This window comes from Artibeus jamaicensis, unplaced genomic scaffold (genome assembly GCF_021234435.1).
Source record: "Artibeus jamaicensis isolate MK-2021 breed Jamaican fruit bat unplaced genomic scaffold, CSHL_Jam_final scaffold_3151, whole genome shotgun sequence".
NCBI classification, from domain to species: domain Eukaryota; kingdom Metazoa; phylum Chordata; class Mammalia; order Chiroptera; family Phyllostomidae; genus Artibeus; species Artibeus jamaicensis.
In genome coordinates, this window is record NW_026522037.1 from 3,747,512 (window position 1) to 3,868,016 (window position 120,505).

Sequence of the window (120,505 nt, forward strand, 5' to 3'; positions counted from 1 at the left end):
GCTCCATCTGCTGGCACCTGGTTGACACCCCAGGCTCTCAGCTCTTCACCAAACACTCGGAGTCCCTGCAGTGGTCCCCCACTTCTTCACTCACGTCAGGCCACTTTTGTCTCCTCCAGGCCTTTGTTCAGGCCAGTGCCCCTCTGCCCGGAGTGCCTGCCTTCTCCTGGGGTGGACTCCTCCCTTCGCACACTGAGCTCCCCCGACTCAGAGTCCAGGGGACCTGACGCTCGGTGTCCTCACCTGGGGCCATGGGAAGATCTGGGAGAACAGGCAGGAGCTGTGACATTAGGGGACAGAAGAGGGAGGGGTCGGGTTCTACCTGCACATGCCCACTGTACAGGAGGTGCAGGGAGCTGAAGGCAAATTGACCGGCCACCAAATAAGTGACATAGAGATCGATTGCTCAGGCCCCAAGTCAGCATTCGGGTCCTGGGATGTCAACCAGGGTGCCAGGGGGTGGGTGGTGCTGTAGGCGACACTCTGAGGGGTGCTGGAAGGCCTCGGGGCACCAGCCATTCCTCTCTGATAGTGCGCCCAAGCTGGGGAGAGAGACACGTGCAGGGGCGTAGAATTTGCAAAGCGCCGCTCCTTGAATGCTTGCCACTCGGCACTAAGAGTGTGGACACAGGACCCCACTGAGTCCTCACGACTGCAGCGGTCGGAACAGTTACTATCGTTATCCCCTTATGCTCGCAGGCGAACACTCGGAGGGATGAAGTGCCTTGTTCAAGACACTCTGCCAGGTGAGAGCACCCACCCGCCAGCCCGGCACCGTGGGGCATCCAGCTGCGATGCCCTGCGTTGTGTGAGCGGCCAGCAAACTCTGCTGTGGTCAGCGGGACAGAGGTGGTGTCAGGCTGGGTCTTGAGACTTTAGAGGAGTGTACCAGGGAGGGGAAGGGTACTACTGTTCACTGCAGGCAGAGGGGACAGAATGTGTGAACAGGAAACGGCGTGGTACGCGTGTGCATGCTTGGAGCACAGAGCCGGGTGTGGGTCTGAGCCAGCAGGTTGGGGTCACGCCACACGGAGCCACTCTGACAGTGCCGATGTTCTCCTGTAGCCCTAATAGGTGCTGGGCAGCAGAGCGACGTGGTTAAGTTCGAGTTGTTTTGGCGGGCTTTCTAGTCAGGGCCAGTGGTGGGGAGAGGATGAGTGGGAAGGAAGGGGCAGAAGCTGAGAGACCGGTGTGGGGGTGGGGAGGCGCCCAGCCAGGCGGAGAGAAGATAAGGCCTTGCTTACGCCGGGTGGTGGTGGAGGGCGGCTGGGGGGTAGGGAGGGGCCTGGTCTGGTCCTGAGTCCACGGCAAGGCCTGGCAAGTGTGTGTCTGGGAGCCACGCTGAGCGGTGTCTATTCTGTGTCCCCAGCCTCCTGCTGCTGGCAGAGTGGGGGCTCCATCAGCGTTGGTGGGATAACTAGTGAGACACCTGGTCCGCCCGTGTGACTTGGCTCTATGCCAGATGTCACACCCAAGGAGCTCGGGGTGGCCAGAGATGGGGTGTGCGGCGTTGTGACTAAGCTGGGCCACCGGCTCCTGAGGTTGTACAGTGGCTTTGAAGGGTGGGGGGTGCGTGGCCCCGAATCTCGGGGGCCAGCCCTGCCTGTAGTCTTGGTTGATATCTGGGATCATTTCCACAGTGGCGCAGCCAGGAGCAAGGGTCACATGGAGGTTTGCTGTGGCCTCTTGAGCTCTGTGTGGGGCGGGCCCTCGTGTCAGCTGGCGTCCTGCGTAGCGTGGTGGGTGGTTCCGACGGACAGAAGAGGACAGGCAGAGCGAGAGCTGCTGTACAAGGTCTTTGTTGTCACGGTTGGGTTGGTACATGTTAGCGTCTGCGTCATACAAAGGGGGAGCAACAGCCATGGCTTTTGGTCAGGTTCAGGGGGGCATGAGGGGTGCCCCTCCCCTCCCCCAGGCACTGACACATTTAAAGGAAGCAGAGCAACAAGGACACAGCACAGATGTGGAAAAAGGACACCCCCGCGTGAGCAGGGTGGTCATCCTCACCCGGGGCCTCACTGGGACCCCCGCCCACACCCCAGGGCCAGCACAGGCTCCTCCCACCTCTCCTCCAAGAAGACTTACAGAGAGGGGGCAGGGGACACATGGCGGGAGGTTTGTCCTCAGGCCTGGGAGATGTCCCCTCATCTGAGCCAGTTGGCCCCAGACCCCCTGTGCAGTCAAGGGCCTGTGGGACCCTGGAAGGATGGAGCAGGTGGGTGGTGGGGGTCAGCAGCCCTTAGGGGCTCTTAGGGCTGGTGGTCTGTCTCCTTTCACTCTAGCCACCAGCCTTTGGCGTGGCTTCTTTGCCCCATGATGGCCTTGCGCTGAAATACTTCTGCTCTCTGCCTCTCTTTCCCCTCTCCTTCCTCTCTCTCTCTCCCTTTCCTCACTCCCTTCCTTCTTTCCTTTCTAGCTACACACACACCCACACATCCTGGGAGGGTCTCTTGACTTCCTGTTTGCTTCTGGAGGAGACCACACGCAGCTTTGCTGGTAAGGACACCCTCCAGGTGCTCCCGGACCTGGAGTGGAGGACGTCCACGTGCAGGCACCCTCGCCTGTCTCAAGTGCCCAGTGCGGCATATCCAGAGAGGCCCGGTCCCTTCTCTCTGGTAGTGACCTTCCAGGCACACACGTCTTGCCTTCTTTGGCAAGACGTGTACCCACCTTGGGCAGTGCACACTCCCTTGCATTTCACCCTGTTCTCACCATTGACGATGACTGCTCTTCCTATTTCCCTGGCTGAGGGATGTCTCCCATATACGTTGCGTGTGGTGCTGATTCTGGGGCCTCTCCCTCCCTACCCCTGCCTCCGTAGTATGTCACAGGCACACTGTCCTATTCGCGTGTGACAAACTCATCCCCCTCCCATCTAGCAGGCCACACACACCTCCTGCCCCTGGCACATCATATGATTATCCCCACCCTGCTAGAGTCCCACCCCCATGTTTGTCCCCGCTGTGAGTGTGCTGCACATCAGCTGCTCTCCAGAGGCAGGTCTGTGTCAGGAATGATAGTCCTCATGTTCCCCTGGACCGGAGAGTGATCATCTGGCAGTGGTTAGAGCCAGGTATGCCCCAGGCTGAAATTCTCCCCCTGCTCTTGCCTCCAGGAAGCCCTCCAGTCCTGCTGCTTGGAGCAGGCTGTAGGGGTCTGGAGAATCTGGGAAGTACACCAGACTAAGCCAGCCATCCTGGGGGGCACTTTCATATGGGAAAAGCCCCGAGGACACAGGAGGCTTCAGGGAGCACAAGGGACACCCTCTGAGGGTTCAGGGGCCCTCAGACCCACCTGGGATATCTGGTATGGCTGGGTTCCCCTGCTTATCTGAAGCTGCCTAGGCCTCAGTCTCTGCTGTTCATCTTCCATGCTCTGTGCCTTGGCCCCACCTTCAAAGGCTTTGGGCCCCTGTCAAGGGGGCTGAACACTGGGGATCCACCTTGTCCAGTGGGGCTCACACACAGGGCCTGGGGAGGCCCGGGGCTCCTGGGCTGGGCCCTGCCTATCTCTGCTCCAGGACCCCAGGCTCTCGAGAATGACCATTCTGCCCAGGAAAACGGACGTGAACAGACAAGCAGACAAAAGGGGTGCAAGGTGGCTCCCCATCACAGACGCAGGCACAGACAGACATCGGCCCCATGGGGGGCAGGACACAGGGGCACAGGGGAAGGGGCGGGGGTGGGGGAGAAGGGCAAGTCCAGGGAGCTGGGGCTGCCGAAGCCCTGCTCCCCAGAGAAGGGACAGACCAAGGGACTTTTCTGGTTCCCTAAACATATGGATTGTTTTGTCTCGTTTTTAAAGTATTGCAGTCTAACTGATATGGCTTTAACTATTGGAAACGGACAGAGAAGACACATGTCTCTCTCTGAAATAAAAGCATAAGTCCACTAAAATGGAAAACCTGCAGAATGCAAACTGGGGCCAATGGGGCAGGGCATCAGGGGCAGGCAAGTCGCCCCTTCCCTGGCCCCTGCTTTGGGGGTAGGCCCTGGCTGGGGCCCAGCATGGCTTCTTGGGGCTCTGCCTGAGTTTGTCCCCGCAGACTTCTGAAAACCTCAGGCAGAAGCCCTCCAAGGGTGGGAGGAACTCTAGGCCAAGGACAAGGTCTCCTGTTGGATGTGGCTACTTGTGACAAGCGGTTTTGGAGCTGAGAGGGGCACCTCACCCATACTCCTGCTCCCCAAGACCACGCGGTACACAATGCTGCCTTTTCAGAGCCACACCGATGCACACAACAGCTGTGGCATGTCCAACAACTCTCAAACACACCTTTCCACAACCTCTAACACATACCCATCACTCCCGACACACATGCTGTTCTGAAGACCCATGTAAAAAACAGCAAGCATGAGCAAGCTCTCCCACATGTATGAGATGGCTAGCACACACATGTGGTGCGATCTCAACGCATACATACCACCTCAAACACACACACACACATGCACAGACTGCCCAGCAAGCACAGTCTCTAACACAGGGACACGATGGCTAACACACTCACAAATCTCAAGACACACACAAGCTTGAGACCGTACACCTGTATGTACCGTCTCTGCACCCATAACTGCTGGCACGGTCTCTGCCATGCACGCCCACGCCTACACGGACATACACTTCCCCTGTCATTGCTCCGTGGCCATCCAGGTCTTACTCAAGTAACTGAGCAAGAGGCCTCGATTTGGGGTGGGAGACAAACACCAGTCTCACACATCCCAGAGGAGAGTTTGTTCTTGGCCGATGAGATGAATGGACAGATGCCTTCTTCTGTCAAGTGGGGACTGGCTTCTCCCCAAAGGCTTGGGGCTTTAGCCAGGAAGGGTCCTCCAGAGGACCATGGGGTCCTGGAAGCACATGGACAGGACAAGGTGAGGAAGAGGGGTGGAGAGGAATGGGGGCAGCTTGGCTGCACCAATGGGGGGGTCCCATGGCATGGGCCATTGCTGCCCAATGGCTCCAAGTGTTTTCTGGGGGGCCTGGACAGCCCCTTGGCTGGGCAAGCTGGGCCCAGACTGGCAGTGGGGCCCCAGGACCTTAGTGGAAGGTGGGGGGAACAAGGGGCAGCCCTACTTCGGGCCCCTCCAGAGATAAGTTAAAGTCCAAAGAGGATCCATTCGGAGGGACTGGCTTGGCAGGACTACCCCCTTTTGGGTAGGGGTTGGGGGTGCTCCTGGGCTGTGTGTCACTGGGGAGGGAAGGAGGAGGGCCTCAGCCTCCTTCCCAGAATAGAGGGGGTCTCTCAGGCTGGGCCCTCACAGGGCAGGCCTACCCTGACTCCCTGCCTCAGAGCCAGGCCACCCAGCACCCCTGCCCTGACCTGGAGGTCCACTGGGGATCAGAGGCCAAAGGTCAGCATGCTGGGCAGGGCTGGAATGTGTCATTACTTTGGCTGGCTCAGGACAGTGGTCCTCCTGGCAGTGGGGCGCATGAAGGAATGTATAGGGGTTACCACACTAGCACAGACCTCAGGCTCTGGAAGGGGCCCCAGGGCCTCCTGCACTGGATACAATGCCCCCCACGTGTGGGGGAAAAGCTGTCTTCTCTTTTTGCAAGCAACTTGGGAGCGAGGTGGGGGCTGGATACTCTGGGACAAAGGGAGTGTGAGGGAGGCTGAGCAGATGAGCCCCTGGCCAGGGACGGGGGGCAGAGGCCAACTGAGGTTTTTCCATCAGAACTGAGACTTAACTGAATAAAAGAGAGAGAGAGAAAGAGAGAGAGAGAGAGAGAGAGAGAGAGAGAGAAAGAAAGAACTAAAAAAGTAACGAGTGGCATGGGGACGGGTGGGAGGGCCGGTTACTTCTTGAACATGTCCTGCAGCGGCCCCGGCAGGTACTTGAGCACCGTGTCCAGGATGCTCTCCTCTTCCTCTTCCTCCTCCTCCCCGCAGCCCGCAGGGATGGCCTTCTTGGGCCGCGTCAGGCTCCCCTCGCAGGGCTGCTCCAGGGCTGCCTTCTCCTCGGCCTCCTTCTCTTCCTTCTTCTTCAGCCCGTACTGGGGGGTGGGGGGTGGACATGAGCATGAACGGGGCAAGGAGAGAGCTGGTCTCAGGGTCGTGCAGACTCATCTGGGGCAGCTCGTGAGGCCTCCCTCAGCCCCAGTCCTCTCATCTATAAAATGGGGGTGAGGGCATCTTCCTGTGGAATCGGGACTGTCCCCAGGAACACAGAGACGGTGCCTGGCGTTTCCTTCAAAATCGATACCTGCTCGTAGCAAGTTCTCTATCCTTTTGAAATCCCCCAAGATCTGAAATCTGGAAGTTCTCCCATGTATTTGGACCTGGGTTTTGGTGACGAAACTTGCCTTCAGCTGATGGAAGGCTACTTACAGCCTTGATTTAGTGCAGCGCCAATACCACACGTGTGTCGGTCTGTTTGGTACAGGGTGGCAGCCGCAAACCTGCCGACAGTGCCACCCAAGAGCAACAGGTGCTCAGGGCACTCTGGTACTTTTCAGAAATCCCCAGATTCTGGATTCTAAGCTTGTTTGGTCCCCAGGGTTTCAGGTGGGAGACTGCAGGCCCATGGCAGCAAACGTTAGGGAGCACCTCCTATGTGCTTTGTCTCAGGTGATCCCTGCTGGTCCTCGAGGGGGGCATTCCTGTGACACCCAGAAGAGGGAGGCTCAGAGAGCTGGGGGTCAGGGGAGCCCAAGGCCGGGGTTTGGGGTCGCGCCGGCCCCGCGCCCCCAGGCTGCGGGCGGGCAGGAGGCTAGGTCTGACCTTGTCGCGGATCTGCTGCCGGACCTTCTCGCGCTCGGCCTCCATGCGCGCGTGCTTGGCCTTGCGCTCCTCCTCCTGCTGCCGCAGTGCCTCCTGCCGCTCCTCCTCCTTCTTCTGCGCATCTGGGTCCTTCTCCTCCTCTCCCCCCAGCATTTTCCCCATGTCCTTGGTGGCCCCTGCGGGGGGGGGGGTGTTGGGAAGAGAGAGGGTGGGGTCAGAGGGCCCAGGGTTGGGGATAGTGGGGCCTGGTGTGCTGAAGCCCTCTCCCACCGAGGTCCAGCCCCTGGCTGAGGGGGCGGGGGCGGGGCTGTGGCCTCACCTCCGAGGGCCTGTTTCATGACGAAGTCCATGTCTACGACTCTGGTTAGCGTGCCCTAGCCCGCAGCCAACTTTGCATGCAGCGCTCCTGGCAGGCCTGGCTGGGGAGATGTGCCAACCTGCAAAAGAGGAGTTGGGGGTTAGATGAGACAGACCTCTGCACAGGCAGGGCGCTGGAGTTAGGCCGACGGTGGCCTCGTCCCGGTTCAGGCACGAGACTCCATCAGTCTGAGGCCAAGGCGCAACTTCCTGGTACTGCAAGGAAAGGGGTTATTTCTTAAGCACTTGCTATGTGCCAGGCACATATACGTACGTTGCCAAATGGCTCAGATTCCTATTTTAAAACCATCTTGATCATATTGCTTGAATTTGACGGAAGTCAGGAGTCTCGGAAAGAGCATCTCACTTGGATGCAGGCAGAGCAGGGACCCAATGCCACCCTCTCTCTCTTTGCCATGCGTGCTTCAGGCAAGCTCCTGAGCCTCCTTCAGGCTATTTCTACCTGTTAGACAGAAATGGCATTCACGGCCTTCCTTCCTTCCTCCCTTCCTTCCTTCCTTCCTTCCTTCCTTCCTTCCTTCCTTCCTTCCTTCCTTCCTTCCTTCCCTAGAGCTACTGTGGAGACTACAGAGCCTTCCCTCTGGGGCCACGGGATGGACCCCGATGTGGAGTGAGCGCGTGCTCAGGGCCCCAGGAATCAACTCGAGGGAAGAAATGAGGGCAGCTACTTGGATGAATGTATCCACACTTCTGAAATTAGACAAATGGAGAAATAAGTTATTCTTATTGCAGCATGCATGTTGGTTTTGTGTTTATAGCTTAATATTGATTTTTATTTTAAATTACACATGGGGGTGAGAGACGCGAGAATCTTCTTGGGGCTTAGAGCCCGTACAGTGCCAGGCACGGGGCCTTGTGAGCACACGGCTTATTTCAGTCCTCCTTCCCCCCTCCCTAAATCACCGGCTTGCAGTTTTTATTATATTTTTATTATTATTATTTTGCCTCAGAAGATTGTCTTCAAATAAAAGCTTAATGGGAATCTCAATTTGCAAAATATGTAAAAGTGGAACTGTTCAGTGGCGGGGGGCAGGGGTAGAGCCCTGGAGTCCCCTCACCCGTGGCCTTCTTATCCTATTTCCCCCACATCCCTAAGGATTTGGACCCCAGTGCTCGAATTCCTAGACATTTCCCTTTTATTTTAACCATTAGGTTTCACTGGTTCTGCCACAGGCAAAGGCACCATAAACACCCTTTGGGTGTAGACGGGACATCCGTGAGCTGTCCGAAGTGTGGTGTGGCTTGCTGGTGCACTGGGGCCGGGACGGCCCCCCAAGGCCTTTCATCCAACACAGTACTGGAGGCAGCTGTGCCAGCCACCACACCACCAGTGCTGTGTGAGTGTGGGGTCTTTATATTTTTCTAGAAGGAAAAAGGGGTCCTGTGAGATGGAGACAGAGAAGTCAGGCCAGGTATTGTAACCAGGTTGAGTTCAAGGTCACTGGCTGTCAGTCGATGATGGATTTTCCTCATTCCCTTCAAAATGAGAAAACATATTGTCAGGTTGAGATCTCTCCCTACATGGGGACCGAGGGTTTATTTGAGGATTTCTACATGATCAGACCACCTGATAGGTTGTTTTGAGGAGAGACAGTCATGATGGAGTAGAAAGAAAATCCCCTTGAACTTTGGCACCAGACATACCTGATCTGAAATCTGGCTCTAGTCCTCACTGGATCCCAGGGAAAGCGTCCCTTTGTTCCCTACGAAACGGGGACATATTAAGGCTACCTGTCTTTCTGCCGACGCCTGAAGGAGAAGACAAGGGACTGGTCAAGCACCTGGTGTGGGGCAGGAGCTCGTTACCAGTAGCCGGAGAACCCACGCTGACCCAGAACTCGAGTTTGAAGGCACAGCTCAGTCATTCAGTGGGTTTTTATTTGATTCAGAACAGTATAAAAAGACCGCATTTCTAAGAACAGGGGAAAAAAAAACCAATTTAAACATTGAATGATTTCAGGAACTATTGGGTTCCTCCTCCTGTGTTTATGCGCCGCTCAAGGAATCGCCAGGTGGCGGGAAAAGATGCAGGGCTCTAATTTGAGATGTTCCGGATTGGTCGACAGGGCACCTGGGCTTTATTTCCAGCCTCATCCCTAAACTGTTTCTCTGGCAAGTCTCTCCTGGACCAGACAATCCTTCCGAGCCCTCCCCCCACCCCAACCCCGCACTTCTGTTGGAGCAGTTCTGGAGCACGTGAACTGCCGGACACCCCGCCCTGTCCTTAAACCCCATCTCCTCCCTCGGTTCCGTGTCTCTGTCCTTTCCCCACGTCCTACCGCCCTCTCTCCTCCACTTCTCCCTCTCCCCCGCTTCTGCCCTCTCTTCTTCATCACTCTTCTGGGCAGACTTCTCTTTTCTCTCTTGTATCTTCGGTGAGGATGTTCTCAGGACCCTGACCTCAGCCTCTTCTCCCTCACCTTCCCCCAGGGAAAACCCACCCTTTCTAGTGGCTTTGACAACCGCTGATACTGATGACACCTGGAGATTTTATCTGGGCTCCAGACTCCTGTATTCATTCATCCAACAAGTATTAGCTGAGTGCCTGGTAGGTGGCCCGCAGTATATCAGGCTCTGGGGACATGCAGGGAGCAAGACAAAGTCCTGTCCTCATGCAGACTACATTCTGGGTGTGTATGTGGTGTGAGGGTATTTGTGTGTATAGGGAAACCTTTTTCTCGCACACCTCCACCTACGGCACTGCTTAGACTCAACATGCCGTCTCTCTGTCACCAAACCGGGTCCCTCCCCAGACTTCTCTGCTTCCATTTCTTCATTCAGCAAACGCTGTTGCCACCTGCACCCCAGTGTGTGGTGTATTTACTCAGGGGCTGAGGGGCCTCCTGTCCCGGGCCTGCTGGGACTACTTAGCCAAGCCCAGCCTTCCCCAGAGTTCTGTTGCCCAATCCCAGCATGATGCTCTCAGCTCCTAAGCAATGTCTTGTGCAGCCTGTCAAGGCTTCTGTAACCAATAGTTCAAGGCCCAGCACCCTCGACACCATCCTGCTCAGATGGTGGCTTTCCTCCCCCTTCCTGTGCTGCAGCAGCGTGGGGGCGGGGCCGGGGGCAGGGGCCCTGGGACCAGGCATACCTGACTTGGATCCTCAGCCTGCGCCTTCTTAGCTGTGTGAGCATGAGTAATTGACTTAACCTCTCTGGGCCTGGGTTTTCTTTATAAAGTGAGGATTATAATGCCACTTTGAAATGGTAGAAATAGTCTGGAAATGTGTTTGGTACATGATGGGAGCTCAGTCAGTGGTGGTGACTGTCACTACAAAACGACAAATGCCTGCTTGCGTGAACTCCTGTGACCTCCCCTCCTCCTGGCTCCTGGGGAAGAGGACCCCTCCTTCCCTCAGAAGCCCCCCCTTGCCTTCACTCCAGATTTTCTTCCTTTACACCCCCTCCTTGTTCCGCTTGTCCCTCCCTGTTCCTCACGCCTCTAACCTCTCCTCCACAGGCCTCATCCTTGCCCAGACCTCACCTGTCCCCTCACCCCTGTCCTCTACCTTCCTGGTGCAGGACTCTTCACTTGGTGTCTCTGCTTCCTCACATCACAGTCAAGCCCTGTAGCTCTGTGCACCCAGGGACTTGCTGCCTCTGCACCCCCCCCACTCAGACTCGCCAGAGGCTCCAAATGTCAGAGCCAGGAGTGTTTTCACAGCACCCCCCCCACCTCCTCCTTCCCTCTGTAGCATCAGAGGCTGAGGGGGCCCCTATCGGACCCCCTGCATCCCCCTTTTTTGGCCTTCTTCAGCCTTCTGAATTCCATGACACAGCACTTTTGTGGTCCTACCAGACAGGTCCTTTCTCTCACCTTTGCTGGCTCCTTGCCTTTAAAACAGTGATTTCAACCTTTTTCATCTCACGGCACAAAAAACTCCTGACTAAAATTCTGTGGTACACCAAAAATATACTTCTTGCCAATCTGACAGAAAATTAACTATGATTTTGATTCATTCACAGCTATTGTTGTGTTGGCTCTTGCCGGTTTTTTAAATTTTACAGTCTAAGGGAAAAGAGGTCAGTGCCCCTGATTGAACAGTCGGCCACTGCATGCTTTAAAATTCTCGCAGCGGACCAGCGTGCCTGCCTGCCATGGCACACAGGGTGCAGACGGATGCTTTTCAATGCAGCTGTTCATTAGGCAATCTCTCCCTGACTTCTCTTCCCACTGCCCCTTCCTCCCCCACTTCCTCACCTGGGAACCTCTCCTGACCCCTCTCTCCTCCGCCCACCTCTCTCCTCCTCCTCCCTTCACCCACTCTCCCCCCTAACCTGCACACTTAACTCTCTGCTGTATGTGGTGACGCGGACGGCCTCGGTTCCTCCTGTCCAAGGCATGCGCGCACCCTCGCCTGCCTCGCCTGCCCCTCTCCCTCCCGCATGCCTGGTTCCACTTGCCTCGACTGCAGACTCCAGACTCCGAGAACTCTTCATTTGTTCACTCACACACTCACTCACACTGCAGGTATTTTTTGAGCACCAGCGCTCCGCCAGGCATTGTTCTGGGTGCTGATGCTGTGGAAGAGCACGAGGAAGTCTCGGCGTTAGCTGTGAGGGCACGCAGTCGGCCGGGGAGGCAGACGTTAGGCCAAGACCACACAAGGAATGGGCGAGTTCCAGGTGCAGTGGGGAGCTGGGGGGAAGCCCGGAGGCTGTAGCAGCCTCACAGTGCTTTCCGCGTTCACACCCTCTGCTCTTCCACGGCAGCGGACGCCTAGGTCGGGGCCTCCAGGTTCTGGATTTGTGCATGAACTTCAGCTCTGTGTCTGTCCCAGCTCTCATCCATCCTCCCAGGGCCATCCGATTAATCTTCCTGAAGGGCAGATCTGCTCATGCATACACACCCTGCCACAGCTCCACAAAACCTTGTTAAACAGATCAGGTCCTTGTGCTGACCTTCAAGCCCCGCACAGTCTAGCACCTGCCTGCGTTGCCGTTCATCGCCACCCCTCGCAGGTGCCTCTGCTCGGCCGCACCCCAGAACATGGTATTCTTTCCAAACCCGGGCTACTCATTCATGCCCTTCCCACAGCCTGGAAACCTCTCAACCTCATCTCTGCCTGTTCAAATCCTGGCTCCACTACTCACTTATGAGTGACCTTGAGCAAGTGACTTAATCTTTTCTCATCTGTAAAGTGGAGAAAATAACACCTATACCCAAGGCATGTAGGGATCATTCGATGAGATAGTGCAGATAAAATGCTTAGCCCGGTGTCTGGCCCATAGTAGGTGCTCAGGACACACGGCCTGACATTATCATTGTTGTTGTCACTGTCTTCCTTATCAGAAGCAGCAGAACTAATTTTCAAAGGTCCCTCTCAAACGTCACTCCCTCCGGGAAATTTCCCAGTGTCTTCCTCTTCTGAGGCACTTTCTGGGCCAACCTGGACTGCCTCCAGCTCATGCTGTCTGTCCAGCTCTGTGTCTTTCCCTGCCAGTCCCTCGGGGCTGCTCCCTGCATTTTGTTCATTTTTGCTACCCTAGAGTGCATAGCATCTCCGGGGTCACGGTGGAGCCAGCCCCAGGGTGTGTTTGCCGGATCGAATGTCATGCTCTGTGTCAGCGAGGGTGTGAGAATGTACCCGTTCCAAGTGCGCGCTGACTCTGAACTCAGGCATCGTGGGTCTGCCTGAGAGTGTGGGCAGAGATGGTCTCTTATGCCTGTGGGAGGGCTGAGGTCCAGCAGGTTGCTTGCAGTTGAGGATCTTGGCTGGACCACCAGGAGGCGCTCCTCAGCGGTTCTGCCGGGAGCTTTGGTTTATCCTGGCGCAGGAAGGGTGGTGGTGGTGGTGGTGGTGATGCTGGGCTGGGGGAGGGGAGGCGGGGAAGGGGGTGGGGAAGGGGGTGGGGAAGGGCTGCTGCAGCACTAGGTTCGGTTGCCTTCATCACGCGGGGGACCCAGGACTGCATCTTTAGCTCCCCTCCTGACTCCCTCCCAGCAGGTCCCAGCCCCGAGGTAGCTTAGGCACCTCCTCAGGCTCTGCCCACTGAGCTCAGGCCGGTTTCGGAGCTGGGCCCCTGCCCTCTGACAGTCCGAGGCACCGGCAGTGTTTGTCCTTGTGGCTGTTTTCCGTGTGTGTGTGTGTGTGTGTGTGTGTGTGTGTGTGTGTGTGTGTTAAATGGCTCAAGTCCAGGCTATGTTCACTGCAACTCAATTCAACACTCGTTTGCTTTTTTTTGCCACCCTCTCTGCCAAGCAACGGCAGTGGCAGGGACAGGGGTTGTCTGCCCACCCCACCCCCACCCACCCCACGCCCCTGGAAGGGGAAAGCACAGGGGAGTGGAAGGGGGTAGGGCACCTGCAAGCGCAGAAGAGCAGAAGCGGTGGGGGCTTTGCGTCCCCGGCAGAAGAGGGAACGGGGGTCCTGGTGCTCCTCTCTGTGTCCCTGGTCCCGCGCACACCAACAGCCTCAGCTCTGCCCAAGCTACCGGTGGGCCGCTGAGAGCGCCCCTCCCCCCAGCACACAGCTCCAACCCCAAGACCCAGCGGGTCTCAAACTTTGCCGGGGGAGGGGGCAGACTGGGGCGGGTGAGGGCATAGAGGAGATGCTTGCGAATGACCCCAGGCAGCTTGCTGTGCTGGCCAAACCTCGGCTCCTCCTCTGGGGACAAATAGTCCCCCTGGCCCCCCACCCCAAAAGACGTTTAGGTTCTTTCGCTTCCAGCTTTGGTCTGTCTGCTCCCCTTCCGCCGCCCTCTGACTCACTCCGGGAGCCTGAACTGTACCCCACGGGGGCGGCTTCCTCCTCCGGGGGGAGGGGGGCCCTGGCGGGCTCCGGTTAAGTAGCTTAGATCGAGATCCCCACCCCCACCCAGCGAGATGGAAGTTGTTCTCTGGGTTCAGACTTGAGTCTCCCATTGCCCTCGGGGCAGTCCTGACTCCCCAGGAGCCGAGCTGTTGCAGGCTTCTGCCGGGGGAGGGCGGAAGGGCCCCCTCCTCTCCCCAGTTTGGTCGGTTCACTGCCTTTCAGCCCGCTCGCTAACCCCCTCGCAGGGAGCTGTCCTTTCAGTACCACGGCTAGTGCGGCCCAGGAGGGCGCTCGCTGCCGCTGCCGCGCAGCCTCCCCTTCACGCGCCCGGTCAGTCTCGGGGAGCTGAACCCCCCGAAAGTAGTACTCCCCAGCCTTCTGGGCTGCCCTGCGGCCTCGACAGGAGAGCCAGGACCTTGTTGCCCACGGCCCGGCCCCGCCCTCCCGACCCCCGGCCAGCACCGACCTGGCGGTCCCTGCAGCCGTCTGAGCCACTGCAGGGCTCCGCTGGACTCAGCGAGGCGGTTCCTTCTGCTCTTCCAGCTCCCGCCGCCGCCTCGTGCAACTCCGCCAGGCGAGCTGGGGCCGCCGCTGCCGCGGGAGGCGCCCTCCAATCACGCCCCTCAGCCAGGCCCTGACGTGCTACCGCTCCCCTTCCAGATGGGAAATTCAAATCTCTCTCCCTCTCCCCCTCTCGGTTCGCCCTTTCCTTCTCTCTCCCTCCCGCTCTCCTCCTCCCCCTCCCTCCCCCTTTCCCATTCTCCCTGTTTTCATCCTCTCCGTCCTTCCGCCACTCCCCTCAGTTCCCCACCTTTGCCTGTCCTCCTCTTGCCAGTCCCGGCTGTTGCCACCTGTCCTGGCCACTGCTAGGACCACAGGCTTGTTGCCTCAATGCACTGAGTGGGGGCGAGGAGATGGAAGAAGTGTTCTTTAAAGCAGAACTCAGAGGTCGCCCGCATGGGAAAGCTCTCCTTGATTACTCCAGGTGGAGGTGGGCTCACTGCCCTGAGAGTTCTCACCGCGCTGAGAGAGACACCTGTGTCAGGGGTCCCTGTTCCTGTTTGCATGCCTCTTGCCTGGGAGCTCCTAACAACGGACAGGACCACCATCAGGCTGTCTTTGCACGCTCTCAGCAGAGCATCCCGCTACACGAGTGCTCAAGGCATCGACGGGCGCTGATGGGCGAGGGCCCTCCAAGTGGACCCGGGGGTTGCAGCTATTGCTGTGGAGCCCAGGCCACCCAGGCCCTTCTCGGTCCGCTGTCCTGTGAAAGATGAGGGGTCCCCTGGGAAACTGCACTCCAGGAGGCCAGTTCTTTCTCTCCGATGCCCAGGGAGAAGAGGGCAACCTCCGCCTCCACCCATGGCCTTCCTCCTCCTCTCCCGCACGTGCTGTTTTGTGTTGTTTTGTTTCTGTCCCATAATGTGCCTCTCCATTCGGCCTGCCGTCTTTTGACTCTAAACCGCGTCCTGCAACCCAGGCTGATGTGTAGGAAAATGGCCGCAGAGAGGAATGGCCTTTCGGCAGGACTTTAAAGGATTTGCCGGAGTTCACACATCAGTCAGGGTTATGTCAGAGTGGAAATGACTTCTGCTCTTGTAAGGGGATGGCCTCCTTCCAAGAAGCGAGTGGCAAGAGCTTCAGAGGACTGGATCTGGGAGAAGAAGGAGGTGTGACTTTTTTTCCTGTGGGGGAGCAGGAACTGTTCCTTTGCACAGGTTCACAGCAGAGGCTTCAAAGTGGGGGAGTCCCTCCCCACAAGTCAGAGGCCATTGGTGGACCCCTTTTCCTCTCCTGGAGAGTCCTCTCTGAAGCTCACGTCTGTTCTCCCCTCACAGGCTGTGGGGCTTGGTTTAGGGAAGGTCTTTCTTTTATGTCTGGGTTCCCTGTTTAGCACTGTGTTGGGCCTTCGGCTTGTTCATTCTTGATTTTTATTCCCTTTCCCAAGGCAGCCACTAATGGAGGGGTGAAGACGGGAGGCTGCTTGATTAGAATGACTTCGACTTGGCACAAATGCCTGAGGGGAGTTCTGGGCAGGGAGATCTGAAACCCTGCCATTTCAGGAGTCATAGTCCTCCTCCCTCCTTTCTCTCTGTTCTTCTAGAACAGAAGCCCAGTAAATGGGACCTGGCTGGTAGCACCGTGGTTAAAACTGGGTTTTTTCCACAACGGGCATTGCGTTTGACATGGAAGTCAATCAATCTCGGCTAAAAACCCAACCCAACTTTCAGAAAAACACTGAGCTCAGTTCTGGGCACCACAATTAAAGATGGGATTTGATAAGCTCGAATATGTTTAGAAGAGAAGGGGGGTGGTTTGGTGGTGGGCATCTGGACAGGTCAAACGAGGGAAGATCGAAAGATCTGAGATGTCTCACTTGGCGGAGAGAATGCTAACGTGGATTAGGCCTCAAAGGTCCGGGAACTCTTGCTCGATTTGTAATTCCGGCATTTAGCATGGTGCACAGCAAAGCAGGCGCTCAGGGTATGCTCGTTGGATGAATAAATGACCATTGAAAAGAAAGAGGAGTAGTACTGTTTTCACTGGTGCTGAAGGCAGAATTAGGGCAATGGGGGAAAGGTAAAGGGAGCAGACAGACGCTCTAAGGGGGAGAACTGTCTACCAACTGAAGCTGTGCAGCCATAGTACAGAGTGAACATGTGAGGTGGTGAATTCCCCAGCCCAGGAGGATGGCAGTTGGACAGCTAGAGCCCCCTTTGAGCCCAAGCTTCTGTGAGTCTATTAAAACTGCATGAGCTGACATGAATCATGTCCAGCTGCAGAAAGTCTTACTGATCAATAAAAGGACAGCTCAGTCAAGTTTTGGTGGCTTCATCCTGTTGAATGATTAGGGATAAATCATGACACATTAGCTATCGGTGCTTCCTGTCAAGAGATGATGGAGAGATGAGTGAGCACTTGCTCCTTGTTCAGCGCTACCCGTCTGCACTTGGTAAAATGCTCTGCTATCACTGAGAAAGTCGCTAAGAGTTATAAGCATTTCCTAGTGATTACAATACTACTAATCATAGCAACCATCAGGATCCCAGTTTGCCTCACTGTGGTGCTTTGCATAAATTACATCTCTCCTTTGGTTCCCACAAACCCCTATCTTCAAGACGGTGAAGATGAGGCCCAGGGACACACAGTGAGTCTTGGGCGGAGCCAGGATGCCGGCCCCTGCCGCCTGACACCACGCTCTGGGGTCCCACCTCCCTGGGCTGCTTCTCTTCTGACACATCCCACAGCCTATGGAAATGTAACTTTTGCTCTGCAGATATTTTTTTTACATTGACATTTACAGTCTTTCCCATCTCCAGTTTCTCACCAAAAAAAAAAAAAAAAGAATTCACACCCTGCTCGGGGTCCTCATGTCATGCGGGTTGTCAGCATTCCCTTCAGTCAGCCGCTGCGCGTCCCCTCCCCACCTCCAGCCTCGGGTCCTTGCAGAGTCTGCTCTCTGGACGGCTCCTAAGAGTCACCCGGTAAAATACGGGTACAGCTCCGCTTAAGGCATCTTCCCCGGCTGGTGCTGAATTTCCACTTCCGTTCATGAGTGCTGTGGGCTGGGGCAGGGGGCCAGGTTTGAACAGATTTTTAAAATGGAATGTACATGCCTTGAACATTCACCAGGAAGCCAGTCAAGAGAGCTAATGTCAGTACTTCGTGTGCGGCTCGAGGAACAGTGTGTGCGGAATGACAACTGTCGCAGATCATAAACGTGGCGATCAGCGAGGATGGTGGTTGTTCAAAGGTCAGCCGATCTCTGCCCTGCAACCGCCCGTGTCCAAAGGGCATTTGGGAGGCGAGGAGGCATCTAGGAAGCACTGGCCTTGCCCCGATCTGGAGCCTGCTACCTGGGCCTGACCGGCATCTTAAGGCCGCAGATGCCCACCCCACTTCCTGCCGTTCTGGCTTGAGCCTGGAGGGGCAGAGTTGCGCTTGGTTTGAAGGGGTGGCCACGTGCCCCGGGCAGAAACAGAGCTGTGGGGGCAGTGGTGTGCAGGGAAGGGCTCTAGGACACCTGGCTCATGTCATGAGTGGCTTCCTGCTTGTCACTCACAATGGCCAGGGTGCCCTCACTGTCATGGGGTGAGGTTGGGGTCCCAGCCATTCTCCTTCAACATGGAATGACACGTGTGGAGGCAAATGCACTGGTGTGCAATGGTGCATTTGCGTGTGTGCCCACCAGGCTGGAGCCGTGCAGGAGGTGGGCAGCATCCTTGAGGGTAACGGGGGTGAGTGTGGGTCTGACGCTGTGTGTGTGGTGCTGGTGTGTCCCTCCCGATGTGGAGTGGCTGGTGTGCGTGCATAGCTGTGTGTGGTAGTGTGCAGCCAAGTGGGTTGTGGTTGCGGCGGAATGTGTAGACGGCGTTGTGCAACGGCTTGGATGTGAGGCAAGGGTGCCCTGCACGGCTGTGTGTGCTGTGCAGTATGCAGCCACAGAGGGTGACTTTACACAGACTCTGCCAGACGGAAACGCGCTGGGGACATTCCGACGTGATGGCCTATGTCTACCTTGCTGGCAGTGATAGAGGATGCAGGTGATAGGATGTTCCCATTAGTATGCACCGGTGCCATCACCGGGGGTAAGAGTGCAGATGTGCGTCACAAGGGAGTGGCGCCCGAATCACTGCCACTATGCAAGGCAGAAGGGGTGTGTATGTGCATCAGGAGTGGGTCATCGCCTGTGTGCAGGTGTGTAGGCTAAGTGTGTCCCTGAGAATGACTGACCCCTCCTTTTCCATCTTTCCCCACCGACAGGCTTGTGGTGATCCAACCTGCTGGCCCCTGCCCTACCTGGCAGGCTGTAGAAATCTTCGATTCTCCACCCTCTCCTTCTGTTTCTCAGAAAGGGGGCCGCACCCTGACGTGTGTGTGTGTGTGTTGTGTGTGTGTGTGGAACTCCTTGAGGAGTCCCTCTCTCTCATTACCAGAGCCCTGCCCTCACTCTGAGCCCCACCCCCCCAGCCCAGCATCCCACTGCCAGCTCCTCAGACGTCCTCTGCCACCCTCCACCCTGTCCCAACCTCCCAGACCCAGGCGCCTATTAGGGTGTCAAAGCAGTCCTCTGCCAGCCTTCACGCAGAACCTCAGGATGTCCCTACACCATCACCTGCCTCTTATCTTGAGCTCTCCTGAAGCTGGGTGTTTTCGTGTCTGTTCCGCCAGTCTGCCGTCCCCCCACCACGTGGCACAGCAAGGGTGTTTGGCGGTAAAGTCTTCCTCCCTCACCTCTGGGTCTTCTGAGCTCTCTGCTGCGACTTCTGTACCCCCTCTTAGCCCCAGCACTGCCAGCTCCCTGGGATGTGGTTAGACCTCCCTGTCCCCCAGAAGTTCCTCCTGACGACCCCAGATGCTCATGCCACCCCGGAGCTGGCAAGTGCACCTGGCCACACCTCCTCATTGGAGTGCCAGCCGGGGCCCACTCGGGCACAGTGGACGCGGCCTTGGAGTCGGCCTGTGCTCTCGGGAGGTTCTCCTTCCAGAATGCCCATCTGCCCTGATGGCACCGAGTCCGTTGTCCTCTCCCCTTGTGAAACCCACACTCAGAAGAAAGGGTCTTCCCCTTGGACCCTGTCCTTAGCACACAGAAATAGAACAACGGAGCTCCGGAACACTGGAATCATAAGCAGAGGCCGTTTTATAATCACACTAGGAGTCACAGAACATACAATGACCAGCTTTCTAACCCTTCTGTGTCTACGAGTGGCCCACTGGGGTCACTGGGGGACTTGTTGGGAAAATTGCAGATTTGTGGGTCTCATCCCACATGGACTGAACTAAAATCTCTGAGTTGGGAGCCCAGGAATTTGCCCCGGTTACCAGCCCCTGGGTATTTTTGAGACACCCATAGTTGAAAGCCCTTGTCTTGGGTCAATCGAATCTGAGAATCATGATTTCTGGGTCTGAATCTTATAGAAAAAAAATCATGGACTTATAGAGTATTTTAGGGTTAATAGAAGTTTAGATTAAATTACACGCACTCACAACTTTAGAATCTTAAAAAATCCTATGATTCTTAATGTCTAGAATCGTGGAGTTGGAAGTGACCCTGGAGGGTGGTTTTCTTCCTGGCCTTGGAGGAATTTTTCTTTTTTAGCTTTGCAGCTCCTTTTGGCCTGGAAGACTTCTCCCCTCCGTCCCTTGCAGGACCGCCTCCATGGGGTCACTTCCATTTGTGAACATAAGTGTTCTTTCCATCTTGGTGCAAAGGCAGCTGGCAGAATCCCTGCCTTCACGGAGCCAGTGAGCTGGAAACGACTTCTCCTTTCTGGTGAGGGCCAGCATACCCCCGCCCAAAAAACAGGTCTCGCTCTTTGGTCAAATGAAGGGGGGGCATTATTGCTGCTTCACTAAAGCAGGCAGACATATCTGAGGAACACGGACAGCAGAAGCCAATAATAAGCTCTGGAGCTTCTGCTCAAGGAAATGAAAGAGAGAGAGAGAGCGTGCAGAGGGGCAGCAGAACTTGATCTTGGAGATTGACGGGCAGGCGCCTGGTGTGTGTGGGTGTGTTAGTGGGGGGAGGGGTGGAGTGAAGGGAGCAGAGGAAACGTGAATAAAAGTCAGCAATGAAAAGCTATGTTTCTAGTCATCCAACCCGGAGCCCTCGGTTTCCAGATACGGAAGTTTACAGAGGTGTGGGAAAGAGACGAGACTTTCTTAATACCGCTCAGTAGCTTAATGAAACTTGTAGCTCCTGGAAAATATTCCATCCCAGTGATAACCCAGGCATACAGTCCCACCCTTCTTACAACACCTCCAGGGGGCTAAGCATTGTTCTGGGGCTGTTGCAGGTGTTAGCCCCTCCAGCTGCAACGCCACCTGGGATGGTAGGTGGTTTTCATTTAATTATTCATTTACCAGACGTGTATGGAGGAGCTGTGACATGCTGGGAACTCTCCTAGGCAGACGGAGCTGTGTAAGAAATTTTGGAGTTCCTATTTCCCCTTGCGTTCCACTGCGAGAGATGCAGATACTCCACAGAGAGATAACACATGGCCCCGTTCACGTGCCCAAGAAGATCCTTTCCTTTCTGAGCCTCTGATTGGAAGTACCCAGAAGGGAGCGGGGGAGAGATGCCCACAAACAGTGGACGACCATAACACACCACGCTCAGTGCTGTCCTCTGCAAGGGGCAGCTCTGAGGAGGAGACGCAGAGACACACAGCTTGCCGGCCAGATGGGCCTGGAAGCCCAAAGCAGGCAAGGGACTGGGCAGCTGTCTCTGGGGCTGCCCAGGTCATCTCCGCGGCATCAGGGAGAGAAGACGGCCCTGGGCTCTGGGCACAGGGGACATGGGTGACAGCTCAGCAGACCTCTGCCCCTTCCAGATTCTGCAACTTTTCTCTGATACTCAGTTTCCTCTGCAAACTGAAGGGATGGTTCTGGCCTCCCAGGGCGATCATGGGGCTCAGACACCATCATGTTTGGGGAGCAGCAGTGCAGTCGCAGGGAGCAGTCTCTTCCCCTCCCACCCTGAGGGCGGCAGGGATTTCCTCTGGAGCTGGGGGCAGCACCACCGTCAGACAAAGCCTCCTTCTCCGATCCTGGTCAAAGGAATGTGCCTCGTGATTCTCCTGAGTTTAAGTCGGAATTAGAAAAGAATTTGAAACTCAGAGGAAGATGGGGAGATGGCTCTTCTTCTCCTTCACTCTTCCTCCCCCCGGCACCCGGGGGATTGGGATGTTGTGTTCCCACGTGGAAATCGCCGAAAGAAGTCAAGAGGGGGCTTAGACTTCGGGCTGAGGAACGGGAGGAATTTTCCACCCACAAATCTAAAAACAGCTGCTCTTCGCCACTCAACCTCCAATTGTTTCTTTCTGGCAGAAAAACAAAGTAAAACAAAACCACCTTTTATCTGGCAAACAAACAGGGGGTTGGAGAGGTCTTGGGAAGATGAAGCCAGGGAGAAGTGAGGAGGGCTGAGGAGGAGGGGATTTTCATTTACTGAGACTCACTGCTGCAGGTGATTCACAGTCTTTATCTGACTGCATCCCCAGGCCGGCGTCTCCGTCACCTTAAATGTCATCACGTCCACTTTATATTCAGATGGATATTCGGACTCAGAGAGGTTAAGCCTCTTGTTCAGTAAACAGTAGCATCAGTATTTGAACTCGGTGGTCTCTATAGGTGGCCACATTCCAAGAGGGGGATTTGGTGCATTTCTGGAAGCTGAGCCTGGGTCTGCAGTTTCCGGGCACCCTTCCCCAGAGTTTGGGGGACTCTGCTAGGGTGACCTCTATGGGGACTTTGCCACGGGCTGGTCCTCGAAGGGGTGGGGGCGGTCTAGGTCCGAAGGTGCTTTAAAGTGGCGGGGGCAGTAGGTCAGGGTCCTGGACTGTGCCCTAAGGATTTGAATAAGAAGTCCCTCTGTGCCCACTTCTGCCCGCTTCAGCTCATCCTGGTTCTTCACGCCAGCCACTCGCTGCCGCTCCTGCTTCTGCTCTCGCCCTCAGGCCGGCCCCTGGGACCATAGGAGAATCATAGCTTTCCGAAACACGGCCTGACTGTGTCATCCCCTCCCTAAACCATGTGGTAGCCACAGCTTATTTGGCCACTGAGCACCCACTCCTCCCTCAAGAGGCATCAGCTTCGGAGGGACAACCTGTGTATTTCATCTGAAACCCCGTGGGTGGATCACGTGACCCAGGCTGAGCCAATTAGCACATGGCCCCCTGCCCCTGGACCAGTTCGGGACCAGCGAGGGCCAGAGAGACCGGATCCGGGGACTTCTGCTTCTGGTACGAGAAACGGACTCTCCTTTTAGCTCCATTATGACGTGAACTGGGGTTCCCAGGAGCTGCCACATGGAGCCTCAGAATGGAAACCAGCTCAGAGCCCGGCGAGCCAAGAAAAGGAGAATGTGCACCCCCAGCCCGATGACACTGTTTACACCTCGGATCAAGCTGTGCCCGCAGCTCTGCCAGGCCTCGTTGTTCTTCTGAGCCAATAACCACCTCTTCCCTTTTGTTCTTGCTAAAGTCGGTTTAGATTTTTTTCTTTGACTTGCAACCAAAGGATCTTAACTGACACAAAAATACTTGCCTTTAAATCCTTTAACTGTCTTCCCACTGCCTTCAGGAGAAAGTTCAAAGCCGTTAAATTGGCCTTCAGAGCCTTGCATGATCGGACCCTGACCACTCTCTCCAGTTCCATCAGTGGCCACCTGTGCTCCCTGTCGCTCCTGGACGGTGTCCACCGGCATTTCTGAGCCTCTGCCTGTGCTGTTTGCTCCTGGAGGAGGAATGGCCTTGTCTGCTGCGACCACTTGGCAAGCTTTTACTCTGACCACCAGGGTTTAGCTGAAGCATAAAGGAATCCCTTCTGGGAAAGAGGCTAGCCAGGGGTGTTCCCACATGGACCCCGTCCTCAGAGCACCAGTGAAACTAAACTTGACACGCGTCTGACTCACTCTCCAGATTTTGAGCTCTTCGAGGATGGGGACTCACCAAGGCTGAGATAAGTCCCTTGCTCAAACACGAACTGACCCCTCTAGGCACTGGGGATACCACCGTGAAGAAGTAGGCAAACTTCCATCTGGCAGGGGAGGCAGATGCTGCCCTATAAACACACACAGGGCCGGGTCCTTTCGGAAGACAGCTGTGGCATACTAGACAAGGGGACGCCCGCTTCAGGTCTCTGGGCTCAGAGCCCAGAGGAGGGCCCAGCTCTGAGCAGGCCGCCTAATGAATGAATGGGAACCTCCCTGGACACCCTGCTGCCCTCAGCCTTCCTTTGCTCTGTCACTCTGGATGCTGCCGGAGCCTCTTTGTTAGTGGCTTATGCCCCACTACCAGCCTACACCCCCTCTTCAGGGGGGGGTCCTAGTTACGTAAAGAACATTTTTTGCATGTGTGCAACACTCATCTTTCCCCATGGGAACTGAACAAAGCATCATTCTCTTTGTCTTCATGGGGCAGCTCTGTCCCTGCCTTGGGCCAGCGCCAGGAGGCAGTGTGCTCGTCTGCCTGACTTTGATCAAGGCTCCCTTGGCCGTCACCTCTGCACTCCTCACTCCCCTATCTCCCCCCACAGGCCTGCTGTCAGCCCTTTGATCATCTCTGTGCCTCTCCTCTGGGCTTTATCTGGCTCCATTAAGACCACGAAGCTTCTTCTGGCCTGTGTCACGCCCCCACTCCAAAGCCTTCGATGACTCACCATTGCCTACAGCATCACGTCGAGACCCACAGGGGCCTCCTTGGACCCTGCTTTGCCTCCTGTGCCAGCCTGTTCACCACGACCAACTTCTGCCCTGCACAGCATCCCCTGCCACAGAGCATTTGGTGCCTCTGAGGGTCGTTACACCTCCTTGGTTGTCTTCTCCCACTGGATCGTAAGCTACTGGAGGGCAAGGAATACTCCGTATGTCTTGCTCATCCTTGAATCCCTAACACGAATCCCAGGGCCTTCTCCACTGTGAATGCGAAACAAATATTTCCAGAGGTGAAGTCTGTGCATGGCCTTGCCCTGCCTGCTTGGGGCTGAAATGCCTCGTCCTGGCCCGTGTGCCGTGAGGTGCCCGTCTCAGGGTGAGACTTGCAGACCTAGGCCCTTGCTGGACCACAGACCACAATGAGAGTGCAGACATCCTTATTTCAGTCTTGTTCTTCCCTTTATTTGCAGTCTTGGTCCATCCCCATAATCCCATGAATTCCTTCTATGCTTTCACTCCATCACTGTGGCATTCTGTCATTGGGATGTTTTGGGCATCATTTGTTGTGGTGACAGATGATTTTGGTGTTTTTGGTATCTCTGGAATCCCTCCCCTCCCCTCCCATCCCCCACTCCCAGGCTTTACGGTTTGATTAGGGCCAACTCCATGTGCCCGCTTCCCTGGTGGGCATTAGACCCTTAGCCAGCCAGTTAGAGCACTATTAGTTCTGGCCTCTGTGATTGGCACAGGAGTGAAAAAAATGACACAAGCCAACGAGAGTCAGCCCTGGGACTTTAGCTGGAACCAATGGGAAAGAGGCTTTCCATTTCTGTGGGATTTACAGGACTGGCAGGATGTGGGCCTCAGCAGCTGGACCGTTTTGCTACCATTTGGGGAGAGCCTGCCCAAGGGCGATGCCAACACAGAGAAGAACAGAGCCAAGAGAAGGGTAGGAGACCTGCATGATGACATCATTTGAGTGCTTACATCCCAATGCGCCTTTAAGGCTCATCTGCCCATGTTCCTGGGACGAACCTGTTGGAACCTGTACTTTGGATCTGTGAGTCCACTCCTCCAGAAAACTGCTAATCAAGCAGGCCTGGACCTGGCAGGACCCGCCATCTAATCATCTCACATTCCAAGAAGGAGCCGATCACCCTGGTCTCAGTTCTCTGTCTCTAAGCACCTCCTCTACGTCCTGGTCCCCACGGTTATGTTGACTGAAGAGAGAAGGAGCTCACATGGTGGGTCCTTGCTCGAAGCTTTGCCACAGTTGGAACTTCATACCCGCAGATCCCAGGTCCTACATCCACATGCCCTCAAAACCGCACATGCTTTTGGCCAACAGCGCTGCACTTTCACCCTGGAGCGGCATCAGCATTCTTGGGCCGGCACCATTCATGCCTGGCGATTTGTCCATATCTCATTTATCAACTGCAGTTGGAATATTTGTCTGCCAGAGCAGTGCCTTTGTGCTTCTACTTCCAAAGGGCAGTTTGGAGGCAGGGATTCCCCCGAGGTCTTCCTCAGTTGAAGCAGAGGCAGAGGCTCCCTCAGAAGTTCTGAGTGTCGCTCTCTCATCTCACCTGTGTGCCAGAGCTGTGATCATCGGGCATCTCGCCCGTCCTTTATCTCACCTCTTCCCATCCCATGCATTTGAAAGGCCTCTGATTTTTGGCCCTGCAGTCCTTTTCAAGGTGACTTTCAGGGTGTCTTTGGACTGCATCATTTTAGACCTCACTGCTCCAAACGGGCTTCTGGATTCTGAATCTCAGTTTTAAAAGGTTTTCCTAAAGATGCCTTTTTCCTTGCAACAGCTTCTCAGGCATTTCTCTAGTTGTTTTGTTTTGTTTTTTTCCTCTCTCTGTAATGGCCTGATTACACAGGACTCCAGTTGGAAGAGGGAGGAGGTTCTGTATCAACTTGTGATGCCACGGTTTCAACAAGACTTTGCTGTGGTAGAAAGAGAGAGCCGGAGTGTCGCTGAGGTCCCCGTGGCACAAGCTGGGAGGGGATCTTCTGGGCTCCTACAGACCCATGCTCCCCCTCACTGCCCTCCCTTGTGCCCAGATGGCCACTCAGTAGCTCCTTTTGTCCTCAGGCTTTTGCTTGTGTTCTGTCAATAGGAGGCACTAGCAGGGATTGGAGGCAGGAAGAGAACAGGATCAGAGTGCCCCTTGGACAGAGGCCACCACTCCTGTCAACTGGTCCTGCCCACATGGCTGTCCTCTACAGACCGGACAACTACTTCCTCCTTGTCCCTCAGGCTCAGAGGCAGAAAAGTCTGCCTCTGAGCCTGGCCCAACCGATGCTGGCCCTCCCAGGTCAGAGAGGTGGGGGTCCAGGGCCTGTCGTTCCCTTGCCAGAATGGCGAGAGCCTGGGTGTTATTGAACTTGGGTGGGGGCCGTCCACAGGGAGGTTTTAAGGAGCAAGTCCAGCCTGTGGAGACTCCCCAGTTGAATCCTCCTGTTCCCAGTCCTCATCTGCAAATTTCTTTAGCAAATTGCCATTTTTGGAGGACTGAGAGTCTCCATGAAGGATTCGAACATGTCCAGGGACACTGAGGCCCACAGTCCCTGGGGTCAGTCCCCTTCTTCTGAGGGGGACCACAGCCACCGCGCCTCCCACCCCGCAGTCTGGGGCATTGTAAGTGCAGGGCAGCCCCGCACATGCGCTCTTTCCGTTCATGGGCTCCATCTCCCTGGGAGGCAGGCACATCATCTCCATTCTGTAGGTGAGGAAACTGAGGACCCAGCATCTCCCACTCCCTCTTCACCTCAGGATGTCTCCCTCTGTCATGAGACAGCCCACACTACATCCTGTAAATAACTGCATGTTCCCAACACTTCTCCTCCTTCTCCTTGGAAACCTGCTCTCTCTTTGGACTTGCCGCGGGCTGTCAGGCTCTCGGCTTGGCTCGGCGAGGAGTGTGGCGGGAGCTGCCACGGGGCATCCGAAGGCCTGGGGTGGTCCTGGCTCCCTTGTTCACTAGCTGGGTGACCTCAGGCAGGTCACTTTACCTTTCTGAGACTCAGTTTTCTGCCCTGAAGTGTGGGGGGTGGAATCTAATATCTGTGATGGGGATTAAATGAGGACTTATACTTAAGTGCCCAGCTGAGTATGGGCTACACGCAGGGCAATTAATGAAATCGTTTCCTCTCTTCTTCCTTCTCTCATTCTCTTCTCCTTCTCTAATTGGTTATGCCTCCTAGATGTTTCTGGGGATGGGCAGGACCCATACACCCGGGTGCCTGCAGGTGACAGACGGGGACACTGCTCAGCTCCTTGGGTATGGCATGGGGAGAAGCGTGCTTCCTGAGCATTGAGACTGTAACCTGGGGGAAGCTGGCCTCATGGAGGATGTGGTCTGGATTATCCAGGGATCTCTGATGCCCCGCCTGAGGGCTCTTTTCAACTCAGGCTGACATCCCCAGCTTGTAGGATCCGCTCAGAGTTCCTGCTGCCCCGAAGTTTCGTAATTACATTTGAGTTCATCATGCAGAAGGGCCTTTCACTGGCTTTGGCCGGTTGTTGTGAAAGAAGTGGGGAGGGGGGAATCAGCGTGATCTCTGACATGCAGAGCCTGCGGAATGATGGTGACAATAGCGGCTGATTTACCGAACGGCTCCGCGTTGGCAGCGGGTCTCTGCGCCTTAGGTGTATACATAAGCTGCACAGTAACCTTATGAAGGGGTGTTGGTTTTACGCCTACTTCACAGACGACTAAAGAGGCAGAGAAAAGACAGGAAATTGTCAAGGTCACACAGGTAGAAGGGGGCCATTCAGGATTTTAGGCCATCCAGGCTGTCTGGCCCCTGGGGTCTGCACTCACCTCTCTGCTCCTCGGGGACCAGGACGCCTGAATGAAAGATGGTGTGCGGTCCACGGCTGGGCTCAGGGTGAAAAGACACAGTGATTAGGCAGCACCGTCGCCTGTACCTCTGTGTTATCGCCATGGTGGACACGGGCTGTCCTACAGCTTCTTCTAGGCAGCACCGTGACACGCCTTTGGGGATCTACGCTTCCCTTGTTCTCTGGCCGTACAGTTTGGATAGAGTCCCTCAGTCCTCTTCCCCTCAGGCCCTAGGGATCGGCACATAACCCAGGGCCAGGATTTAAGGATGGACGTGTGACTCAAGATGGTCCAGCAAGAATCAGTCCTGGAGCTTATTCTGGAAATATTGGAAACATTCTCCTTCTGTCGGAGTCGCTGAACTGAGAAAGAGCGAGTCTGGAGCTACGGGGTTGCGGTGGGGAAACGGCCTAAGGGGGCAGCCAGGCCAGAGGAAAACAGAATTGAGAGACACAGAGGGAGACCGAGCCCGAATGATACTGCATAACTCCCAGACCAAGCCCTTCCTGAAATCCGGAATCTGCCCTTCAGTTTTTTCAGTTATACAAACTAATACAACCTTTTTTTCCACCTTTAAACTATTTTCATTGATCATTCTATCACTTGCATCTAAAATAGTTTGACCAGCCCTGGTTGGGTAGCTCAGTTGGTGAGAGCATTGTCCCAATATGCCAAAGTTGAGGGTTTGATCTCTGGTCAGGGCACATACAAGAATCAACCAACAAATGCATAAATAAGTGGAACAACAAATTGATGTTTCTCCTTCTTCCTCTCTCCCTTCCTCTCTCTCTAAAATCAATCAAGAAAAAATTAAAATAGGGTTGACTGGCACTGCGTTAACTACTTCATGTATGTGAATGCATTAGTCCAGTGAGGTAGTTGACATGGTGCCCATTATGCGAATGAGGGAACCGAGACTGAGAGGGAGTTAGCATGTTGGCTAAGGTGACAGTCACAGCTAGTCTATGGCAGGCTGGGATTAGCTTCTGCCTTACGTTAGAAGACGGATTTTCCAGTCCCCCACTCCGATACCTCCTGTAAAGTTTACTCTCCAGGTCTTCCCCAGTTGCTCTCCTTGCTTCTGTTCTCGTCCCCTTTAATCCCACTTCCTTGGGGAGGAAGCCTTCCCTGGCTACACCTTCAGACTAAGCTCTCTTTCCTGGTAGACATTTTTACGGTACAATGTACTTTTTCTTCTCGGCTTGACTGAACTTCAATAATGATGTGTTCCAGGTTTATTTTTTCTGTGGGGTGGGAGTCCCGTGGGGGCAGAGAGGATGTCTGTTTAACCATCGTTGCCATGCTAATGCCTGGCACCGTGCCTGGCTCTCGGTGGGCACCTGGTGAGCGTTTGCCGGATAAATGAGTTGTGCAGTTTTCCACTCCCGCGGTGGCCCTGGATCACTGTGCGCCTGTTTGACTGCAGGCTGTGGCATCCTGACACTGCACCGTTTGCTCCTGCTCTGTTGTGTGTGGGGTGCCTGTGATCTCGGAGGCCTACTCGTCTCTGTGTACCTGCGGGCGGTTTTCCCTACTGGACGGGGAGGTCTTTGAAGACAGGGGCAGTGTCTCTCACCATCATCCTTTGAGTTGTAGAAAAACAACAGTACAAGACATATTACTAATTATGAGCATTCATCATCTGCCAGGCACGGCTCTAAGGCTTGGTGGGCATTGCTTCATTAGATCCTTACATCAGTGGTCTGTGCAAGTACTATTACTACCCCATTACACTTAAGGACAAACTGAGGCTTGGAGAGCTTACGTGGGCTCATTTGCCTCTCCAATTTGAGCTGGGTTCCGTCTCATGCAATCAAAGCGGAACTGTTGTCCCCAGTGTCTTTAATGAGGGACGGCTGGGCTGGGTTGGAAGGCAGTAAAAGTAGCAGAATGGCTGAGGGGGAGCTAACAGGTTGACCCAGCAGACGGAGGCCTGGTTGTGCCCTGTCGAGAGGAAAGGAGTCTTCAGTCTGACAGTCGAAGGAGGGAAGAACAGTGAGGAGAAAGGAGGAGGCTTAGAGCAAGGGAGTGGGGTTGGGGGAGACCTCAGGGGTGCCGGAGAAAGGGTGCCATGGATGAAGCTCAAGAGCCTGGGTCCCTACCCTCAGTACTTCCTGGCTGTGTGGCCTGGGGTAAGGCACTGTGCCTCTCTGAGCCCACTCTGCAGGGCTGATAATGCTAGGCTTGATGCAATACCTGAAAATTGCTTAACTAGTACCTGACACAGCATAACAGGCACCATGGATAGGACACGTATAGGACACGGGCCATGACCCAGGGCTGCTGTCAGCTCTTCACCTGCATGAACTCAGATGACCCAACGACCCTAGGACCCCATGATGACCCTGCTCTGCAGAGGAGGAGATTGGGTAGGGCGGTGCAGCCACTTGCTCAAGGTCATTCTGCATGTATGGGGCACCTGGGAACTGAGCCTGACTGTGTGGCTCCTCCACTGACGTTCTCAAAATGTTTGAACTTCCCGATGAGTGAGAGAAGGGGCCAGTGTGGACAGTGGCTTCCTTTGTACTACTGTCTCTTATGGCTGCAACGTTCCGTTTTCATGGTTTAGCCTGGAGGGACAATTCCCCCTCTGCCCAGCACTCCTCAGGGGTAGTAGACAGATTCCGGTCAGCAAACCTGTGTGGCCTGTGCTGGCCCTGGGCCCAGAGACAAACAACCCCCCTGGGCCTGCCGTTCGTCAGGAGGGGGTGGCAGAGGGGCACTGCAGCTGGGTTCCTCGGGCCACACTGGGGACCTTCTGGCGCTGCCTTGCAGGGCAGAGGGCAGGCCTGGCCCAGAAGTAAGGAGCCAGCATGCAGCACCCTCACCCCCTGGAACAGCAGCTCCACAGTTTTGCCACATTTAATACCACCCCTGCTATTTACTTAGCATTGCCCTCTAATTTCATTCACTTGCCAAAATAAAACCTTCATGGCATTCATTGAAAAAGGAAACCTCATCTTGCCACTTCACACAGGAAAACCAGTGTCACTTGCTATCAGAGAGGGTGACAGCACATAAACACAAGGAAAAGGAAACGCTAGCTGATACCCAGCTCTGGCCAGTCCAGCTCTGGCCCTGAGTCAGGCTGGCCCTCCCGCCGGGTTAAAGACCCACTGGTACCAGCTTGAGACTTTCTCAGGGCCGCCACCGAAGCACTGGAGGAGAGCTGAAAATAAGGAATCAGTTTCACAGTGTTCGACTTGCTATTTAAAGTGGTACCTGCTGAACCACCTACAGTCACTGAGTTGTGAGGCTTGCACTCTGGAAAAGCTAGCAGACTCCGGAACCGCCCACCCTGCTGTCTCTGGGGCTGGTGGCACTTCCCTTCCCACCTGGGCTCCCCTTGGCCTCAGCTCCTCCAGTGCCAGGGAAGCCCTGGGTCCTGGCAGCAGGGCTACCGGGTACAGGACCCCAGGCTGAAACAGCTCACAGGTAGCCAGAAGGGAAAGCGCTTTGTTTTTCTGGTTTTCCGTTTCCCTATCTGGAAAATGGGGATCACACTTGCTGCTACAGGGCTGTTTGGAAGGTTAAACCGAGATGCTAGGTGGCAGTGACTTTGCATGATGGCTGGACAGTGAGCAGGGACTTGGGCACATGTCTGTTTGCCCTTTGATCTTGACTTGATCAAGGTTAGAAATTGTGTGCGCCGCCACCTTTGCCCCTATTCCATTTCCTCTCGTACGCTCTTTCTCTCCACTTAGAGAGTCTGACTTGGACCCAGCTCTCTCTTCCATCCCCTGCAGGGTCCGCTCACCTCAGTTCACTCATCCTTGAAGTGGGAACCATAGCAGCCACTTCACCAAGTTACTGCATCCTCGACAAAGGAGTGTGTCACCAGTAAATCTTTGTACATATGTGCAGATGGATTTTAACGATTGGTAGCTCTCTGGGTGGAAGGGTTATGGGAGCCTTCCTGGGCTCGGACTGCCTACTCTCCAGGGAAATTATCTGAGTCTGAGCCCACACGGGAGACTTTCTAAGTTCATGACAGGCTGCCTGCCGATGCCCGCGCTGTTGAGGGGACTGCTGTGGGCGCCAGCTGAGGCAGCTGCTGTTTTTAGCTGGAGTCCTCGCCGCTCAGCCCCCCATGTGGGAAAAAGGAGCGCCGTGCAGAAATAGCCCGCCCCAGGGGCTGCCCAAGAGAGGGCTTATTTTGACTCAGGATGTTGCAGAAGCTGTGGCAGCCTTGTCAAAATACATCTGCCTCTTCTTACGCGGCCCACGGAGTCTCAGACTTGTGCCAGGACCCAAGCTCAGCTGCCAGGCGTGCACATCTGGAATCCGGCCCCTGGGAGCTGAGTACGGCCCCAGCTTTGCCCATAGTAACCACCTCCCACGCATCAGAGGGCAAAAAAAGAGATACCCTCTGCCGGTGGCATGAAGGGAACCTTGGTCTCTGTGGCCCCTGTGTCTGCACAGGGCCTGACAGGGTCTGGCAAGAGGATGAGGGAGTGTCCACAGCCATTTCTCTGCAGACCCTGTAGAGGAGGCTGCAGAGGGGCTTCCTGCACCTATTTCATAGCGGGGAAAGCTGAGGCCCCAGCTCTGCCACCTAATCAGGACTCACGTCACAGGGCTTCTCCTGCAGCCTCGCCCATCTCTCACAAGGGGCTTCCTGTGCAGGGGTGGTGCCCTGTCCTGAGAGGCACTCCCATGCTTGGGCAGAACCTCAGCTGGTGTCATCTCCCCCGCAGGCTAGGAGGCCCTCCGGGTCTAGTCTTACTTGCCTTTGCACCTCCAACATCCAGCATGGGGTTGGCTGCATGTGTGAGGGTGTGCCCATGATGTGAGGGATAAATGTGCCGTGGCCCAAGGAAGATTCTGAGCCTTTGTGGCAATAGTCCTAGGAAGCTATGGACCAAGGTCCAGGGTTCTGAGCCCACCACCGTGCATTCCTGTGGGGTCAGCAAGCTCAGCTCCTCTCTTCTCTCTCCAGGATGGCCGGCCTGCTGGACGGCTAAGGGCATCACTGTGAGCTGCAGACCCCCAACAGGGGGTGGCTGGTGACAAAGGACCGGTTGGCACTGGCCAAACGAGCAGACTGACTGTTCTCTGCTGGCACCATCTGAAACGTGAACGGTGTTTCAGTGGGCACAGCGACACTGGTTAGCATCATAACACACACCAACACAGAATCCCCGCAGCAGGAATTCTGAAGAAACGCAAATTAGATCATGTCACACCTCCGTTTAAAAGCCTCCGTTAGCTTAGAATAAAACCTCTTTACTTAGAGTCAAATCCAAAGTCATTCCCTGGGCCTCCAAGAGCTGCCTGCCTCCTTGCAGTTGCTGTTCCTCTGGAGCACGTTCCCCTGCCTCCTGACCTGGCTGGCCCCTTCTTGGCATTCACTTTTGGGCTGGAATGTCCCTTCCTCAAAGAAAGCGTCCCTCTTTTATCTAGTTAAATGAGTGTGTCACTTTGCGTAATGGTCTTCATGGTACCCGCTTGTCTCTCCAACTAGAAAAGTGTCTGTGGGGGGACCTCATTCTCCCTGTCCACCACTGTGTCCCCTCCCTCCCAGTACCTGCCCCCCCATAACACCCACTGTGGCACAAAGAGGACAATCAAGAGACTCGCTTCCTGAGTAGAAGGAAAGCAAGGCGATTTAGAATGCATGCTCTGGGGCCAGTGGCCTGGGGTTCAAATCTCAGCCCTGCCATTTACTGGCAGATGGTATCCTTACTTTACAGATGAAGAAACTGAGGCAGGGGGAGGTTAAATAATCTGCCCAAGGGCACCCAAGTGCTCACTGTGGCCCTGGGGTGGAGTCATGGGCCCCAGTAGCTAAGGGTTCAGCAGGGGGTAGAAGCTGGTAGGTCTGAGGAGTTTGAAGCCAGTGTCATTACTGTGCTCTTGTGGCTCCCTTAGAGTCACCTCTGCCATCACCCACCATCCAAATCATCATCAGTCCACCCCGATGTGGTCAGACCCTCCATTGTTCCAGTGCCACAGCTGGACATCCTGCTGTACTTTGGTCACACCTGTGCCCCGCGTCCCCTAGGTCTGACCAGCACGACCCCATTGCGAGAGCTCAGATGAAATCCCGTCTCCTCACTTGGCAGACAGGGTCCCTGCAACCTTCTGAGGCCTCCCTCCCCCCATGCCTCCCTGCCCCGAAACTGCCTGCACTTCCCCCAGACACTTCATTTGGTCCTGTCTCTGTGCCCAGCTGCCTCCCCTGCCTTTGTCCAGAGCACAGTTGCTCCCTCTTGTCTCGAGCAAGAGTCATCCAATTCCTACGTCGTCCAGGCTGCCTGCCCACAGCAGCTGCAGCAGCCCCATCCTGTTCTTGGCCCCTCATTGCACCTCAGCCTCTGTCCATCCTGTCCAGCCTCCTCCTTTTTGCCTGCCCCCCCCCCCCCCCGTAGCTGGCCACCCGTGCCCCATCGCCCAGGTCTCTGAGCTGGTATGGTGGGCTCTGGGAAGCCTTCCTCGGTTCCCCAGGTGTTGGCTTCCATCACAGCACTTCCTGCCCTGCAACCTTCCTGCCCTCACCACCAGCCTGTGGGCTGCAGGGCCTGGCACGAAGCAAACATTGGGGACCTTTTGTCGAATGAATAAGCAGTGATTATTAATCCAGTGAGGCAAGTGCTGGGCAGGACTGGGACTGGGGTCCCTGGCAGGGCCAGCAGCAACCTCTCCTCCACAGTGGTTGCCTATGGCCTTCTCTTCCCTCCTGCTCGCTAGCAGGCCTGGGGAAGTGGGGGTTAACTGTTGCCATTGGCACCAAGTCATGGGGCCTGTCTGCCCCTCCTGGGGCTTGGCTGAGCAAGGCTTCCTACTCTCCGTAACCCTGACCTGGACTGAGTGAGGGCAGAGGATGCCCATCTGAGGGACAGAGTTCTGGGGACTGGGCCGTTTCCCCCCCAGTACCTGTGACTCTGCACGGAGGGGCTGTGCACTCGGCATCCTGCAGACCTGGCCTGGGTCAGTCCCCGCTCCCCAGCTTCGGCTGCTGCTTTGAGCTGGATGGGTGTGGCCGAAGGGGATGTGCCGGAAAGTGTTTCCTGATTGCCCAGGGATTGACGCCGCTGTTCGGGAGAGGAACCAGTCCCAGTGTCCCTGGAGCGTGCGGGTGGCCCTGGGGCCAGGGACCCACCTGGGTGAGGGAAGGCCTGGGACCCAGTCTCTGCTTCTCAGGTTGCCTCAGATGCTGGAGGGCTGGGAGAGACTGGGGCCTCATTTGCAAGTGTCTTCCAGGCATAAACACCACTCGCACTCCTCCGTATAGCTCCTCCAATCCAACCTGGACTGTGTTGCCAGAAGAATCTTCCCAAAATACTCCTCACATCATATTGCTTCCCTGCTCAGAAATTTCTTGCAGTGGCCTCACATTGCCTGGGATGAGCCCAGCCCCTTCGCCGACTCCAAAGGCCCCCCAGCCCAGTCTCTCTGTGACTTTGTCCCATCTGGAGTCTCCCTTGTGTGTCCTTGGTGCCATCGCCTCATTGATTCATCTTGATGCCCCCTATGAAGTATATTCCCTGTGTTATGTATGAGGAAGTGGAGGCTCAGAGAGGTTGAGGGACTTGCTCAAGGTGGCTCAGCTGTGGCTCAGTTGTCCCTGGAGACCTTCGGGGCCTGTGCTCAGCTAGGCCTGCGGTGGAGCTAGCCCTGCTGCTCGGAGGCCTTCCAGCTGACAGGCAGCAGATCACCCAGCGGCCCTGGAGGGGGTTGGTGCGAAAGCAAGCTTTTCAGCTGGAAGGCGAGCCCAGCACTTTGCAGGCGTGGGGTGGTGGCCACCGAGAAAGGCCCAAGGCAGCAAAGGCTTTTCGAGCAGCTGGTGAGGAGGAAGGTGGCAGACCCGGTTTGAGCCCCAGCTCTGCCACCCACCAGCGCCGAGGGCAGGTCCCTGTCCCTCTGGGTCTGGGAGTGTATTCAGAGGCTTGCTGTGAGAACAAAGCACAACGGTGGTATACAGCAGGTGTTCAGTGGGGGCCCAGCATCTAACAGACCCCTCTCTTTCTCTTTGGAGCTAGAAGATTCCCTTTGCAGATGAGGGAACTGAGCCTCAGAGGAAGGCAGGGACTCGCCCGCAGTCACACAGCTAGAGGTGGGTGGAGAGGGCTGGAGCCTGGCTCCCTCCGCTCCTCACCGGGCCCTCTGGCCTCCTTCCCCCACCCCAGGGCTGAGCACTGGTGCCCCGGAGCCCCGGGAGCCCACAGGCCTGGAGAATGGTGTGTTGTGCTTGTCCTGTGCAGTCAAGGGTTGGGATTCTAGGGGCACAGGGTCACCAGTGCGGGGCCCCAGGCTGCAGCATGTGTGTGTGTGTACAGTCGGCAGTGGGTGGCTGCCAGCCAAGTCCCAGAGTGAAGGAAGGAAAGAGCCATATGGCCGAGGGACTGCTCGTCCCCTGACTAAAGTCTGACCCCATGATTTCAGGAGGGGACAGAGGGGTGAGGAGACAGGTCACCTGTGTCACCCAGACTGCTAAGGATAAAGTCACAAATGACTCCCCTCTCCTGGGACCAGCACCATCCACCTGAGGTTCCGTTGCAGTCCTGGAGCCCTGAGATTTCCAGCCTCAGAGAAACAAAGGCCTGGGTGCAAGTCTCGCCTCTGTTGTCTGCCAGCCATGTGACCTTGGGCACACTGCCCATCCATTAGTCCCCCAAACACACCCCCTGGGCTCTTACTCTGCCGCAGGCCCTAGGGACCAGTACCCATGAAATTCCTGCCCTGAAGAGACTATAATCTGTTAGGAGCATCAGATAATACCTAAGCAAACAAAAGACGAGGATGGTTTCAGATGGGTGAGAAGTATGCTAAAGAAAATAACACAGGCTGAGGTGTTGGGGGGATGAGACATAGGGAGGGGTTATGAGATCGAATGGAGGGGTAATTTGCCAAGGAGGGGAGAGGCAGGTGCAAAGGCCCTGGGGCAAGAATGAGCTCGGTGCTTCAGAGCAATAGACAGAAGGCTAATGTGGCTGGAGCTGGGGGTGGGAGGAGAGTTGGGGAATTGAGCCAGGAGAGGCCAGCAGGGGCCAGGTCACACAGGGCCTTGGGGGTCCCAGAGGGACTATGAAATTTAGCCTGAGAACAGTGGGCTGTAAGCAGCAGCGGGACAGGCAGATGGGTTTGGTTGACTTCTAAGACCCCTCTGGATGTTGTGCAGAGGACAGATTAGGGGAGGGGGCTGAAAGTGGGGAGATGGGTTAGAAGGCTCTTCCTGCTCCCTGTGACAGACGACGATGGTGTGGACTGGAGAGTGGAGACACAGGGAAGTGTCCCGTCTCCTAACATCTCAGAGCTTAAGCTGCGTGGTCTGGAAAAGGGGTCTGCGGTCGCCACAGAGTGGCTGTAAAATTGAAATGGGAGAGCCCAAGGACAGTGAGCTGTTGGCTGTGGAACCTGTGGCCAGGCCCCATCCCAGGCACTGGGAAGGCCTCCTGGATTGCCTTCAGGCCTGCTTGGGGTGTCTGCCCTCAGGAGCTGACCCTCGTCAGGGAATGTTCCAGGCTGAGGGGCAGCGGGGAGCCCGCTGAGCCTCGTCTCCGTGGCTCTGTTGGTCTCCATCTCTCCTTGGGGCTCCTGCATTGGAACATGCTTTCCTAAATTCAGTGCTGCCCCAGATACTCGCCTCCCAGCCCCTGCAGTCGACAGACACCCCATCTCATCCTCCTCAGGGTCCCCCACAGGCTGGCCCCTTCCACCCTCTGCAACTGCCCTTTCCTACTCCCCCCACTCCCCCTGAAGGCTTCCTTAGCCATTTGGGTGATGGAGTTAGGTGGAGACTGGGTTCCCTTGCTTAGGAGCCCTTCTGCCAGGGAAAACCTGGGTGTTTTCATCACAAAAACGTGAGCAGAAGGGAGTGGGGGTATGCGTGTGTATGTCTGGATGTGTGCAGCATTACACAATACAAATTCATGTGTGTGCCTGAGTGTGCGCATGACTCTGTATGGGCAGCGTGTGCATATTGCACCATACACGTGTGTGCATGCAGAAGAGAGCGCACTGAAGGGCCCTGCGTGCGGCTCCGGGCACTCTGGCTGATGCTCGGAGGCCCATCAGGAGTTGAGGAAGGTCAGGCAGTCACAGTGATGCCTCTGAGCTCGGCGGGTTTCCCCATAGGCTCGCAGGAAGGCAGAGATGGAGAGGGAGGCTTGGAGGAGGGTGTGAGCCGGGGCCGGTCTTTGTCATCTGACCGACTGACCCTGTCCAGCTGACTCAGAGACTGCCGGTCTGACAGGGGGTGGCTGCTGCTGTCTGCCCCGCCGACTGATGCTGGCCAGCTGACCCCGTGAGGCTGGTGACTCATCTTGCCTCCCAGCCCGTTCTCTGGAAAACCTGCCTCAGTCAGAGCTCAGTCTGGGCTCAGCCCTGACCCCTGACTCCCTGGATGTGACAACAAGAGGGTCGCCTCCCCAGGGTCTCTGGCCCTCACCACCTGGTCTTCCTTTTTACTCAGTTTCCTCCTCTGTGAAATGGTGTCAGAGGTATAGTGAAAGCATCTTAGAAGGCAGATGTGTCAACGCTTGGCAGTGCAGGGCTGTGCTGGGGCCACCACAGACCCACTGAGCAATTGCTGGTGGGAAGGCGGGCAGGGTTCAGGAGGAGGGGGTTAGGGAGCCCCAGGCACTGCGCGTCGGCAGGGATGTCAGGTCCGGGGCACAGTGTGGCCTCCCGTGGACTTGGGAGGAAGGCAGTGCCAGGACGCAGCAGCGAGAGGGGAACATAGGGGAAGGGCACGGGGTTTGAAGTCCGGCTTGACTCAGACCTCTGTGGCCTTGGACAGGTCACGCCCCCTCTCGTTTTTTTTTTCCTGCAAGATGAGATCATGATGGCTTCTTGGATGTATTGTTAGGAGCACTGATTCACTGAACAGGAACATGAGTGAAAGGTGCCTAGCACATAGTCGGTGTTCAGTAAGTATCAACACTGGGAGCGGTCCAAAAATGGATACCTAGGATACTAGGACACCTGCTATTCTTGACTGTTGTGTGGCCCTGTGGCCCCTCCTGCAAGGCAGCTCCCGCATCACCCCTCTGGGCAGCCTGCCCTGCCCCGTGCTCCTCTGGGCTCCCACAGTGCCCCCCCCCCCCGTGTCCGTCCTCTGTAGCACTTCCGGTTGGATGCTTGTCATCTGCTTGTATCTCAGTCTCCTCAGAGTCCCGGAGGGAGGGGCTCTGGGAGGAATGCTTGTGGCTGACTGAATGAAGTTAGTCCATCTGCTGCACTGAGCAGCGAGTCCTGGGAGGATGTGGTCGGGGAGGATAACCGACACTTATTCAGTCTTTACTAGATGTTCTACACATTTGACCTCATGTCTTACCGACACCTTGCAAGACAGGTGTCATATCCCCATTCTTCTGATGGTGCAATTGAGGCTGAAAGAAAAGACTAGTCCAAAGTCACTCCCAGCTAGGCAGGAGGAGCTGGATTTGCACGCAGTCTGTTCTCCTAATCTCTGTGCCATTGTGGTCTGGGGCAAAGAAGGGAGACCCCTGCCATGGCCCCCATGCCCAGGACACCATGGTGCTCCCATGTGTCTGAAAACCATTTCAGGGATGCTTCTGCAGTAGAGGTGCCCAGGTATCTCTGCTGGCCTGGGACCTTCATCCTCTGGGGCGTGCAGGGTGGAGAAGTTGTGGGTCCCCTGGAATCTGCGGTTGCAAAAATTCTTCTTGCCAGCAGCAGGAACCTGGGCCTAGGCTGCCTGCGGTGCTGGGCCGGCACATGGCGGTTCTGTGCTCGGGCTGTCCCTACCAGTAGGTTCACTTTGTGTGTTCCTGGTGTGAGTCTCCTTGTGTATGCACCACCCCCACGCGTGTGACTGCTCCCCGTGTGGACCTCTGTGCACCACCGTGTGTGCATTTTCATAAGCACTTGTGTAAGCCTGCGTGCCACCCGTTGGGCGTTTGCACAAAGCAGGCGTCTGGGTGGCCGTGAGTTGTCTCCACGCACCTGAGGGTTTGCATCCATGTGCAAGTCTGCGGGTTTGGGAGAAGGCATGAGGCTCTGTGGAAGGCCGGCTGTGGGGGGGAGGCTGTCGGGGGCACGCACAGGCTCAGGGCCTCAGCTGCCCTTGTCCGAGCCTCCCCTTCCCCGTCGATGTTGCTGCCTCTTGAATCATTCATGTAGTAAAAGTCAGTGCTTTCCTTGATTCCACCTTAAAACACGTCTGGCACAGCCTTTTCAGTTAGAGAGTTTTCGGTTCAAGTCCCGCTCTGCCATCTGCTGTACGGGAGGCTGCTGAATTACCCGCTTTCCCAGGCCCCGGTTTCCTCTGTCAGACGGTTGTGATGACCAGAGATGACATCCATGTGCCCCGGGCAGCGGAAGTTCTTTGAACTGAATGCGCTATGGGAAGAAGTCTCGTCAAGCTGTGTGCGATCCCTCCTGCACACATGCGAGTAGGGGACATTTCCTTGACACCATCGCAAGAGCCTGCTTGCCTCCTGGCCGGGCTTGTCCTTTTCTCTGGCACCGGCCAACGCAGAAGAGGGGAGACCCTCCCAGACTTGCTGCGGGGCTCCGGACAACTGCACGCCTCGGCGCTGGGGTAACGTGGCTTGTGTGGGCCATGAGCTGTGTGCGTGTCCTGCCCTGCGTGGAAAGGCTAGACATTCAGTTCTTACTGAAGAGAGAGGCTTATTCTACTTTAACATGGACGAGTTACGTAGAACTTTTGAAGCTACAGGCTGGATAAGCTAAGGTGTGGGTTTGTTTGGCAGATCTTACGACCTTCTCAGGTGGGGTCCACCAGGTGCTGAAGTTGGATATTGCAACCCAGCTAAACTCTGCCTTGTTCAGTGCTCAGGGGGGAAAAAGATTCAGATGAAAAAGATGCTTAGGGGTGCCTCCACGGAGCCGAGAATCATACCGGGTTTGCCGCCACGTGGTCTCGTTTCCTCTCACAAGGAACCCCATTTTGTAGGCAAAGTGCCGTCCCATTCAGGGTGGCTTGCTATGAAGTGAGAGAGACAAGATTTAAGTCTTGGTCTCCTGCTCCAAGTCATCTCCACAAAGACAGCTATTTTTCAACCTCTTTTAAGGAACCAGAATCCTATTTTCAGATGAATTTGATGTGGAAGCCAAATGGGTAAGGAGGTTAGAATGAAGAAGCGCGGGCAGAGGTGGCGGTGGGCCTGGAGGCCCTGGGGTGGGTCCCTTCTGTTCCCGAAAGTGGCCCCCAAAGCCCTGTTGTGGGATCTCAGGGCTTCAAAGAACAGAGCTGGAAAACCCTAGCCTCCAATTCCACGAGAAAGGCCCTGCTGTGCGGCCTGGGGGGTAGGGGTCGGCTGTGTGAAGGGACCAACAACAGAGGGGAGAGGCGGACACGCTCAAAACAATGGACTCAGACCAGGGAGTGTAAGGGTCGGAGCTGCTGGTGCCTTGGACTTGCCAGGGTACGTGTGGGCCCCCGCCCCCCAATTTTTGGACCCGCGACTCTATCCACTGAGGCCATTTCTTCCACTTTGGGACCGCAGCTCTGATTCCTCAATGAACATTGCAAGACAAATAGCAGTGAATTTACCAGCTAGAAGCATTTTTAAGTGTATCATAGTTTAAACAATACATTTACAAATTGTTTCCTAACACCTCTCCATCACCGGCTGTAATTCTCAGGCTTGTGTGTTTATTTTCTTAGTACTGCCTGCCTCCCCAGTAATTGGGGGCCAGGAGCTTTGTCTGCCATGCTAGTGTGGACACCCAGGGCCTGACCAGGGGCTGACACGTGGTGTGCCCTCTGTAAACATGGGCCACTGACCAATCAGACCAACAGGGAACATCATTCCTATTTTACAGACAAGGAAACCAGGGCTCAGAGCGGTTCATGGGCTGCCACGCCCAGGCAGCTGGTAGACAGCCAAGGCACGCTTTTGATCTAGCTTCCGGCTTTATTGCTAGCTGTGGAGCAACAATGAATCGGATGAATCTACTCACTCCACCCTCACCCTGCTGAGTAGAGTGACCAGGTTCTCACCCATTAAGCCCCGCCTCCACCCTGCAGCCTGCTGGTCCAGGTCCCATCACTCTGTCTGTAGAATAGGGACACAAAGACAGGATCCCTCTGGGGCCTGGGGAGGATTAATCAGCAATTAGTGTGCAAAACATTTTCCAGACAAATGTTAAGTATTATTAGTATTTAAATTTAGTTTCATCTTCCCTTGCATCCTGACAAAAGGGAACAGATGGCCCTGGCTCCAGGTGGAGAGGGGGAGGGAGGCCAGCCCAGCACCAAGCGGGAAGTGTTCAGGCCCCAGGCTTCCACTTAGCCCCCGCCTGATGTGGGGGCCCAGGGTGACTTGCTCGAGGGTTGTGGGGAAGTCTCTCTCGTAAGAGCGGAGCGAAGGTCATGGGAAAGCACAGCCTGGGGTCCGAATTCCCCTTCCCGGCTAGGTGACCTTGACCAGGTCTTGGCTCCTCTTGAAGCCTCAGATCAGAGATATCTGTGGGCAGGGTTGGAGTGGGGCATGGAGGAGACCCAACGTGAGCAAGTCTGGACCCCGGTGCCCAGGCCGTGGCAGGTGCTCAGCAAACCTGACTTATTCTCCCTCAGTTCTTTAGGACCCCCACGCTCAGGCCCGATTTCTCCTGGAGAGGTTTTCTGAGGATTGAGAATACCCTGGGACGTGAAATCTTGCAGGTCTGACCACAAGTGATGGCTCTACCACTTGTGTGGTCTCTTCCAGTCCAGACTTCACGTTTCTTATCTGTGAAATGGGTATGACACTGGCACCTGCTCTGCCTGCCTGGTCAGTGAGATCAGCTGAGACCATGGTTCTGTCGGCTGTAAAGGGCAGTGCCAGTGGGGATGCCTGCTGCTGTTTTCCTCCTGCTCTCTGCCGCAGGTCTCTGTCTTTCTGACTGCGGAGGTGGGTAGTAGGAGGTAGGACAAAATCAGCTCGTAACCCATCCTGGCTGAATCCTGGGCTCCAACCTTGCATCTCCCACCCCCATTCATTCAGGAGACTGGAACCCAGAAGGAGAGCAGAGCAGCCAAGGAGGCAGCATCCCGTGGAGACCTGTGGGAAATGAACTTTCTGCCTCCACAGTGCTCTGGGCCTTGACCCGATGAGGTGAGCCCTGTTCCCAGATCGTCTGTGGATCATGGGCCAGTCACAGGGCAGGGAGATGATGCGGTGCGAGACGTCAGTCAGGTGTGTGTGGGTGCATGTTGCCCCAGCAGCTGGTTTCCTCCCCCAGACCTCACTGTCTGCACCTGTCAGGTGGGGGAGGCATCCCCGTGGCTATGCATCATAGTGGCTCTAGGAACAGAAGGTGCTTCACATCTCTGGGTTTTCTGGGCTGCTTGGCTCAGGCATTGGGAGCCTCAGAATGTGCATGTGATAAAAAAAACTCCAGTGTGCAGAGGCTGGCGTGAACTCATGAGGGGAGGCATTTAGGAGAAGCATTTAGGGTTATCTAGGGCACAGAGGCTCAGAGAGCGGGTGGGGCCTCACTCAAGGCCACACAGCAAGACTGAGTTAGCACTGCGGCCTGGTTCAGGAAGCTCCCGGTTAGAAGGGGCTGAGATCCTTTGGTCCAACTTCCTGTCTGAGAGTTCCTGTTTACACACTGCCAGGGACAAAGAACTCACTCGCTACCTTATACGGCAGCATGTTCGTTGTGTAATCGCTCTGGTCCTTGGGTATTTCTCTTTCACATTGAGCTAAAATTCTATTTCCAGTCATTTAAACCCCTGCCCTCAGCATCGACATGCATTGCTTCCACAGGCAGATACTTGAGCATAGAGGTCACATGCCTGGAACCCATTATTGCCCACACTCCAATGTTGCATTTCCTTGTCTTAATGGGACAGGTCTCAGGTCCTCACCCTCTTAGCTGGTGGGTCCCTCTTAGGGACCACCACACCTGCTCAGGGCTTAGATCCAGACTTCCAAAGACTAAATCATTAAAGATCTGGAGGCTGCCTCAATGAATGTACAATAAATGCAACAATAATTAGGTATTTTTATTGGTGAAGACAAAATGTACTCAAAAGTAAAGAGGACTTTAAAGACCTTTTCAATTCACACTTTATCACGTGAATCAGTTAATCTGAAAACCAATAAAAGTGTCTCAGTGACAGAAAAAAATGCAATGGAATGTATTTTTGGGAGGGTGAGTCTGACTCTACTAAGTTACCAGATAATTATACCTACTGACTAAGATTCTTGGGGTCTTTCTGTCATTCATGGCAGCCAGAGCTAGTCAGAACATACTGGAGGGCAATGAGTAAATAAATTAATTCCAATTGGCTGTTATTTTGAATATGCAAAAGGTCAAGTGCATCTCCCCACTTATTCATCTCTTGGACCTTGCTCTGTTGAGCAGGCCTGGGTATAAGACCATGATAAGGATGCCAAATGTTGGAAGGTACTGTGGCCACTCTGGATAGCCCAGGCTGCCATGCAAAGGTAAGCAAGAGGATAGCTGGTGGTTTTGCATTCCAAGCATTCATTTCCTTTCTTTTAATTACAGGACCCCAATTTCTTTTGAGGGGACTACTGTTTCTGAAGTCTCCTTCCAAGTGGTTTAGGTGTGGCTGAGCCCTCAGTCTGGGGCTCCAGTAGAGGGCACATGACCAGGGTTTGACCAATCAGTGCAGTCTATTCCTCTGGCTGTAGTGATTGGTTCAGGGAGGGGCATGTGACTGAAGAGAGGCCAATGAGACTCAGTCTGGGACTTCTGCTGGAGCTGTTGGGAAGCTTGCTGTTGTGGCTGGTTGCTAAGTTAGTGCGTTCTAAGGCTGGAGCTGCAGGGATCTGCATCAGAATAGAACCTGCCTGGACATGAAACTAAGAGAAAAGTGGAGCTAAGTCATGGAGAGAAACTGAGGCTGTCTTTTACAATATCATTTGAGCTGCCCTGATCTAGCTGTGGTGGAAACCATTGCCCCCTGAGTGTCTCATCACAATGCCCCCAAATTCCCCCTTTTGCTACAGTCACTTTGAGCTGAATTTCTTTCACCTGCAACTGGAAATGTGTCGACCAGTATGGGAGTATAGGAGGCAAACTTCCTCTTCAGGCTTGAGGGAGATAGCCTCCCTGGGGTCCTGGGTTGGCCCGGACATCAGCGGATCCTCTCCCCCCATCCCGGGCAGAGTAGAGGGACAGGTAGGGTCCCAAAAGCAGGGTGTGGTCCTGAGAGATACCTTCCTGTCCCTCATCCTCACCCAGTCAACTACCAACTTCAGTCCACTCACCTCCCCCTCCTAGTTCCTGGCTCCGCTGATTTTTGCATGGACTGTTATTACTCCTGCTTTGGGATGCCTGCCTCCAGTTTTGTCCTTGCAAATCTTTTTTCTACAAACAGGAGCTCTTTCCTGAACCTTAGTCTGACCACAGACACTTGTGCCACAGCTCCCTATGGCCAAAGCCTGAGCATTCCCACTGGCAGTGACATTTGAGACCCCTTGCCATCTGACCCAGTTGAGCCTTTTTGCCATCCTCTTGCATTTGGACAGATCTAGAGTCTTTCTTCAAAGGCTCTCACATAGTCCTGTCTTTCCATCTGTACCACTGTCTGGAATTGCCTGTTCTCACCAGGCTCAGCATGAAGGTCTGTCTTCTGTGAGGCCTCCCGTGTTTCTCCCCCTGCTCAGTGAGCCTTGTCCTCCCCCGGGCTCCCCAGCACCCTGCACATCCCTCTGTCACAGTCCCCAAACTGTCTTTATGGCCATTTCCCCCCACAGACTGGGATCTCCTCCAGGGCAGGGCCAGGCCTCATCCCTGAACCCTCAACCCCCAGCCCAGCCTGGCACAGGGCGGTGCCTCATGGATCTCTGATACGTTGCGTTGCACCCAAGGAACTGCTCAGTGCTCCAGCCCAGTCACCACATTTTTTATACCTATTCACTTAAAACCACTTCCAGGGGAAGGGGTGCAAAAGGGTCAATTACTCAGACCTCCACCTTGTCCAGCGGGGCAAGTGTGGCAGGTCCAGGAGGCCACCATGTCCAGCTGCTGGGAGCTGAGACCCCCCCCCCCCACAGTCATTAGGCTGCCTCGGGAAATAAACAGGGTTTCCAGGAGGGTGGTGGGAATTTTCAAGCCTTCTTCTCTGACCCAGAGCCAACAAAACCAGACGTGGAAGCAGATGGCAATGACCAGGAGAGCATTCGTGCTGGAGGGAGAGCCTCCTCCTGCAAGAGAGCTCTCGTCTTACAATCACCGGACTGGAGGAGGACGGTCCGTGTGATTGACGGCGGGGTGGGGGGAGCAGGGCGATGCTTTCCTAATCCACAGCTCGGGAGGTCGCCAAAGACATAGGCAGTCAGGTCTCTTGGCCTGGCTTCTGCCAGCGGGCGTGGAGGATTTTTAACAAGGAAAGGGGAGAAGGGAGGGAGAGGACCCATCCCCAGCACTGTGCTCCAGCTCTGTGTTGAGGACTTGAACCCCATTGTCTCTTCTTACCATACAAAGAACAAGAGGCCAGACCCGGGTGAGAAAAGGGAAGCTCAGAGGGGTGAAATCTTAGCCAGATTCACCCAGCTGGTAAGAGGGAACAGAACTTCAAATGCGGCTTCCTGGCCTCCTTGCCATCATCCCAGCCAGAGCAGTGAGGGAGGAGGAGCGTGATCAGTTATGGTCAGTTGCTGGGCCCGCTGGCACCCCGATCCTTTCCTTTACCGCCAAGTGGATTATGTAAGCCACACAGCCTCTTTGACCAAAACTCAAGTTTCTCACGTGCACAACAGGAGTGAAAGTCCCCACCCCCCCGCAGGGTGGTATGAGAAGGGGGCGTGAGAGTACATCAGCTGGGTCTGGCGCACAGTGGGGGCACAAGGAATTGCTAGCTAACGCGACCATTCCCCTGCTTTGCTCTTGATCGGATGTCCCTTGGATGGCCCATCTCTGCCCAATTCTAAACCAGTTGAAACTGGAGAGGATTCCACTGATGCTGTGACCCCGGGCAAGTCCATTCATCCTCCTGGGTCTCGGTTTCCTCCTCTGTGAAATATGAGTGGAGGGCAGGATCCCCGTTCCCCAGCTGGGGGTTCTCGCACCTGTGAGGTTTTCTAAAGGTAGTCATGGATGGGCGGGATAGGGAGCAGCAGCAAGGTGGGCGTGGCCAACTAGCCTTCATATTTCTTCTCTTTGGATTGGCGTGGTATCACCTCGTGGTTTATCTCTTGCTGATCAAAGTTTTGACTGGCAGTTAAATGTCTTTGATTAATAAAAAATGAAAATAAATTAATCATGACTTAAATGCAGTGTGTTCGGAAACAGGATCTACAAGAACTCAGATCCACTGGGGCCAAGAGTGAGTCAAAGGTGTTCCTGATGGTGAAAGGTTGGGGACCCCTAGGGGGTGTGTCCAGAAAGCCCTCCACCTGTGGACGGCCGCTCGGGAGCCTCTGGGTGCTGCTGCCAGGGATGGGAGGCCCGGTCCCTTTAAACGCCTCGCCCCCTCAGCAAGCCCCGGGCCTCCGCGGAGGAGGACATGCATTATTGAAAGCACATTTCAGTACCTGTTCGCTCTCCTCCTCCTCCTGTGGGTGGCAATCACAGTTTACATAATCTGTCTCTCTGTCCTCCCAGGCAGAGCTCCCTTCTGGCTGAGTGGTTTGGGGAGGGGGAGGGAGGAGAGAACGGAGCGGCGTTAACTCTGCTGCCAACTCCGGTGGTGGCCAGGTGGCCTTGGAATGGGGGAGTGGGGGCAGACTCGGACAGCACGCAACCCTGGTTCAGGGGTCACCGAGGTGACGTGTGACTCGGGCGCATCACGTCGCCCTTTCCCTGGGGATCCCGATTATCGCCTCCGCCTCCGTGGGCTCCATTATTGTCTCCGTGCTAATAGCTCTCAAACCCCTGTTTTCAGCCCAGGCGCCTCCCCTGGACTCCAGGTCCCTCTGTCAACAGCTCGAGGGACAGCTCTGTTCAGGGACAGCTTAGGCTTACCATGTCCCAAACCGATCTTACCAGTTTTCTCCCTGTCTGTCTGTCCGTCCGTCCATCCATCCATCCATCCACCCAAACACATTCACCTGTCCAAACACCCAGCCATCTAAACATCCATCCAGCTATCTGTTATTTATCCATCTAATCATTCACCAAGTGTTCAGCATTTGTCAACGGTGGAGGCATAGCACCACTCGAGACAGGCACTGTGTTTGACCTCCCGATACTCAGAGGACTGTGAAGGAGACAGACAGATCAATGGTAATGATAATAAATATGAGTACGATGATAAGGGAAGTGTGAGGTGCTGTGGGAGCACCGTGGGGGAGGGGCGGGGTTCCGAACACAGACAGCCTTGGGGAGTCAGAGAAGACTCTTTTGGAGGAGATGACGGCTAGCGTGAGGCCTGAGAGAGAGGGGGTGAACCTTCCTTTCTTCTGTGTTTCTTGTCCCCCTTACCCGAGGGGATTGACACCCAGCACCCATCAGCTCTTCTTTTGGTAACAGTGTATCAGCACCTCTTTAGGAAGACCCACTCCTTTCCCACCCAGGGTCCTGATGGACTGGGTGGGAGGATGACATGACCACCTGCCCCAGGGGCGAGCGTGGCCCAGGCCTGGCTGCAGGGGTGGTTAGTGATCAGTCCACTGAGACTTGACCCGGAACCTCACGGGAGCCCTAGGGCACGGGCCTTGTTGAGTCCACCAGAGTTGCATGGCTGGTGGGCAGGTGGTTGCTGCGCTGCCCCTCTGGGGGGGCGGGCATTCCGCTGACAGCCGTGCCAGCCAGAGGACAGCAGACCTGAGGCCCGCAGGGGGGCCATCGCGAGAGCCCCTGAGTCGAGGTGTGCCCGATGACAGCAATGTCAGACTTTTCTTTTTTCTTGCAAGCCATTTCATGTTGGGTTTCTGTCACTTGCAGTCAAATTGCAGTCAAATTGCCCTCATTAACAGTAAAGAGTCTCATTAACAGTAGGAAAGCGGTTCCCTATCCTTTGTCATGTTTGATTTCCACAACCGTCCAAGGAGGCTGTTTACAGATGGCAAGATGAATGCGTGAAAGCTCGGAGAGCTGAGTCAGTGGGACTCCGCCCCAGGTCTGCCAGACGCCAAAGCCCGTGCTGGATTCAGGAGACTGAGGATTAAATAAGAAGGATGCTGGACAGCAGGGTTCAGATTTGAGGGTGGGGGTGGGGGCTGAGCAGGCTGAGGACCTTCCTCCCCGTCAGTTCCTATTCTGTTGCAGGACCATGTTTCCAGGTCTGGCTAAAAAGTCACCTCCTCTGTGAAGCCCCTCCCCCCTTCTTTTTTGCTTTTCAGCCCTCATTCAGTATGTCCTTTAACATCGGTCATTTTCAGCCTCCCCACTTCCCCTATTTAAGTACATGACTCATTCCCACCCAGGGAAGTCCTTGCTTGACTCATCGCTGATTAGACCCCAGCTCCTTGCCCCACGCCTGGCACCCAGTAGGGGCTCAGTGCCTTTAAAAAAAGTATTTGAAGTAAGTTAATGTCCAGATAAAAAGTACATTTCGGATGTGAGTTGGAGTGGCAGGGAGACCGAGGGGGCAATTGAGATGAGACAGAGAAAAAGACGATGATCCAGGGAGGGGGATGATTCAGTGATTCAGAGGAAGGGGGATGCCTGAGCCGGAGAAATGGAGAGAGCCCTGGGCGTGGAGGTGGGGGAGGGCCTGGGCTCCGTCGACCTGAACTGGTGTTTTGTGGGGAGTCACTGGGAAAGGACTCCATTTGCTTCGAATCCAGCGGAGCTGGAGGGACAATCTACGGCACCAGCGGAGAGAGGCTGGTAGAACAAGGAAGAGTTCCTATGGCCCCTCTCCCTGCTGCGGGGGCAGGAGAGGCTAGGCATCTGGGAAAGCCGACGGACCTGAAGGAGCTGGCAGACTGGCAAGGAAGACAGGGGAGGGGCCAAAATCACTGGGGATCAGCAGCAGCTGGGACCTCCTGGTACTACATACTGGGACCTGCCCCCACAAGTGGTCGCTGCGGTGCGACCCTTCCGTCCAGGACCAGAGCTTGGAACCCAAACCAGAGGAGGATACACTTGCAGCAGGCCTGTGAGTGTCCTGCTCTGCGCTGGGCATGGGTGGATGGAGGGATGGAGAGAGCGGTTGCCCCTCTCCATCAGGGTTTTGCCCTGCTCCGTTTCTGTAGCCTTGAGCTCCATCCAAAGTGATGCTATTTGTCATATCCATCTACTTGTTTCTTATTCATCATCACCCCCCCCCCCCAGGCGAAGACATGGCAGGGAAAAAGCAACAGGGACTGGTGTCCCAGTGCCTAGCAGGGTGCATGGAATGCTCACCAAATGCTGAGTGGATTAATGAATGGAAGGACAGGCAGGATGGCAGTGTGTGCTGTGTGTGGTGGGGGCGGGGCGCTGCTTGGAGGTGGCGTTGACAAAGCACTTTACCAAGCAAGGCTCCCAAAATAAAGGGCGTCTGGGCTCTGAGATGAAAGCCCTTGAGAAGGGAAAGGCCTTTCTGGGCCTAATTGTGTGGCTGTCAGCCTGAGCACGGCAGCTGCAGTGAGACAGAGTGCCTTGCGGGGGGCAGGGTGGGGGATGCTCCTCCTGCCCCCGCCACACCTGCCTTTGCCAGTGAGGAAACCCCGCTAAGGCGCCTATTGTAGCTGCATGAGACAAAAGGCCGCTGCCTCTGATACTCAGGGAGGAGGCAGCCAAAGGCCTGGGCCCAGGACAGGATAGGGAGCCCCGCCAGTCCTATTTTCGAGATGATGAAGCGAGAGCTCAGATGAGTGAAGGGTCATGTTGGGAATTTAAAGCTTGCCCTCTTTCTAAAGCATGTGTAAGATCTGAGATTCCTTTCCGAGGAAGCATTTGCTGTTGCGCGGTGCCCAGCCTGACAAAGGCACGGCAGGTGTCTCAGGGCCACCAGCAGGGGGGCCACTGACGCACCACCAGCCAAGTATATGGCCAAGGCTGACAACCAGGCTCAGGATCCCTCAGTGCATTGGCATTTGATCACCCGAGAGAGGCCTCTGAGCAGCTGCAGTCACTCCCAGGTCAAGGAGACGCCCAGCAGCCAGGTGGTGATTTCATTCTAAAGGGTTTGCTCATTGGCATTTGACCTTTGTTCTCCAGCAACTTGATACTCATTTCCTAGTTTTTACCGACTGGAAAATGAGGAAAGGTGGAAAGCTCAAGCCAGTGAAATTCTCCCCTCATTTCTTTCCCACTTTTCTCCTTTTCTGGATGTCCTGAGTAAACCTGCCAATGAAGAGGTGCTTCCATGCACTGACCATGAAGAGTCCTATTACTGTCCTTGAATGGCGGCCTTGGCTGCCTCTGTGTGTGACCGCCTGGCTGTGACCACTGCTGCCTGCCAGACTCGACCACTGCCACCCGCCCGGACACAACCTCTGCTGTCTGCCTGGACGTGACCACTGCTGCCCACTCTGTGCCCACCACATACTATTCCAGACAGACCAGGCCTAGACAGCTAATTTGCCCAAAGGATGAGCTTGCTTCTAGGTCTAGCCATCTCAGGGAGTTCAAATACAGAGATGGACGCAAGAACTGACGTTTTTGAGCCCTTCCTAAGCGACGATGCGGTGCCAGGAGTTAACCTCGTTCCCCCCGTGTTGCAGTCATGCGTGTGCCACGTTCCTGATTTCTGCTGTATCAGTACTATTTATTTACTCAGTAATTTTACTGAGACTGAGTGGCCTTTTTAAAAGCACATCATTTTATTTTAAAAGAGAATGGTATATTATTTCCATAAATCACACAGTTTGGTGTGCTGCTTATATTTTCCTAATGTATCAATTGTGAGCTAGTAAAATAATAACTGTTCATCCTCAGACCACCTAAAATGATTGTGCATGCCATCAATCACACACGTGCCAGCCCTTGGCAAATGCTGTAGCGTCTCAGTTCATTCTTGCACATCCCTGGAAAAACGGCTTCCAGGTCAGAATGCGGAGGCTCCAAGGGTTCCCTGCCCGAAGTCCCACAGGCCGAAAGGCTTGGGCCGAGACTGAATCCAGATGGTCCTCCTCCTGGTGCCTGGGCTCTTTCAGTGTGAGTGATTCCCAAATGCGGTTTTATTTAAATCCAAAGAATCCTTTCAAAGTGAAAACGTGTGTGGAAATTCAATATATAGAACAGGCCAAATTGGAGCTTTTTAAATTTTAAGTGGGTTTGTTTGGTCCAGAGCTTCTTTTCTGGGGAGCTTCCCTTGTCTGAATCTGTAAGGGCCCTGGAGAGCCCGTCTCAGAAGCCTGGGACTCGGAGGAACACCACTGACAACCAGTCTCCTGACTTTATTTAGTCTCTCCTTTTCCCTGTGAGCCAGACTCCCCAGGGGCAACTTCTGGATCCGTGTTATCTTCTCTATCTGGACATCTCTACTTTGGACCTTTGCCATGTTGAAATCTTGAACATTTCCATCTTGTCATCTTGCCATCTTGAAATCTTCCGAGGGCCTCACTCTGACCTAGTTATCCCTTCATTGACCACTGGTGTCTAACCTGTACCCAGGTTTTCAGAGGTCACCAGAAGGATGGATGTCTGCCTCTGATGGGCTCTCAGTCCAGCCCGTGGGATGCACACACAGACATAGCCAAACACAGTAAGGGCCTGAGCAGCTGCTGCTCTCTGACTCTCACTGTTTCCTCAGTCCCTGCCTCTCTCAGGTGCCTGGTTGCATCCTGTGATGGGCAGCATCTGAGTTGGAACCAGCCAGGGAGCCCTGTGGTGCTGGCTGCCCTCCATATTGAGATGCCAGTGGTCTTGTCTAATTCCCCACTGTGGTCCTTGGGTCATTGTTTCTTTAAACAACTAATGCCTGATGTAAGTTTGGAGTTAGAGTCATGCCTTACTCAGAGACCCCCCCAAAACCCTCAGTCTGACAGTAGGGCCAATTACAATCATGCCAGCATTGGTAATATGAAATTCTGCCTGGCCGCTGGCCTCAGTCTGCCTTCTCCCCTCATGGTAGAGCCTGTGGTCCCCCAACCTAGAGACCATCTCCTACTGAAATGGGTTCTCTCCGAGGGCCCTTCTCTGCCAGGAAGAGACGAGTCTCTCTCTCTCTCAAACTATGGAAAGAGCTGGCAGAGTTCTAATCAGTTTTAAAGATTCTTAAAGGACATTCATCCTTGAGGTGACCCCTGTCTCAGCCAAGATGGCTCTTTTCCTCAGTCCTCTCTGAGATGCCTCCATCTTTGGAGGACCCTAAATGGCCCCAGAACATCACCCTTCGGGTCTCCCATGCGCTGTGGCACCAGGTTGAGCCAAGCTTGAGTTCCAGGAAGCTTCTTGGAAGGCTCTAGAGCTGAGTCCATTAGCAAACTCAAAACAGCCTAAGTCAGTTTAAGCCAAGTCAACTCAAGTTAAGTTACTTACTTACTGTGTTGTATCTCTCTATGCTTAATCCATACTACCCCGAGCCAGGCTCTGGTTTGGGGAAAGGTAGAATCCTACAGTTAACGAGACACAATCTTTACTCTCCAAAAGTTGTCTGTTTTGAACATAGATTCCAGACTCAAACTTTTCCTTGAGCTTAGGAACCCCTTGCACAAGGGGCTGGAGAAAGAACTATCATTTCTGGCCTGGAGACAGCCCAACCAGGAGCCTAATTCCTGGGGTCCACTCCCCAAAACTACTCAAACTACCCTCTTGGGGTTGTCTGAGTTCAAGACTTCAGACTGCAGAGTCATCTGGTCCCCCATCCATATGGGTCCTGAGTCATTCATTCACTCAATTCATCGTTCATTCATCCATTCATTCACAAATCTGCATTGAGCATTTACTATGTGCCAAATACCTTACAGACACTATCTCACTTAATTCTCAGCAGTCAGTGTGGATGCAGAAGCAGTACATGGCCAGCTAGCACTTGACCCAGACCTAGTTCCAGAGGCTTTGCTATTTCCTCCTCATCCCACTGTCTCTTAGGACAAGTCAATAGATTTTATAATAAAGGCTGGAGATCATCAAATGCTTAAGCAAACACATTCTATATAGAGGGAAAGAGTGCATTATTGAGTATTTTGTATATGGTGAACTCCCACCTGACCAGTTTATTAGAATTCTTTGAGAAGTGAACTATATAGGGAGATAAAGGGTGACTTTTACAAAAGCCTTTGTCAAGTTTCTATCCCAAAGCCTATTAATAAAATCGATTCCTTGTGGAATTGGACAGAGGTAGGTGGTGAGTGGGCGGGAGTCTATTTTTGCATGGATAGAGAACTGGCTTAGAGACAAGAGAGAGGGTGGAGATAAACGGGTACTTGTTCAAACGAGAACTAACGTTCCCCAGGAACCGGTGCTCTCCAGTGCTAAACTGGTCTTCGGTTTAAAGCCCAGTGTGCAGACCAGCAGGTGCCGCATGAAAGCGCGGGGCACGCAGGCAAGCCGGCCTCGTCTCCCCTCATCTCCCCTCCCGGACGAGCCCACCGGAGGAAGTGCTCCGTGACACCTCCGAGCTTTCAGAGAACAGGAAGCGCTTCACTGGGCTGAAATGGCCGGACGTTGGAGATAGAACTGGAGAAGGTGACGGGGGAAGGGAAAGAGCCCCAGGCAGCAATCAGAAGATCTGAGCTCTAGGACCGGCAATGGCATCGGCTTGCTGTGTGCCACTGGGCAAGCCCCTCCCCTCTCTGGGCCTTAGTTTCCTCTCCTGTATGAGGAAGGGGTTTGCCTGAAGATCTGTGAAGCTTTAGATGGAGAACACTGACTTGAAGTAGGACCTGGTGATGAGAAAGTCTCCACTGCCCATGGCCCAAATGTTTCTTTCCGTCCCTTCAGTGTGATGGGGGTTCACTGTCTCCGTTTGTGGCAGTGAGGATGAGACAGAGAGCTGTGAGGTCTGTGATGCTGGGGCTCGGAGCCCAGCCTGGAATCCCTCAGTGGCATTAGCTACGGTGACTCAGCGTCATAAATAGCTCCCATCTGGGTGAGCAACGATAGCTACAGCGATCGAGAGATCTCTGTATCCACACACACTCTCTCTGTGCAAATATGTGGCTCACTGTATGCTAAATATGAAGTGGCCTGGAGACGTTCCTCCTCTTAAAAGACTATCTGGTACGAAACTCAAGACTGTTTATTTAAAGAAACAAGTTTACAACTCTGCACGTTGGATTGCTGGTAGTGGGTGGCAGGGAAGAGGCAATGTGGATGAAGGGACTCTGTGTGGGATCTGAGCTTGGGGGCCCCCTAGAGGAGGGGCTGAGCCTGCCTGCTCCACCTTCACCCTCTGTCTGCTGGTGGAGGGGGTGAGGAAGCCACACACTGATGCTTGAGACCCTAGGGTGGGTGGTGGTGGGGGATTGTTGAGCCAGAGTTCAGCAGAAGGAGCACAGGGACTGGGAGTGACGGGGGTGCCAGGTTCCAGCACTGCTGTGCCCTGCCCTGCCCTGCTGTTGATCTGGGGCAGTTCATTAATTCACTCATTCATTCCTCGAACCTGTACCAAGCACCCGCAAGGTGCAGCGGCCACTTGGCCATACAGACAAGAAAAAGTAGGTCTGAATTCAGGCTTAGCCACTCACGGGCTTTATATCTTTGGGCAAGTGCTTTCCCCTCTCTGAGCTTCAGTTTGCCCTCTGTGGACTGGGAACACTAAGGGCACCCAAGGTTTTTTTTGGGAACATCCCTGAATAGGGTAACATACAAGGAAGTGCTTCTGTGTCGTACACAGCTCTAAAAATGCACACCAACGCCATTCCACCACACTGTCCAGCTGATCCATCTCAGTCCCACTTAGGGGTGCTCTTGGTGATTGTGGAGGGGAAGTGTCATCCTGACCCTTACCCCAGGAGTGGGGGGCTCTGAGCATCACCCCGAGGCGACCCCTGCGTGCCCTGAGCTTTGCTTTTTGACCGAGTCAGGGTGCAGGACACTTCAGTCAGTGAGTAGAGCAGTCAGCGTGCCAGACATGCACAGCTTCCTGGGGGAGGGAGGCAGGGGTTGGAGGGGCAGAGAGAGAGCTTCCAGGGGGATGGCCTCCTGAGTGGGCACTGAACCCCAGACCCCATCTAGGTATGCCCTTGCCTTTCTGAGGCCACCACTAATGCTGGGGGTCCCAGCAGGGGGCTGGGAAGGAGGGGGACTGGCCAGGCATCAGGCCCCACCCCTGACCCCACCTCACCTGCTCTCCTGACAGCAGCTGGTCACCGGTTCAGGCAAGGTCGTACCACTGACTGCACGGCTTTCTGGCTTAAGTGTGATTTCTGACTGGGGACGATGGACGGAATTTACTGTCAGTCATCTGGGTTGGATGGTATCCTTTACATCTCTGTGACCTCAGCTCCCTCGTGTGTAAAGTGGGGGCACTAGTGGCACCAACCTCGTACATTAGTGCTACGTAAGTGTGCATTGCTCCTGTTGGTGGTGTTGCACCGATAGTGCCCGTGAAGCATCTGCTGTGTTGTAGCCCCTCACGTCTTAGTTACCTGCCTCTGCTTTTTTCTAGGAGGCGCCCAGCACTCCCCAAAAAGACAAGGACTGGGTCTCTCAGGGCTGTTTCCGCCACCTCGCACAGGCCTGGCACAAAGCGGGCACCCGGGTTACTTGCTGACTGAGCCCGCCCAGCCAGTGTGCTTTCACATCGAGGTTGGGGTCAGTGAGGTCCCCGCTCCAGTCCTGTCTTGCAGAGGGGGGCACAGGTGCGGTGAGTGGGGAGCCGGAGCAGGACTCACCATCGTCGGTCTTCCCGCCCCGCTCCGGTCAGGGTTTCGAGGGTGGTCGGCAAGGCTTCGGCCTCTGCAGGGGCCTGAGATGTGTGTGTGGAGGCCCAAGTGCAGCCTGTTGCCTCCGCCTCGACTTCTCCCCCTTCCTTCCATACTGTGGTCCTGCTCACTGTGACTCAGGAAGTGGGGATTCTTGTCTTGTTCACAGAGGCGGGGATGGAGGGTTTGGCCCAGATCACAGAGGTGGTCCAGGGAAGCGGCGGTTCCGTCCCACCCAAGGCCATTTACGTTTTGCGGGGCAGCCTTCCTGGAGGACCCTGGGTAACCCCGCACCTCAGCCGGGGTCTCAGCCGCCGTGGTACTATTACTTCTTAACACAACCTCCTCCAGCCCCATCCTGCTAGCTAGAGTAAGAGTGTGGTGAGGCAGGACCCCACGGTTCCCCGGAGCCTGGCACTCAGCAGGACCTGATGGTTATCTGCAGAGCGCGTGAATGAACGAGTGGCTGCACGACCGGGCCAGGCCGTGCTCTGGATGCTGGCGACTCCACAGTGAAAAGGGCAGGCGTGTTGCCTGCTCTCAGGGAGCTGACGGTATTTGAATTTAAAACTAGCACCTGGATTGCAACCAGGGCAGATATTACGGGGGTGGGGTTCATGGCTCGGCGGGGAAGTGGGAAGAGTGTATGTGGGTGGAGCATGCCGGCTGCCCAGGGAGCGGGCTCGGGAGAGCCTCAGGCAGGTCTACCTGTGCGCTGGGTCCTGCGGCTGACTGAGGAGGCAAGGGAAGAAAGGCGGCTGGTGCCATTAAGTGTCTACTGTCTACCTCCTGCCAAGTCCCAAACAGCTAGCATATCGTGTGGCACAGAGTTGGTATTAGATACATTGCGTCCAATGAATGAAGGGTGGGCAGAAAGCGTATCAGGATGACTCAGGACCAGAGGCTTATGGGAATCAAGAGTGCTCATGGTCAGAATTAGGAGGATTTACACCTGACCGGGACTTTCCTGTTTACAGACCCCTTTCAGACAACAGCTGTTATTCTCACAGGTGAGGGGTACAGTCAGTGACAAGCCCCTTACAGCCACAGCGTCTAATACTCCCATTAGCCTGGCAAGGCCAAGGTCATCAACCCCGTCTCACAGAGGAGGGCCTGGAGGCTCAGGGCAGTCTTGATCTCACACAGTTGGAACCTGCTCTCACTCTGGCAGTGAGATATAAAGTGCTCGCAGCCTAATGGGGACACAAACAGGGAAGCGGAGAGTTAAAACACAGGGTGGCCTCCAGTGGAAGCAGGTTGGTCAGAGGTGGCACTGCCGGGGGCAGCAGGGAGGGCTTTTCTGGGAGGGCGTCTCAGGTGAGGCTCAGAGGACAGTGGAGCAGGACGGGCTTTCCAGATCGAAGGAGCATCATCTACAGAGGCGTGGAGGAAGCCCAGTCTTCTCAGGCTCTTGGAGGAATTTGGTTTGGCCTTGGGGAGAAAGATGAGGCTGCGAGGTTGTTGGGGCCAGTGACCAGGGGCTTTCATGGGGCAGAGGCCTTTAACAAGACTTTGCTTTGTGCTCTGGAGAGCTCCTTCTGGGGGCGGGGGCAGCGGTGGATGGAGGAGCAGGTGGTAGGACTTGTACTTGCTGAGCCATGGGGCCGAGTGGGAATGGACTCAGCCTCCAGGCTCAGACGCTGGGTAGAGCGTGGAGATGCCGGCTCTGTGAGCACCAGCCCCGTGGAGCTGGCAGTCCCCCCAGCTCCTGAGAAGATCACAGTGGCAAGCCTGGTCTCTGCCCCAGCCCCAGCTTTAGCCATGGCCTCTTCTGCCACCTGACTGCTCCCCAGCTGTGTCCTAGCAACCTCACAGCCCTCACCTTGGCAACGCCAGCTTCTGCACACTCATGTTCTGATTGGTCTGCAAGGGAAGGTGGAGCTGGGATGCCTTCTGTCCACCAGACCTGCCCAGGGAACCAGCCCTGGCATCCTGTGTCCCTGGGTTCATCAGGGGGAGGCTGGCCAATCAGATGAAGGAGGTGGGTCTGGACACTGGACAGGACTCTGGACTGGGAGTCTTGCAAGCTGGGTTTTGACCCCTGGGTGACAGTCTGTCTGAGTGACCTTGGACAAGTCTCTTCCCCTCCCTGGGCATCAGTTTCCCCTTCTGTAAAATAAGGGGGCTGGATAATACCATCTCTAGAGTCAAATATTGTCTTTTCCCATTTTTGATCTTTTCCATGGTTATGGGTTGGATGCTCTGTTGCTGGCACACATTTCGGTGTCAGACTTCAGGGACTTAAATCCTGGCTTATTCGGACAAGTCACTTCACCTCTCTGAGCCTAGAATTTTTCCTCTGTAAAATGAATCTATCTCATGCTATCTCACCCAAAGAATTATGGAAGTCAACGGAATGAAAGTGCTTTATAAGTGACAGAGAGTTATACAAGTGTTACCTATTTTGTCACATGGGCTGTAGTCAGTAATGACTTACTGAACCCGCCCTTCCACCCCCACCCCTACCATCAACGACGGCATGTATTTATCGAGCACTTACTGTGTGCCAAACATTGCACTGGATTTTACTCATGTTACCTCATTATATCTTCACAACAACCATATAAGGTGCTTGCTTTTATCCTTCCCATTTTCCAGATGAGTAAGTAGAGGACCTACGTGGTTACATATAGAAAGAGCTCCGCCAGGCTCCCTCGCTTCAGAACTTGACCATTTAAAATTCAGCAAGGTTGCCACGTCAGGCTCTGGTTTCCATTTGGGTTTTCCTCTTGCCTGAACTCAGGATCTAACCGGAGTCGGGCAGGCAGAGGCATCATCCTTTATCGAGCGTTTTCTACATGCCAAGAGTGGATCAGCTCTGCAGACTTTTGTGTGCGTGCCAACCTCTGGGGGTCTTGTTACAATGCAGATTCTGACTCAAGGGCCTGGGGTGCAGCCGGGGTTCTGCATTGTTAAGAAGCGCCCAGGAGATGAGGATGTTGCTGGTCTGCGGACCACCCTTTGAGTGGCTGGGTGCTAGAGGACTTCAAACGGCATCTTACAGAATCCTGGGGACTTTGTCTTATTAGCCCCAGGGTCACAATTGGGGAAACTGAGCCTGGAGAGGCGATGCGCCTTACTTAGGGACCACAGCATCCGAGGGGTGAGTTGGAACCCAGGCCGCTTGACATCAACAGTGCCCAGGGCTGCAGGTCAAGCGTCATGTCCCAGCTGTGCAGTCCCTGCTCAGGTTTCACCTCTGTGGCCCAGGCCACCACCCAGGCAGTAGTCTCTGAGGTCCCAACTGGAAACCCTCTCCTACCTTCCGTTTGTCTGAGCAGACCAGCTTCAACGCTGGCACTCAGGCAGTGCCCGTCTCAGGGTCAGGATTAGATCCCGCACATCAGTGACTACTCCCATCTCCCTCACCCTCAACCTGGCTCTTTTGGAATCCTGGCTTTATTAGAAAAATTTGATATTTTATTCGTCATGAAAATCTTGCATTAATTTTGTTTTAATTGCACTAGTTGCTTGCCTTGACAGCTGAGTTTTTAGCACCCCTTACATTCTGCACCTGAGGCAGGTGCCCCTCTTCCTTACCTCACCCCAGCTGCACCAGCCCTATGTCTCCTCCTTCACCCTTCCTGCCTCATGGCACCAGAATGCTGCCTGTACTGCGGTGCCCACCGGGCGGGCAGCCAGCCAGCCAGTGGCTTTACTCCCCAGCAGGGGAACCCATCACTTTGTTTGCCCCTTGGCTGACCTGCTCTAGAGATGGCAGCAGCACCTGTGGGCCTGAAGGGGTGGGGGGTTCAGGGAATCACGCTGACCTGGGCTTTGCCCTTCAGGCCCCTTTCTAGCGGGTGACCAAGTGAGTGACCCAACCACAGTTTACATTATGCCTCTGCTTCACCCAGTCTTCAAGACCTGCCCTGCTCTGGCCCTGTCGCCTCTCTGCCCTCATCTGTACCACCCTCTTCCTTACGCATTAGTTTCTGTCCTGCAATCTGTTAGGCTACCTCCTACCCCAGGACCTTTGCACATTCTGCCCGGACACTTGTCCCATGGTTGGCTCCTTCTTCCCATCCAGATGTGAGCTTCAATGCCTCTTTCTTCAGGTCTCCCCTCCCTGCCTTATGCAAACAGCCGCCAACCTCCGTGGCACACCCCCTCTTTTATTATTTCCCTAGCACTTATATAACTCAGTGAAATTATTTGTTTACTCATTGTTTTCTGTTTCCCCACTAGAACATGAGTTCAGTGAGAGCACAGACCGGATCTAATTCTTCATTTGTCTCTAGCTCCTAAAATAGTCCCTGGCCCATCAGAGGTGCTCAGTGAGTGTTAAGGAGTTAATAGACCAAACCCGGGCTTCAGTTTCCACATTTGGGGAATGGGAGGTAACCCCCCTGCTCCAGTCAGAACCAAAAGCAAAATGACCCAGTGGGGCCGGCAGTATTATCCCCAGGATACAGATGATGAACTTGAATTTCAGAGAAATGGTGGGACTTGCCCCAGATCGCCCAGCCAGAAAGCGCTGGGACTGGTGTTCGCTCCAGTGGAGGAGCTCCTCGCCCCTCCCGCTGCTCCGAGTGGGCACCCAGCCACCTGAAAGCTGGATCCGACTTCCTCCGAGTCTCTTGCCATCTGCTGGTTGAACTGCGAGACCCTACTTGCCGGCTTAGCTGTCACAGCTTCCCGAGGAGTCAAAGACAGGAATTCTAATGGCCGGTTTCTGAGCAGCACAAAAGCCTGCCTGTTGCCAATGTGGAGATAAATTTTCTCCACGTTGGCAGTCACCTCGCTGAATGTCTGGGGAATGTTTTTCATCTCCCCGACACTTTACCGAGATTACCTTCTGAACCCCATGCTGCAATGCTTTTGCCGCTTGTATGAGTATCAGGGGGAGCGTGGGTGGCAGTGTCATTTGTTATGGAAGTTGGGGTTCATAAGGGCTTGAGCCCCCCAAGGCAACATTTCTAGGAATTTGGTTTACTTTCCTGAGAGAGGTTTCGCCACTATCCACCATGCATTGACTTTCCTTGAGGATTCGAGGTTTCTGATCTTGCCCTATTGGTCATCGATTCGGGAACGCATTCCACAAATACTTAATGAGAATATCCTAGCTGTTCTTCTAACCGTCAGGATGCAGTGGGGGAACAGAATATATGCTGCTCTTGCTCCCCACAGTATTGGATCAGCAGGGGGGACACACACGACACTGTCTTGACAGGAACTGCCCATGTGACCGTGGGTCGGTCCCTTTTCCTTTCTGGGCCCTTGGGTTTTAGCTTCCTCTCCACCCAAGTCCCCCTGATGAAAAGCCCTGGGTGACCTCTTGTTGCCTATGGAGCAAGATGGGCATCTTTGGCCTGGTTTGCAAGGCCCCTCGAATCCACCTCGAGTCGACCTTTTACAACACATGCTCCCTGCCCCCTGACCCCCATTTTGCTCCATTTTTGTTTAACTATTATGTCATTTTCTAAATACTAGGCACTAGGTGCTTCCCAAATTTTACTCTGTGGGTTTTTTACATGCAACATTATTTTGCATTAGTATCAGGTGTACAGCATAGTGGTTAGACAATCATCTACTTTACAAAGCGCCCCCCCCCCCAATGTCAAGTACCCACCTGGCACCATACATAGAACTTTAACTTGTTCCATCATCACAGGAACCCCTTGAAATAAGTGTTGTGACCCTCATAGGCTCCATTTTAAGGATAAGGTCATCGAGACACAGAGAGGTACAGAGCTCGCCCACGTGCCCACGCTGCTACGTGGGGCGGTGGGGGTCTGAATGCAGGCGGCCTGGCTCCCGGTCCGTGCGCTCACTGCTGCTGTGTTGCCTCTGTCTGCTCTGGGCACGGGCCTACCCTCCCTTTCGTAGGTACAATGCAACAGCCATGCCTGCTTCCATGAGGGCTTCCGTGATGCCTCCCAGGTTGAATGAATCCCCCCGTCTGTGTTCCCACAATGCTGTGCACACTCCTCCCCCTGGGAGGATGCTGCCCTGTTGGATTCCTCGACTGGGTGCTGAGTGCCCGAGCGCGAGGGGCGGGTTGCATCTCCTGCTCTGTGCCACTCTGTGCCCACCCAGCATCCCGTGTCATCCATTCTCCGTGGAGCCACCGAAGGCATCTTTTAAAAACGAATCCAGTTTTTGTCACTTCCTGTCTTAAAACCATCCAGAGGCAATCCACTGAATTCGGAATAAAATCCTGGCCAGGGACTAGGATTTTACGGCACCACACGGTCTGGTTCCTGCCACCTCCTCCCTGCCCTCATCTGTTGCCGCTCTCCCCCTTGTTCACTCTGCTCCAGCCACACTGGCCTCGTGCCTGTCCCCAAACAGCCCAGGGGCCTCTGCCAGCGCTATCTCCTGCGCCCGGAATGTCCTGCCCCACCTCCTCACGTGACCGACTTTTTGTCATTCAAGCCTCCGTTTCAGACAGACCTTCTTTATCTGCCTAGACGCCTAAATGTTTTCATATTTACTTCTTAAATGGTTATTAATGACTTGTGTCCACTGCCAGTTGGTCAGCCCCACAGGAGCAGGGATGTGGGGGGTCTTGCTCAGCACCTGGAACAGGGCCTGACACCCAGTAGCCGCTCAGTAAGTTAGAGGTGGGGGAAGGCAGGGTCCCTTTGGGAGCGGACCTATTACTGTGCCGCCTCGCCATAACATAATAAATATAATATAACAGAACATAAATACAGATATAAATTGGTCTCATCTCTGGCTAAAAGCTGGGATAATTTCACAAGCTAAAATCCACTGTCTTTACTGCCTTATTTCTTGCCTACAGTCATATTTCCAGAAGTAAGGCGATTTTATTGACCATTCTCTGCTCACTTCCCTTCACCAGAGATGCTTAGAACTCTTCACATGTGTTTGACTTTGTCTACCTCAAGGAAACTCATGAGTTCCCGCCTTCCCATTTTATAAGCAGAAACATCCTTGAAAAGTGAAGATGCTGACTTGTGAAGTGTCTAGAGCCCCGAGGAAGCACACACACCCGTCACGGCCAACGTGTTTCATTGGTAACAGGAGGCACCAGAAAGGTACAAGAGCCCTGCGTTCTGCCAGGGCACAGGCCGAGTCAAAGAATGTGCATGAATGACGCATGGACATGGACAGTGGAGTGTGGGCTGGGTAGAGGGGGACAGAAGGGAAAAAAGAAATTGGGACAACTGTAACAGAATAAACAATAAAACAAGGCAAAACACCTCCAAGGAGGGGTCTGTAGCTGAGAGACATACGCAGCCAAAGTCAGGCCCAGTGGGAAGAAGGGGGCTTCACATGCGTCTGGTGCAGGATGGGCAAACCCCACAGAAATGAGATCTGGGTGTCTGACCGCAGGGCCTTGGCTCGTGAGAACCAGCAGGCCAGCCAGGAGGTTTGCTCAGTGGCCAGAACACAGGCACTGCCACGGTCGACTTCTTCAAAAGGCCATGGGAGGGAAGTGTGTTAAGGTGTTTCCAAGTCCAGCTGCCATACATGTCATCCTCTGGAGAACCAGGAAGGACATTTCTTGTCCTCCTTCCCCCTCTTCCTCCCAGGAAAGGCGACAGCATCCCAAGTTTATGGGCTGACAGACTCTGAGGTCTAACCTTCCAAGGGAGAGAGGTGAACGGAAAAGAGCTTTAGATTGTGAGTTCAGAGGACTGGGCTCTGGTGTCAGGCCTGCGGGACTTCGGGTGAGTTTCTTTTCCTTTCTGACCCTTATCTCCTCGTCCGTAAAGTGTGGCTATTGGGTTTGGTGATTTCCAAATCAACGATTTCCACAACGTCAGGCATTCTGTTTTTATGAGCTTGTTGCTCAGATTACTTTGAAGGGAAAACTCTCTTTCTTTATGGGGCTTGATTTGTTTTTTGATCGGCCTGGTACATAGTCACTGGTCTCTGGCCACAGTGGAGGTAGGAGAGAGAAACAATTCAGGTTTGGTCAAACCTGCTGAGGGTCGATGCACCCTTGTTTTTTTCTGAAATAGTTTCTCTAGGGCACATGCTTCATCGCCACAGTGTGGCCTGTCTCAGAGCTTCCTGCCAAGCAGAGGCATGTTCAGAACAGACCAAGGAGGGGAAGTCAGGATTTGAGTTAGCGGGACAGCATTTGAATGGCAGACATTGTTATTGACATTAAAAGTCCTTCTGCTCTGAATGAGGTGATGTCTTGCGTTTGCTTCAAAATAAGCGTGCGCGATGAGAATGGTTGTGGGTAGAGAGGAAACAAAATCAGCCAATTGTTGAAGCTGGGTGATGGACATGTGGGGGTTTCTTATAGTATTCTTTCTATTTGAAACAATACGTTTGAGACACTTCATCACCAACAGCCCTTTGGCGACTGGCCGTAGCCTGTCTCTCCACTCTCACTTCACAGTCCCCGTCCCAAGGCCCCTCTGGTGCAGTGACATCGCCCCAGCGGCTGTGATCTCGCTCCTCGCAGCTCACCTCTCCTGCGTGGGGGAGCCCATGGCCTGGCACACGCAATGAAAGCCCTCACCGCGCCACAGCACACCTGTTTGCTTCTCCGGGTCCTCCTCAGGACACCTCTCTGCTCCCCGGTGCACAGCCGGCGCCTGACACACACCAGGTCCTGGGTGTCCTCGGCGCACATCGACAAAGGGGGTCGCAGCAGGGACGGTAGCTACCAGTTTTTTGAACACTCACTATGTGCCAGGCACCACCCTAATCTCCTTATACAGGTTTTTAAATGAAGTCCTTACAAAGTGGGCACTGTTACCCTGTCTTCTCGGAAGGTCACTCGCCCAAGGTCACTGCCAGTGACTGAGCTGAGATTCGGTCTCAGGATGAACACCGGTCAGCTCTCTCCCTGCCTCTGGGGTTTTACACGGTGTCTCTGGGAATGTTTCGGGCAGGCTCAGGGTTTTGGGAGCCTGGGCTTTAGGCCCAGTTCTGCTACTAAATTGCTGCGTGACCCTGGGCAAATCACTTCTGTCCTGTAGGCTGGGTCTCCCAGGGAGACCCTCAGTGAGGGAGGATCACGTGAGCCGAGGGTCCTCCAGCTTTGGCTCCCAGGGGAGAGGTCTCCACTCCCACATTTGCTTTTCTGCCGCCGAGCTGCCTTTTCTGTTTAGGGACCTTTCAGATTCTCATACTTCTTCCCCCTCTTTTCTCGCTAACTGCAATCTCCCAGAACGAAGCCTGTTCACAGCCTGTCGCCCGCTCCCCGCACCCCCGTCCCTCCTCGTGGCTTCACTCCCGGAGGCAGGGGAGGAATCCTGGGCAGGAGGGAGGGGGAGCATGTAGCTGCCCCGTTGGTGCGGCTTCCCCGTGGTTTGTCAGCACCCTCCCCCACGGAAACTCAGCCGCACACTTTCTAGGGATGTTCTGAGGACAGCCAGAGTCCGCCACTGCAGCTGCCAGCCCGGGGCACCTGTGTTAGGCTCTCGAAGGTCCTGAGCTAAAGCGGAGGTGGGGGGTCCGGAGGGAAGACGGCCGCGCGCCCGTTTCTATCAACTTAGGTCCGGCTCGCCCAGCCGGAGCTCCAGACCCTCGGCGCCTCCCAGCCTCTCTGACTTCCCGCTGGGACCCGCCATTGCATGGCCGGGCCTCGGCGAACTGCAGACCAAAGCGGCGGTGCGACTAGGCCCCCCTCCCCAGCTCGCCCCGACACCGCCCTGGGGGAAGCCGAACCCCGCCAAGCGATGCAAACCCTCAGCCCCAAGGAACGGGGAGGCCCCAGGCCCTCGGCTTTGTCTGCGTCTGGGCGAGAAGCGGGCGGCTGGCCAGGGCGCCGCGCGGAGCCGCGGGGGCCAGCGACTGTCCTCGGCGGCCGCGGTGCTGAACCCGGACCGAACGAGGAGCGGAGCGCGGGGCGAGCGCCGTCCGCCGTGCAGGGCTGACCCCCGCGAGCCCCAGGAGCTGCCCCCGAGGTGCTGCTGAAGCGAGAGGGAGCCCGGGGCGCCCTGTGCGCCTCGCCCCGGAAGAGCCCCGGTGAGAGCTGCCGCGAGAAGGAAGGAGGGCCCGAGGAAGCCACCCTCGGGAGCTCCGGAGCTCGGCGGCGCGGGGCCTGCGGCCAGGGCCTCTCTGGCGAGCCTGCCCGGTGGCGGAGGTGGCGGCTCAGCAGCGGAGAGCGAGCGCGCGGTCTACGAACCTGTTGGAGGCTGCAGCTCCTCCGAGGCCGACCTGGGCGCCGGGACCGGACTGAGATTCTGGCGCGCTTCTCCCGCCCTCTTTCTGGATTCCTCTGCGGAGGCGCTCCCTCCTGCCTGGGCTAGCACACGTGCATGCGGGGGGCACCGAACCCCTCTTCCTTCCGCCGGAATGGGAATGTCGGCCCGGCTGCAGGACACAGAGCCCGTGAGGCTTCCCCCAAGGGCAGACCCGCTCCGGGGAGACCCAGGCTTCCTGAGAAAGGAGGCGGGGGCTGGCGACAGGGAGGAGAGAGGGCGCCAGCAGAGGTGTCTGTGAAACCGGGAGGGAGACACGGGGGACTTCCCCATAGTGACAGTTGTGCCCTGAAGTTTGGGGACTTGGGGTCCTGTTACTTAGGGGACAAAGCACATCTTGCCTTGGAAATATCTCTTCCTCCCTCTCTGTTTCTGTGGCCAGTGTTCAAACGCAGGTCTTGCACCTGCTCTGTTGCAAACTCGACTCTCTTGTCTAATTGCTTCTAGTCCCTTATTCCTGTCCGTCATCTACCACACCCTAGAGAGAGCTTTCTAACTCTCCTCTCTGTATGGTGCATCTGTACAGTAAGACAGAGACTCTGGTCTTTCACCAGGAGACCCAGGACCTTCTCTGCAGCTGTGTTCTTACCAGGACAGGTGCCCTGACCGCTCATTCTGAAGAGGTTCACCCCAGTGCCTTAGCACCTGCTGCTCCTTTTGGCTGGAATGAGCTTCCAATCTTACTACTTACACTTTGTCTTTAAGTTAAAGTGTCCTCGTTTGGATGGGACTCTCCCTGATGCCTAAGGCACAGCCGTCCCTTCCTCCACGCCTCCTCTCCTTTTTGTTCCTCTGCTAGACTTCTAATCACGCTGTGTTATAATTACTTGTGCGTAGACATCCTCTGTTACCAGGCTCATAAAAGCTGTTCCACATTTTCCTCTTCTCTGCGTCTCCACCTCCCAGCGTGGCGACTGACAGACAGTAGATGTGAATTATGTCTGCCAAGTGAACGTACGTGGGAGAAGCAGGGGTCAGTGACCTTTCTGCTTTCAGGTGATAGTTCATTTTATTTCTGTGTGTATTTTAAACCACAGCCTGCAGAACCTCACACAACAGCACGCCTGCCTAACCCTCTGCCTCATCTCCACCGCCTGTTCCTGACTCAGTCGTTTTACCTACAGTGACCTCCAGTTTGTACCAGATTGCTTTTTAAACATTAAAAAAAATTTTTTTTGCTGTTTTCTTAATCTGGGACCCTTATAACCTTGATCTTTATTGCCTGAATTCTTCTTATCCTTTGAATTTCAGCTCAAACGTTACCTCCTAGAGACCTTCTCTGGCCACCTTCATATTTGCTCCCCCGATTAGCTGATAACATTGCGTCTGTCATTTGTCTTTGTTATTATCACTCTTTGAAATTGTTTTATGTTCATGTTTAGTTGTGCATCACCGGGTCCCCTCAGCTTGGTTGGAACTCTCCAGGGGCGAGGACCGTGCCTGTCTTGCTCACTGCAGTGCCCTCCGCCGTCAGCGCTCTGAGATACACTCCCCTCACACGAACACACCCACAGTCCCTTTCACTCTGGAATGGCTTGACTCTTTGTGCTGGTCACTGCAGAATCTTCTATTAGGTATAAGTCAACCAGGAATGTTCAAAGAAAGGGTCACACTGGTATTCCACGGGATAGGGAAGAGCAAGTTCGGGGCCACAGACCCGAGGCTGTGCTATGCCAGGCCTGAATCATAGCCCCTTCTCCCCCCGGGTGGCAGAGCCATGGCAACAGCTGACTCCACACCCTACAAAGCACCTTCACACCATGCAAAGCACATTCCCATTTGAGAGGCATGGCAGCCTTATCTAGTAGGGCTTATTCTCTCCAACACTGAAAGCATCTGAGGCTAAGAGCAGCCAACTGACCTAACCCAGACCACACATTTCGGAGGGATGATGCCCTTCCTGGTGCTGTGCTATTGACCTGGGAATCTAGAATGAAGACCGGGCTCCTGCCAGGGCTTCACACTAGTGAGAGATGCAGGCACAGGAACAGTGGACCATAGTACAAGCTGATGAATTCTCAGCAGGGATTCTCAACCTGGGATGGGTGGGGGGAGCAAGAAATAAATAGGCTGCCAGGGTCGGACTAAACCAAAATTCATTTCAATAATAATTGTAATTTGTTCATTGTTTCCCAGATGTCAGATACTGTACTAAGTTTTTACACATTGTGTTTCCGCTAATCATTGCTCCCTATGTCCATCCTCATTTTACAGCGTTAACAGGACCTTAGGGACGTTAGGTAACTTGGTCAAGGTTGTGGGGCTGGTCAATAGCTGAGCAGGGTCTTCACTTGACTTTGTTCAACTCAAAGCCTGAGATCTTAACCATTATGCACCCAGAACTACTGAATCTGGGGATCTGGTAAGCAGGGAGGGGACTGGGCTTTGAAGATGATTCTTAAATTATTCTATTGTGTTTTAACCTCTGTTGAGAAACACTCACTTTGAGAGTGCTGTGAATGGAGTGGAAGGAGGTTGAAATCAGATCTTGAAGGATGAAGTGGGAGTTTCCAGGCAGACAGCTGGAGGGTATTTCAGACAGAGAAATCCAAACAGAATATTCCAGCACCTTGGGGTGTGGAAATGAAGGGGCTGTTTGTTAGTGGTTTGGTGTGGCTGGAGTGCAAGGCTGATGCAAAGGGCAGGGGGTGGGACGCGAGGCCGCAGTTCCGTTTAGACCTGGCTGTACGCCTTTATCCTGCGGGCGGTAGGCAGCCACTGAAGGGCAACAACAGCTGTGCGTTAAAAACAGCCACCGGCACCTTGGTCAGCCCACACGCACAACATGGGGTCAGCCGTCTACAATCTGCAAAGTCCTTACTCCGAGCAGAAATACCACTCTGGAGTGGGGTGGACCCAAAGCTCCAGGAGGGCACCCTCGCCTGTGGGCTGGTGCCAGCCGAGAACCCGGCACTCAGAATCGGCTGGAGAGGAAGGAAGCAGAGAAGTGTAGTTCAGAGGCTGCGGCAATAGCTCAGGTAAGAGAGAAGGGATGAGAAGCATCACTTAATCAGAGTTGTTTGAACCACCGAGTCCAGAAAATAAAAACCTGTGGTCTCCTGCCTCTGAGCACCCCCAGGGGAGACCGGATTTAGCTGTCCAAAATGGTTGCTGAGTAATTACCACCATTTACCTTTCCAACACACAGAGAAGCATATTGTCGCCCAGGCGGCCAACACCTCGCCAAACCAGGACTTCTTCTGTCGCACGCACTTTATGTCTTTTGGCTTCTGGATTCGGGTCCCCGTGGTCTCTATCGTGTGGCAGCGGCATATGGCATCGTTGGTTCCAGTGTTTGAAAGGGCAATCACTGTGCTAATGAAACTCGGTCTTGGCTGAAGAACCAAAATCTACCTTCTGTTTCTCGGCCCCTGTGGGGAAGTCCTCACGGACCCCGGTGACGGCTGCCTTACAGAGGGCTGACTGGGATCTTGGACTGGGCCCCTTTAAAACCTGTGACCTCCATCGGCCCTGTGGAAGTGGGTGTGGCTCTCATCCCCGCTTTACAGATGAAGAGAGAAAGAAGTCGAGAGACTTGCCCAAGCTTGTTCCTTACAGAGGCCGGCTTCAAACCGGGCTGTTGGGTTCAGTCCGTGGGCTCCGACACGGCCTGCCTGCCTCTCAGAGGAAACCTTCCCACTCCTCTCCCTCCCAGACCCAGGCAAGCCCAGGCAAACTGTTTCACCGCGCAGGGTCTCCACTCCTTCTCTGTAAAGTGGGGAGGAAATGAGAGTGAACACGGAAGGTCGTGGGGGGAAGTAAACAAGGTAACACGTGAAGGCGTCCGAATAGGGCAGGTTCCGTGTTTGGTCTTCCTCATCTGGACCAGTGGCTCCTCGTCTGCCCAGATCCCTGGGTCGTAGACCCACAGGCCACCGCCGAATTCTTCCTTTCCCTCAGCGTCCAGTCCATCAGCAGGTCCACTGAGGTCTCGCACCAAAACGCATCTGGAATTAGTCCACTTCTGTCTTTCTCCGCCGCATCCCCTCCTGTCTGCACCATCATCGTCTCCCGCCTGTGCTGCCACTGCAGCAACTCGACCGGTCGTTCTGGTTCCACCCTTGCTCCCCAAGGGAAATTTTAAAATATATATCCCACCCAGAAAGGAGCACAGGTTGCATGAACAGTTGAATTGTCACAAAGTGAGCACAGCCGTGTGGCCAGCCACCAGATAGTGGAAAAGAAGAGGACGGGTCTCCATCACTCCTCGTCGGAGGAAACCACAAACCTGTGGTGACGTCCGACTCTATGGAGTAGTGTTGCCTGTGTTGAAAGCATACCGGGTGTATCAGGTGTGCTCCGCCTTCTTTTGCTCAATGTCATGTCTGTGAGATTCATTCATGTTGTTGCTTGAATCAGCAGTGTTTTACTTTTCACTGCTGTGCAGTAGTGCACGATATGACTGTCTCTCAACCGGATGATGGATTCTTGGGTGGTTTCCAAATTTTGATTCCGAAATTGTGGGATTTGTTTCCAAATTGTAGATCTTTTGATATGTGTGTGTGTGTGTGTGTGTGTGTGTGTGTGTGTGTGTGTGTAAGGGATATGGTTGGTTGTATTCCCAGGAGTGAAATAAATGGGTAAGGCGTGCACATATTCAGCTTTAGTAGATACTTCTAAAAAGTACGGGTTCCCGTTTACAGTCCTATGAGCTGTGTACGGAGCTCTAGTTGCTCCACATCCTCACCAACACTTGGTATTGTCAGTGTAGTTTTAGCCATTCTGTGTATGTAGGGAGTAAGTAGTGGTTTTACATAAATTTGCCTGATGAATAATGAAGTGCTTTTCCATGTGTTCAGTGACCACTGGGAAAACTTCTTTTGTGAATTGCTCATTCACATGTCAATTTTTCTATTGTGATGTCTGTTGTTTTCTTAATGATTTGTAAGAATCGTTTATGTAATCTGGAAAAGAATCTTTTGAGTCTATAGGTACAGACATCACTATGTATCCATAGAATGAGTACATATATAAAATGTGCTCCTAGTTTGTGGCTTGTCTCTTTCCTCTGTTGATGGTATCTTTTGATAAACAAAAGTTGCCATTTTATAGTAGTTTAATTGATCAATTTTTCTTTATAGTTAGTGCTTTTTTTGTTTCATTAAAGAAATTTTTGTCTCCCCAACATCATAAATATGTTTTCCTTGTTGTCTTTTAGAATCTGTGTTGTTTTACCTTTTATATTTACATTTATAACCCCCATAGAATTGATTTCTGTATATAGTAGGAAATAGGGATTAAGATTTCTTTATTTGACCATATGGCTACCCGATCGGCACAGCAGCACCATTTGTGGAGGGAAAGACCATTTCCCTGCACTGTTCTGCATGTTATCTTTGTCATGAATCAAGTGTCCTTTTTTATTTGGGCCCAGTGTGGCTTCTAAAAGTACGAAAGTCATTAGCCTCCTCAAATTCAAATGGCATCTTTCCCGTTGAACTCAGAATAAAACCCGAACTTCCTCTCATGGCCTGGAAGGTTTCACATGGTCTGGCCCCCCCGTCCTTCCGATATTATTATCTCGCCACTTACCTGTGGCCCTCTCCACACGGGCCAAAGCGTTGCTTTCCCCTCTCCACGTGTGCGCCTCTCGTTCCACGCTCGGGCCTCAGCTCTTCCCCCGGCTGAGTGTTCCGCAGCGGGCAGGCCCTTGCACGAACATCTCCTCCGAGAGTGCTTTCCTGCTCACCTTCTCTGAATTAGCCTTTCTCGTCCCCAGCTCCCTTTCTATGTCACTTTGCCTCATTTTCGACAGCCCTCCTGCTCTTCAGGACATCTGTGTCTGCTCCTCCCCCTCCCTCTCCAGAATGGACTGTCCATGAGAGCAAGGACCCTGTCAGTTGCGTTTGTCTCTGATCCCCCAGTGTTGGGGAAAGCGGCTCAGTGGACGTTTGCGGGATCAGTGAGAGTGACGCCTTCTCTACCGTCTTCCATGCTGTCCAGCTCTCCTGGCAGCGCAGCATCGCAAAAGCTGGATAGACAGTTTCCAACATTATCAACTTCACACTTGCTTTCCTATTTTTTATTGGTGTTCTTAAATCCCGGATGTCATTATTTCAGCAAGTCAATTTGTATTAGTTTTTGAGGAGAAAAGAAGGAAAAATGATATTTCTCGAACACTTACTATGTCTCATTCGGTCGTCAAGACGACCGTGTCCGGGGCCGCGGTCACCCCCGGTTTGCAGGAGAAACAGGGCTCAGGGCGGCTCGTCCGGGAAGGGCTCGCAGAAGCAGCTCCACCCGGAGAGGCTGCGCGGGCGAGGCCGGTTCACACTGGCAGCAGAACACTTCGCAGGGATCGTGGCGCACACAGCGGGGGCGTTTAGCAGAGGGTTCAGGTACTGGCTTTGGAGAACAGGACTTGGGTTCTAGGCCTGTCCTGACCCCGCGCTCACTTTGCGACATCGCACAAACCACACGAAACCAAACATTCTCACGTGTAGAATGAGAATAAAACAGAATCTATCTTGGGGGGATTATTGAGAGGACTGACTGTGAATATGCCTGTGAAACGCTCGCATGTAAAGAGCGCTCAGCAAACGCTGGCCGATATGGTTGTCATGGTGGTTTTACGCAGTAGTTCAGTTTACTCCTCCAAGATGCTGCGGAGGAGTTGGAATAGGAAGTAAGATGCTCAGTGAACGTAATGCCTTATGAATGTATGTAAAACCCTTCAAACCAGAATTCTGGAGAGTGCTCCTCTTCTGATGATGAAGAACCAGTCTTAGCATGTCTCCACTTCCTTAGTACAGAGAAAGGTAGCAGGCTCAGAGAGGTAAAGCGACTTGTACAAAGTCACAGAGCTTGGGGTCCAAACCCAAATGCATTTGGCTTTCAAGTTGCCGTATAGTTTAAGCCACGAAGATGCCCTCCTCTGGGATCTAAAACCATAGTCCCAGCCCCTCCATTGTGTATGCCACCAGAAGAGAGAAAATCCACAGATAATCCTTAAACCTCATTTGAGGTTAATCATTGCATCCATTTACCTCCCCACCAAGCTGCTTATCGCAGTGATGGACAAGAGGCCCAACTAAGCTGAGCCAGCAGCTTCCCTAGAAGCTGCCTGGCTCTGGGTTGAGGATGTTCTCATGGCTGCGTGGGGGGCAGAGGCCTAGACAGAAAACAGCAGATACCCAGACCCCGAATCACTGTCTAGGGGAGGCATCCAGAAACCGAGGATAGCAGGACACACAGTCCTCTGGGGCCACCAAGTGACAAGTAGTTTGTCAGCATTTATCCATTCTCAGAGACCAGTGAGGAAGGACTTCCTGAGCCTCAGTTTCCCTATCTGCAAAATGCAGGCACAGTCATCTGTGTTGCGGGGTCCTTGTGAATGTTCAGTGATATGATGGAAGTGTAACAGGCTGTTACAATGCACTCTTTCCATCTGAGAGTCGGCGGGGCTACAGAGGCCGGAAATAAACTGTAGGTGCCAAGAACCCTCAGGCAGAGCGAGGTGCCAGTGCACTCAGGAAGGGTAGACTCGTTGATTTTCAAGCAAGTTTGGCCAGCCTTGAGGGCAGAAAGGTTGAAGTTAAAGAGAGGAGGAGAGGGTTTCTTTGGAGTCAGTGGCATTCTGGGTACCACCCGACCCCACCCCTGTCATGGGGAGGGGGAGGAGCACCCCAAGAGTTGAAGGGGCTCTGAGGAGGGTCTCATCTGGGTCTCCTGACATGGCGGACACTGGGGCTGCTGTCACCCATGTGTAGAGAACTCTAAAAGCCAGAGAATATGACATGTTGGTGTATTGATAGCATTCATTAATTTGACAAATATTTATTGAACACCTACTATGTGCCAAGAACCATTTCAGGTGCTCAGAATTCATCACCTTCTCATGGGCAGGGAGACACACAGTAAACAAAGGTGTGCAGACAGGTTTTGTGATAATTGTCGTGGAGAAAAGCACAACAGAGATGGGGCTGGGAAGTGCTGGGGATGTGGGTATTGGCCCTGAGGGGTCAAGAAGACCTCAACGATGAGGAGAAGTTTGAGAAGAAACTTGAAGGAAGCCAGGGAACGAGCCATGAGGGTAGAGAACAGGGGCCACAAAGGTCCTCAGGTGGGACGGTGCCCAGACACCTCAGGAGAGGCGGCTGGTGTGGCACGAGTGAGGGGAAGTGGTTGCAGGAGGGAGGGCCAGAAAAATGGAGGTGGGGGGCTTGGTTGCTCTGGTGAGGACACCGGGTTTCAGTAAATATCCGATAAACATCACATGAAGAGAGACAGGAACAGAGTCCAACTAAGCTGGTTTGGAGACCACCAGGGACCTGTCCAACGAGAAATGACAATAATAACATGTCGGGGGCCCAGGGTTGGGCGTGTTGCTCCCTAGACTCCCTGACGGACGGCGGGGCTCAGAGTGTCCAGCACCAGGAGCGCCGTAAAGCAGGCTGTCAGGCGCATTCGTGCGCCAAGTGGAGGCCAAGGCCGGGCGCTCACACCGTGTCTGCCATCCGGGCAGCTTTGAATTTGGTTCTCGAGCAACTCCCCTCCTCGGAGTCAGTGGGGTCGTGATAAGAAACGTGGACTTTAGGAGGTGAAGTCCATCTCTGCCACTGACCAGTTACGTGCTGTCCGCTCCAGTCTCGGTTTGCTCACCTGGACGTCTGGGTTACCTGTATTTCCCTTTCAGAGAAACTGTGAGGCTCCCAGAACGCAATGGGTGGAAAAGAACCTGGAAAAAAGCAAAAAGATGTGCAGCTTCATTTACACCTGCCTGTGTCTCCCATCTCCATGGTTACAGGGGTTCCTGCGGCTCAGCCAATGACGCCATGCAGCTTGACAGACTTGGTTTGATTTTTGTCAAGAGTTAAAACATGAAACAAAATTGATGCTGTCTTCCGTTTAACAACACATCAGTCATAATTGAAAGCATGTGCTGATATTAAGGGCAAAAAGAATCGATTTAAGTATTGGATTTTTAGAGGGTATATATATATATACATATATATTTTCAGTAAAGCCTGACAGCTCATTACAGAATTCCTTATTTTTTCAGTTGGCTTTTGCAATGCACTTATCAAGAGGCCGATTTCTGCACAAATATCGTGGATCAAAGATATTTTCCCAAGGGTGTCTCTTAATATTTTTATATCTAAAGTATTCTCTTTGGAAGTGGCTTTGCCTCTGTTTGCATGGCACTCCAGTTATTTTGCTGTATAATAAACCACTCCAAAACTTGGCTGACTGGAAAAACCATAACCATCTAAATAGGTCCCAAAAGCCAATTAGGACCAGTCTCAAGACTGTTGTGATAAAGGCGCACTCTCTCTCTCCCTTGATGGCATATAAGTCCAGGGCTTCTTCAAGGGAGGGAGGATATACCTAAAAGCAAAGCAAGTCTGGAGAACACAGGAAGAGGGAGGGTGGTTTCTGGTGATTTTATTTGAGCACCTACTTTCTGAAGTCAGATCTCTACTCTTAAGCTTTTGAGTTACACTTCACACCAATGATTTTTTTTTCTTAAGTTGGCATTCGACAAGTACCTGTCATTTCCAATCAAAAGAGTCTTAGCAAAGTATGTCCTGCACAACCCTCACAGCAATGCTGTGAGGCAGATTCACGGTCCCTTTTTAATGGGTGAGGACACCGAAGCCGGGACGGGAAGGGACCGCCGGGCCCACAGAGCCGGGAGGCGGCCAGAGCACGGGAAAAATCCAGTCTCTCTCTGGCTCCAGCTTTGGCAAGTTCCGCAGTCCTCACCCTGGATAAGTTCCATGCTCCTTCCCAGCCACGGGGTTCTATCTCTCCATCCTTGCTGCCTCAGAGTTGGACGGGTGCCGGGTTGGGGGCAGCAGGTAGTGGACCAGCTGCTGCCTGGGTCAGGAGCCCAGCATGTTCTCAAGGACACAGATGGGCTGGCAGCCTTGTGCATGGGCAGGGAGCCCGAGGCGGGGGTGGACACCGGTTCCCTGGGGAAAAGCTCATTCAAGGCTCAACAAGGCTCAGCACTGGGCTCTGAGACCCCAGGGCGCAGGTTTGGCACAGCTCCTCTCCATGTGCCCGGAGCCCAGCACAGAATGTCTGTTCAACTCTTCACTGAGAGCTCCTATGCAATTGGGGGACCTCCCTTGGTGGTCGTGACCACTAAGATGTGTGTGTGTGTGTGTGTGTGTGTGTGTGTGTGTGTGTGTGTGTGTGTGGTGCAGGGAGAAGCGTGGTAAACTCTAGAAGGTTCTCCTAAATTTCTAGCCCCTATCACAGGCCTGGGCACCCTGGGGAGCCAGGAAAGTCTGGTCAAACCGAGATGGATAAATATCTGCTTTATTAACTCCCTTGGAGTCACTAGTCCATCCCGTCCAGCATTACACCTTTTTGATTGCTGTGGGTTGAATAAAATAACAGATAGCATTTTATAGATTACAAATAAAGTACCATTGCTGATTACTAGTTAGCAGCATTTATTGAATACCTACTAGGTTCCAGATATAAGCTTGGTGCTTTGTATCCATGATCTCATTTGATTCTCAATACAGTCCATGGAGAATGTATTTTTACTTATTTCCACGTCATAGGTGAAGAAACAGAGGCTCAGAGGCACGAAATCATGTATCCAGAGCCACATCAGTCGGGCCGGGCGCCTCTGCCCGGACCGGGATGGTCTCGAAGCCGTGGCTCCCTCCACTCTTGCCCCTGCTGCGCCCTGTTGAACAGAGCAAGGCAGTCAGACCCCGTTGGGGCTGGGGGTGCCTTTCTCCTGATTCACACAGCTGGAACAGCTCCACGTCACCGATGCCACCTCCTCAGAGAGTCCGAATGACTCTGGAACTCTCCTTCTGTCTGCCTCTTACACTCACTGAGTGGCCAACAGAGAAGCCTTTATCTTCTTGAGTCCAGAGCTGCTTTTGCTCCTGTCTTCATCTCCCTGGGTGGGCGGGGCCAGTTGGTCAAGATGGAAACCTGGGTATCATCAGACTTTCTTTTTCCTTCCTTTGCCTAATCCAGAGCTGGGCCTGGGGTTACCTCCCCACCTTACTCGTCCTCTTATTGGAAGCCGCATCCTCTCTTGCCGGGGGGGGGGGTGCAGTGGCCTCCTTAGTGCCCTCTCCAGAGCACTCCCCACCCACCCAGTCTCCATGTCAACGGCCAGAACGGCCTTTCTTCAGCACCGATTGCACCTTGGTCACTCCTGGTTGCCTGTGGGTAAAGTTCAAACGCCTCCACCCCATGTCTAAGACTTTTGCAAACAAATGCCTGCCCGCATTCCAGCCTCATCTACTACCAGGTCCTCCCCTGTTGCCACCCCCTCACAACCTGTGCTCTTACAACTTCCTGTCACCAGTATGAGACAGGAGGCACCAGCCGAGAGCCATGACAGTGAGAGAAGAGAGACACGGCTGTGACAGTGAGCTGCCCCTTCCTGGCACAGGGACCCTGCCCACTATAGTAAAGATGGTTTGTTCGTGCCGTCCTCTTGGGAGAACAAGAGGGGACATGAGGGGCAGGCCAGGGCATGGGCAGGTCCCCACCCACATGGATGCTGTGGGGGGCTCAGAAATAGCAAGTCATCTCTCTCTGGCCTCCACCACTTAGCTGACTGTTTTGACAAATGAGTCTTTCCCCTGTTCCCTGATGCCGGTGGCAGGCGAAACCAAGGCCAGTAGGTTAGTCTCCAGTCAAATCGACACAAGGCTCTTTTGCCCTGCCAGGCAAGTGACAGTTTAGCAGGCATGAGTTCTGTTGGTTACCTTACAGGAACTCATTCTTATGCAGTGTTTCCAAAGCACTCAGCTTTCATTGGACAGCCACCTTCTCTTTTTTGTGCTTGTATTTCTTCAGTTCACATCACATTTAGGAAAACAAGCATGAAAACCCGGAAGGATTCTGCACTCCTTCCTTTTCTTGTTCAACACCGAGGACACCTGCAGGATAAATGTTAGATGTGCCACAGCCGTGCTTTCTAGAAGGAGGTGATTGAGGGATCCCATTGGCAGACCTCGGAGGCCGCCACCTAAATGCCGTTTGGCTACACATGCATGTCAATGCGTTACGTTAGAATGAGCTGTTTAGGCAGTGCTGTGGTCTGAATAGCCGTGTCTCCCTAACTCCGCATGCTGAAACCCCTAATGCCCAGTGGGATGGTGGTTGGACGTGGGCCTTGGGTAGGTGGCTAGGCCATGAGGCTGGAGCCCCCGGGAATGGGACCAGTACCCTTATCAAAGACGCCCCATAGAGCTCCCTTACCCCTTCCATCACGTGAGGAAGGTGCCCGCTCTGATCCAGGAAGAGAGCTCTCACCAGTGCGTCCATGCCGGCTCCCTGACCTTGGACTTCCCAGCCTCCAGAACTGTGAGAGAGAAATTTCTGTATTTTATAAGACCCACAGTCTGTGGTGTTTTGTATAGCAGCCAGAACAGACTAAAGCAGGCGACATATGTTTCATTATTCAAATTATTTCCTACATCAATTGACTTTTTTGATTAACTAGTCAACTCCCAGCCCCAAGTGCATAAATTCGATTGTGACCACCACATGCAGTGTGGAGCAGGGTGACAGTTTTGCTCAGGGGTCTGGTTGACAAGGAAACTGCGTCACAGGGACAGAGAGGAGGAAGCAAAGCATAGTCGTAGGCACGTGCACGCAGGCACCGTCCTGCCATTCCCAACTCACGGAAATTATCCAGGAAGCTCTTCTTGCTCCACCCCCGGGAAGGCCATTCACTGTCATCCATGCTCTTTTATTTCACTTTTCACATTGCATGGCGACCAGTCCTTTTGTACTTGGAACATTCCCAATGGGATAAATTCCGTGATGTAAGGAGCCCAGGTTTTGAGACCAGACAGATGTGGGTTTGAATCCAGTTCCATCTCTTACCTGCTGAGTGAGTTTGGGTGGCACTCGTGACTTCTCTGAACTGGAGCAGTGACCTTCAACAGGAGCACACGTAAGGCTCCAAGTAAAGAAATGGCGGCTCTTGTGATTTTGACTTGTTGCTGGGCATCCTATCGTCCTGTGCCTTTCTGTTGCTGTGCCATTTCTCTCTGGCAATCTCCGAGGGCAGGGCCACATTGCATTCAACTTTGTATTCACAGAGCCCCTAGATCCGTGTAAGGACGCACTGTGAGTCTGTAGAATTAAATCGTCTCCTACTTTGGTGTTAGTCATCTTTGGCTCATCATCAGAGGTCTCAGCACGGCTTGCTTGATAGTCTCGGGTGGAGGAAGGGAAGGCGGGAGAAGGGGTCAGAGTTGGATCAGGGCAGGGCAGGGGGAGAGAGAAAGGCAGGGCGTGGAGGATCGGGGCTGGACGTGTCCCAGCCCCTCGTGGCCTCATTACTTCTCCGTGTCCAGGTGGAAGGAAGTTGCCGTGGCCGGGGCCTGGGAGGCTGGGGCAGGCTGATGGAGACGAAGCTGCTCTGTCAGCTATAATGTCAAGTCCCGTCAGTCACTTGAGTCCCTCTGGCTGGGAGTGAAGCTGGTGCCAGGAGCCCCAAGGGGAGGTAATGACAGATGCACTGAGAGGGCAGGGGAGGGAACGGTGGCATTTTCTGAGTGCTCTCTGTGTTTCTGGCACAGTGCTGGGAACTTTGACACCCATTCCCATTTCCTGCTCCTGCTGATCCCGAGCCCTGGGGACAGAGGCAGTCATTACACTGCCAGGTTGTAAGTGACAAACTGAGGCCCAGAGAGGTTCAGTGCCCCAAGCAAGACCACACAGCTAGGAAGGTGGTTCGAAACCAGATCAACCTGGAGCTGGGGACTAGGCTTTTGCACAAGGCGCCTTCCTGTTCATTCCGTTCAGGGTCCTGTTGCATGAACGTCCTCAGGATGCTTGTAATGGGGAGGGTGCTGACCTAGAGCGAGGAGCCCGCACAGAGGTCCCAGCCCTGCCTTTTCTCAGCTGCGGGGCCTTGGTCAAGCCACTGCACTGCCCTTCGCCTTGCTTCCATCATCTGTGAGATGGGGGCAACAGTGTGTAGCCAGACCACCAAGCAGGCACCAGGGAATGGTAAATGCTTACGACAGTTAGGGAGCACCTGCCCCGTGTCCACTACTGTGGTAAGCGCTGCGCGTGTTAACCTATTTACACTGCACACAGGCCTAGGGGTAGAGATTGCTGTTAGCCCCATCTAAAAGCCATGGAAACGAGGCTTAAAATGTTATGTAATTTCGTTCCCTGTCAGTCATGTTTGGAGCAGAGATGCGTCTCAGACACCCTGCTCCCGAGCCTGAATGCTCACCCTACTCTCAAATGCACACAGAGGGGCATTTTAGATGTAAAGGAAGAACAGACCCTATTGCTTACTAGGGCTGTGAAGTGCCAGCCGTGCCTGACCCCAGGGGTAGCTTCGTCTCCTTCCTTCCACGTACCCTCCTACCGCCCTGGGAACCAGGTCCCGGCACACCAGGTCCTGGCTCAGAGAGGTTAGTTCAGCTGTCCAAGGTCACACAGCCAGAACTGGCAGAGCTGGAGTGTAAACCCAGTGTGTCTGATGCCAGAACACAAGGGATGCTGCTGCTACAGTTGATGATGATGGTGACTATCAGCCTGGTCCTGGGGTGACTGACATTCAGATGGCCAGCCGGCTCAAGGTCACCTCCTGAGTGCCCGGGATGAAGTCATGTCCTCAGCAGTGCTTCTGCGCTTCCGCCTGGGGATGTCCCTGTCGGATGCTGTCGTTTTGTTTTCCTTTTTGTGTTTTCACCAACGTTTTGCTGGGTTTTTCTGTCCCGAGGCGCTTTAATCACCAAGGGCTCTGTTCCAAACGTGCGGTGCATAAACACCCAGGGAAATAAACAATGCCTGCTGCTCTCACAACAAAGCCGAGTGGGGCTGTGCAGGGCCTGGGAGGGGGAGGCTGGGTGCCGGGGCCCTGCAGAGAGTTCCCGGGGTTTGAGCCTGGCTCCGCCTCTGTCCTGCCGCGTGACCCCTGACAGGCCTCGTATGTGGCTTTCTGTACTTCAATGTCCTAATTGGCCAAATGGGAAGAAAAGCTTTTTGGCAGTCCTCCCGGAGTCAGCCAAATCAAAGAGTTCTGCAGAAATGTTTGGGCAAACGTGAGATGCTGAGTGAGGCCGCCCTGGGGTGATGACCACCCACCACTCTGCGCCTTGGCTGCCCGCCATTCCCTCTGCTTCTTCCCATTGTCCAGCAAGGAAGCACCGGGAGCCCTGGTATCAGACAGAGGCCCTGGGGGCGAGTGTCCAGTGCAACCTCTTGGAGCTGGGGTCCCTGGCCACACCCGGTGTCCCCAGAGCTGTGCTGTGGCCACCGGGTAAACACCTATGGAGAGTGGGTGCCTGAGGCTGTTCTTCACAAGCCCAGCAGTTCCCCCAGGAAACAGGTTTTTTCTTTGAGCAGAGACCTGCAGACCTGCGAGGCTCCTTCCAAGAGATAAACGGGGTTTGGTGACTTGGACTGGGAGGGGCCTGGTGCCTCCCTGGGCCCCATACATGCAGATCGATATCCTCAGAGATGCTTGTGCATAGGGGTGAGGGACGGCCTTGGAGGGAAGTGTGCTGGGGCTGGGCCCACTGTGAAAAAAGCAAGGGCCACCCAGGGTCTAGGAGTGGGGATGGGCGTGGGACTGGAGAGCATCCCCACTGGCAGCGTCAGGCCTCGGGGTCCTGGGCTCATCCAGCCACACCCTCGTGTCATCGTGACTGCAGGCTCTGGAGGCCCTGGGATTGAGTGCTGGCCTTGTCACTTCCTAACTGTGACCTTAAGCGAGTGACCTAACCCTCTGAGCTTCTCTTTCTTCATGATGACACCCCTGCCTCAAAGACTGTTCACGGGGTTTGGGCGAGTACAGCTACCTGGCTCGGCTCCATGCCCGGCAGGTGTGGGCCCTCAGGCAATTCCACCTGTTGTGAATGTTTGCAAAAGCAGCGTCCCTATGTCTGCCAGGCCATCGACCCACCCACACATTTGTCCATCTGTCCACCTGCCCATCCATTCATCTAGTCTTCATTCATTCATCCCTTCACCCGTGAGCTTTTGCTGAACCCTGCCCATGTTCTAGGTCTCCCTGGTGCCAACCACTGAGGTTCTGAGATTAAAAACAAAACCAAACTAAATCAAAATGCACCGCTCTTGTACTGAAGGAGCGGGGACTGACATTGTGTCAAATCAGGGCCACACCTGGGACCATCTGATGAGGGCCACTGTGGGGCTCGGTGAAGGGGCATCTACCAGGTGGGGACCAGGTGAAGGCACTAACGGGATGGGGCAGTGCCAGGGAAGCCTGTACCAGTCAGGGGACAAAGGACAAGAGGAGGAGCCTGCAGAGAGCCCTGCCAGAGTTGTGGCTGAGGAAAGAGGCCACCCACACACAGAAGCCATGGCCTTAGGACGAGGAAGTCAGCCCCACTGGGAGGAAGCCAGAAGGGCACTCAACACTGACCTTGCTCTGCTCCCTGTTCCGTCCTTTGCTGGTGCCCGACATTGGCTGAGCCAACCAGACTCAGAGGACCGAAGGGGCCCACCTGAGAGCTAGCTGGAGAGGGGTGCACGGGGAGGGGCCCTATGTGGGGCACCCACCATGCTCTGTAAACAGCCAGGTGAGTGGCATGCACTGTTGCGTGGAGGGACCTCCCAGCTTCTGTGGGATCACAGCAGAGGGCCCTTTAACTGCTGGGGGGAGGTGAGGAGGGCTTCCTGGAGGACAGGACACAGGAGCCCAGAGATGAGTAAGAGGTCTCCCAGCAGAGGAGAGGCGGGCAGTGTTCCTGGCTGAGAGCCACGTGAGCTCGGGGGTCTGGGGGGGAAGCACGGAGAATGGAGGGATGGTGGAGAATGTCAGCACGGGTATGAGTGTGCAAGATGGAGAAAACAGAGCAAGTGGGGAAGGGCTGGGATCAGACCCAAGTCTCAGGGGCCTGCCAGGTCTCTTAGCACCTTCGGGATTACATTTCCCAGCTAGAGCAATTTTTGAAAAGTTAATTTTTAATGACATCCGTAAGCCCTGAATATATCCTTCTTGTCAAAAATGAAAGCACTCTGGATCCGTCACTCCCGCTTCACAGGCTGCCCCAGGCCTGGGGTTTTGGTGTGTGGCTTCTAGTCCTTTGTCTGGTGATTCTCAGCTGAGGTGACTGTGCCTTCCAGGGACATTTGGCAATCTCTGGTGACATTTTTAATGGTCACAACTGGGCATCGGTGCTACCGGCATCTAGTGGGTAAAGGCCGGGAATGCCACTAAACATCCTACAAGGCACAGGACAGCCCTCCACAGTGAAGAATTATCTAGTACAAAATGCCAAAAGTGCCAAGGTTGAGGAATTCTGGTCTAGGCTAGGAGTTCTTTTATTTATTTATTTTTATCCTCACCTGAGGACATTTTTTTCATTGTTTTAAGAGAGAGAGGAAGGGAGAGAAAGAACTACCGATACAAGAGAGAAGCATCAATGGGGTGCCTCCCATGTGCTCCTAGACACAGGCTCAAACCTGCAACCTTTCAGGTACCAGCAACTGAGCCACACCGGCCAGGGATAGGCTGGGAGTTCTTCGCAGCTTTTTTCACTGTCATTCTCCTAGAGTCTTTTGAGACATTTTCCCCCTAAACAGCCCCCTCCTAAATGAGGTATTTTAATACTATAGATATATTGTTTATCTGCTAATGCACTCTATGCATGTCTGGGCTTTATGTAGTACAAAAAGAGTAAGATTTCTTTGGCCCCAAGAATCTATTGTTAACTGTTGGTGGCAATATCACCATGATTTGAGAGACAGGGGTGTGTGGTGGGCAAAATTAGTAAACACACAGGAACCACACTGTATATGTGAATTTTAATACAGATGGCACCGTGCTGTATAAAGAAAGAGTTCTGCAATGCAGCCTTTCGGGTCAGAGATACTGTTTTCTTTTGGTTTTGCATAATATTCTATTTTATGGAGCTGACATTATAATAAACAATTTCCCTACTTAACATCTAGGCTGTTACAACTCCTATACTGCACCCCCCTCCACACCCAAATACAAGGAATGCTGCAAAAAAAATTATATTATTTTGTAATTAAACTATTTATTTTTACACAATCAGATTCACATACACTTGTAAGAAACCATACAGAGAGATCCTATGTACCCTTTATTCAGTTTCCCTAATGATAATGTCGTACAAAATTATAGTACAATATCTAAACCAGGATGTTGACCTTGATACAGTGGAGATACAGAACATTCTATCTATCATCATAATCTCTCACATTGAACTTACTTAACAGGTCTAGTTTTGTTTGTTTGTGATAGATTCCTTGGAATTTTCTACGTACAAAATTATGTCATATGTAAATACAGTCAGTTTTATTTATTCCTTTTTGGTCTGTATGCTGTTATTTCTTTTTCTTGCCTTATTACATTGGCTAGAACTTCCAGCATTATGTTGAATAAGAGAGTGATGAGGGTAGACATCCTTGTCTTGTTCCTGATCTTGAGGGGGAAATATGCAATGGTCTTGCACCGTGAAGGATATAGTTAGCTATAGATTTTGTGTAGATGTTTTTATGAAGTTGAGTTTCCATTAATAATGGAAAGTTAATAAATTTCCATTCTTATTTTCCTGGCAGTTCTGATCATGAATGGGTATTGAATTTTGTCAAATACCTTTTCGTATCAATTGATATATCATGTGATTTTTCTTCTTTAGATCATTAATATGGTGGCTTATATTGATCGACATTTCAAATATTGAACCAATATTTGGTGATAGTGAACAATGTAATAATAACTTTCATATCTTGCAGATTTGACTTGCTAACACTTTGTTAATGATTTTCATGTCTATTGTATACAAGTAGTCATGAAGTTTGTTGGCCTGTAGGTTTTTGTTTCGTTTTGCTTTTTTTTCTTTGGTGTTGCCTTTTGGTATCAGGGTAACACTAGCTTCATAAAATAAATTGAGAAGTCTTGTTTTTTGGAAGAGATTGTGTAGAGTTGGCGTTAATTCTTTAAACTTTTGGTGGACTTCTCTAGTGAAGCCACCTGGGCCTAGAGATTTCTTCCTTGGAAGTTTCAAAGTTATGAACTAAATGTCCTTACTAGTTTTAGGGCTATTCAAATCATCTCCTTCACATTTGGTGAGTTGGGGGTACTTTGTGCTTTTCCAGGGCTTGGTTCATTTTATCTAAGTTGTCAACTTTATGTGCATAGAATTATTGTAGTATTTTCTTATTATCCTCTTGATGTCTGCAGAATCTGTAGTGGTATCTACTTTCATTCTTGATATTAGTAATTTGTGTCTTCTCTCATTTTCCCTTTATTAGTTTTAAAGAGGTTTATCATTTTTATTGATCTTTCCAATTTGTTTTGTTTCATTAGTTTTTACCTGTTTTACTGTTTTCAGCTTCATTAATTTCTGCCCTTATGTTTATTGTTTTCTTGTCTTTTCTTGCTCTGGGTTTATTTTGCTCTCCACTTTCTAAGTTCTTGAGGTGGGAGCTTCGATGATTAATCTGAGACTCTACTCCTAATGTATGCATTTACTGCTCTAAATTCCTCTGCACTGCATTCGTTGTGCCCTGAATTTTGACACTTTTTTTTTACTTTCACTTGCCTCAATGTATTTTGGGGTATCCCTGGAGACTATGTCTTTGACCCATGGATTATATGAAAGCGTGCCATTTAGTTTCCATGTGTTTGGAGATTTTTCTGTTATTTCTTAATTATTGATTTCTAGTTTTACTCCATTGTGTTTAGAGAGCACACTCTGTGTGCTTCCAATTGTTTAAAATCGATCGACTCTTGTTAATGGCCTGCAGTGTGATCTACCTCAGTGTGCCTTCTGTGGGCACTGGAGTGTGCGTTCTGCTGGGGACACTGAGTAGAGTGTTCCATAAATGTCGATTAGATCTTGTTTGTTGGTGGTGGTGCACTTTAATGTCCTTGCTGGTCTTCCTTCCAGTGGCTTATCAGTTACTGAGAAGGTGTGTTAAGGTCTCCAAATGTAATTGTGGATTTGCCTTTTTCTCCCTTCACTTCGATCAGGTTTCGCCTCATGTATTTTGCAGTCGCGTGTGTGTGTGTGTGTGTGTGTGTGTGTGTGTGTGTGTTTTGCGAGGATGTGTGTGCTACACACTTAGAATTGCTTTCTTCTTGGTGGACTGTTATCATGATATCATGTTTTCTCTGTCTCTGGTAGTTTTCATTGTTTTGAAGTCACTTTATCTGATATTACTCTCACCACTTCTGCTTAATTTAGAAAACTTTTGGGGAGAAGAAAACTATGTTGTATTTACATTTTTGCTTACCTTGTTCTTTTCTGATATTGCAAGATTTCTTCTACTGCTTCCTATCTGTTTAGAGAATCATCGTTAGCCATTCTTTCAGGGTACTTTTGCTGGTGGCAATTTCTCTTAGTTTTTCTTTCTCTGAGAATGTTGATTTCCCTTTCATTCCAGAAGAATATTTTTCAGTGACATCTGTTGATGCTTTTTCTTGTGAGATATACTCGTGGTTCTTGGTTTCACAAATAATTTTATTGAAACCTGGACACTTTGGGTATTATGTCATGAGACTTCATCTTATTTCAACCTTCTATTTTAACTGGCTTCCTCTGAAGCTTCTCCGGCAGGAGAAGTGTGTGCTGTCTTGTTATTGTTAGAGGGAGGGAGGTCCAGACCCCCATCCAGCCCCCTTCAGTGCTGGGTGGGAGTGGGAGCTCCAGCTCCCTTCCACTAATGCCTGCATGGAGGGGGGCTCACTCCTGCTCTCTGCTTGGTCTTCTGTAACTTCCACTGTGGGGTGGGCTGGAGGCCTGGGCACCTTCTTATAGTCTGGTGTGGATGGAGCTCTAGGCTCCCCCCTCGGGCTTTGATAGTGTGGGTCATTGTCATCTAACAGTTTTCTGTCTTTCTGGGTTACCCATGAACTGGTCCTTTGGCTAGAGAAAGCAAACTTTTGCTGAGGTTGTTTTTTTGGTCTATGTTTGTTGGCTTTGATTACTGGCTTCTTCAGCTCCAAGTCTGGGGTGAATGAGGCAAAAAGAAAACCCAGGAACTCAGCCCTATGTTATTTCTTGGGTCCTGAGTTCCCTCACCAGTCTGCCTTCTTTTTTCACCTTTCAGAGTCTTTTAATGTTTGTTTTATATATAATGTCTAGAGGTTTAGTTGCATTTAGTGGGAGGAATAGGAAAAAGTACATCAACTTCGTCTTCTTGGAAGTTCAAGTTTTCTTTGAATGCTTTATTTCTTAACACTCCTCCTTGAGCAGACATGAGGATGTTTTCTAGGGTGGAAATGGAGACGTGGAATTGATTGGTCCTAGGCTACATGTGTTTTAGACTTGACTTGCCCTCCAGGACGCTGTGGCTGGCAGTTGATAATCTTACCAGCAGGGCATGAACACACCCCATTCCCCCTGAACTCTTGCAACATATACCTTTGTCAGTTTTGAAAAAAATTTTACCAACTTGCTTGGAAAAAACTCACACCCCATTGTCTTACTCTGCAATTGCTTTAATTACTAGTGATGGCAAACATTCTTTTCATGGAGTTATTGACTGATTTCATGGATTTTACAGTCTAATGACAGAGAGTCAGAGAGCAAGCAAACAGAGGTGCAGGGCCTTACCTCTCACAAGCGGTAAGTATTATGAAGAAAATAAAAGAGCGTTGTGGACAAGAGAACCGGGGGCTCAAGGGCTTTAGGGTCTGTCTACCAAGGAAAGAGAAATGCCCGTGAGAATTCATAACTCACAGTGAGCTTTATTGGGAGGGGCTTGGACAGGGTTGCATGAGAGCAGTCCCTCAGAGCGGCAGTCTGTCCTGAGGCTGATGTGATGGTGAGGCGGCTACAGGCAGAAGGGGCCCCCCGGGGGACAGTGGGGCGAGAGACGATGCTCAGACGCCCAGGAGCACAGCCGGAACCTCTGGGCCAGAGGCCTCTGAAGAGCAGCGGAAGCTTGAGTCCAGAGGTCGGGGGGGAGCTGTGTGGGACACACAAAGCAGCAGGCCCTAGGTGACGGAAATCTGCTTGCTCGGACTATTTTTAAAGTTAGTGGACGTGTAGAATTCGAGTTTGGCACCGGCAGGTGTTGTGCTAACAGGTCTCAGCTTCTGTGATGAAACGACCCAGGGGCCAGAATTTGGGGGGAGCCTCCGTTGGTTCACTCACACAAGATCACCGTCCCGCGGGTGGGGTGGGGGCGCTGGGTGAGGTGGTCTGGGAGAGCCTCTCTGAAGTGGTGGCTTTTGAGCTGCCCCTCAAGGAATGAGGAGGGGGCAGCTGTGGGAAGAAAGAAAGGCCTCGGAAGGAGGAAAAAGTGTAGCATGTGTGTTCAAGAGCCGGGAGGAGGCCACAGGGGCTGGAGCTGAGCCAGGAAAGGTGGGTCAGATCCTCAAGATGAGGTGGGAGGGGCTGGATGAGGCTGGGGTGCTGCGAGGGGGAGTGGCTTTCTATTCTAAGCTCAGCACAAAGCCAGTGGAGGCTTTTGATTAATATTTTAAACACTCTGGTTTATATTTAGAAAAACTCAGGCTTTCATGTGGAGGGAGGAACAGGGGGCGAAGGGAAGCAGTCGACCACGGAGGAAGCTCTAGTTAACAGAGGATGGCTGTGTGAGTCGGGAGGTGGAGCGGGTGGCAGGGGAGAGCAATGGGCAGATGGCAGGGGCCAGAGAGAGCCAGCCCTGGGGACGGACGGGACGGGGAGACGTGAGGTGTGGAAGCAATCAAGGATGAACCCGGGGGCATGGGCTTCCGCTTCCTGAGATGGAGCCCACCCGAGAGAGGGGCTGGGAGGACAAGCAGAGCCTTTAGTGTGAGTCTCACCCTTCCTGCAGGGCGGGGGCCTGAGGGCCAGGAGGTCCCCCACGGGGCCGTCAGCTCCAGAAGGACCTCGTCTCGTTCACGGAGTGTGGATTGAGCAGGGCCTCCCCACCGCGCGTGCAAGGCTCCTGGGGACAATGTGTAGCCAACCGAGAAAATGAGAAACCAAACTTTAAACTGCCATTTAATCAAGGAGCAAAAATAAATTCTTAATTAGGCTCTGCTGACTGCATATCAATTGCAGTTCCATTTAACCAGCTTCTTCCTAAATGGAGGTTGGGTGGGGGCGGAGGGGGGGAGAGGAATTCGGGAGCCTGCAGGGGGCAGGTGCAGGGCATGCCCTCTTCCCCCTCCTCCCGAGCCTCCTTGGCAAGCCCCTCGTGTGGGTTCCGTCATCTTCATCTCGCACCGGGAGAAGGACCTCGGCAGCCGAGATGACTTGTCCGAGTCCCACAGCTTGGCAGCAACAGAACCAGGATCGGACCCTGCCATCTGGGCTCCGGAGCCCCCTGTGTTACTTTGACTTCCCTACCATGTGCCCACCATGGTATATTTCTTTGTTCTCTTTAAATCTGCTAAAATCCAAACCCCATCCCAGCCAACAGACCAGCAGTCAGTGTCAGCCGTTAGGGGAGCAGGGTCCCCCTGATTTGAGGCAGAGGCCATGCACACCAAAGCCCCCAAGAGGTCCCTCTGTCACTGGACCTCGGCCAGAGACGCTCCCAGGTTTTTCCCCAGCGGAGCTGGCGGTTCTGTACAGCTGTTGGGACTCATGGAGCCTGGAGCCAGGCTCAGGGAAACCTCTCTGACTTTCCTCTCACCAACGGCAATGAACGTCTTCCTGCTCCTCGAGGAAGGCACAAGCATTTTTGCCACCCCACCCTGCCCCAGCCTCCCTGCAAGCCAGGGAGCGAGAAGCCCACCAACTTGTCTGAGATGCAGGAGGAGAGAACACACAGCAAGCATGGGGCTCCGACGCTCGCCTCCGTCCATCTCACCTCCCCGCCGGCCTGTCCCCGGCTCTGGGAGTAGCACATGGAAACCTGTCTGAGAGGGGCACACTGCTTGCAGGCCAGGGGGCTTATTTTTCTTAGCGTTGTATTATGGACGTTTCAAGCCTGCACGGTAGAGAAGCAGTGCACTAAACCCTCATGTATCTATCTCCCTAGTTTTAAAGGCTCCTGGCCAATCTTGGTTGATCTATAGCTCTACCTGCTGTCTCTTCCATGTGGTCTGTAGCAAACCCAGACATTGTATCATTCTATCCATAAGTATTGTTTCAGTTTGTGTCTTTAAGAAGCAAGGACAGATATATTTTTAAAGGAAGAAAAATTGACCAGCTGAAAACCTCTGCTTGCTTGAAAATGGCAGGTCAGCCAAATTCTGTCCCCGCACTGTTTCCCTTTCCTCACCAGCACAAGGCGGATGAGTCCCCACTTCCAGAGGGGAAAACCAAGGCCCAGAGAGAGATCGGGTCTGTCCACAGTTACGAGTCGCTGGGCCAGCTGGAGGCCGGGGGACTCTGGTGGCAGCTCATTCTCTACTTGTTGGGTTTCATCTGGGGGTGGGGCTGCCTCTCCCAAACCCCAGTGGAACAAGACCAGAGCCGTCAGTGCTCGCTCCCCGAGGAGAACCGGTAGGCTGTAACTGAAGAAGGGGGAATGGGCGCTAAGCAGGAAACTGCCAGATTTTCACTCTTCCATTACATTTCCAGGGATAGTTCAATGTCTCCTAGTTGTGCCCTGGCAGCCACCAGCTGCTCTGGCCCCTGCCGCAGTGTTGCATGAGACAGCTGTTATTCAAACCCGGGACTCCTGGCTCTCGGCCCAGTGCCCTTCACGTCCTTAACCTCCCACTCTCTGCAGCCGCTGATGGCAGGCAGGCTGCTCTGTGCATCCCTGGGCAGGGCCACCTGGGCCTCTCGCCTTGGCTCCAGCCTCTCCCAATCTCTTAGTCTGAGGATCAGGGAGCTGTTTCCTGTTGGATCTGCCGCCCAGTTTGCCTGTGACCCTGGGCAGGCTCTTCACATTTCTGAGCCTCAGTTTTATATTTCGAAACATCTGTAAAATGGGGCTAACAGTGCCGCTCACCTCCCAGCGTTGTGAGGGGCCGGAATGATCTGGTGACCCGTAAATGATGGTAGAAATGGACAGAAGAACACTAACTCTTGCTATGGCTACGTGCACCTTCCTCTCAGGAAGTGTTCTTCCTCAGCTCCCCACCTCTCCTGTCCTCCCCAGGGGAGCAGCCGCTGGCGCAGGGCTTTGATCGAGATGAGTTTTGATGGCTTGGAAGCTTTCAGGGCCGCCCACTCTCCCTCCTCCCGTCCCGCTGAGCTAACGATTTTGCATGACATCAATTCCTCTGACAGCCGTGTAAGCAGATGGTGGTCCCTGCTGCCTGGGGTGCTGGGGAGCGATACCATGGTAACCTGCTAAACTGTGACAGGTGCCAGGATGGTGGGAAATCCAGGACCTTCTGACACGTACATACATGGTTCAGGCCACAGGCCCTGGTGGGTTTATCTCAGACGCTGCCTTGCGAACAGACCCTGCCCCTTCTTAGCCCTGTGGCCTCATCTCAGGTGCTTCCTGTCTCCCAGCCCATGGTGGAGGCTGGGTTGTTGGGATGAGCCCCAGTCCAGAGGAGCCAGGGTAAGGGCCTGGAGGTGCCCAGCTCTGGGATGGGTACCTCGCTGAAGCCCAGTAAGCATCTGTTGAGTGAATAAACAAGTGGCCAAAAGGGACCCGGAGTATCACCTCCCTGGGCACTGCTTGGAAACTGTGCTCCTTGCGGAGCCTGCTTGGGAGATGGCCTGAGAGTGCAGGAGGCCGAGGCCACAGCTTCCAAGGGCTGCCAGACTCCTTCTCTGAAAGTGGGGACCCGATGCTTTGCACGTGGTGGCATCTGCATTCCCAAGTGCCCTCCATCCTTGTCCCCCCCACCCCCCACAGTGAGGAGGGTAATTGGAACTCTCAGCTGGGAAACTGGTGCGTGGGCCTGGGAACGTCTGGACTTACAGAAATGCAGCTTTTCCTAACACTGCCTGCTTGCCTCAGTTTCCCCAGTTGTCCTCTCATCCTGGCTGGGCTTGGAGCTCTGCTTTAAACCGTGGCTTATCTTGAACTCAACGAGGGGCAGTGACTTGACTAAGCCTACCCAACCAGCCATGCAAACCATCTGAGCATGGGGCAATCAGACCCTTTTGCTATCAGGGTCCCCCTTAGCCTCCCATCAACTCTTTGAGGTCCGCTCTTTCACACGGCTGCCCCAGACCCTCCCCACACCCTCCTCTTTCTCACTGTCTTCCCCGTGTTCCCCATGCCTGCTGGCTGATTTTGTCCCCTGCCTGAACAATAGGTATCACCGTCAGGCCCCTCCGTCACGGACTAGCTGTGGTCTTGACTAAGTGACTGTACCTTTGGAGGCCAGTTCCTTCGTACCTCAAAGGGGAAAGATGTTTGGGTGGATTAAGTTGGATCACATATGCAAAGTGCACAGAGGGGCGTCGGCCATGTGGCGGCTTTCAACAGTGATTTTTGATCCTATGACGATGAGACACCCCCCTGCCTTCATTATGCAAAGATTGCGTTCCACACATGGGATTGACTTCAAACGGGATGCAGGGCGTCAAAAGCACAGGTGTGGGAGACAGCTGGGTGTGGGTCTAGCTGTGTGACCTTGGACAAGCCACTTACCTTCGTGGCACACCTGGAAAATGGCCAGCGATCCCACCTTCAGAGCTGTTGGGCCGAGATGGGCGCCTGGAGCGGGCCTGCCAGAGCAGGTGCTCATACCTGCGAATATGCTGCTGGTTGTGAGCAGTTCTCCTGGGACGGGGGTTGCTTCGGGGCCGTTGAGTCCCAAGATGGCCCAAGGCTGGAACGATGCCTCGTACTGCATTCCTGGAAGGTGGCATTTGGCCTCTGCTTGCATCTCTCTAGCGACAGGAAACTTGTTCCCATCTAGTGGGACTGCTCTGCTAGAAGCCGATCTTCTGTGGAGTTCAAACTTGCCACTGTGTGGATTTCCTCCGTGAGGTCTCTCGTTCTGCCTCGGGGGCCATCAGGACGTGTCCCTTCCACTCTCCCAGGCACGGCAACCTGCTCCTCCACATCAATGAAAACCAGAATGGAGGAGGTGGCCCAAGCAGCTGCCCCACGGCGTCCCCTCCCCTGCCCCCTGAAGAGCTTTTCTGACCTTGTTGGCCAGGCTGGAAGGTTTGAGGGCTGGCAGGTGAGCATGAGAGATTATCCTGGGGCAGGCTAAGTGGGCCATCTGTCCTGGCTGAGTGGCCGGGCTGGACCCGCGGTGGAGGACTAGAACATAGCTGGGCCTTTTGTGGAGACCAGCGCGTGGGCTGCACAGTCTCACCGGCCCAGGTGTGGACCCAGCTCTGGACCCAGCTCCCCGAGTTACAGCTGGGTTGGGGGGGATGTGACAACAATGTTTGGCCCCCAGGGTTCCTCCAAGAACTAAATGTCAGAGATATTTTAATGTCTAACATCGCGTTTTGAATCTGCTAATAATCATTTCTTTAGAACCCGTAATCAGTGAATGGGTTAATTTGCTTCAGAGAGAAGCTTCAAATGAGCCAAGCTTTTAAACATTCATTGCTCTTTCAGCTTCCAGGTTTTTAAAAAAAATTATTTTGTGCTTCTTTTAAAATTTATCAGCTGAGGGCAAGCTGGCCTCCTTAATAACAGCACTGAGAAAATGTTCATAAGGTTCTGCCAATAACAGATACTTCTCTGGCAGGGAGGCAGCATCCGAACAGTTTCTGGAGACTTCCAGTCTTGCCTCGTTGTCTTTGAGCAAGACCAGACCCCTCTAGACCCTCTGCCATGGCTATATTAGCCACCCTAATGTCACGTGGCTCCCGTGTTCCCCAGGGGACAGGTCAGTTGGTGGGAGGCCAGCAAAGACCCCAGGAAGGAAGGAAGTAGGCTGTAGGCCCCTGTTACTTGTTTGGATAAAATCTGGGGCATGGGCTACAGTTCCTTTCCCCACATGTGCCCTCGCTTACATCACACGCTATTACACTCATGGGAATCCCAGACGCAGAGACAGGGGAGCACAGGGTGCACCAACGCAGGGCTCCCGGTCCCTCCCTTTCAGGAACCAGTCATGGAGTCCTGAACTCGGAGGGGAGCCGAGAGGTGGCTCAGCTGAGCTGGAGGCCGAGGAGGGGGCTGCTGTGGCCTGGGAGTTCGTGCCCCCACCCCCAAGTGCATTTGAGATCCTGATCCCCAAGGTGGTGGTTTCTGGAGGTGGGGCCTTTGGGCGGTGGCACCCTCATAGTGGGGATTAATGCCCTAATGAAAGAGACCCCGGAAGATCTGTCCTTCTCTTCTGCCACATGAGGACACAGCAGGAACTCTGTGACCTGGAAGCGAGCCCAGCTCTGTGGGCACCGCGGTCTCAGACTCCGAGTCTCCAGAACAGTGAGAAAACTGTTTCTGTTGCTTGTGAGCCCCCCACAGCAACCAGAATGGACCGACAAGGCACCACCGCCAGAGGGTCCCTGCAGGTGACGTGATCATCCACAGTCCCTGGAACACTTCCTCCACAGTGGAGCTCATTACTTTATAGAAGGGCTCAGGAGAGGGGCAAGACCTCTGGAGCAAGAAGAAATGTGAGTTCTGGTCCTGCCTGCGCTGCCCAGTGGCTACCTGATTGTGGACAAGGGGCATCCCCTCTCTGCACCCCTATTTCTTCACACATCAAATAAAAGGATTGGACAAGCTGATGGGAGCTTCGCATATGCTAGATTCTGAGTTAAGGGCATCACATAAATGATCTGTTTTCACTCTACATACAACTCTGTTTCTTTGGAGAATCCAAGTGTCAATAAAGATAATATTAAATCTTAGGTCTTTTGTGTATCTGAAAATTATAGTGGACACACATATTTGCAGGCCTAACACTCTTGATCAATAACAGGCATTTCCAATTATATATAGCACCCATGAGGACTAGGTGTTGCTGTATGAAACACAAGGAAGTTGGCAGTGCAGGGCTGGTATGGAAACTCCAGGGATTCCACAAAGACCCAGGCTCCTTCCATCTCTATTCTCTGCTGCCCGAAGCTTCTATCCTCAGGGTCACCCTATGGTCCAAAAAGACCCCCGGGGACTCCAACCATCATAGCCCCACTGGAGGCAGAAGGAAGAGGAAGGAGAGGAAGGGCTGGCAGGAGTGAGTGGATCCCCTTAGGCCATCTTTCTGGAACGCCCACAATTCCCTTCCACTTGCACATCATTGGCCACAACCCAATCACATGCTTATACCTAGCTGCAATGGACAGTGGGAAATGTAGTTTTTTAACTGGGCACGTTGCTACCTGAATAAAAGCTGGGTTTTGTTTATCAAGAAGAAGAGGGGAAGGAACCCTGGCTGGCAAATGGGAGTCTCTGTTACAGATGTTTACATGTAAAGGACTATCCGTACAGGCATAGACCAAGGAGACCATTTTTCAGACATATGGATATAGCTTCGTTAGCCTGGAACATAAAATACCAATATGCACAGCATTAGGAAATTTATAAACCAGCATATTATTTTAGGGTTAACGTCAGGGTTGGTTGATTCAGCAGCTCCACCTCATCGTCAAGCCTGGGTTTTGTCCACTTCTCTGTCCTCTTGTACGGCTGTTGGCTTCATCAGAGGCAGTCGGCTCTTCCAGTGCCAGACCCAGGAATGTGCAGGCAAAGGCAGGAGAACATTATTCCTGAGACTGTCTGAGGAGCTACAAAATGTTCTCAGAAGTCTCATGCCTCAGTGGCCAGCGCTGGCTCCTAATGCACTCCTGGGCAGGACACTGGCAAAGGGCAAGGGCAATTAGGCTCCCTCTGGTGCTGAGATCAGCTTCCCCGCAGCTCGTGGCTACATGATACCTGAGCAGAATTAGGGACCAGAAGAGGAAGCCTGCTGGTGGGCAGCCGAGGGTGTTTACAACAGTCTGGAGGCAAGCGCCATTGTCTCCATTTTGCAGTAAGGGGATGGAGGCTCAGAGAGGTGAACTAACTTGTTCAAGGTCACCCGGCAAGCATGGGACAGAGATGGAGCCTGAACGAAGGAGGGTCTCCCCAGGCTTAACATGCACAGCATCACACTCTGCAGCCAGAGAAAGAAGGGGGTGCTCCCAAGTCATCTCATCAGTGCTCACAAACCTCAGACGTTTGCCCACTTTTTCTTGCATTACCGTATTTTGCTGTGTATAATGTGCACTTTTTTCCCCCAAATTTTTGAGGGAAAGGTAAGGATGTACACTACACATGGGTACAATGATTACATGCCATGGGCATAGTAATGTGTATAATAATCCCATGCGTAATGCACCCAAAAATAGTGATGTGCATTATACATGGCAAAATACGGTACTCTTATCTACATGATGATTTACTTGATATTTTTATTTACATAATATCACCTTTATAATTTTTGTTGAAATAAGCTTGCAATTTTTACATAAACAATGGTATTTAAAAAGGGAACAAAAACACTGACATAAGTGGAAAAATAGTTTTGCTTGCCAGAAAGAGAAGGTAAATAAAAAGAAATACAATGGAAACAAGCGCTCTCACCATTCTAGAGAGGGGCTGTTACCGGACGGAGGCACCGAGCGCAAGGACGGCTCTGCCTGTGTTGTGAGGAGTGGCCAGGAGTGAAGGGAGCATCAGAGACTTACCAGCACTGGGCCGAGGCTTCCTCAGTGATGAATCGAGGGCTCGAGAGAATGGGAAACAGCAGGGCTTTCTTCTGGTGCAATCCAACACCGCATGAGGCTCCCCCATGACCATTCTGATGACCTGCCACTCCACCCACTGTTCTTTGAGAAACCCTAACTCAGATGGAGACCTGGTCACTTAGAGACCCGGCATTGTCATTGTGCAGTGGGACCTGCAGATCACGTAGCCAGTCCTGGCCTCTGCCTACAAGACATGTAGGGACCTGGAGAGTTACCCCCCAGCAGCAGTGGTCTCACGGGTGCAGGCCCTGCCACGGGGAGGTGATGGCAGAAGTACCAGAAGTTACGGAGAAACACCCCGGTCTCTCCAGGCCTGGACCAGGCTTAGTGACAGTCCTTCCCCGCTTCTGTTGCCCAAAGCAGGTCATGTGGCCAAGCCCAAAGTCAAGGAAAAGGGAAATATAGCCCCCCTTTTTAATGAGAGGGACTCGGCATCACCTAACAAAGGGCTTGGATACAAGGAGAGGTGAGGAATCAGGGCCAGCGATGCCATCTACCACCAACTCTATGACTGGGCTAATTATTCTGGCTGTTTGCCCATCTCCAGTATCAAAGGACTCATGGTCCTCTTGTCCATGAGCCTTGTTAGTTCCATCACCCAGTTGGAGGCAAGGACGTAGGACTTGTGTGTGTCCTGAGGTTGATTTTGGGGGACAGCAATACACAAACAGTCCTTCCCCCTCCATGGGAGCAGAGAGACAGCACTGATTCCATTGGTGCAGAAGCCGGGGACTGGAGCTGGCTGGCGTTTCTAATGCAGGAGCCAGCACGCCAGTCTCCCACAAGACCCAGCAGCTCCCTTTCCTCAAGAGTTTCCTCGGCATCTCAGCACCCTGGACAGCACCCTGGACAGCACCCTGGACAGCACCTTTGCGTGGCAAAACCAGGGAAGAAAAACGCGACTCACGTGCTACTCGGGGGAATTCTTTCTAGGCTTTAAAAACATTTGAGTAAATAGAGGGAGTCCTCAAACATATATCCGATGAGACCATTCCCCTGCTTAAAAACCTTTCCTGGTTTCTGCAGCCCAGGCTTGGCTTCCCATCGCGGCCCTTGGTGAGTCGGCCACTGCCTGCCTCCACGCCCACGTCTGCTCCTGGGAGTCTGCTCCCTGCCAGCACCCCAGCCCTCCTGGACATGCCAGCCATCATCTCTCATCCACACGCCTGTGCATTGTCACAACCCCGGAGTCCACCAGTGTGACCACCCATCCCAAATACTTTTAAACGGAAAAGGAAAACCATTGGCTCCTGTAACGGAATATCCAGTGTTGCTGGGGGCTCAGCCATGCAGAGGTGTTATGCCTTTAAGACTGTGCTGCCTGGTGTCTTTGGGGGTCTCCTGCTCCTGGAAGATGTTGAACTTGGCCAAACTCCCCAGTGAGAGAGCCTCTGCTAGTCCTCCCCTTCCCTGACTTGCACATGCCCCGCCTTCCCTCCCATGTGATCCTCAGCTCTGCATCTGTGCACCCCCTCAGGCTGGCTGCTGGTGTGCACCCCTTGGTGCCCTTTCCATCACCATGAAGAAAAACTCCGTTACTGTTGGGGTTTCGTGAGTTTGATAGCTTGACTGGAGACCTGAGGGTGACAGAGAAATGGCATGGCTCATAGCAGAGTCTGGCGGTCTGGCTCCCCACCCACCTCTGCCCCCTCTTCTGAGAGCACTCTTCTCCCCAGGGTGTCCCCCCACCGCATGGGCCCAGCCTTGACTCCTGCCCCCTGCCGGGTGCAGGCCTGCCAGTGCTGTCTGCGTGTACCTGCCACCTGTCCCCCCGCCCCTGCTCCCCCCACCAGTTCTGTGAATAATTTACATGGTGGCAATTCTAATCATCTCCTAGTCTCTCCTCTGAGCAGTATCAGAGCTCCGTGGGGGCAGGGCTGTGCCCAGGTCATCTCTGCGTCTCCAGTACCTAACACGGCACAGCACTGAGTAGGTGCTCAGTGGAAGCTGATTCCAAAAACTAGTTCTAACTAAAGGCTGGATTAAGAAAAAATCTGCAAGAATTTCTCTGGCTCTGCAGGAAGCACAGAGAGTGCGAATGAGTGATGATTTCAGCAGAAATGCCAGAGGACGCACGGGTTCTCCATTATTTATGGGGCTCAGGAGACGTGCTCCCAGAGCGCTGCGATGTATTCGGAGGATGTCAGGGCAGAATGTGAGCGACTTTATTCCTTCGGGTCCCTGCAGCCCTGCTCTGCAGCTGCGTGGGGGGGGGGGCTCTTGGCTCCTTTGTGCAGCCATAAAGAACTGACTGTTCGGGAGCTCCGTTCTGCTCCTGGCTGGATACAGTTTCCCAACACACTGGGAGGAAGGGTGGCAAGGCCAGAGGGGCACGACTCTGGAAGCCAAGTGTCTGGTCCAGTCCTGGCCTGCCCTGGGCCGCCCCAGCTGCCCCTCTTTGGGCTGCCATTTCCTCTTCTGTGCCAGGGAACTGGGGCAGGGGTGGGGGTCAAGGAAGCAGTAACCTACAGGGCTCCCGACCTGACATTGGGTGCGCACAGTAGGTGCTCATTTGATGGTAGACCCCTGCTCTGTCTCGACTAAGCTGGGTCCAGTTGGACCCTACATGGTTCTGAGTTCTTTGATTTTCCCATCAGGTACAGAGTTCCTGGGTGGAATTTTAGAAAAGATTTATAAAGGCTTTGCTGTTCACTCGAACCAGTAGAGGTCGTACAGTTATCTGCGAGGGATCGCCTCTTGTTTATGCAAGGAAGAGCAGAGGGGGTTTCAGACGAGACTGTTAGAGCAGAGCTTTTCTCAGGAGCACAGGGCATGTCACTGCCAAGGACAGGAGGCATGTTCAGTGGCACAAAGACAAGAGCTGTGCTGGCCCCGGGGACGGGGAGAGCGCAGGTCCTACAGGGCAGGCGCCGGCTCTGCAGTCGGACAGCCCTGACCTCGCGCCTTGTGCTGGAGACCCCAGAAGTGGCTAGAAATGGGGGCAGACTCCGGAGCCCTGTCCCGCTGGTGCTGGCCCCGATTTTCCCTGCGGATTTCCACAGACAAGGAATGTTCTGGGGGTCTGTCCGCTTCTATAACGTTCATGTGATGACCAACGCACTAGATCACAGAGCCATCCCAGGGTCTGGCATTCCACAGGTGCTTAACATGGGACTGTTGAACGAATCAGGCGGTGAGGAGCTAGCCTTGAACTTGGGGTGAAGTGGAGCTCGATGCACCTTTTAAGTGTGCTTTCCCAAGGCTCTCTTTCCTCCGAACACCGGTTTCTTCACCTGTGAAAGTGGGTACAAAACCGCGGCCGTGCTGGGGTTTGAGAGAGAACACCATTACAGACGGAGAAGAGCACCAGGTACATAGTTAGCGCTCAGGCCATGATGGATTCTCCTGCTCAGTGCCCAGCTGCCCTCTGCAGAACTGCAGAAGCCTCCATAAATTCTCCCTTAGTCTTCCCTACATAAATAATTTTCTCCCTAAGTACTGCCTTCTAGATAAATAAAACTCTCTGATTTAATTTGATTGTTTTCCTGTTTGTTTAATTACTACCATTAAAACGTTAATGCCTTCTCTCTCTCCCCCCCCCCCACGACAAATGTGATCTCTTAGCTCCAGTTTGGGTTACTGAATTTGTCAGGTTCCTACTGTTGCAAGTATCAGAAACCGGATTCAAAGCGGCTTAAGGAAAAGGGGACATGCATTGGTTTTTATAATTAAATAATCCAGGGGCCCGCGTTTGCCAAGGCAGGGCTGTATGTGGACGGTCAGGTGACGGCCAGGTGCGGCACCGTTCCTCGGCTCTGCCCCCCCTGTTGCCTTCACGCTGGGGCAGGCAGCCTTCTGCTTCTGTCCCCTCCTCTCAGCAGCCCCATCAAAAGAGCTCTCTCTTCCCCTAGGGCCACCAAAAGAGTTGGGACTTGGGCCCAAACCCTGCAGCTGGGGCACAGTGACATGCTGGCCAAACCTCAGAGACAGTGAGAGGCCTGGGGTGTGTCCTGGATGGAAACCAGGGCGGGCTCTGCCGTCCGAGGCAGGGGAGCCCGCAGGGAGGGTTCGTGTTTTCTCGTGTACGGGTGGCGAGGCAACCTCTGTCCACGGCTGTTCCGTTCACAGCTAAGGCAACCCTCTCCTGATAAACTTGTTTCCTTCAAAAAACCGGACCCGCGTATCACACAGTCAACCTATAAAGCCCTTTGGGAAGCAGGTGGCCTGTGTCGATTTTTGCCCAGGACCATGTATGGGACCTGGCTGTGGAGGCGCTTGGATGGGAGAGGGAAGGGAGTCCCAGAGAAGCATGAGATGGGCCCTTGTCATGGCCTCACTGAGGGGGACCCTGGAACTTGTGCAGGCCCCATGCTGGGTCTTCATTCCCTCGTCTAGGAAATGGAAGCAAGCAACTTCATCCTCTGGGATATCAGGAGGATTCGCCGCGGGGAGGAGCACTCAGTAGGCACTCAGGGACTGCAGGGTTGGCTCTGAATCTTTGTGACTTTAGGCAGGTCCCGCTGGCAACCTGAGTCCGAGCACCTTTGTGGGAGGTGAAGAGGGCCCTGCATTCAGGCCGGGCGAGCAGGAGAAGTGCTTGGCGAGCGAGCGCTTGTGGACGGAGAGGAAAGAGGCCTTTTTAAGCTAGTTTCCTAACAGGTGCCAGGCGTCCTCCCGACCGCCTCTCACTGTTATTGAGTCCCCGCTACTTAGATGAGGAACCAGGCTCAGAGAGGCAGCTGGCCATGCAGCTGGGGCCGGAGCCAGGCCTCAAGCCCCTGTTCCTGCTGCTTCCAGGAGAAACTTGGAGGCCGATGCCCTCATCCCTCAGGGCTGCCTAAGAGGCCACCTCTCCTGAGGTCTCCCCAGGGCTTCCTCGTCCCTCCATCACAGCACCCACTCCCTGGAATTGTAACTGTCTGTGTGTCTGTCTGCCTCCACTGGACCACGGGTCCAGCCTGGTGCGCCTCTGAGCCCATGGCCCTCGGCAGGCTGCTGGGAGTGAGCCTGAAGCTCGAAACACAGGCACAGTCACCGAGAGAGAGAGCTCCAGTGTCACCCCCGGCTCTCCCCCTGGGACCTTGAACATGGCCCTGCACCTCCCTGAGGCTCAGTTTGCTTGTCTGTGAAATGGGAATAACAGTACCTTCTAGCCATGCTGTTGTCGAGACAGAACTGGTGTGAGAACAGTGGCTAACTTCTTGGACTCAGTCATTCCCTTTACTTCTTCCAACCCCCTTTTAAGGCGGGCACTAGAATCGTGTGCATTTTCCAGATAAGAAGCAGACCGAGAACTGATTGGCACCGCTGGAAACTACCACGTGCCTGGCGGGAACTTGATAAGTGGTGTGTGTAGAAATAATAAATATTCATAAAATTAGCGAGTGGGCTGCACCTGCCCAGATGGGCTCCCTGCCGTCGTGGGCCTCTTGGCTCTGCTTAATACCGAGCCTGGCCAGGCCGTGCACCAGGCAGGTTATCGGGCTATGACCGGCTGAGGAGGAGGACTGGGGTGGCTTCTGGAAGGAGGGTGTTTGGGTCACAACAGGAGCCTTGCCCAGCCAGCGTTGAAAAGCAACTGGGCTCAGAATTTCTGAGGTGATCTGGAGAGATCGCTGTGCACACTCCACCACCCCCAAATTTTCACTGCAGCCTCCTCTTAGCGTTAACCTCTTCCTTCCGCAGAAGAGCTGGGGCGGCTTCCAGTATCGCTGGAATGTTTATCGTGAGCACCGCCATCAGGTGGGGAGGGCTGAGAGAGGCGCAGTGTGGGGCGGCTCGGGGTCGAACGGGCTGTGGCCTTGGCCGCGTCATGTTCCCTCTGTGAGGGTGGGAGCAATCACCAACCTTTCACTGCCAAGGAAGTGTCAGCAAAAGGCCCTGGCACCCAGTAGGTGCCAAATGCTTTCTCCCTCTTCCTCCCACTCCCCCTCCTTCCTGAGATATTCCCTGAGAACCTGTCAGGGGCCCCATATAGCAGAGGGATCAGACTTTCCTTGGAAGCCTGGAAAAGCTGTGGCATTTGGAGGTGGATACTTGGGTCAATGCCAATTCCAATATGAAGTCACCTCTCCCGGGCTCAGTGTCCTTGTCTGGGCTTACTATATGTCTCTCACCAGGGAGTGCACTGTCCTGGCCCCCCAGCCTGGAGGTCCTAGGTGAGAGGGGTGGGTGCCTGGCCTGGCCCCACGTCCCGGGTGTACTCTCCTCTGCCTCCTCGTTCCCCTGGATGCGGATCTCTCAGGACTCAAGGGAAGGAGGAGGTCTGCGGGTGGGAACTGCTCGGCAGTCTTCCTTCCCAGGCTTGGCGGAGGTCATGCACTTAGTCAGGGGGGTGTTGGGAACTCTGGGGGTTCTGGAACCTACCATCTAGCAAGACGATGATCTGCCAGAGAAGTGGTCAGCTTCCCGTTGCCGGGGGCATTTAAGCAGATACTCATGATGATGGCCAGGTAGAGACATGCTAGGGCACCAGGATTCTCAAGGACCTATCCTGAGGGGATATGACAGACAAGGAGTGACCTTGCAGAAAAGACACCAGGGTGAGAAGCCCTGAGCTGACTTTTGGGGCCCTGTCGAGGATGGGACATAGCAGCTCCTGGCAAGGGGCCAGTCAAGCTTTTCTTCCCTGCTCTCAAGGATGGCAGCCGTTAACTCCCCTGCAGCTTAGCATCTGGTTCTGACGAATTCATGGAAGGTCATGTGACTGCAGGTGACCAGGGGGCAGATGGGCGGCTTGTTACCTAAGGGTGAAAGGACGAGGAAGGTCAAAGGGTCAATGGGAAGGTACCTGGGTGAGATGGCCACCTGGAGATGTTGGGATCCTATGGGAAGCATTCCAGACAGGACCAGGTAAGCTGGGAGTATGGAGAATCAGGGTTGATTACTCAGAAAGGTAGATGGGTAAGACTGGGGAGAAGGGAGACATTGCAGGCAGCCCCTCAACCTGAGACCACCAAAAGCTGGATTTGTCCACCTGCATTTGGTTGCAACTGTTAGAAATGGAATTAAAACCAAATGGGATTTTTGCTGTTGTTTACTTAACTGGGAAGTCCATGTTGGCTTCAGGTATATCTAGATTCAGACACTCCAGCAGAGTCAGCCTGTCTTTCCATCATTCAAGTCTGCTTTCCTTGTGTGTCGCCTCACGCACATCACTTCTTTCCCAGGAGCTCCTGGGTCAGTGCCAAGTAAGTGGTCACTGCCCTGGCTCAGGCCATGCCCAGTCCGGAACAGTCTGGAAGATTCTGGTTGATCTCAGCTGGGCCATGGCTCCACCCCTGGGTTAAGAATGTGCAGAACTATTTCCACAAGGAAAATTGGGCTGCAGGTACCAGAGGAGGGAGAGTGGATGAACTCACTGAGGGTGCAGATGGCATCAGATTCGTCAGTGCTGGCTCCCCTCACGGGGCCTGCACTTGGCAGACGCCAGGCAAATAGCCGTTGAATGAATGAATGAATGAATGAATGAATGAATGAATGAATGACAATATATGCACCATTAGGCCGGTGCGGTGGGTCAGAGAGCACCACACCCCCTAAAGATGGGTTTGGGCCTGACTGCTGGCCGTTCACCCCCAAATCCATTTCTCTTCTCCCTGGTTCTTGCCTCTCACGTAGTTAGATGTGGCCCAGGGCTGTGTTCTGAGCTCCGGCCCATGAAATGCAGACCTTCTCTCTGCACAGAGGGACCCTCGCACTCATGTTGCCCTGCCCTCCACAGGGCTGATGCTCATGGGCAGTCTCGCCTGCTCCCTCTGGCTCTCCACCTCTGTTCCACGCTGCAGGGCTGGGCCCAGGGACCCAGTGGGGACTTAGGGGGCTGGAGTCCCACCCCAGACTTGCCACATTGGATTGTGTCGTGGACCTTCGCTCACTTAACCCCCCTGCCCCCTTCACTGGGGGACTTGTGCTGTGGGCGTGTTGTCCTGGGGTTGTCCATCAAGGGGTTGTGTGTTGGCCAGGCCAGGGAGGTAGCCTTACTGCAGAGGTTTTACATCATGGGCAGAGACCAGACTGGTGGAGGTCGCTTCTCACCTCTGGCCGTTCCTCATGGTGGCAACCTGGCAGAGAGTAGACGGGTGCTCTCCCTCCGGGCCTGCAGAGCTGCTCCGGCATTTGCTGAGCGCCGCCCTCTTGCTCTCCCTTCATTTTCCTGAGCTACCCGACACTGCCTCCCGCAAGTGTCAGATTCTCCTCCCCCAAGCTGGGGTTCAGGGCTTGCAGAGCAGACGCCTGATGTCGCAGACAGCGCCCCTAGTGGACGGGGGCAAAGAAAGGATTTCCCAAGCACTCCTCAGGGCAGTGCCCTGCACACGGATGGAGGATGGGGTTGAGTGCTGGCCCTGGTGCTGGGCACTGGGGGGTCCAGACAGGCATCGGCCTCCTCGCAGCCTGGAGGAGCTCACAGCCTGTGGCCAGGGAAGGAGACAGAACAGAAACAAGGGCTGGGGTCAGCGCTCCGCCATGCCTGCGGTCTCCCACAGAACCAACTCCAACCGCTAATTCAGTTGGCGCCCCGAACAGTTTGCTCCTGTTTCCTCTCATTTCCATAAAAAAAAATCAATAAACTGCTCATGATATCTTTAATAGAGACCAAATCAGAGCTTTTTGTACCCCTGTTATAAGGTTGGCATTTTCATCATTTCCCTCCAAAGCTGAAGTCGGGGTAATGTGCCATCTGGTGGGAATCAGACAGTGGACAGAGACAACCGCTTGATAAGGAATTAACCAGTGATCGCCCTTTGCTGGGCAGTTCCCCATCTCTAGAGACTCCCGCGGGCATCCGATGTCCCTGTGGGTCAGAAGACTGGCTCGGAGACAGGAAGGAGCTTGCCTAAGTTCACAGAGCCGGGGTGGAAACAGGGGCTTGGTCCTGCACCTGCCCGACTCCAGAACCCTGGCATTCTTCTGTGAGATGGTGCGGACAAGTAGCTGGACGTCTGGGAGCCGCACGCTGGGGCTGGGAGGTGATGCCTTCTGCCTAGAGAGGCTTAGGGGTGGGCAGTCCCTGGAAGGTGGAGGAGCGACCATGTTCCCGCACTGCCCCCTGGTGGCCACCCTGGGCCTGGGCCTGGGTGTAGGAGTGTGGAGCTGGGAACTGGGGGCTGGCCCCTGCGAGTGGGTTGGGGGAGACTGTCCTGGTGGAGCAGCCCCTGATTTCGCTTTTGTTTTTTCATTTTATTTCTTAGACCCTGCTTTCTGACAGCAGAATGGTTAAGCCTTCTATAACAGATGTTCACGTACATGCTTTCTCCTGGGAAAAGTGTTCATTTGTTCATGTATACAACATGCCTCCAGAGACCCTTGCACACCCCAGGCCAGAATGACAGTGATGCCCAGAGCCAGTGCCCACCCTCCGAGAGCCCCCAGCTCCACAGGGGGACACCCACAATGCAGGAGGGTACTGTGAGGCCACACCAGGGCACCCTGGGGGCTTTAAACTGGGCAGGGAAGGGACTGGCGGGAGGGTCAGGGAAAGGCTGGTCCGAGAGGGTAGCAAGTGAGGTGGGTGTTGGGGGGCAGCTGGCGCCAGCGGGGTGCAGAAGGGAGAGGTGAGTCTGCTGTGAAGCTAATGGCTCGGAGCTCGGGGCTCTCCCTTCCCAGCGCTCTGGGCTTCCTGTTGCGCCATCACGGTGGCCTTTCCTTCAGGGGACCGCCCCCCCACTCCTGCCCAAATTGTGTAGGCTTCAGAGGGTCTCCCAAACCTGGCTCTGCCCCGACAAAGGAGGAGCCACAAATCACAGAGGCAGCGTGGCAGGTTGGCCCAGCTGAGGAGTGTGGACTCTGCCCTGAGGGCAAGGAGGTCCCGTGAGAGGTTTTGAGCAGGAGACTGGCCAGGCTGCTCCTGAACTTGAAGTCGTCTGCAGAACTAGGAGCTGTTCCAGGGCCACTCCCAGGCCCAGGCAGGGGACCCCTGCCATGGCCCCCGAGCCACGCTGCTCCCCACGCACAGGGAGCCCATGGGCCCAGTGCGGTGTGCCCACCTGGAGCCACCCCACCACCCTCTCCCCTGGGGAATCGGGACCTGATTGCAGGGTCTTTGCAAGCCTCGCCCCAACCTCCAGAGGGCGCCCGTGCTGAGTGTGCGCAGGGCCTGGCCCAAGGAGAGCTATTTTGGGGTGTCGGGGGGAGTTGGAAGATGCCTAATGGTGGGCAGCAGGGCAGCTGGGGTTGATGACAGGTAGGGGCGGGCGGCTGCCTCTGTGGTCTCCCCTGGACCACAGTCATTTCTGTCCACACAGTTCTGTCCACAGTCATTTCTGAGCACCTGAATCGTGCTGTGTGCTGGGCTCACCCAGGGCCGGGCCGGGCTTCCTGGGCCAGATGTGCTCCGCAGGCCGGGTGCTGCTGGCCAGAGGTGCCAGGAACCATTCCCGCAGGCTGGTTGTGGCGTCCAGCGGCCAGGGCTGCACACAAGCAGGAGGGGTGTTCTGAGAGGAGACAGAGCCGCAGGGCTGACCTGCCTGGTGTAGAGACATGTGGCGGAGGGAAGGGCAAGGGAGGGGCTGAGGCCCAGATGCTGGCCTGAGGAGGCCCCTGCTTCTGTTTCTTGGTGTTTGGTGTAGAGCACAGGAGTGGGTCAAGAGTCCGGGGGCCGGGGTGGAAATGCAAGGGGAGGGGTCACTTTCAGGGCTGGAAGCATTATCTGGCTGGGGGTCGGGGTCTGTCTTTGGCATCTGGTTTCTGGGACACAGGCCAGAGCTGTTCCCCCAAGAATGGGATTCCCACCATGTCTATGGCCCCAGGAGGCAGCAGGGGGCGCCCCAAAGGCGGGGAGAAGGCGCTTCTCTGGCCCAGCCTGGTAATTAGACCCTTCAATTGCAATCACTTTTGCAATTAGCTCAGCTGGTAATTGGAACTGGAGGTGGTAATTTCTGTCCTTCATGGGTGTTCCCTGGGAATCAGGCTTTGCTTGTCTGTCTGGGGTGCAGCACCCCGCGGAGGCCGAGCTCTTGGGTTGAGTGACGCCTGCACAGCGCTGGGCTTGACTCGAAGTGAAGCTTTTGGTTTTTGTTGGCCCCCCAGGGCGGGACATTTGGGGCACGGCAAGGGGGTGCTTTGGCGCTCTCCCCTCCAGTGTGTCCTGGCCTAGTGACTTGCTTCGAACCAATAGAATATGATGGAGGTGAAGGGTGTCATTTTCACAATTGGTTGCAAAGGATGGCGACTTCTGGTTCCCTAGTGGACTCTCTCTGTTGCCTCTGGCTTGCATACCTTGACCAGTCAGCTGCCCGGTGGGGGAGGCCCACCCGTCAAGGAGAGGCCTGCGAGGAACAGAAGGCTACCCATGACGACCTTGAGCCTGGCAGCCAGCCCTTCCCTAGTCGAGTCTTCAGATGAGACTGTTAACCCTGGGTGGGCACCGAGCCTCCCGAGACTGTGCAGCAGAAAACCTGGCTGAGCGGGTCTGGGCTTCCTGCCCCCAGACACCGTCAGACAGTTAACGTGTAGTTTTGAGACTGCTAAGCGTTGGGATAATTCCTTATATATACCAAAAGGCAACCAGTACACAAACTATTAAATTACAGAGGTTCTACCTTTGACCTTCGCAAAGTATATTTTAAAAACCACCTAGAACATCAGGCTCAAGTCTAGAATCTTTGGACTCTGGAGTTCTGTACCAGAGCATGGTGGGAGGGGGAGAGCGGGGACTTGCATGAGGCCACTCCCTGTCCACCCCACCCCCCACACTGTTCTCTTCTTACCCGGGCTCTGTCCCCTACAGCCCAGGTCTTGTACATGCTCCAGGGTTAAAACTGCGTACATATCCGCTCCCCTGTGCAAATAGCTGCCAGGCTATTTGGGCTCAGCCAGGCACACACACGCCATCAACACTGTCTGCCCTTGAGAGGTTGGATCTGGGGGAAGGGTCCACATAGGCCCTGGATTGGGCTTCGACAACATTTGGCCAAGGAAATCCAGGGTCCCAAGGGAGGTTTAGGAGGGAGAGGTGGGCACATCGTCTTGGCCTTATGGGCGGCTGACGCTATGAGGGGCAGCCGTGGGGCCAGGGCAGGACTTCACAAGGCACAGGACCCCATAGCAGGAGCTCCTTGCCTGGGTGGTCCTGGAAGAGCCCCTTGTTCCAGCCTTCTCGGGTGGGCAAGCCCCTACCCTCTAGGGACGTGCCTGAACAGAAACAACCCCAAGAGACAGGAAGGCTTGCGGGGGATCAGATGTTACCAGTTTGGGGTTCAGTGGGGCCCGTGCTGGGCCAGGTGCTTGCCAGGTCCCTGGAACCAAGGATTCGGAGGTCACAGCTCCTGCCTTCCCAGTCAGCAGGGAAAGACATACCTCCAAGAGACCCAGTCCTTCTCTCCAAGAAGATGGGTTCCTGAAACCCTGTACCCAGCAGTTTTCGGTTCAATGGGCCCTCAATTCGATTAGGGTTCGCTGAGTACTTATTACGTGCCAGGAGCTGGGTATTAAGCAGGGAGGTGTTAGCTCGGGTTATTACAGAGCTTACAGATTTGTGGCTGGACTGTGCAGCCAGGATCCATGGCTGCATGACCTGCCAGACTGGTGCACAGCTGCCTGAGACAGCCGGGTGCTTTCTGCCCAGAGCCCATTTTTAAATCAGAGGCACTTGCTGCCTTTGACAGGGCAGTTAAGTCACGTGTCTGAACCTGAGGGGCAAGGAGGCTGGGGAACGCAGATGTTTGCATCTCCCGAGGGGCAGGGGAATCCGCAGGAGAGGCAGCCATGAAAAAGAGAGAGCATGCTTCCAGGTTTGGGCCGCTGTGATTGATAGCTGCCTACCATGGTGAAAAGCACTGGGGACAGCAAGGTCAGTGGGCTGAAGCCAGCAGCACACTCAGCAGTGTGCAAAAGTCAAGTCCATTTTCTTCTAACGACACGTCACTTGTGTTTTCAGAGACTCTGGTTTGAGGAAGAAGGATGGGTCTGATCTTGCCAAAGAAAGGATTTTCAGTCCCTTCCAACTTTTGGCAAGTCACATTCTGCTTACATTTGGGGTAAATATTTAAACAACCCCAGAAGGCTCCTGCTCCAGAAGTTGTTGCAATTTATAACTTCCAGCTCAGGGCGTCCTCCGCGTCTCACTGCTTTGTCACCCTTTCCTTGTCTGGGTTTTGCCTGTATTTTTTTTTTAAAGTTGATTCCAGAATATAAAAATAAGACTTCAAAATCAAAACCAATCACTGTTTATATTTAAACATATCCTGCAAACAGTCATATTATGCCAGCTGGGGAGCCGCACTGGGGTTCAACACTTAAGGCAGAGCCCGACACATTTTCATGAGCTGATACTACATGGAGTGAGCCCTCCCAGACGAGCATATCTGTATAGGGAGGACCTCATCAAACTTCAGGTTCCTTTTTTTTTTTAAACCTGGAAACTGCCCTGGCTGGTGTAGCTCAGTGGACTGAGCCCGGGCCTGTGAAGCAGAGGGTCGTTGGTTCGATTCCCAGTCAGGGCACATGCCTGGGTTGCAGGCCAGGTCCCCAGTAGGGGGTGCATGAGAGGCAACCACACATTGATGTTTCTCTCCCACTCTTTCTCCTTCCCTTCTCTCTAAAAAATAAATAAATAAAATATTTAAGAAATAAAATAAAAAACCTGGAAACCTTTCCTATCTTTTTTTTGATAACATGCAAAACAGTTATTGACTTAAAATTGCGGGACTTGCCCTGACTGGTGTGGCTTGGTTGGGCATCATCCCACAAAGCAAAAGGTCACTGGTTTGATTCCTGGTCAGGGCACATGCCTGGGTTGTAGGCCAGGTTCCTGGTAGGAGTGCATTTGTGAAGCAACTGATCGATGTTTCTCCTGCACATCAGTGTTCCTCTCCCTCTTTTTCTCCCTCCCTTCTCCTCTCATTAAAGTAAACAAGTAAATAACATCTTTTAGAAATAAAAAATAGATAAAATTGTGGGACTTTCAGAGCAGATAACAGGCATTGAACAGGTGCTGGGCACTTAGCGTACATTATCTCATTCCATCCTGACTTGATTTCACACTAATGGCCAGACCCATTTTACAGATGGGGAAACTGAGGTACAAATGAATAACTAGAGGGCCCCAAGGTACCCTTTGAATTTGAACTGGAGCCAGAATTTCCATCTCAGGATTTGGAGGCCCAGAGAGGAAGGAGGGTCCTTTTAGTAAAAACCTTGAGCCCCGCCGCTCGCATGTTCGCCTTCTTCTGTTGCGTTGGGTCAGACTGGACCTGGCTTTGTCTCCCCAGTGATGTGGTGGGTCCCAGTGCAGTTTCAGGCAAGTGAGGGCAGGAGCCTCTGTCCCCACCCCAAGGCTGGAAGAGAGATCTGGGGCTGGCTCAGAGTTTCTGCTGCCGACACAGGTAATGCTCTCATGCTCGCTGTCTATGGTGGACCGCCTTTGATACTTGTGGATTATTCCGATCTTTTAAAACATAATTTGTGACCTTGTTAACACGGCGATGTAAAACTCCCCCCTGAGAGCCTTCTTTGCCCTGAGGGGTTACCATGGATACCAACCAGCCAATGATTACCTGGAAGAAGCCCCGAACCATGACATTCTTAGTGCCAGGCCTTCACAGCCTGCAGTTCAGACCCCTTGAGGCCAAGCCGATTGCATGCCTATTGTCATCAGGTAGTGGAAGGGGACTCTGGTCGGTACATTTCCCATGAGTTCGGTGGGTTGGCCAAAAATGCAGGTGGTCTCTTGTTGCTCAGATGGGCAGCTCACTTGCATCAAGACGCCAGCCCACCCCAGTGGCCCTGAAGTATGGCGAGGGACCACAGAGAGATGCAAGCCTGTCTTGGTGACGTGGGAAGTCACGGGAGGGCATGAATTGTGTCCATCCTCTCTCACCGAATGCTGGGGAGCCCAGGTGGGCTTGGCAGGGGGACCTGGGTTTCTGTAACTACAATCCATCTCCTCTCAGAAATGGGGCAGGGAGGGCCACTGCCCCTCCAAGAGAATGTTCCCAGTAACCATTTTAATTTCCACCTTACATTCAGTGAAACTGACACACAGAATATTTCTTCTCCTTTTGTCTCGAGGGATTCCCATCATCAGTTGTGAGTACTGAGACTGTCCCGTATTAAAAATAATTTTCAAGTAATCATGAGCTGAGCTATGGTCAACAAGTTATACTGCATAGACATTTAAAATACTGTGTTTTGTAGTCATTTATCTAAGCATTTATTCATTTTGTAATTCATTTTATCCGTTTTATTTTTATGTTTTGGAGGCTCTGAATTTTTTTTCAGGTCTCAAATATCTTTGTAGGCCTTGGAAAACCTTGGGCCTATAGTGTCAGTGAACAGAATGACCCTGCCAGCAGGGGGCGTCCTTGCTCACTGGCTGTGGTGAGGAACTTAAAATTTCGTCAAAATGTAATTTTCAAAAGACTGAAAACATGAGCCAGACACATGTGTGGTCAGCATGTGACGGGAACGAATGTAACCCACTCTCGAGGGAGTGAGCAGGGTGAGAGTGTCTGAGCCTCGGTTATTTATCTAGAGACGAAGACTCTTGGAGTAAAATCGCTATGTTAGGACAAACTGGCCAGTGTCCTACAGGACAGGAAACTGTAACCTTTGGTGTTATCTTTCCTACTGAATTGAAATCATTTGTATTTCTGCTTTGCCAAAAGAAAATCGTTTGCAACTGATAGACCTTCTACAACTTAACATGTCACTCTGCAAAGTCTCCGCCATAGTCAAACAGAAAATTGGAGACAGGACAGTCCCTTAGAGGGGCAGACAGATCTGGCTGGGCCACACCCCCACGGGACACCCAGATGATGTGCCGTCACTCTTTAGCCTTATTCCCAAGTTTTGGATTATTTTCTTCACAAAAGGGAAGGGATTTTCTGAGCCAGTCCTTGCTGGGGTCAGGGCTGGCCCTTGGTGCGTGGGTGCCCAGGCAGGTAAATAGTCACGTATCCCTTCAGATCTATGCCTTTCAGTCTCCCTCCAGCACTGGTTCCGTAGGGCCAGGGGGACATGGGGTTTTCTGTCCATAAGAACTACGCACAGAAGGAGGCTCACTCCTCCTGCACTTCCCAGGCCCCAGCTGAGCCGGGATTCTGAAAAGACCCAGCTAAACATTTCCTGTTTTCTGGTGGTTATTGTTCCTTCCCAAGTCTGCCTTCAGGGCATCTCCAAATCAGATGGCTCAGTGGGAGGCCCAGTCAAAAGCTTTAATTTTAGGTAATTCATATGTTATAGATGAGCAGCAGGAAGGACCAGGTTTCTGGATTTTCAGCAACTGTCGCTGTGGCCTCTGAGCTGCCTTGTACCCGGCTCAGTGTCTGGAATAGGCAAATGGGTGGAGGCGGGAAGGAGCGGAGTGTCTGTTGGGGGCTGGGGGGTGCTGGCCCACGGACGTGAGGCTTCTGTGTGGCCTGATGGGAGTGTTCCGTGACTGGACAGTGGTGACGCCTGCACGGCTTTGTCAGCGTGCGAGAAAACATCGAACTGTATCCTTTAAGAGGGTAGGTTTTAAGGTGTGTGAACTATGTACCAATTTAAAAAAAGAGAAGGGTCAGCACACCAAGAGATTTTTTAAAAATTCTGTTATTGGGTCAGTGTGCACTTTGCCAACAGAATGGTGTTGGGGAATTGTGCTAACACATTTGTGGTTTATCTTCATAATGTTTCAGGGCTCGAACCCTAGCTGGTTGGCTTAAATGGGAATTCAGGGTAATTCAGCCTGGGCAGGGCCTACTTTAGGGATGGGTTTCGGGGGAGACTTTTCTTGAGGCGGTAATAACCATGAAGAAAATCCGCCTCAAGTAATTGTGCCCTTATGCATCCATCGGATGCTTTTACTCATCATTTCTTTTCATTCTCACTGCAGCCTACAAAGTAGATGTTATTAACCCTGTGTAACCAGAATGCCATCTGAGGCCTCCCACTCCCTTGAGAGCTGGCCAAGGTTGGCTGACCCCACCGCGTCCCCACCCTCTGGGGCCAGCCCGAGACCCTGGTGGCTTTCCAAGCGGCCCAGGTTCTCTGGCTCTCATGGTCTCCTTTGCCTCTGAGCACCTGCCTCCTCTGGGGACCTTCCATTGTGTTCCGTGTGAATCCAGGTGTGAAAACCCCACCCCCTCCTCAGACTCCCCTGAAAGCCACTTGTACTAAATATTCATGGTGTGTGGACTCCCCTGGAGCTCCCTCTACAGGAGGAGAGAGTGTTTACATCACACCAGTGCCCCCAGTGAGCACCAGGCATGCCCTTTCCCCCAGGGTATCATTTTGGGAGTGTGCATGGTCCCCATCTCAGTGGCTCTCATCTTTTTCCTCTTTCCCCACTCCTCCTCCTCACCATCTGCTCCCCCAGACCGAGCCTCAGGGGCTCCAAGCTGCCCTCCTGCCAGCGCTTGGATGAGCGGGTCTGCACACACCTCCAGATGCAGTGCAGATCACAGGGGGCCCCATTAACAATGCAGGGTCCCCTTCTGGACAAGGCCGGTTGGGTTGTAAACAGCACAGAGACAAACGCACGCAGCACTACCGGCTCGTGGATGAGCAGACGAGGGTCGGAGAGGACTGGCTCAGCCGTCTAGAGTAGATGCGCACTGGAGCGAAGTCAGTATGAGCTCCGTCCCTAAAGCGATACGGGACACTGGGTATCCAGAGCAGCCCTGATTCGGTCGTCCATCCTGGACTGAGCTCAGGACGGGAGAGGTGTCCCTGGTCTTGGGGCTGCGGCAGCCTGCCCGGGCTTCGCATTCGGGAGGCTCAGAACTGACCCAACAGGAACGCAGGGCCATTTGGAGTAGGGTGTGTGCCTCTTGTGGCCGGAACCCACGTCCACCTGGGAGCATGGAGGGGAAGCATGGCTTAGATCGGGCAGGACTGGGAGCATCAAGCCAGGGAGCCTGGCCTTTGTCCCCAGCTGACAGGAGCTGCACGGGTGGTGAAGCTGCGGGGTGCCGAGACCGGCGTGGTAGTGGTAGCTGGGTGACGTTCCCCGAGCATGGCCAGTGTCCCAGCTCTTTCAGTGCATTGCTCTTGGCCCTTGGCAGGCGCGAACTCATGGAGCCCTCCAGCAACCCCGTGAGGTGCTGTGATGATCCCATTTCACGGAGGGAGAGACTGGGTGCAAGGAGGGGAAGTAACCTGTTTACACAGCTGGGTTTCAAAACCAGGCAGGCACCGTGATTTACTGACTCACACTGGGGGCTCGGCAAGGTGGCCGGCATATTTGGGGAGAAGAGAATGGGCACTGGGAAGCCAGTTAGCGGCTGAAGGAAGCCACAACAACATCTGACTCGGGGTGCCGCCCGAAGGCGGGGGCACCCGAAGACCCTCCCTGAGGACCGCAGGCTCTCTGAAGCTCTCTCGGCACAGCAGAGAGGCCATGGTGGGGACAGCGCAGTTCACATGCTCTGGGTGCCGTTTCTCCTTTGCCCCCTCTCTACCTGGCCCAGGGGCTCGGGGAGCAGGGAGGGGTGGGAGTGTGTGTGTGTGTGTGGGGGGGTCCACAGTGGTGTCTGCTCTGAGTGGGAGACCGCACACCACCTCCCCACTCTCTCCTCCGAGGGCCTTCCCAGGTGACAGGGCCCTTCTGTACCCGAGGCCAGGGGCTGGCAGCCTTCTGGTCAGAAGAGGCCGGTGAGAAGGCTGGGTTTTGTCCGTACGGCTGTTTAAATTTATTTTTTTACCAAGTTTCCAAAGATTGATCTATCTATCCATTTATCTATTTTCCCACTCATCTATCTACCTACTGACCAACCTATCTAACTATCCATCTGTCCACCCGTATATTTTAACACTTCTACAACATCAGCTACAGGCCTGGCACCTTTCTGAGAGCTTTGCAGATATCAGTTCATCCAATATTGCAAACAGAAATCTACATTTACAGCTTCTCCTAGAAGGGGGGATTGGGCCCCTAGCACCAGGACGTAGCACCCTGGAGCCACGGACCTGCGGCAGCCCCTCCCGGCGGCGTCAACCAGGGGCAGAGGCTGGCAGCGGGACAAACTGCCATGGGCCTAGTCCTGTTGTCTCACGCCAGTGAACTTTCCGTGGTCCCTGAGGGTGCCTGAGCCTGAGTCTCACCTGCGTGAGATGTGTCCTGTGATAAAGGATGCGCCAGGGAGGAGGCGATAGCTGTTCTAGGGAGCAGGGCGGGGACAGGTGTGCGGGCTAAATAAAGCTGTGCTGTCCTGTGCCGAGAGTCCGTGGATGTCTGTCGCGCAGCAGCACTGCTGTGGCCGTTGTTAGTGGGCACAGCCTCTCCCCGGCCGTGTGACCCGGGCAGGGCCGGCTTCCTGCACAGACACCGGGAGGAGGGCAGGACTGGATGCAGCTCCTGGAAGGCCTGGGGTGAGCCCAGGGAAGGCTCCGAGGACCTCGCCCACCTCAGCGTCCTGTCCTGCACTCACTGGAGGTGGGGCGGCTCTAGGGGGGATGCTCCAAAACCTCCAGGGCACAGGTGTCTGACCTGCGGCCCAGGGGTCGCACACAGCCCAGGAAGGCTATGAATTCGGCCCAACATGGAATCGTTCATTTACTTAAAACAGCACGAGATATTCTGTGATTACATGTCACGATGTATTTAACGTGTGGCCCAAGACAACCCTTCTTCCGGTGTGGCCCAGAGATGCCAAAAGGTTGGACACCCTTGCTCTAGGGGATGAATGAGGCCATGGACATGGTAGAAAAGACACAGGTGGGGCGGTGGGGCTGTGGGGAGCCAGCCCCCAAGCCCCGGTGCGGTGGGTGGGAGCTTGACCCAGCCATGCCTCTCAGGAGGGCCCATCAGCAGCACAACCCCCCCCCCCTCACCCAGAATACACGTGTTGGTGTGCTGAGCACACACGCCCGTGTGTGACCCCCCCATCACCACAAAACCCACTCACACATGTGCGCAAAGAAACATTGTCATGTGATCAGCACATTTGTGCTTAAACAGCTAAAAGTTAGAAACGACTCTACAGCCTACAGCCGAGGGGACAGCAAAATGAGCCGTGGGGCGCCGAGGGCCTGGCGCAGCCTGTGGCAGTCACCCCACTGTGACACTGGAGGGGAGTGACTGAGGTCAGTTCATTAAATGCAACATTACTTTTCTGATGATAACCAGAGATAAAGGAACCAAGGCCCATTCATCAAACTGGGGCGTACGGAGGCCTCAGGGGAAGCCGCTGGGGGTGAAGGAGGGGGTTGTGTGGCCAAGGAACTCGGGCTTTCTCGGTCAGGTCACAATTTTGAAGAGAGGCAGCTGTATTTCTATGTTGCCTCACCCTTAAAAATTAATTTTAGAATCTGCCTGATAAAGAGAAGACAGGACTTTGGAGACAAGAGGTTCTGGGTTGGAACCCTGGCTACGTCACTTGGGTGTTGAACTTCGGCACTCCGTGTTCAGGCTCGGTTGCTGGGGGTGCAGACCCCTGCCTGGCAGGAGGGGGGGCTGCATTCACTCCGCCTCATCCCCTGCCCCCGTGGAGGGGCAGACCTAACATCTGGGTTCAGGGATCGGCGCCTAAATGTAAATGTCACTTGAAAGTGAGGGACAGGTTTATCTGGGAGTCACGCTGCCCAGACTGCATGTCATTCTGGGGCCATTTCCTTAGGACTCCTGCCAGGCCCACAGGGCACATGAGAGCCTTGGCACAGCCCCAGGGAGTGAGGGAGGCGGTCCAGCCCGGCCAGTGCTCTGCACAGAGGTATCTCGGGGCGTGAGAAGCATGCTGTGCTGCGTGACCTGGAGTAGGGAGGTCAAGGACTTGGCACCGGCATCTGTGATGACCTCCAAAATAATAAATTAAGAGCCCCTTAGAGCTGCTGGCAGGGGCGGGTGGCAGCCGGGAGGGGGCCTCCTCCCAGCCACCCTGCAGCCGTTAGTGACCGTTGAAGGTTCCTGAGTCACCACTGGCATGGTTGGGGTTCCGGTGGGAGATGTGCGTCCTCGCTGTCATTTCCTGCATGAACGACTTGGAAGGAGCTCCCGCAAAAGCACAATAAAGGCGGCAAACCTTCCTCCAAGGCTAGTAGTGCCCAGGACCAGATGGCAAAGGCTAATAAGCAAATGTGAGATGGGGTTCTACACAGATCCCCTCAGTCCGGGCTGCTGAGCACCCCCGCCACCCACCGCGCTTCTGCCCCGAGTTTAAACACAGCCAGCCCTGTGTGCGCCAGGAACGGCCCCCTTTGGGAGCTCATGGCTGCCGTGGCCCACCTGCCACACACTGTGCCTTGTTCCTGCCCTCGGTGACTTCCACATGGGCTCCGTGTCCCGGTTCTTCCCTGATTTCCTGCCGATGTCCAGGTGCAAGTCAGGCCCTCTGGAGGGCAGGGAGAGTCTGGTTCCTGTGGGGCCCCAGCACGGAGGGCGAGGTCTGCAGTGGAGTTTGGAGCGTGTCCTCCTCGGATGGGACCAGGGACCCTCCCCTGCAGTGGGGCTGCTCACACTCTGCCCCCTGCTCCCCCAATTCATTTTCCAAACCAGGGTCTGAATGATCTCTTCATAGCACAGACCTCATCATTTTGGCCCCATCCTGACAGAGACCTTTCAAAGCTCTCCCATTCGAGACTCATGGGATGAGCCAACTTTCCTGATGCTGCTCCTCGTGGTGGCCCTGAGGCTGCCCTGTCCCGGCCGCTCCTCCCACTGCCCCCTTCGCTCCTCAGCAGTGATGGCTTTGCTTCTCTCCCACTTCCTGCGGGTGCAGTCGAAATCTGTCAGAACGGGATTCTGCAAACTGGACTCCCCGGGCTTCCAGTCCTGGCTGGTTGCCGGTAAAGTGCTCCACATTCGTTGCCCCCTGGATTACACTTCAGGGGCACCTAGATCCGCTCAGCACCATCTGCAGGCTCAATGTGCTGCTTCCCTCTCTCCCTGGGCACCCTGCACGTGGCTTTGTCCCGCCTCTGCCCAGTGGTGTCGAAACTCGGGCCCAACAGCTCCCACAGGCCTTCGCTGTGGAGGCTCAGGGCCTCTCCTCCGCCTCCCACGCACCATCGTCACCCTGTGTCCTTTCTGCATCTTCCTCAAGGACCCCCTCACCCCCCAGGGGACCCTGCTCACTGCTGACACTGTGGTCATCCGGCCATGACCTCAGCTCCGATCAGCTTCATCCCCGCATTTGCCAGACCCTTCCACTGCTCCCTTTGGGATTCAGTCCTCGCACAGAAACTGCGCATTTCCCTGGACCCGATTTCCTCCCTGAGCGTCGCCTGCCTACTCTCGACCACAGACTTCTTCAATTGACAGGGTTCCAGTCCAAAGGTATCCTTTTCTCCTGATTAACAGAGGGGTCTCTGAAGCTGACAACCTCGGAGACGTTCCCTTCCACAAACACTTACTGAGCGCCTATGGCGCACCTGGCTCACCAGGTGAGCACCACCAAGGCCCGATCCTTCCGACCAGCTTGTCCCTCGTTTCCGTTGTGGCGTTTTCAGGTGGAATGTAGTTTCCTGGGAATGTCTTTACTTTTCAGGGCAACTTCTAAGTTGGCCTCTACCCCACAGAAACTTTTGCATAGAAAAAGTTGCCTTTTTCTAGGAAAAAGAATTTTATCAGAATTCTTTTTCTAAATCGAGTCACATTGTCTGATGACCCTTGGGGAGTATTTCCTCACAGGAAGTTAAAAGATACAATCGCATGGCAGCATCGGTTGTTTTGTATCTTTATTGGAATATCACGGAAACACGAGCCGTGGATTTGGGGGCCACCGCAGATGGTCCTCCTGCAGGCGACCTGTGCCCTGCTTCTGCAGCTAGCACAGGCACTGGGGGGCCTCCCGTAAGGCAGGGGCAGCGCAGAGACAGGCCTGAAGGAGGCCCCTGCGGTGACAAGTGGGCACCTTGACCTCAGCCCCGACCAGCTGAGTCCGTGATCAGCCAGACCAGCCTTATGCCTCCGACTACTTGGCCATGACTTAGAGACCCACCTGCTTTAGACTCTTGGCAAAACTTCCAAGGAGGAGATTTGGGGGGTATCTTTCAGGGGAATCCAACCAAGAGACTGAGTAACTGCTGCCATCAGGGAAGGTCATGCCTTTGGGTGTATTGGCAGACAAGCTGCATAAAACTCCTACTATGTGCCTAACGGTCTTCTAGGGGCTGGACATAAAGTGGTCAGCAGACCCAGGCGGGGCCCATGACCTCCTGAACAGACAGGCCAGGAAGTCACACTATGCATTATGACTATGCCAACATCTCCTGAGGATAGTTCAGGGCCGTGTGCCAGGCACGGCCTGATGGGGAGGCTGGGGACACTTCCTCAAAAGCGCTTTTTCGGCTGAGATGTTGCAGCTGAAAGGGCAGGAAGAGTGTTTCAAGTTGTGCAAACAGCTCCTGGCCTGGCAGGTGGACCAAACGGTAGCCGTGCGAGAGACGGTTTCCTCTGTGTGCAACACAGCCAGGTTTCCCTTTGCACCGGCTGTGGGTGGGGCGTGGACGGGAGGAAGGAGGGCGAGGAACTCCCAGGGCTATCAGGAAGCTGTTCCAACGGTCCTGAGAGAGGGGACAGCAGTGGGACGGGGCGATGACAGGCCAGGTGGGGAGAATGCCAGGACTGACCCGCAGTCTTTGAAGTCCGAGACAGGGAACCCTGGGACAGGAG

General features: G+C 53.9%; 1 protein-coding gene across 2 annotated transcripts; it reads right to left on the reverse strand.

The window, feature by feature from the left end:
* Nucleotides 1-1,802: 1,802 nt before the first annotated feature.
* CPLX2 (complexin 2) lies at nucleotides 1,803-66,738 on the reverse strand. 2 transcript variants are annotated; one of them, XM_037127933.2, is made up of 4 exons: nucleotides 66,502-66,738; nucleotides 7,038-7,155; nucleotides 6,719-6,894; nucleotides 1,803-5,991 (listed from the first exon to the last, which is right to left on the reverse strand). In XM_037127933.2, exons 2-4 carry the CDS (start codon nucleotides 7,066-7,068, stop codon nucleotides 5,794-5,796), a joined length of 405 nt encoding a protein of 134 aa, XP_036983828.1. In that variant the 5' UTR covers nucleotides 7,069-7,155; nucleotides 66,502-66,738; the 3' UTR covers nucleotides 1,803-5,793. The 2 variants fall into 2 exon arrangements, with proteins under 2 accessions (XP_036983828.1, XP_036983829.1); XM_037127934.2 differs by lacking the exon at nucleotides 66,502-66,738 and adding an exon at nucleotides 14,318-14,428.
* Between the last annotated feature and the right edge of the window lie 53,767 nt (nucleotides 66,739-120,505).

Excerpts from the sequence above, each read along its gene's own strand:
- CPLX2 (XM_037127933.2), bottom strand. The coding sequence starts at position 7,068 with ATGGACTTCGTCATGAAACAGGCCCTCGGAG. Across the intron at positions 6,895-7,037 it reads CATGAAACAGGCCCTCGGAG|GGGCCACCAAGGACATGGGG; the intron begins GTGAGGCCACAG and ends CCCCCCCCGCAG. Across the intron at positions 5,992-6,718 it reads GGCAGCAGATCCGCGACAAG|TACGGGCTGAAGAAGAAGGA; the intron begins GTCAGACCTAGC and ends CCCACCCCCCAG.